Source organism: Psittacula echo (assembly GCF_963264785.1).
Source record: "Psittacula echo genome assembly, chromosome: 8".
NCBI lineage: Eukaryota > Metazoa > Chordata > Aves > Psittaciformes > Psittacidae > Psittacula > Psittacula echo.
The window spans coordinates 6,175,561-6,284,811 of record NC_137744.1 but is presented as its reverse complement, the minus strand read 5'-3'; the positions used below and the strand labels follow the sequence as shown (position 1 = coordinate 6,284,811).

At 41.2% G+C, this 109,251-nt stretch overlaps 1 protein-coding gene across 10 annotated transcripts; it reads left to right on the top strand.

Annotated features, from left to right (window-relative positions):
* Window positions 1-26,559: 26,559 nt before the first annotated feature.
* On the top strand, window positions 26,560-69,695 carry RPS6KA6 (ribosomal protein S6 kinase A6). Of its 10 annotated transcripts, none has more exons than XM_080624594.1 (22): window positions 26,560-26,802; window positions 36,649-36,708; window positions 39,925-40,041; window positions 43,989-44,070; window positions 44,907-44,987; window positions 45,482-45,561; window positions 48,419-48,525; window positions 48,789-48,826; window positions 50,459-50,601; window positions 51,423-51,493; window positions 52,693-52,781; window positions 53,227-53,291; window positions 55,970-56,072; window positions 57,489-57,613; window positions 57,902-58,024; window positions 58,566-58,655; window positions 59,266-59,424; window positions 59,867-60,028; window positions 60,432-60,508; window positions 61,566-61,683; window positions 63,322-63,462; window positions 64,351-69,695. In XM_080624594.1, the coding sequence occupies exons 1-22, from the start codon at window positions 26,722-26,724 to the stop codon at window positions 64,474-64,476; spliced, it is 2,238 nt and encodes a 745-aa protein (XP_080480720.1). In that variant the 5' UTR covers window positions 26,560-26,721; the 3' UTR covers window positions 64,477-69,695. The 10 variants fall into 10 exon arrangements, with proteins under 10 accessions (XP_080480720.1, XP_080480725.1, XP_080480722.1 ...); XM_080624599.1 differs by having other exon boundaries at window positions 57,899-58,024; XM_080624596.1 differs by having other exon boundaries at window positions 57,444-57,613; window positions 57,899-58,024.
* Window positions 69,696-109,251: the final 39,556 nt, after the last annotated feature.

The window sequence follows — 109,251 nt, the reverse complement described above, 5'->3', positions numbered from 1 at the left end:
GGGGATCCAAATAGAATATTGGGCTTTTTATGACTTGTGCTTTGAACCCTTTTGGAAATCTGAAATTAAACTGAAGTGGTTTTCATTATGTGACTTCAGATTGTTGAACCTTCCATTCTCTGACCAAAATAGCTGAAAAAACTTGGAAAAGCTAACTGAAAAATTTGAATTATGGTCAATAAATTATTAAAGAAGCAGTCATAAGTGTTGCAACAAATTAGATGGATAAGGGAAACCTGATAGCTACAGAATGCAACTTTTTATCCTCTCACAGTAGCAATGGGATTAGATGTTTACACTACAGTTTAGGGTTTTATGAATGTAGTTACAGGTTTTGTTTGTCAAAGTCTGAATGCTAAAGTTCTGTTCATTGTTTTAAGTATTGGTTATATATTTGTCCCCAAACTTTGGTCCATTTTATCAAGGCATTGTCATAAATCCACAGCTGGGATTGCATCCTGAAGAGTATTCAAGTGTTTGGAACTGAGTTTTGCAGATCCGCTAACTGTGACCTGGTTTTGAAGTAGCCTGGTCTGACAATGCTTTTGGCAACTGCCAGGTGCCATTTCTAAAGTGTGACCCTGAGGCAGTGCTGAAATGGATTTCTTCTTTCCCAGCTGTTGTTGACATTTAATCCTTTTAATCATCTGATTAAATGGATGTGCAGACACATTCAGATAAATTTAGTAGGGCATGTAGGTGCATGCCCGTGTTATTTGTGCTCTGTAACTTCTAATCTGAATATTTTTCAGCAAGCATTTTAGAAACAGGTATCTGCAGTCTGGTAAAAAGCCTGATCTTTCAGTTTTATGCCAAATAAGAATTTACTCTTGTGATTCCTTATTCATACAATACAATAAGCAGTCCCCTGAATTTCAGTGGGAAGGCCAAGGTGTAGCACAGAAAATCCAGAGTGTTGGGGAAATAACACCTTTTTTTGTTTCCTTTAATGCCTGCATTAACTCATGAGTTTTAAGTTTTTCTTAGTTCATCTGTTCCTCCCTGATCACTTCTACAGCTTTTCTTTTGTTGTGTCAGTACTGAGCTCTGTTCTTCCAGGGGTTTTTCTGTCTCTGTTATTCTTGGGCATGGGATAGGGAGCTTCTAGCAATATTGTTAAATGCCAGATGCAGAAAGAATAGTAGCAATTTTAAAAACAAAACAGGTCCATAGTTCTGATTACTGTACAATTCAGTTAGTTCCCAAAAGACCTCTTGCCACCTATTCTACAGAGTAACCCCACAAAAGCAAGCTGTTGAGCCTATATTTGGGTTTAGGCATTAATCTTGGAGTAGAATCCCAGGAGAGATGGAAGGCACTCTGTGCAGCCAGGAGCTAAGTGGTAGGTTACTCATCCTTTCACTACCTGAGCTGAAATGTCACATCCTGGCTGGCAGTCACGTCCTTATCGCCTTACTCAGAGGAGGAGTGGCAATTTTACATGCCTGTGGAAGTGACCACCAACCTAAAATGAATTCAGGTTTGTAAGCAAGGATCACAGGACTATCTTTCAAATGTAACATAGAGCTCAACTGGAATTCTGCTCCCTCTGAAAAAGATAACTCATAAAGGGGTTTCTGTACTGGGTTAACAATGATTTCTGTTACTGTTCTCTCTAGACAGGAAATTTGTGCCACAGACAATGAAACCTCTTGTCTTCTGTGAGCTCTGCTAGAGTAAAAAAAAGTACTGTGACTTGCCACTATTTGGACCCTCATTTCCTGCTTCTTCCACTTAAATTCCATGAAAAAAGCAGGATGTTCTTAATAAGAGTTCTTGATTTTGTAGTCAATTAAGTCATCCACCTTTATACAGGAAAAACTTTCATTGATGATTCATATTTTGCTATTTCTTGCTTCTGTTTCTTATGCCAAACAGATTGAAGGAATTAATTTTGAATGAACTGCTGCTAGATTCAAGCACTTATGTAAGTCCCTTTTCTCAAGGAATCCTCTTTAAGGACATGCAGCGGAATCTCCAGCTGCACTCAACACCCACGTCAGCCCTGGGGCGTGTTGTTCTCTGGTCCTTTTCTCTGGTAGGGTGACAAGACAAAACATAACAGAGTCATCATGCTTTCAAACGCTGAAATACTCGATGATACTACAAGATATTCAGGAAGAGTATAAATGATACGCCTGTATAACAAAACGCTAGGTAGGATAATACTGCAGAGCTGTTCTGTGGGGTTTTTCGGTATCCGTGTATATTTCCTGCAATATAGAAAACAAATATTTTAATGCTACTTTACCATTACTGGTATTTTAAATCATTGCAGCAACAATTGCTCTGCAGTACAGTGGCTGAAGAACGGCTGATGAGGTCCTGAAACATAGCACTTAACCTTCCCTGAGAGTTATCAAAATACATATTCATCTATGGCACTTCAGACTAGCACTTCACACATGCTTTGTAATTTAGGGGTTTATTTTTGTTTCCTTGTGTCCCTGACAGGCAACATAATGTGCTAATTGAGTTTGCAGGTTGCATCGTGATCCGTGTAACCTTCGAACAGTATGAGAGAATTGGGCATATTCCTTTCCAACTCCTGGTAATTGTACTGACAAGCTCGTTGCTGAGAGGGACGGTGTTCTGATACACAGTCACTGGGACATTCTTTTCCAGATGTCGTTCTGGAAGTTCTTTAGATGATGGAAAGCAATGGAGTGGCTCTCTGGGCCTGTGACGTGTCAGGGTTTGGCATCCAGTTATTTCCTCTGTTCGTAGGATGTTAACAAAAGACCACATAAAGTGCTAGTTCATCCTTTCCATAGACTTCCTATGAGAGAGAAAGCTCGTATTGTGTTACAATGACAGAAATAAAGCCCCCCTTGCTATTTCATGGGGTTGGCTCTGTAATTCAGTACCTGCAACAGCACAAGTACCACGTATTGTTTTTATCATCTTTCCACAAAGGCTCTCATTTGCTTTGTCTGTGAAAGATGGCTTTCCCAGCGTTGTTTATTCCTAACACATCTGTCAGGACATGAATGATGAAGTACGTCTTTCTGAAGAACCCAAAGTGGGAAAAGGTAGCTCAGAACAGACACTAAACCAGAGATGGGGCGCTCGCTTGCCTTAGGGAGCAGTGAAAGTCTTTGATGCTAGCAAGCTTGCTTATAGTTAGGAAGCTGTTTCTTGAAGCTATGCCTCCTTTCATTTCTCTGCAGGTGATGCTTCTGTCAAATCTGTAGGTCTAATGGGAGTCAGTAATAGTAAATAGTCTAATAGGTGAATTTTTGGCAGATTTAGAAGTACACGAACAGATGTACTGTACAAGTGTCAATTTTCTTGAGTGCTTGGTTCTTGAAGCAGCACTGCACTTTAATCTTTCCAAGTATTTCTTTTTCACAAAGGCAATAAAAAGTCTGAAAAATGACAAGCAGATCATGGGCTTTGCAGTCCTCTGAGTAAAAAAAGGAACATACCGGTTATATCTTCATCTGCTTAAACTGGGAAGCAGCTTATCGACTCCATTCAGCAACTGGAGACAGCTGTATCTACTGTTGGGGTTGTACAGTTGAAATGATAGGACAAATCAAATGGAAATCACTGCTTAAGATCGATCAGCTGTCCGATTTGGGATCTCTATTGCACTACCGTATTAGTAACGTTAAAAAGAAACTGATGCACAGCACTAACTTTTCCCTAGGTACTCTAGTCATAGCTGACTGTTGGTCTCAGGATACCGATAGCATAAGGAAAGACAATAATATGCATAAACAGAATAGCACAGAATAACTGAACCATGAAGAATCTGTAACTTGTAATGTTACAACCAAAAGCTTCATTTACTACCTCCAGTCCCGCTGCCCAGGTCCTTCAGGTCAGCCGGGGAGCAACGAGGCTGCTTGATGTGTTCGAAGGACTGGAACCTTTCACTTGCATTTCAAGGTTCTGCCTTTTCTGCCCCAGACTCTGTCACAAGGTTGAGGATGTTGCTTGGTTGTGAGGTGCCTGATCAAGGTTAGTGAGAAAACTCCAGCTGGTTATAACAAAAACCAGGGGCTGGTTTATAGTGTTTGATTTCTCTACCCAGTGAATATTTTAGCACATTGGTCAAATGTGGAATCTTAAAAGTTAGGAGCAAAAAAGCCTCCAATAAGCAAGGAAATAATCATTTATATTTTTTTGTCCATGGCAGAATAGGGTTTTATTCTGTCTAAAGAGTATTTATTCGTCCCTGAAAAGCAGCAACTGGCATTTTAGTCAGAAGATGACAGACACAAATGGGGCAGAAACTTGGGCTTATGATGGTTGTTCTTGTTTTAAACAAGTGAGCAATCCTCTTCGATAAAAGAGATGCTTAAGAATGTTTCTGTAAGGAAGATGGTATCAGGTCAGTGCTTTGGTTCTGGTGAGCATTTTGCTGTATTACTGAACTAAGTCAATAATTCTTTTCAAATCCTGTATTACATTTTACACACACTACCTCTGAAACACGACCCCACCTTTAAAACCACACAAAAAATGTGAACTTAAAGCATTTTTTTAACGTTTTATAGGCAATAAATTATTTCCAAACACACATCCCTCAATTTTGTGCTTGTTTTTTTAGTTGAGTGCGAGACGTTCACTTTGGGTTTTATTTTAGTACTGTGTTTATGTATTTGTCTTGAACACAATCTATGGACAAGGAAATAATAAAGATGTGGTATTAGGGAGGAAAAATGAGCTTATGTTAATGGTAGTAAATATTTCTATTGAAGCTGAAGGGTGATGTAGTAAATGGGCTGGCTGTGCTATTTTTTGTGCAGTTACTGTAAGGGATGGATATTATCCATTATTCTGGTACTAAATGATTGTTGTAACATTTCTCAGTACATCATAGATTAATTTATCAGCGAGAGCAGTCAACGAGTCAGCACTGTAATGAAAAGAAATAGGATTTTACATTTTCAGAGGCACAATGGTTCGTATGTCCATGTATTTTTGTTGCAGCTGTTGTTTCTTTTGCTTGCATAACTATGTATAAAGACCTTCTAGAAACAATTTTGGTTTGCTGGTAAGCAAGTGTCCAACCTAAAGGAATCGGTAGCAAGCTAAGGTTTCAGTGTAAATGCAGACCGTGTTTTGTAGTCCAGTTACATCTTAAAAGAGTCCCTTTAATTTCCCCATCACATCCCTCTCTCTAAACACATGGGGGAAGGCTGACGGAATGGATGAGCCTCTTCAGCGTGGGGATGGGGAGGAAGCGAGACACGAGGAGGCATTTTGGCTAACAGAAATGAAAATCCAGGTGTTTTAGACAAAAAAATGACAATAAACTGAGAAATTCCTACACCTTGGAAGACAAGAGCTTCTACTTCACACGCTGTGCAATACGGTTCAAAAAGTTATTGGCAAATCCACTGTATCGTGTTGGGGAAGAACTGTTCTCCAACAGAGATTCTGTCATTTCTGTGATGATTCCTGGAATTACTGAGGGTGTGTGAATACACGTCTGCATATTTACTTACAGGCATACTGAACTTGATCATTGTATTAGCATCTCACAAAGGTATTTTCACGTAAAATATTAATGGAATTCTAAATATTTTTTATTTGCTCTCATTTTCATGTTTTCCTATATATCGATTACATAGTTTTAAAATTGAGTCAAATACATCCATACAGACATCATTCGTAGCTTAACTCCTTGCAAAACTGGTAACTTCTAGGCTGGAAATTGTATTAAAATGCCTGTAATAATGGTGTTCCTGAGGGATCTTGGCAAATAAACTGCTGTATTTATGAAGAGAGAGTGACTCTTCTGCCATGATAGTTTTGGCTTTAGTTTCACTAAAGGTATCAGTTGGATTTAAATCGGAAATACTCTGAAAGTTTAACTATTACTGTCTAACTCGGGTGTTTTCCTTCACCTACAAGCATCAGATGACTGATGATCTTAAAACTCGTATAGTTTCTTCCTGGGCCAGTCCATTCAGCTTTGTAACCTGAGTGTGTTACTGAGTTTCTCTGTGAAAATCACTATTTATATTGCATTTTTATGATTTGTATCAGTGTGCATAGCAAAGAAACTACTACAGATCTTAAACTGAAGTACCTCCACTATGGGCCAGGACTTAACGATCCTGGCTTGTTTGAAAGATGGATGCCTGGTGAAATATCCATACATTTGTATTGATTTTTTTTGTTCTGTATATAGAAGGGTATTTATAATCTTGTATTAACAGAGTCATCACGAGAAATGCTTATTTCCTTCTTTAGAAGCCTGCTCAGCTATTTTTATATAAAATGTTGGTCTTCGCCTTAATTTTTTTCTTTCGTGAAGAGTTGTGCCATAGGGGTTTTAACTTATCCACAGATAGTTCATGGAATTTGCTTTGACTTGTCTTCGGTCAATTACGTTGTCCTCAGATCGTTCTAAATCGTTTTCTCCTCCGAATGTGTCTCACGGTTGTTTTGCTTCCTTAATTCTTTTTGTTATGTTTTGGAAGATCCCTTTATATGCATGCTTTGGTAGATCAGGTTTCTCCTCTGTAGTTTATTGGTTATAGTTTAGCGAAACCTTTCATTGAAAAACAACAAAAAAAAAGTTAAAGTACTGCTTGTACAAATGTATCTAGAATGGCCCAAACGGTCAGAGCAAAGGGCTATTGAGCATTGGTAAATTTGTCTACTAGACTCAAGGATATTTTTCTACGTCTGTCAAGTTTGGGGCTATGGAGAAATGAAATAAAGGCTGACTAACTCCTTTTCCTACAAGAAGTCCTCAGTTTCTGTATTTATTACTGCCTTGTCAAGACTCAGACCTGTTCACGGGATTGAGGATGGAGTTATCGTCAGGGCTCAGCGCAGGCGCGTTCGCGTCCAGCTTCCCTTGGTCCCCGGTTTCCACTTTATTGAAAGGCAGTGGGAATTCCTGAAATGAAACCATTTTCCAGGTCTCCAGGCAGAACTTGGGAAGAGCTCATGCTCATGGCAGCAGTGTGCAAGGCAAACACAGCCAGGGCCTGGCTGCCAACAATCACTGCCTTGTGCTGGAGCCATTGGCCAACCAGTGCCTGGGCTTCACAAGGTCATTGTCACCCCAGTGCCACTCTCAGCAGCTCACACAGCTCTCTGTGCTGGGAAAGCAGCATAACCTCTGCTGTAGTGTTGTGGCAGCCTGTGAGACCCTGCGCTTCCTTCAGGCATTCCTTGGAGTGGGTTGTTGTTGGTTTGGAATAGAGCTGGGCCATGCTGGGGAGGGAGGCAGCGTGGTGAGGCCTGTCCATGGGGATCTGGTGGGGAACGGATGCTCCAGGAGACTGCCTGTTCACTGGGAATGTTTTAATGTAATTATTGGTTTACGGAGAGGCTTTTCAGAGTTACACATCTTGCAGCCCTCCGTCCTGAAACGCTTCTGAAGTGTCCTCCCTTTCCATACCATGAGTTTATGTCTGATGAAAACAGCTCCCATACAACATGATCAACAGCTCAGCCTAATTTGGGTGAATCATTGATGCTGCAGTGTTCTGTGGTGGTGTTTAAAGTTATTTCCAAGACAAATATGAGCTCTCTACACTGTTAATCATGGTACCGTTTTGTAGCATCACCTACCTCAAAAGTCTCCAGACTTGGCCTCTGACTTAAGCTGGCAATGCCATCATGGGTCTGCCACACTGATGGAAACCTGTTAATGCTGGTAACTGTTTGCTTTTGGAGCAATGAATGAAATGAATGAGTGATGAAAATACAGCAACACATCTGTCCTGAAGAGCCACAGTGTGGTACCACGGCCGAGGGAAAGAGTACGCAAGACTAAGAGTAGAGAGAGGAAAAACAGCCACGAGAAACCCCGTGTGAAAGGGCTTTGGGACCAGACCCAGGCCATATTTAGGATGGGTTCCTGCTGGACATGAGACAGGGATGTGTAAGTGAGGTTCAGCTGAACCAGTGTTATTCAGGGCTGCTTTTGTTCCCAAGCGCTGGCAGATGGCAGTGTAGCTTCATCCGTATGCATTGTATGGGCACACATGTGCTCACCTGGCTCTTTAAACCGCAGGTGTGAATGAACCGGATTGCTGATAGAATCCTCAGTGCTCTGAAGTCAACCGAATTCACCCAAAACTCGGAGCCAAAACCACGTCCAGCTTCTGAAGGATGGCGGCACAGGAGGAGGGTAAAAACCAGAGAGAGAAGCAGACAAACGAAGAGGAAGTGAGCCCGACCCTGAAGATGCAGTAAGGAATGGCAGGCGACTGAACTTGGGTTGAGGGGAAGCCCAACCCCGGCTGTAGCTGCATTGCCACCTGGTGGCAAAAACCCCAGAAATTGGGGGGAAAATGCCTTAAAGTGTGCCCACATGAAAAATAAATGTTAAAATACAGGATATGGCACTTGGTGATGGGGGGACTGGGATCAGTCTGAATGGGCAGCCTTAGCTCTGCCCGTTTAGTTATGAAAATGACACTAATGTTGTGTAAAGGGATAAAGAGAGAAAGGTTTGATGCATAGTTTGGAATCCTCGACCATGCTTTCAGGTTTTACTTTGGTTTTCAGTTTTCATAGGACCATCTGCGGAAGCTGGAACACGGCACTAAAGGAACCAGATCAGTTGTGAGCTTGTTCGGGTGTTTTGCTAATGCAGTGCTGGACAGAACTAATAACTAAAGAGGGTTTTCAGGACGGTGTCTGAAGAGTCTCTGCACTGGGGCTTTTGCTCAGCCAATGAAGAACAAGCAAGAATGCATCAAGTACACAAAACTTGCGGGGTCTGTTTGAGCCTGAAGGAAATTGTTCCCAGAAATCCAAATGAAACATCCAGGGACTTGCAGCCTTCCAGCCATGCTGTGTTCTCTCCTGGCTGAACACGATGGTTCTACAAGCGATGCCTGTGAAAGAACCACTCACTATCAGAAAGGTGGTACAATAAAGAAAAAAAGAAAGAAGGGAATGACTTGATGAACTATAACAAGGGAAAGCGTAGAGTCCTGCATCTGGGCAGGAACAACCCCAGGTTCCAGTATAGGTTGGGGAACGACCTGTTAGAGAGTAGTGTAGGGGAGAGGGACCTGGGGGTCCTAGTGGACGGCAGGATGACCATGAGCCAACACTGTGCCCTTGTGGCCAAGAAGGCCAATGGCATCCTGGGGTGTATTAGAAGGGGGGTGGTCAGTAGGTCGAGAGAGGTCCTCCTTCCCCTCTACTCGGCCCTGGTGAGACCGCATCTGGAATATTGTGTCCAGTTCTGGGCCCCTCAGCTCAAGAAGGACAGGGACCTGCTGGAGAGAGTCCAGCACAGGGCGACTGAGATGATTAAGGGAGTGGAGCATCTCCCTTATGAGGAAAGGCTGAGGGAGCTGGGTCTCTATAGTTTGGAGAAGAGGAGACTGAGGGGGGACCTTAGTAGTGTATATAAATATATAAAGGGGGAGTGTCATGAGGATGGAGCCAGGCTCTTCTCAGTGGCAAACAATGATAGGACAAGGGGTAATGGGTACAAACTGGAACACAAGAGGTTCCACTTAAACTTGAGAAGAAACTTCTTCTCAGTGAGGGTGACAGAACACTGGAACAGGCTGCCCAGGGAGGTTGTGGAGTCTCCTTCTCTGGAGACATTCAAAACCCGCCTGGACACATTCCTGTGTAACCTTATCTAGGTGTTCCTGCTCTGGCAGGGGGATTGGACTAGATGATCTTTTGAGGTCCCTTCCAATCTCTAGCATACTGTGATACTGTGAATACTGCCTGCACTCATCGGAGGGGTGCTGCCGAGGTGGGTAAAGGAATGAAACCCTTGTGCTGGCTTCAACCAGAGGGAGTTGTTTCCACCAGGAAGGAGGCTGGAGCAGGGGAGCTGCTCTGGTAGAAGGTGATGCTGTGTGTGCCCCTCGGCCCTGATGCTGAATATTGCTCTTGGGGGTAAAACCCCTGTGCACACCCTCATTTCTTGTGCCTGCTGTGAAGGCAGGAGGGCTGCACCGGGGCCTGCCACCCTCGGTGAGATCCCTGCCGGGGATGCGGGTCCATGGCGCATTGCTCTGACACCGTGTTCTGCGCGGTACCACGGGCTGATGGTCATAGCCTGGGTGCACCTTCTGGTTCAGCTTCCTCCTGGAGGAGCAGGTTCGGAGGTACCGGAGCTGCTCCATGACATGAGGTGATGTTTGTCAAGCTAGGGCAGCCACTCCGTGCTCCTGCTGCAAAGGGTGAGGGGAAATGATAATGGAAGGGAAAAGAAACACAGGAAGAAGGTTATTTCTGGTTATTTGCTTGCAGTTGTTTGTGTTATTTTGTTGGGAAGGGGCTTAAGGAGGCTCTGTTTGCCTGCCAGGGAGCTTTGAAAGTTTTCAGACTGTATCCACCATTTTATCTGAGGTTTTGGTTACTTTTCAGTGGAAATCTGGAAAAATCTTGGACTTTTGCTGAATACATTTCCAGTTAATGGTCTGTAACCTCTTTCCTCAGAAGGGTTTTGGGCGCAGCTGACCTCGCATACAGCAAGGGGGAAGAGGAAAGAATCATGCACTGACACTTGCTGGAGCCCGCCCTGCCTTTCGGTCTGCAGGGCCTGAAAAACAAGACTGCAGTGTTGTTATTTGGGCACGAGGCCAGCGGTGTCATCTGCCTGCCCGCAAGGGAACCGGCCCCACGGGTGAACGGAGGCCCCGTGAAAGCCCTGTTCCAGACAAGAGCATTGCCCGTTTCCTGGAGGGATGTGCTAGATTTCGTCTGTTGTGTCCATGGAATCACACCTAAGGTGATCTTCCTCCTCACTCCGCTGGTTCCTTGTTTCTCCCATATCACTGAGTTACCCAGCAAATTCCTCCACCATGTACACACATAGAATCATAGAATAGTTAGGGCTGGAAAGGACCTTAAGATCATCCAGTTCCAACCCCCCTGCCATGGGCAGGGACACCCCACACTAAACCATGGCACCCAAGGCTCTGTCCAACCTGGCCTTGAACACCGCCAGGGATGGAGCATTCACAACTTCCTTGAGCAACCCATTCCAGTGCCTCACCACCCTCTCAGTAAAGAATTTCTTCCTTAGATCCAATCTAAACTTCCCCTGTTTCAGTTTGAACCCGTTACCCCTTGTCCTGTCACTACAGTCCCTGATGAAGAGTCCATCCCCAGCATCCTTGTAGGCCCCCTTCAGATACTGGAAGGCTGCTATGAGGTCTCCACGCAGCTTCTCTTCTCCAGGCTGAACAGCCCCAACTTTCCCAGCCTGTCTCCATACAGGAGGTGCTCCAGTCCCTGATCATCCTCGTGGCCTCCTCTGGACTTGTTCCAACAGTTCCATGTCCTTTGTATGTTGAGGACACCAGAACTGCACACAATGCTCCAAGTGAGGTCTCACGAGAGCAGAGTAGAGGGGCAGGATCACCTCCTTTGACCTGCTGGTCACGCTCCTTTTGATGCAGGGAGCAGGCGTTTGCTATTTACTCAGTGTCTCTGCATTCTCATGGCTCTGTCCCTGCCTCCCCCAGCAGCCCCTCACCAGCTGTAGATGGCTTGCAGATAGGGAGCAGTACAAGGGCAGGGCTGTCCTGTGCCCTTCATAACCACAAACAAGGGTCCTTGCAGCCGGGAAGCAGCATCCTTAGTGTTTGTGTTCCCAGTGGGAGCCTCTGCCAGGGCTGAGCCTCTCCCTGAGTTGGGGCTGGAATATTACCTGGGAGTGGGGTGGAAACCCCAAGGGCAGAGATGGGGAAGGGGAGCTTGTGGGGAGCTTCCTCCCAAAATGGCTTCTTAATTGCAAATCAGAGGACGTTTCCTGAAGATCCGGTTGTTTCAGAATAGCTGAAGCCCTGCTCGAAAACTTTGTTTCTGGTTTGAGGTTCGCAAATCAGAGCAGTCTGACATTCACAGCCTCACAGCCTGGTTTGGGTTGAAAGGACCTTAAAGCTCATCCAGTTCCAACCCCTTGCCTTGGGCAGGGACACCTTCCACTAGAGCAGGTTGCTCCAGGCCCCGTCCAACCTGGCCAACAGCTTGTCTGAGGAGAAGGCAGCGGGTGGTGGTAGCTGTGTCTCCTGTGGACTTGTCTCATCATCCCAAGTGACCACAAGACCCAGGCTGTGGCTGTGTAACAGTGGCTTCTTTCCCTCATTATCTCACAGGTGATGCTGTGCAAGGTTCTTCCCCAGGAGCATCTTTCCTCCCCCTGCCTGGCGCTGTTTCCAGGCAGCCCTGGGTGCAGATGAGCCACCAGCCCCTTGCCTGGAGCAGCAGCAGCTCCCAGGGCTCCTGCCTGGGGCAGGCAGGGGGTGAGAGCAAGGCCAGTGGGGAAGAAGGTAATGAAGACTGGAAGGAAAGGGGATATAGAACGAATAAGGGAAAGTGGGGAAATGGAAGAGAGCGAAAGACGAGGAAGCCTGTGTTTAATATTCTGTTAATCCTTTCACTCTGTAACAGTTGCAAACCCATTGCAATCAAAATCCCTTAGACCTTATTTCCAATAATAGTAAGTAAATGGCTCACTGTGTTCTGAACTATAAACAGATCCTATGAATTGTGCCAGAAATTTAATATTGAATTATTTCTTTATGCCCACATGTCTTTCCTGGGTTTCTTAATTCTGCCAAATATTTAGCTCAGCAATCTCTCCTCTCAGCAACCCACACGCTCCCAGCTATATAATCCCATTTTTGGACCATTATTTAAGATTTCAGCATTTTTACAGAGCTGGCCAAAGAAGCAAAACTGATCTGAGAGCAATAAAACAAATGAACATGTTCAGGTCTTGTTCGCGGATCAGGTTATTCGCTCTCACATGAAATCCGGGCTGCCAAGCAGCAAGGATTGAACCTAACTGTGTAAACCTGAGTCAGCCCCTGCCCCTGTTCCCCCCGGCTGGCACTGATCCTTAGCACAGGGTCCTTATTTTAACCCTTTGTGGGGCAAATCTCCTCCAAGCGTGCCTTTTGCCTCCCCATTGAGCTCAGGACCACGAGAAAAGGATTGATACCTCTCTGCATGCTCCACTTCAGAAACATATGATTTTCTGAGTTTCATTTCTTTAAAAAATTGATTCTTCCAATATTTCTTCCTCTAAAACCCGGAGTGCTTGGCTGAAATTGTCATTTCTTGCCATCTTTGCGGGGCTCTGAGTTCGCTCCGTGCCTGCTATGATCAAGAAACAGGATGCACACACATCACAATTTTCAGAGTGTGTGTCGCTTGTTGCCTGGATGACACATAGGCAACAGTAAGAAAATAAGCCTTGTTCAACAATCAGCTAGTGAAAACCCCCAGTTTTGTGTGGACATTCATAATGGAGAGCAATATCACCTTTCTAGATTATGTTTCAACTCTTTTCTTCCCTTTCAGCTAAAGGAGCTACCTAAGACAACAGATACTAAACCCTTCACTGCAGCTGCTTGCTCCGTGCCCCAGGGCGTCCTGCCATAGTAGGGAGCAGGAGTGGCTGGGGCTGATGGAGCTGTTTCCCCAGGACAGAGATGGGGACAGGGAGAGGGATGGGGACATCGCTGACTGCTCGCTGCTCCCACGCTGAAGCGATGTGTTGATTCACTCTGTAATTGATTTGGGCAACTCGAGGCAATCGGTTTCCAAGATACCACATCCCTCAGATAGCTAAAAACTCGTAACTCTGGCAGTATATTATATTTAAATGTCGATGTATAATGTGTGTGTATATATATATACACACACTCATAGGTCTCTGTGTGAATTGAGACTGCACAGACGGGCAGGGAAGCGCGTGTAGCTGTTGCATCTCACCCGAAGAGGCTGCGAGCGGTTGGTTCAGTGGGTGGCCCCTCTCTGAGTCACTGTGCAATCAATATCTCAGCATGGCCTTAGAGGTGCCCGTCGGCTCTGCTGCGCTGGGGTGTTCAATGGGGCTTCAATTAACATCCTGACCACATGCAGTTATTAAAGAGCCATTTCAGGTCTTTATTCCAAGCCCAGGGGCAGTGACCAGTTCCAGCTCGACAAGTACATTTTGGTCGCTGTTTCTGTGGTCCTCATCATCATCTCCCCACCTCCATGCTGCTGAGGGCTGCCACGTTTCACACGGGGAGCACTGCCTTTCAGCAGTGAACGCTTGGCTTCCTGTGTGAAGGAGATTTCGCAAGAAGAGAGAGGGAACTCTGCTGTGAGGTCCCTTTGGCTTTCCAACAGCAAGCAGAAATGTTTAAATACTGGTTAAATTGGTTGAATATGACGAGTCCCCGGAGCTGTACACACAGCTTTGTGAGCTGCTTTACAATGCATGAAGAGAAAACTCATGTACATAGAGGAAGAGAGGAAAGCTCTGAAGCAGGCAGGAGCCGAGGGGATATCCAGGGAAGTGGACGGGGACAGGGACACACGAATGACCCTGTCTTGGACTGGCTGTGCAGGTGCAGTGCAGGGGTGAGCACATATATGAGGAGAAGTGCCCCAAAAGGGAGAGTTTCCAAACTCCCTGCTTTGGGCTTCTAGAGCAAGAACAATGTCAGTTTAAACCCTGAGTTTTGCCTTGTTCTGAGGCCAAAACAAGGTGTAAAATATGTTAAGAATGAGATAAAACAAAGGCTTGGATTTGCATTCTCCCAGGTTTGTGACTATCATGATTTGGATTCGAATTTAAAGTCAGGATCCATGATCCCCTAAATCCTCCTTTCATCCATCTCTTGGGCATAGGTAGGAGGAGCCCACCACAGAGGAGCTTAAGGGAATGGAACTGAAATACCTTGGAACTACAGGCAATAAAGACGGATTAAACTGATCGACAAAATGTGAGTGCAAGGACATCACGGAGAAAGATGAGCCTGTAAGTAAGGACAACCCTGTGAGACAGGGTCACAAACGCAGCAGATGCCAGAGACAGACATACAGGTCTTGGGGGAGAAAGGAATAATGGCAGGGAACTGGAGCCAAACTGTCACAGCCTCCTTGTTGGGGTGCGAGGGGGGCTGATGCCTGTTGATCAGACCACAAGCAGAGTTGGAGGAGCCACCTGAAGATGAGCATGTCACCCGGGATGGCTCCAGTTCAGTCTGGTGTGGGTTCAGCAGGAACAGGCTCCTCGGTGCGAGCCCTGGTATGTGTGCTGCACGCCGCGCTGACGGTGCTGCCTGTAGGTGTATCAGTGGGATGAAATGACTGTGGATTTTTGGCTCAATAAGGAAAAAAAAATGAAACTCAACCTTTCCTTTTGGTTGGTTTGGTTGGTTACATCCTCACTGTGAGCTACGTACCGTGGAATTTTCATCGAAACAAAAAAGCAGTGATTTATAAACAGAAATTAAAATACAATCCATTAGAAAGTCTCCTGCTCAAGGGGTTTTAAAGGCTGTTTTTACCCTTATCTAATAATAGTGTTGAGTTACGTATTGTTTTTCCTATCCTCTCCTAAAATTTTTAGGATATAACAAATAGTTTTTCTATTAAGTATTTCTTAGGTCAAGGAAAGAGACTGTGACCTGGTTCAACTCACGCTGCGAAATAAACAATCACTCCAGCTTTGTCTAGCCAGGATGTGACCTGGTGAGTCATTTACAATATAACTGTAGGCTTATAAGGGTGTATTTTGTATTTGGGGGGGATTTTACCCCTAAGGGGCTCTTGCAAGAAGCATCTGGCATTGGTGCTGTGCTGTGGCAGTGGGGAGAAAAGCCGACCTCTTCCAGCACAGCCCTGGCTGGAGCAGACCTTTCTCAATGCTGTTTCTGAGGGGTTTCTGAATGTGCTGCCTGTGGCTGTGGTGTGTCAGAATAACTCACGTGTGCGACCGGCGCTCCCCGAGGACTGTGAATGTCTCCGGAAACCTGAAGGGTGACGCAAAGAAGTTTTGCCATCTCTCAATGAAACAGATGCCAGGTGAAAGATGGACAGTCTGGAGGCAATGCAGCCGTTCTGTAGCTCTGGATGAGCTCAGTCGTTTTCAGCAGGCTTGAGAGGAACTTAAAACCCAAATTGAGAAGCCCTGCACCCTGTGGAGATAAAACAGAAGGAAGATGGTTTTACATAGAGGGTAAAAACAAAGAAGGAGCCTGGGGCTGTTAGAGCTGATCAACCTGCTTGTCACTGGGGGGGGGGGGGGGGGGGGGCTAAGGATCCCCATAAAAGCTCAAACCATTATTTCCAGCTCAAAAACATTTTGAGGGAGGAAGGGCTGAGGTCCTCGGGGTGTGTGCTGATAGAAAATAACTCAGTGCATGTGAATATTTCAATAATGTTGAAATGAAATGCATGAGCAGTTGTTTTGTCAGGTGCTTCCTAAAACGAACCACTAACCTGTGCAGATCCATCAGCCGCTGTTGAGGCCGTGCTTTGGTAAGGAGCTATTTGGTTGTGCTCAGCAGCCACAGTACTTTGTAGGTGAGCTCTTATTTCCTTCCAACCGCATGGAGTATAATGAAATGTGTCACTTTGACATGCCAATAGCGTTAGAAAGGCACTTCCAGAGTCTCAAAACAACCTTGGAAGAAGGCAGAACTGTGGGGTGGAAGTTAAACAAATAAGCACACAAACACAATGACAATTTCCATTTCCCTTGAGGTTTCCACAGCTACCAGCGGGTAAGGCAGAGCCATCGGTGCGACATGAGGGGAGTCAGAAGGAAACGCTGAGCACTCAGTGTGATGTTTTATGGAGGAGAAATCATTTATAAAGCAAATACTTGGGGCAAAATGTTCTCCGGTGCAGAAGAAATGATACAACATGTTCACCCAACTAAAATCATACCTAACTTTGTAATGGGACTTGGGCACTGCAGAAGCCTTGTGCTGGTTCTGTGCTCAGATAAGCATCATCCTTGCTCCAAACAAAATGCCATCTGTCAATATTAAGCAGGTATATGTTTTTATCTATAGCTGTTAATTCAGATAGAATCATCTCTGAGTGAAAACATCTTCCATCAGGTAAGCTAAATAAGCAATACTAATAGGTGCATGGAAAACGTCTGTGGAAACATGAAATACTTCCTAACTGTCTTATAAAAATGCATTAAGCAATGAGGACTTTGTCATAACAGAAGAAATATGTTACTTCTGTTGCTGCAAGCTTTATAATTGTGCTTAATCACCCATTGTTTGGTGATTGAAAATTTAGAAGGGTGTTTTGATTTAAATTTTTAAGAGTTCTCAGAGTTCATGTGCTTTAGAAAAGCATCGTCGGAAGGCAATTGGGGCACTCTAAAATACACAGTTTAGCACTAAATCTGAAGATGCAGAGCTGCTCACCCAGCCACATGCTGCCAAAAGCCCTCACTGCTGAGCTCAGTGACAATTTTAGCTTTCATTTAACAAGGCTGGCTTCTTTGAGTTGATTTGAACTTCAGCCCTGTATCATCTGCCTCTGTTTATGTGCATTTATACATACTTTAAAATTTTCAAATTAATATTTCAATGTGAATATTTCAAGTATTTTAATTCTGACTCTTTCAATGGTTCCTGTAATTACACGGTACGTCATTCATTTTTGATTTAAATATGCTTCCTTCCCACACAAACCCAGCATTATTTCTTTTTTCCTTTATGTTACTGTTAGCATATTTTAAAAGTGAATCTTATAATTTTTTTATCTTAAGAAATCAGATCCTATTCTTTAAGAGGTGCTTTTTGCTGTCCTTCCAAAGACGGTACGAGATTGTGTTAGTTGCATGCAAAAAAATAACACGAGCTCCTCCTCCTCCTCCTTTTATGAGATAAAGGTTGATGCTCAGAATTACATGTTTAAAAAAAACCCCACAGCATTTAATGAAAGCAACCCTTTATTTCCTTGGCCATAAGATAGATTGGTGGTTCTAAACGCCAGGGCATTCAGCATCCATCAATTTATGGGATGGGGTCAGGATCAGATGAGCTACATTTATGGCCCGAAAGAGGGGAAGTGCAAAACCAGCCCTACAGCACTGCTCAGGAGTCAGCACAGAACCTCAGACTGATGGGTTTATTGGTGCAAGTTATGTCATTATGGATTGCCTATGCTGCTAGCACAGCACCAAGCCTATATATGAAGTTACCCAAACTTTAAAGAGCAACGGTGCTGCCAGGTCATTTCTATGGAATTCCATTTTGATGCAGCCTCTGCCTTCTCCCCTTTCCCATGAAGAATGTCTGGGCAACAGCAATATTTCAGCAGCAAGGCTCTAGATCAGCCTCCTTTCTTCTGTATTCTTTAAGTCTTGCCATATCAGTTGTAGGGCTCAGTTGTAATTTGCTTACTTAGTGAAACACCACTCGCTAACTGGTGAAATGATACTTACACCAGACTGGAGCTGCCCTTTCCTATCTTCATTAAGGTTTTCAAGGTACCCCATTCAAGCATGGTTCTTGCTGTTACCAGATTATTTGTTGTTTACTCAATAGTGGTCTGCTGATGTTCTGGTTTGCTGGCTAGTGGCCATTCTTTAGAAGTCTGACCTCATTCTATTAGATGTTTCCTCCGCTGAGTGCTCACATTTCTCACTGAAGCCAACGCACAACGTTTACTATAAAAACCCTTCCATTAAAGGCGGTGAGAACCTGCCTCTCAGATGGTGTGGACTGTATTTTTCCCTTATCATTAAGAAATCTGTTCAGCTGTCATTTTTTACTGCTTTCAGCTGTTCTGCCATGGCTACTGATCGATGCCTGTGACAGTTCAGCATTAAAAGCAGACACAGCTTTTTCAGTGTCAGAGTCAACTTGTTGAAAACTCTTCATAATCACTTGTCCTCACACATTTACAGCAAATGAGAAAATATTACAAAGAACCGGGGACAGTCGCAAGTAATGTCCTTTCTTAACCCAGCATTCAGCTGCCCCATGGCCGCTATTGTTTATTAGAGCAGTAGAAGAAACACGATAATGAAATGAACTGTGTTTTGTGGCATTCCCCTGTATGAAAGATACTGTTTAAAGATAAATTGCCATTGTAGTTGCTCCTTCAGATTTGTCCTGGGAAAGCACAATGTGACTGGGATGAATAGTTTTGACTTTGTTGGCAGTGCTGTGTTATCAGATAACATTGACAGGCCTGAGCTGTTAACTCTTGCAGAGCAGCATGTTAAATAAGCAAGCTATGGTATGCTGAGAGTCTGTATTAAATACACGTGTGTAACACCAACTGAACGTAACGTGCCTTAGAGGCATGCTTCAAAGACAAGTTTGCATCTTCCCTTAGTCTTTCAAAGAAAGCAATACATGACTGTAGAGGCTTCTCAGCCTGACATCCAGCCTAGGATAGAGTTTCAAGTAAGTTCTAGTCACTTACCTGCTCATCTGCATATAATACTGTTATTTGTCTAATTGTTTCTATTCTTGTATGTTTGGTATGTAAAAATGCAGTAAAGCTATTATGCAGAAAAAGAAAAGTAGTTGAGATGATTATTCTGTTATCAGTCATGACTAAGATGAAGAGAGATATACTAGCAAGACATTGTTCCTAAAATAGGTATCTTGCAAACAAGAAATGTCAGTCAAATGAGGTTTAAATTAAATTCCCAGTAGCAATTACTTATAGAATGATCATGCTCCCATTGAAATTATTATTAATATTGTCACTATTTTTAATGGAAAAAGAAGTTGGGCTTCAGAAACTGCTTCTGAAACGTATCTCAGAATGTTCTCAGCTTTTACCATGTGCTTATATCCCGCTGACTGAACCTAAGGCTGCAAAATGCATACTTGGCTGAACAACGGCTTTCAGCAAGACTCTTTGAACAAGACAGTACGAAAACGAGTTCAACTGAGAAATGGGCACTTGCAGGAAGTATTGAATGGCCACAAACAAGTGACTTCACTGGGAGGAGAACTGATGAAGTGAAGAAATGTGATGTGTGTTCCAAATAAAGAACTGATGAGTCAAGTTGTGCTCCAACTGGAACATAAGCAAAGTCAAGATGGCTTGAAAATAACCTTGATAACAGTGGAGAAGAAATAGCAATCAATTCAAGTAATGTTGACCCCCAGAAACTACAAGACTAGCAGTGAGTTGGGAGGGTACACTGATTTCTTTTCCTCTAGGAGTGGGGATTCTTTAAGTACTATGCTACAGCAATTATCTGAAGACCTAAACTGGTATTACTGTATTCAGCGACCTACTCTCTGTTCCCAGTAATGTATCTATTACTCATGCAGTCAAGTCCTTTTATTCCACTATAAGGAAAAACAATTTATAAATATATGATCTTAAATCAGTATCTTTATTCTGCAAGGCACAAACAGCTACCTCTGAATTATTTCTGACACATTTAATCTTCCAGGTTGAGATATTTTTCTAAGCATGGCTCAGTATGAAGTTAATTATAATCTTCCAAAATGGGAAGAATTTTCACCTGAGTTGATTAGGATACTGGTTTGAGGCATATGTGGGCTACCAGCTAAAGTTAGGAACTGGCAACATCTTCGGCTCTGTATCACTTCAGAAGTAACACCCTCTGCTGTCACAAAAACTTCCCAGAAGATTGAGATTGCAATGATTTTGGATGCAATCAATTCCTTAAGTATTCATCATTGTTGATACATTTGCATATTGGAGCATCATGATGGCTTGTTTATTCTGTGCTTCGAGGCACAATTCACTGTGAATTCAAGCTGAAGTTTTCAGGCTTGGTTTCAGCTTCAAGACTGAAAAAGGTTTGAAGAAATATAATGAAGCAAGTTTTGGAAAAATACAAAAGTACGTGAGATTCAGTTAAAAAAAGAAGGGATCAGTTGCTTGTGGTAGATTTGCCATCTGTTGGTGTATGCACACTGCGTAGTAACTTATTTCAGGTTTTAATGATTTTTTCTGAATTGCATTTGGCTCAGCTGACCTTAGGAGTTAATATGAGAAATACAGTTGCTTAAGTTTTCTTCAGTAGTTTTTGGAAAGAGCTGAATTACCCAAGAAATTCTTGTTGATGTACTTAGAATGAGGTTTGATAAAGCTGCACCTTCGGGTTTTTCACGGTAAGTTGTTACGTAGAGCCTGGAGTATTTCTATGGTTCTCTGCTGGGCTTTTCTAAGCGCAGACTCCAAAACTGTACACAAAGCCCAAGTATCCATACCTGCAGTGTAGCTTGTGGATGTAAAACAAACTCCCTCCTTGCTCGATCACTGCTTGTGCTTGTGTATCCAATCCTTGTGGCAGGCCTATAATTTACTTTGAGTCGCTTGTCATTTCCCAAAGGGCTTTGATAACTAATGACTGCTTATTACTTTCCTTTCTCTTTGCAATTTGTGCACGTTATTGGTAGTTATTTTGCATTTACTTCCACATCACTAGTGAAAATGTGTACAGAGAAACTGGAATTTCCCCACCTTTCATTTACGAGTGACTAAACAGCCCAGGAATCTTCTGCCTGGGCAAAATAGCAGAGCACAGGAAGACAGTGGAGGTGAGATATATACCATGCATAAAATCACAGATGATATGGACAGGGTGATTAATCACTCCTCCTTGCAATAGGCCTAGCCTTAAAGCTAGATAACATAGCCGAAACTAAGCAGTAGGCTCAGAGTGAGATACTTTCCTAGTAAATTTTAGTTGCGGAACTCGTGCTGTTATGGTAGCTAAAATTTTAGATATTCAAGAAGGCTTGGGCAAGCCAATGGAAGAAATATCCATCTATTACATTTAAGATACCACTCTTGGCTCATGAAACCTGAATTGCTGGAGGCTGAACACAAATTATGGCAAAGTATTCTTAGCTACTGCTTTCCCTGTTTGTATTTTCTGTCTGTTCTTTGCTTTCTTGGCCAGTGCTGGAGATAGAATATTGGATCTTTAACCTGACTGGACATAGCTTTTCATTTGGTGATATAGAACTTTCGAGATGTTTCAGTTGTCTGGTTTGTTGCATTTACTCAGTTTCTGGGGGAAATAAATATACATTGTAGGACTTCAGAATTCAAAATGCATTTTGAAATGAAGAACTAAAAAGCTTAGGTAAAAAAGTTTAGATAAACATAAGAAATCTAGTAGGAATTTCCTTCACTGTGCCCATCTGAAATTTTGGTCCCCTGCTGTCACAGCAATGTGATCAGCAGAGATAAATTCATTGTATTTTCCATATGGCTGAGATATTTCTTTAGCTCATTTTGGACAAACGTGGCAAAATTTGCTGCTATGTTTGTCCTGTGGTTCTAAAATAGCCCAAGAGTGTTTGCTTTGATGGTGAGAATGAAATCGTGAATATCAAGGATCTTTCTTAAGGTGTCAATCTAGGAGCATCGTCTCAAATCAGCTTCCTTTTTTATCTCTAAGTAAGCTTTTTAAAACTTGCTACAAAGTATGAAAGATGTAGATGGAAAAATATAATCATAAAGCTGAGGTAGGGATGCAGTAAGAGGCTCTTCACTTGCGCTTCATACATTCAACATAACTACAAGTACAAAAGTGATTCTTGCAGTTTCCTCTAGTCAGTGACTTCTCTTGCCTTTGTAGTGTGGGGTGAAGTATACACTAAGCTGTTTAACAATATTATAACAAACAAACTGTTTATACCACATTTCTGTAAATATACACACATACACGACCTTGGCTCTATTTGCATTTTTTAAATATCAGTATATACAGGATGGGATATGGACTCTCGTGTTTCTATTTCATATTCAGACTAACACATTGTTGACTGAAGATTTTTTTGATGGTACTTTTCCCTAACATAATCTGGATACATGAGTATGTCTGGTATTGTGATACTAGTTTCTAAAATTGTGAAAATCTTGCTGTAGTATTTATCTTATTAGGACCAGAGCAATTTATTCTGTACATAGAGTATCCCCACAGCTTAACAGCCACAACTGTGTCACTGAACTTCTCTCACATCCATGTGAGAACACACTTTCCAAAGCACCTCACCCTCTGCATAAGCCAATTCCTCCTCTGGAATGATTCTGGCATACACACAAGCATACAGACATACATTTTTGACACATCAGGACAGTTCTTTTTCCTTTTCATATGAGAACAAGTCATGCTAACAGAAGCATGCTTTGTACCCACGTAAATTCATCCACACAATAGGAGAGAGTTGCACGGGCTCTGACTGTGAAAGTGTTGTTAAATCGTATTGTACAAAAGATTAAAGGTGAAATGGTGATGAACTTGAATAAACTTGCTCTGAGAAATTAACTGTATCACCTCCAAAACTGCCTTCACAATCAATACTACAGTTCACAGTCTGCCTTCAACTGAATCTATAAATGGTAATTTGTACCTGTTCCTTCCAGGTGTTTTACCATTGTAGTAAAAACAGAATAAAAAAGTCAGTCTCAGCTTGGGCAGCTTCCTCAAGCTTTGCTTTTTGAATAGTTTCCTTCCTGAGATCTCGCTGAACCAGATACTATTCACATATTCCTGTATTCACACAGTTTCTTCTGCTCTGCTTTCCAGGGCAGAGCTGCACTGTATTTGCCACGATTGGCGTGGCTTGGATTCCAGTGTCACTAACTGTGAGGGGCGAGGGGAACAAAACACAGGTCTGATGATAATATTCTTATTTTTCCTTTCTTGAAAAACATTCTGGGTGAATGTACGCCAAGCTTGCCGGATTCTTCTGAAAAACTCTTGTTGAAAAACTCAAGGTTGATACAGATTGACAGAAAACTTCAGAGGTAACACAGTTCTGTAATACACCTCTCTGAGAAATGTCCTGCTAGCAATGATATGAAGGAAATTTGCAGAGTTTTTTTAAACTCATAAGTAATCTGTTGCTCTTATTTTCAAGTGTATGACTGAAACTTTCAGGGAAATTGAATGAGCAAACTAAGGATGGATGTTGTCAGTTGGCTACAGCCATGAGGTCCACAAAAGGGACAACTGAGCGGCTGGACACTGAACAAGCTCAATTTTGACTGCAGATCCCATTTAGTATTAGTAGTACTACTAGGCTCAGTAGAAGAGCATTCTCAGCAACTTTTCCATGTTGTAGGATTAGTTTTGAAGTGAATAAATACTTAGAAACTGGTTACTTTGAAACCTTCATTAAGTAAAAGTACCTCACAAAGAGAAAAGTGGTTATAATGTCATGCTGATCACACAGTGACCTGCTAAGGAACAGAATGGACAGAAGCTGATGAACAAATTAAGGTACTGGAATGTAAAAAATACTCAGCTGAAAACTGCGCACCAGGTGAGATCTGATATCCTCAGCTGAAAACTGCACACCAAACGAGACCTGATATCCATACAGTCATGGGCACATGCTACATTAGATGCTCTAGAAAAAGGCACCAAAAATATCAAAATATATAATATTTAAATATTCATTTAAATGAATAGGCCTTGGTCCTCCTAAATTAATGACTTGCTATTACATTTTCAATGTTTTTTTCTCTATAAAAGACTGTTTGGGTGGGCTTTTGCTAAGCTTTAAATTTCAATGACATATTGTTGCCTTTTTATGGTATATCTTCTGCTTTTTTGGTTGTGAGACCTAGAGTAAAAGAAATATGAATTTAGTTTTCCTTACTCAGCCATTGTTTTATCTACATATATCATAATTCCCCTTTTATAGTCTTTCACATGAATAAAAATGCTAACCTGTTTGATTATTGCTCTTCTCTGCACTTCTCAAATATTGCTGTGTTGAGACTGGGGATGCAGAACACTTGTTTGCAATCTTATTGTTTGAGGCAATGGAGAAAGTCAGACACAGGAAAACAGCATCTGCGACAGAGATTTTGGACACAAAGTTCTTGCTGAGCACTCAAGCACTTTCAAAAAGTCACTTCTCACTTGATTTCTTTTATATTGAAATTTCAGATCTGCCTTATGACATTGCTCAAGTACATACATATTTAATCTCATAGAAAAGAGTTGTTTGGCTTCTTGTGGATGCATGGCAGTGATACCAGCGGAAGCGTGGAAGTAGCTGTGTGTGACCCAAAGGCCCATGAAGCTGGGGTATGTCCCTTTTGTCTCCTGTCGTTTAATTGCTCTAAAAGCTCCATCTCTGCACAATCCTATTATAAGGAAAACAATCTTTAAAAGTGACCTAGGCTAAACAGTTCTGTATTTTAAATGCAAATTCTCTCTCAGTATCGAGTGCTGGTAACTTCAGTCCCACATTTTCTTCCGTGCTCTTTATTTTCTGAAGGATGAACATTCCTCATACACACTCTCCATTTCAGCCCAAAGCATTTGTCTTCTATGGTTGAGTTACAGACCTTAAAAATAGGTTTGCAATGGAAATGCTGACATGCCAGCTGGCTGTTGCTGCAATGACACATTCACAATAGGCAGCTCTCTTCAGCAGGCTCAGCAACAGGGAGCTGGTGATGGTTAGCTTTGTGAAACAGGTCACTTTAATTTAATCAGGGACTATGGCAGCACAGCATCTTATACTATATATTTGTTTATTATACTTGTTTATTATATATTATATTATATATTATATATTATATATATTATATTATATAGTGTATATATAGTATATATTATATAGTATATTATATATATTTATATATATTTTATATATTATATAGTATCGTATATATTTTATATATTATATTATATTATGTATAGTATATATTATATACAGTATATATTATATACTTTGTTTATTATATTTGTTTATTATACTACATATTTGTTGACTTCTGAGTAGAAAGAAATCAGCATGGGAAAGCTTTCTGGGCCATGGGGTGCACCAGCTTGTTCCCTCAGTCACGCTAATTTCATCAGAATTATTTGGCCATTAAGAAGGGTTTGAGACTTCCTTTGCTAGCTTTATCTAAAGGACGCAGCTCACTGATAAGTCATGCAGAGTGTTTAAATAGAAACTCAGTGTCATTGAGGCAGTTTTGCATCCTTAAAAAATATGTGGTTTTGATAGTATCATCTAGTGTGTTCCATCTCCAAGATCAATCAGTGATAGAGAAATAATAGGGTGGGTTTTTTATCCATGGTCTTTTTTGTGCCCCCTTGGGTCTGGAAATACTGTAGTCTTTCTCTCTAAATACATGCTTGGAAACAAAGGAGTCCATCCCCTTGGCGTTTGTAACCACGGTGAAGCAGGCTGCTCCACTCTCTTACAGCCGTGCACGCAGCTTGTTCGCGCTCCTCACCTCACCAAGCGCACAGGAGGAGCCAGGCTGTAGTTTCCCACTTTCCAGCCGCCTGTGCTTCCTCTCCTGCAACCTCCACATCAAACAGAACTGAAGTTTTGGGGGTTTCTTCTCCCCCGTCACCTGAGGCACAGCCGCCCTGCCACAGCCGGGGGGCTGCCGGCGCTCATGACGGGAACCCACAGCGCCCAAGGTAAGGGCCGGGCATTTCTTCGCGGGATGAAGGGGCTCACTTTGCACGATCGCTCTTTTCACTCCTTTGCTTTGCTTTGTTTTAAGCGCCCCCCGAACCCCTCCCTCAGCCTCAGGCGGAACGTCCAGGTGCCGCCACCGCACCAGCGGCCGCTCCCTCCCTGCCCCGCCGCGGCTCCTTCCCTGCTGTCCCCAGGGCGGGCGAGCAGCGCGGCGGGGCCGCCCTAACCGGACCCACCCCGTGCCTCAGGCCGGTACCCGGCCACCCCCCCCGACCCTGTCCGCCTCAGCGCGGCGCCGCCCCGCCGAGGGGACGCTGACGTCACCGCGCGTCACCGCGTCCCCCCCCCATGCAGGGGATTCTCCGACCCGCCCTGACGTCACCCCCATGCCGCGCAGGCCCCGCCCCCGGCCGCCGCCATGTTGGGGGGTGTGCGCGGGGGAGCGTAGAGCGGCGCCGCCCCCGCCGGCCGGCAGCAGCAGTAGCCGGAGCTCCGCCGCCGCGCTCCATGGGCAGCAGGAGCGGGCCCGCTGCGGCCGCACGCCGCCTCTGAGCCGGGGAATGCGCAGCGGCTGCCCGGCTAGCAGGAGAGCCGGGACATGGTGCCGTTCGCTCCGCTGGAGGACGCGGAGGAGCCGGAGCCCTGCCACAAAATGGAGCTGTACGTGAGCGGCGGCGAGGTCAGTGTGGGGCCGGGCCGGGGCGGGCGGGGCTCCCCTCGGGCACCTGCCTCCCCACTGCCGGCCCCTGGGAGCGACCGGGCCGGGGGTGCGGGCGGAGGGCGGGCGGGCGGACCGCAACGCCCCCGGCCCCTCTGCTCCGGCCCCCGCGCCGCGGGTCTCCCCCCGCCTCGCCGCCCCCGGTCTGTCCGCCTCCCTCCCCCCTCCGGTTCCCGGCGCTCTCGGCGCCGCCGCTTCCCCGCCTCTTTCGGGATCTCCGGCGCTGCCACCCGGCCTCCGCCCCCCTGGCCTGCTCGCGTCTCGTCCCCCGGAGCTGCCGTGCCGGGACTGGCCTTCTGGGAGCTCGTCCCGTCCCGGGAAGGTGGCGGCCCCCAGGAGCCCCCAGCCGCCGCGGGAGGGCCCGTTCCCGCGGGCCTCCCATGCCGCCCCTCCGCGGCTGTGGCCGGCGGCAACGCCTCACAGCCCGCGCTGCGCCCAGGGGGGACCCGGGACTGGGGAGCGACGGCGAACGGCGAAGCCCATTTAGAGGGGTTAGAGCGGGGCGGCCTGGCTGCGGGAGTAACGCGTGGTGGAGTGTTCGCGGCCGGTGTGCTCCGTGTCGCCTCTTCCCGATGTTAACGTCACGGTTGTTGGTTCCCAATTAACATACAGCTCGAGAGGGCTTTTGTGAACTCTGTTCTGTGGCCATGGCTCCCGTGGAAAGTTACTTTAACTCCTTGGGAGAAGCTGGGTGTGTGTGCAGTTAGGTTGTCACTGGGAGAGGTCCCTTTGCTTTTTCGTTGGGTAACTCTACGATAATTGTAATACACACAACTAACAGAAAGAACCCGAAGTGTTCTCCAGACGTGTATATCCAGAGTGAGGTTTGGATGCTTAAATGTAAAGACTGAGGAATGACTTCGAGAGTGTCTTTGAGGTATTGCCTGGCACTCTAAGTGCATCCATAAGCAAGTACCAAATGCTATTCAAAAGACAATAAATGGTAAAGCTGGTTATGCCTTAATAGTGTGTGTATCTCGGCAGAATGTGACATTGAGTATTAAAACTTTTCCGTTTCTAAATCAGAGGGGTAGGATTGTGTGTCAAGTATCATCAGGTATGACAAATAAAAGATTACACCTAGGTGTATTAGGCACATGAAAGATGTTATCTAAATAAAGCTTATTAAAACTGGTCAGACTTGCTCTCTATGATGCACTAGGCTTTCCTTATCATAAATAAAAAGGTCTGTAGAAAATTCATCTCTAAGTGCAAAGTGCGCAAAACTGGTGTTTGTTAAAATTTTGGGAAAAGTGAAAGGACAAGATCCTTTAAAGGATCTTGTTGAAATGTTATTCTCTGATAAAAAACACCTATAAAGTTATAAAACCCCACCATAGTAGTTCCCAACAGGAATAAAGCTGTGAGGTTTTACATTTCTTTGTTTGGCTTTTAATTTTACTTTCTGTAGCTGTGTCTACAGAGTGCCTCTTCCAAGTACTATAATTACTGGATACGCATTTCCATACCACGACTGCTACACTTTAACACTAAGATTTCCTAATGATCTAATAATACTTGATGCAGTCCCTGTACCTTAATAGTAGAGAAATCCTAATTCTGTTAGTGAAGCTACAGGTAAGGATTAAAAAGTCAGCAGAAGGTATTAAGGCTTATTTGTTTATCTTACGGTTTGTGAAAATAGTATGCTGTAGTTCAGGTATGAAGCTTATTGAAGGTCTGAGAGCTTTTTTTCGCCCCATTGACCTGTTCTTCAAGAGCATTGTGATACATCAGTGTTCAGATAATGAAACTTACAAGTATTGCAACTGAAATGTGAACACTTGTGGTTGTTGTGTGTGTCTCGGTATTTTTTGGCTGGACTAACACCCCTCCACCAAGGCTGATGCTTTTTTCAGAGTGCAGTGTTCAGTGCTGCTTTCGTGTGCAGAGCTTGTCATAAATATTGTATTGGCAGTTAGTGAGAGTGGCTGGAGAGCCAGCCCCAACACAGCAAGGCTCAGACAGGTGGTGGTGGTGGCATTTAAGTTACCTTTGAATATTTGACTGGGCTAGGGCTAACAGAGAAACATGAGCTTGGCAGTGTACTGTGGTAGGAGCCTGGTTCTGAAGTCATGCCTGTCTAGCCCACAGAGCATAGGACAGTGGAGTTCCAGCTGAAAGAGCTCTGTGTTCCTAACATCTGAATGCAACTGTTTGTAACAGGCGTTGTTTAAATTGCATTTTCCTCAAGCCTGTACATGAACTACTTACTTAACAGGGTCTGTGTAAAACTATGTTGGTTGTACTCTGACATTGTGTTTATTACGTCTGTGTTGCATTTGGCTAGGAGCATTTCAAACTTCATTTGTACCAAAACCGGTTTCTTAAAGTTGCGTATGAAGTTCCCGAATTATGTTAACAAATACTTGCTGTTATAACTCTTTACAACACATCCCTGGGATGCACTTAATAGACTTTCCACTTTCTGGAATTCTACATTCACGTGGTTTGGGGATTTAGCACAGGTTTAATTTGCATTAAAATGAATTTTGATCTGGATTCTTCTCTTAAATTTTATAGAATTAATTATAGCCTTTAATGCTTACTACAACCTTATCTTGGCAGTCTGATAGATCTCTGTGACCTTGGCCTTGCTGGAACTGCAGTCAGCAGTGAAACTGTGAAATAATCCTATACTGTGAAGACAGACTTACTTGTGTTAACTGATGCTTTTGTCCATCAGTTGTGGCATAGGAGGAAAAATCTGAGAAAGTTTTCTCCAGAGGAATCTGCTTATTGACTAAATTTAGGATTATGTTATTAGAAATAAGCGCATTCCCAGTGAAGCAGTGCTTGTGTTGACTTGATGAAGCAAAAACAGTTGGCAAGGGAAGAATGTGATTTTTAAGGTAGGAAACAAATTTTCGTGATTTGAGGCGTGAAAACAACATGAACCTTTGGAAGAAATTTAGGATTGAATGATTTTGCCCTTTTTTACTTTGAAAGTCTTTGAAGTGCTGAGGATTGCATTTTGGACTGTGCCCTGTGCTGTTCTGTCATAATCCTGTGACAGTGTCACTTGTGCAGCAGGTTTAGTGACTCCAGGAATTCTTTAAGCCTAGGTAGGAAGGGTCGATGCCTTGCAGTCTAAGCTTGAAATACTGATTGAACTTCTTTCCTCCTAAATATAGGATTAATAAATATTTTCATGGCAATAAAAATAGTACAATAATCAAATAGGTGTTGATTATAATCAGCCATTGTAGATTATTACAATATGATTGCAGTCTACAAAGGAAGAGGAAAGTAAATGTTAACATTGTATTGACCAAACTGGATGAAATGCAAGAATAATTGGAAATGGGCAGAACACAGTAATTCTTTTGTTTTTCTGCCTTATTAATAGAAATAGCCTTGCATTTGAAAGGAGAAGTGTAATTGACTTCAGTGCATGCAGTTTGCAATACGCGAATGTTGTGAATTGCGTAAATGTGGCCTGGTACTCAAGTATTTGTTTTTGAAATAGGCACTTCAGAAGTGAGTTGCTTAATTGGCTGACAGTGGCAAGGAAGACAAGGTTGAAACAACAAAGTGATTGGAAACTGAAGTATTCTGCTAACAAACTGGGCTGCATTGAGGGTTGCTGCTTGTTCATGAGTTGAGCTTTGCTGCTGTTGTCTATAAGGTGTTGCCCATGCCAGTTTGAATAAATATATCTTTGATTTTGGCCAGTGTTTGCAGCCCATCCTCTGAAGCATGTTCTGAGCTTGGTCTATCAAAGGCCACTGAATTTTGTCAGTGTTAGGAGTTGCATAACTCCTTTGTGAGTAATTACTGGCAGTGACGTGGATGACTCAGCTACCTCGTTTGGTGCATCTCTGAAAACCTCCACAATTAGGTTGTGTTATGTTAAGAAAAGAAAGTAATAGTATTGAATTAAGTGCCCTCAGCCATTGCAACAAGGTGCAGTTTTTTATAAAGGCTTCTGAGAGCAAGCTGCCTTAAAAAAAAAAAAGTAAAAAGAAAAAAAAGTAAGCACATTAGTAGACTTAAAAGCAAAACAATGAATGTCTTTATGCATTGAAAAGTGCTGCAGTGTAATAATGATGATAATTCTGTTTTGATATACCACTTTTAAAGATCATTTTGGAAATCTGCAATGGTAGTCTGAGTCTCTAAAAGGAGCAGGAGGTTTGTTTGAGGTAGCTCCGCTTGATACCTGCAGGATAGCTTTGGAGAGACTTCACAATAACCCTAAATCAGAAGAATGGTATGACTTGTTAACTTGCATCAAATGTTAATATTTATGTAGATTAACTTTTTACTACGTTAAGAATAAATTTTGAAGTATGTTGTTTTCATCAAGTGTAAATCTTAACCTTTTCTAGTGTTCTCCTATCTGGCATTAAACATGGTTTTGAGACTGGCTGCTTTATGCCCTTTTATTCTAGAGTTACAGTCATCTCCTAAGGAGGCGGTAGTAGAAAGATCTCAAGTCCTTTACTGGTTCAGTGGTCCCTGTGCTTATGGTTAGGTTTTTGTCTCCTCGTAGCTCTAACTGGCCTGAGGCACACGTAGCTCTCCTCTAATCTCTGGTATTGGGAAGGATCAAAATGTTTTCTTAAAATCAGTAATTATATGTTGCTGCAAGTTTATTATCCTGTCTGAATGTATTACTTATTTGCCGCAGGAAAAGAACTTTGTAACTTTCTGTAGTAAGGTAGATGTCTGTAGTAAGGTAGATTGCTTTATCTTGCTCTTTTACTTGGTATGTTTAAAGAGAGTGTGAGTTACCTGCCCTCTTCCCTTTGTGAGAGGAACTGAGGGAATGAGGCCAACAGTGGATGAGAAAACTCAGCATCAACCTGCAGAGTCTCAGGAGGACGCAGCCATCAGCAGTCATTCTTCCTCTGGTCACATTGTGGTAGGGTAGGACTTGGCCGCTGTTGTAACTCAGTGTTGGGTAACCCTAACAACTCTGCTTCACACTCCACTTCCTGGGGCTGCTGTTGTAGTGGGGAAAAGTGTTCCTTCTCAAAAGCATGCCAGCGCAGGCAGTAAAGAGTACCAAATCCTGCTTGGGCTGCTCCATGCAATGAGAATATCTACTGTTTAAGAAAAAACAATCAGCAGTTGATTGGAGAAAAGTTGTGAATGTTTTATAGGCAAACCAGGTACCTTTAAGCTTCAGTTTTGTTCATGGTGACTTTTAGGCATTCAAAAAAGAAAAAACCTCCTCACCATTCTGTTCACAGAACCCCCAGATTTCTCAAACCTATCTCAGGAAATAAGATTCAGTAGGCCCGTATGTTGCTAATTAGATTAATGATGCAAACTCTGTGCAGATGTAATTTGGAATAAATGAGGAACAAATGTGGCTGTCTTCACAGGCCTTTTTTCAGAAGATATTTTATTTTCAAAGTCTTTTCGAAATAATTGGGGTTTCTAACGTAAGCTTCCACTCTAACATTTTGAAATAAGTATTTGAAGTAATACTTCTGTATGTGGGGAAGCAAACTGGTTATTCCTGTGTTCATTTGGAAGAACTGAGAGGTCTAGGTCTGGTTACTGTAGCTGTGGTAACTTAGCAAATTAAGCACAGTGAAGGAGGAACCATAGAGGATGCAGAAGCCTTTGTTCATCCGTATGTAGAATTTTACCTGTTTGAAGCCAGACGAGATTATATGTGAGTGGTGATGAGTAACGCTTTCTACTTCTAATAATAGTGTGATTATAAAATTCCCTGTTCTGCTTTTTCTCTATTTTTTTAAATTCTGTGTGAATGCCTAAATGGAGATGTGTAAAAGCAGGGCAGAGTGAACCAGCTTTACACCTTCTACAGTTTGTCCTTGTAGTTAGGCATTTTGCTGACCATTTGTTTAGCTTCTTCCTGCCAAAACCTATAGACCCACCAAACCATAATGCATTTACTGTGTGAACAGTTAAAACGTCTTTCACATGGGAGGGAAGACGGTGCAAGTCTTTGATAATACTGGAGTTCTTCTGCTGTAATTATCAGAGGGAAAACATGTGCAACAGTAGTTAAGCCTTTTACCAGCTCACAAAAGCCCTTTGGACATTCTCCTAAGGCAGTAGGGTATAGTCCCAACGAGTCATGGGATCCATTGCAGCTATTTAAATCAGGAGACAGTTTGACATTGGAAGATTGGGTCTCTTAGCCTGCACCTCTGGAAAAGTAAGTCTCTTACCTGCCAGGTTGTCTTATCTTTTATTAGCTGTTCTAGTTATTTTTATGCTAATCAAGAATGAGGGGTATTTTCTGTCACTTTCACGTTTTGTCTTTGGAAAGCATGTACATTGTTTGCCTGAATGTCTGAGTTTAGTTTGTGTTTTAATGAGAGTTAGTATTTAAAATGTTTGGTTAGTTGTGGAACTTCAGCAGTACTGAACAACAATGATTCATGGATGAAAATCTCTGTCAGAGTAATGGTACTTGCTTCTTGGCAACCTGATCTAGTTGAAGATGTCCCTGCTCATTGCAGGGGGGCTTGGACTAAATGACCTTTAAAGGCCCCTTTCAACTGAAACTATTCTGATTCTTTCACCTGTTCTCATGGAAACATGCTTTCCAGTTCTCCATAATTAAATATGTGTGTTCATAGATATCTAGTAAAGACTTGGAGGTTGAAATAGTTCAGTATATGTTTGTGCATAAATATTTATCATTATATCACTAAAAGTGGTCCCACTTGGCTCTGGAAACAGAGTTTTGGATTTGGTTTCCACAGAGGTGGGAATTTAGTGTTAATTTTTTGCCTTATATGAGAGAGCGAGCACTTTCATTGCTGAAACTTAGCCAATATAAATATCTATACAGAAGAGTAATGATTTGGTTTTTGTCATTGAAATTTGTAACGGAATAATTAAAAAAAGTACTAGACTTTGGGTTGCAATCCAACAGGTTGTTGGTTGTTTTGTTTTGTTTTAATGGTCAGTGCCTAGGATTCACAAAGAAGGTGAAAGCATGGTCGTGAGTATCAGGCAATAAAAGTAGATTCAGGCACTTGAACATGAAAGTTTTTGGACTTTGGCAGGCATCCCAGTCTTTGTAGACACTGGACAGGAAAAGAAGCCCCATGCGCAAAAGTGAAGGGGGAAAGTGTGCGATAGGAAGTTGTTAATTAAGATGACATTTGATTACCTGCCATAAAAATCCAATAACTGAATACATTTGTTTTGCCAGAAAGCTGAAAGTGTGCGTTATGTGGTGTGCTCAGGAACTATGTAGATCAAATAACATGCTGGTTTTTGATTCAAAACGCTGTTCCAGAGGTGACAGCTTTCTGTATCTGATTGCCTGGAATTAAGCTGCTGTTGTCAGTGTATCAACAGTTCTGGCTGGTAGTATTGCTACTTAAATTTAAGCTCTGGAAGCAATACTTGGAAAATGTTGACCACATTTAAAGAAAGAAAAGGCAAAATGCCCCATAAGTTCACTTCAAATAAGTCCATGAGTGAAGAAGTGTATTTGATTTCTGAGCACCTGGAGTGTGGACACCCATTTTACTACTGGGTCCAAATAAGTTTTTTGGTCAACTTTGGTGGGCCTTGCATTGATTCACACTTGAATGTAACCTGGTGATATTGTGAAAAGAAAGTACGTGACAGTGAAATGTAGACCGGTTTGGGTTGGAAGGCACCTTCAAAGGTCGCCTTGTTCAACTCCCCTGCAACCAGCAGGGACACCTTCAACTAGATGAGGTTTGCCCAGAACCACATTCAGCCTGGCCTTTAATATCTCCAGGGATGGCACATACCTGGTTCATGTCTGGTCTGAGTTTTGGCGTCATTTCTCAATATATTCAGTTAATTCGTATAACAACAAGTATATTGGGTGTTTGGTCCATCCCAGTATCTAATTTGGTAAAAATACTAATGCAAAAAAGGGTTGATACGCAGCAAATTAGTTAGTAGCATTGTAGCGTATGTGAGATTTCTGAATCTAGGGTAATGGGTTAGTGGGTTTTGGCCTTGAGAAATTACGGTGGCAGTGCATGATAGTTACAAATAATGAATATGCTGAATATGCCAGTCCTAGGTGAAACTGACAGATTATAGGTAATGTGAAATGTGTGTGTAAACTGTGGTTAAAATAGAAACATAGAGAAGAGTGAAGGTAACCAAAGTCTCATGCTACTTTACTTGATGGTTTTTTCTTTTCTTTAGTGAATCCGAAAATGAGTGCTGGTATCTTGATAGAAAAATTGGAGATTTAGCTTTATCAAAATCATTCATTGAGCACTTAGCTCTTAAAAGCTGTGCTTGAAATCAGGAGTCCTAAAAGAAGCAGTGGAAGTGGTTGAGGGTTTGCTTAGATGATGCAATCGTGGTGGTATAAACCTGTCCCTTCAGCCCTACCCATCTGTTGAGTTTCCTGTTTTGGTTTTAAACAGGGGCATGGTCTACGTTTCAAGTTCTTTTTAACCATGTTTTACCAATTCACGTACTGATAATAATACCATAGTTCAGTATCTTGGGCATGTATTTTGCCCAGGGAGGTTGTGAGTGCTCCATCCTTGGCGGTGTTCAAGGCCAGGTTGGATGAGGCCTTGGGTGGCATGGTTTAGTGTGAGGTGTCCCTGCCCATGGCAGGGGGGTTGGAACTAGATGATCTTAACGTCCTTTCCAACCCTAACTATTCTATGATTCTATGATTTTAAGTAAATTTAGAAGTATAAGAAAAAAAGTGTCATTATCTGGTCGAAGAGCTTAGTTGGTTTCACTTCTGTTTTCAGGAAAAAATGGTTTGAGTTTCCTTATGTTATTTCTGGTTAGCGTTTTGCTGTGTGAGATTGATGCCGCATGAAGGTAGAAATGCTGAACAATTACCATACAAATAAATTAGCAATTATCACTAGCAAAATCCATAATTGGCTTCACCCATTTTGTCAGGTATTTTCAGTTTTTCATTAATGCTTTACGTGTTTAAATGGAGCATGTCCTTCAGATTCATTGGGTTTTTGTGGAGTTTCAGTTGTTAAGCACCATTGTTACTTAGAGCTTCAACTAAATAACTTTTAAACTTTTTTTACTACGACTGTGGACTCTGTCTTTTTACTGCTGTTTGGAGGTGGGGAGGGGTTTGGTAATTGCTAGCAAGTATTGTGCTGATTTAAGAGCATGTCATTAAGAGCATGTCATTTATTTGCTTCTGTGCAGATGCATATCATACTTTACTGCCTGTCAAAGATGTGTTTTTGAAATTGATCCAGAAGTATTTTAATATACGAATCTACAGTTTCTGAAGTACTTAAAATTTGAATGTTCTCTTTGCTAGATTTTTAAATAACTTCTGAGGCAAGGAAGTTTTTAGAGGAATCTAAATTTTTAAGGAAATAGGTAATTATTTTAGGTGTAAGAATTCTGTGGTGTGTATTTTCTGCACTACCTGCTCTTGCCCTTCTTGCTCTTGCCCTAAAAAGACTCTAAATCCCTTCTGAATCTTTTCTTCGTTAACTGTCAGCAGCAGGTTGTAGGTGTCTGAAAAGCGTCTGCAACATATATTTTGTGCTTAACAGAAAAGTTTTGCATTGTTGTCATCTTGTATGGATGGTATCTGTAGCTTTTAAAGAAGGAATTTTAAATTCATTCCAATTAAATAACACTATACAACAGCATTTACAAAGGGATATGCTAAATCATACATAAGGGAGATGCTAAATATAATGTCTAAGTAGTAGTATTTGTTTGAAACTCCAGTTTTAGAGTGACCAGAACATCAGTTTCCATTTGTGTGCTCTGAAATGTGAATTGGTCAAATGATGAATTCTGCTTATTTAAAATGTTTAGGTCTTAACTTTGTTTTTGTTTTTCTTTTGCATTCCCTTTCCTTCCCCTCTGTAGCTAAATGGCCTTAAAATGGCAGATGAGCCTATGGAAGAAGGTGAACCATATGCCTACCATGTAAGTATGTTCGATAGATGTTCAGTTGAGACGCTTATTAGCATGACTTGCTTTTGAAGCAAAATTCATGTGTTTGCTGCTCTTTAATAACTTTTGAACCTGTCATTTTATGGGACCAGACCTGAAGAGGCTCCAAGTGGCAAAGATGATTTTGAAAATTAGTACCTGGGTTTGGGAAAGTTTGCCCCATGAGGTTATGGAAAACAGATTCGGTGTGCTGGAGGGAACATTTACACATCCTTGTATTTAACATTTAACATATAATATTATAAACATAACATTTACTCAACCTTGGAAAATGCTCTTGTCCAGCCTTGAACCATTTATCCACAGAGCGCTTAACGTTGCTCTTATTACATTGTCATCTGTTCTTTCTTCTTTTTTTTTTAATGGAGTTGCGGTACATTCTTCTAGAAGGTGCTTAATTCCTGCTGGTTTAAATCAGAATTTTTACACCAGTGTGTTAATTTGACTTGCATAGAAATATCCCAAATAAACCCTGCTGAGCATGATTTTTGACCAGTGCCTCAGTGATGTGCGTATTTAGGAAATGCTGAAGATCAGTGTTCTGTATGTTGGCTAAATCTTGGACTGAACTTCAGGCTAATTCTGTATGTAGTGAAATGCCTGACTTCGCATGGAAAAATTTGCCATCAGTTTTCAGCATGCCCATCCATGTATTTTTCAACAGAATCATGGAAGAAGGTATCAAGTAGATTTTACTGCCAGCTGTAACCACTGCTTTGTGTTGCAATAACTTCTTAAGTAAGTGATTTGGAGAATAAACTCTTGGGGATAGAAACGTGGTAATTGGACATTTCCTGGTGTGGAGTAAGTAAATAAACTGTCAGTGTTGTAGTCATGTTACATGTAGCAAAGAAAGATGAGCAATGGGTTGTCTGAATCTTTTGCTGTACTTGAACCAGAAGGATGTTGCTGAGCTTGTTTGTTAGGTGCTTAGAGCTACATACCAGTCAAGCTGTAACAAAGTAAGATGGCACAAAGCCATAAACGATTGCAGCGTTTCTTTCAGTGCTTTGTTCTCTTGAACTACTGAGAATAGTTACCTCTTGTGCCAGGCAGCTCAGCAGGAGCTGGTACCTGAACCCTGAGCTGGATGTGCTGTTCAACCAGCAGAGTACAAAATCAGATAACCAGATTTCCAGTTCATGGAGGCCAAACCAGAAATGGAAATGAAACTGGCTTATGTATCTGTTCAACTTCTTACCTGCTCGTTTCTTGTTGATGATGCAGAGGTCCTCTTATACTTCAGTCTTGCCAATTTTTAGTACTTTAACGATCGTTACGTGAGATCTTTTGCAAAGGTAAAACACGTTATAAAAAATAACTCATTTCATACATCTCAAGTTATTCTTTATTCATATAGAAAACATTTTTCTCCTCGGTTCGCATTTAGAAATACTCTGTCAGTCTCCGCAGCAACCACATGTGATGTCACAGGCTAATGACTCAAGGTGGGTGATAAACAGAAGAGCAGGTGAACTCTTAAAGATCTTTTCTCATGCATAGGTTCACAGCGTTAAGGAATACAAATTAGGATGGTGAAGTAAAAAGGCATTTAAATAGACTATTTACATATTTCATAGAAAGAGCCACCCAATTAAGTCTCTTGTACAACTACACAACTCGCTGCTTTCATCTGTTGTCAGATGACTTGAAATGCTGGTGTTCCTGCCTGCCTCAAATTCCAGGCACGTGTTTAAAATATGTGCATCTTTCCAATGAATATTGACATGCGCAGTCAGCAAGGTGGAGGGATGAAATGAAGTTGGCATGTATACACTGTATCGTAAATGTATGTCAGCTGTTTACTTGTTTTAATGTGTGGTCTTCACAGAACTGTTTGGGTTGGAAGGGACCTTAAAGCTCATCCAGTTCCAGCCCCCTGCCGTAGGCAGTGACACCTTCCACTAGACCAGATTGCTCCAAACCCCGCCCTGCCTGGCCTTAAACACTTCCCGGCACGCAAAACTTTCTGTACTCATGCTGTTTTTAACTAAAGCCAACCATTTCATTAAGTGGTCAGGTCTTTTTCTGGTGCTGTTTGTACTTGTCATTGAAGGAGAACAATGCACTGTAGGTTGGTAGGGTGTTTTTCTGGTCTCTGCTAAGAGAAGTTTTCAAGACGAAGACCTAAAGAGAGGATAGGAGGATAGTTAATAATAATTTGGATACCCTAAAAGCAACGTACTGCAAATCAGATGTGATTTCCTGATGTGATTGGGATGTATTTGCTGTGTACAAGAAGTTCATTGGTATTCTTGATAGGGCTAAGAGGTGCTGCTCCTTTTCTACATGTAAGCTGAGGTTGCTGTTGTAGGCCTTAGCACATAATTTTAAGTTTCAAGGGTGCTTATTTTGCCATCTTGCTTGTTTTGGCTCACACAAACTTCTCTTACACCATGAAAGATGCAATACATCATCTGATTTGTTTTCATCATGAATGTTTGTCTTTTCACAACTGAGGGTGCTGTGCTCTGCTTTGCTAAAGACGAGAGTAACAGGAAGAAGTTAACAGTTCAGAATTACCCTCAGCTTTCTGAAGGTAGTCTCCACACAGGGTGGTCTTTCCATGAACTCTGCACCCCAGAGCTGTTTCTTCTGTTGAATGCAAGAATTCTCAGAGTTCTTAAGGTGACTCACAAATAAGACATTTGTGCTCTTCAAATGATGCATATTCCTCTAGCTGCAAATGGATGACCATATTTATTATTTGCTGCTGTGAAAAGCAATAATTACTGAAATGATGAAATTCAATTTAGCTTTCATTAAGACTGTTTCAGGAAAGGGGAAGATGAGAAGACTAGCAACTGGGAAAACTAAAGGCTCCTAAACAAAAGTGAAGTACAGAAGGATCATCTTAGACTTGGTTTAAAGATCTGTGCATTTATTCCTTTCATGCAAGAAAATCCATCTTTGCTGTAGCTGTAATTTATGACAGAAGTAAATAAGCATTCTTTGAGAATTGTACTTCAGTTTAGAAATTTCTGTTTAAGAAAGGATGGATGGGAAAATCCTTCATTTGAACAGCTTTCTTGTCATACGAGAATTTAAAACATTAAGAAACCATAACAAAACAGAAGCCACACCCCCCAAACAAAACGCCAACAAAGAAAAGAGCAGGCATTTGCGTGCATTTCTAATGGTACTTGATTCATTCAGGCCTGTTAATTTTTGTTTGTCTTGAAATAATAGGATGAAGGAAGTGTGAAAGAAATTCCTATTACACACCATGTGAAAGAAGGCTGTGAGAAAGCAGATCCAGCACAGTTTGAACTACTTAAGGTTCTTGGACAGGGATCATTTGGAAAGGTAAGATAAGTTTTTATCTGGTGTTCAGTTTGAACCTGGTTTGTCTTACTCCCCTTATTTCTGTAATACTACAAGGGAAGGTCTAAACCTAACACATCTGAGTGCAGATAGGTATGCCTGTGGAAATTGCCCTGTTTTGAAGTTTTTCATCCTGTTTTGCAGTTGGGTAGGGAGTGGGAGTTGTTACATTTTTGCTATGATAGCATTTCGGTCTTGTTTTTAGAGGAAAAGGTGATGTCTTTTTCCATAGACCTATCCAGGCATTCAGGAAAGTTACTGCTGTAGCAGAGTTGCTGGGAATGTTTGAAAAGGTACTAACAAATTTCATCTTTTTCCAATCTTACTCTGGTGCCAAGGCAGCACTTTTTATAGCAGTACACCAAATCATACCAGACACTGAGGGACAGCAGCCTCAGTCTTTAGGCAGGAAGGGTCGGTCAGCAGCAAATTTTAGGAGGTCTGCCATGGAAAGCTGTGGTTTGCTTTCACTGAGAAGAGGCACGTTTGTGCTTAACTGGACTGGCATCTGCAGTTTCATGGGAATAATGGTACCAACAGTAAGGAATTTGACCAGTTGGATTATAGAATCATAGAATACCAGGTTGGAAGGGACCTCAAGGATCATCTGGTCCAATCTTTCTAGGCCAGGTGTGACCTAGACTAGATGTCCCAGCATTCTCTCAAGCTGAGTCTTAAACGTGTCTGGTGTTGGGGAATCCACCACTTACCTGGGGAGATGATTCCAGTGACTGGTTGTTCTCCTGCCGTGTGCAGTTGGAATCTCCCCAGAACTAACTTGTGCCCATTACCCCTTGTCTTTTTCATGTGAAAAGATTTAGGTGTGGGTTTTATACAACAGCTCTTGTGTTGACAAGCTCTGTTTGCCCAATGCCCTGGCTATCTGAAGCAAATCCATGGTGTTTTCAACTGCCTCAGGACTTTGTTGCACCATCTACTGAGGAATCAGACTGAACGATAACTCTATTCTGTATAGGTTGCTTTGCATCTTCTATAGCTTAGGTTCATGCTTGGGAGGCATCAGTGATGTAATAGACACTTCTGGAGGCTCTTCTGGAGGAGGCAGTGATTCGTCTTTTAATGATGGTACTTCACATGCTGTGAATGTTTGACTTTTTTCAGTATACAAAATTTGTATTGATGTAGATATGGGAGAGCGATTGTGGTAGTTTGGAATGTGAATCAGTGTAACAGTAAATAACCTGGGAGATGTATTCTAGGTTTTTTATTTTGCTCTATCTGTCAAGTAATGTACAGCTAAAAGACACTAAGTGAACAATCAGTCAAATAGCATATAGAAGAAATATGGCAATTTTTTTTATTACACTGATTTTTTTGTAGTGTACCATTTGGAGTCACATTGCAGAAATGAAAATAAGACCATAGTATCTCAGTCACTAGTTTTGAACATATTAGTTGAAATACTAATCCTAGTGTATGAGAAGCTAATCTATTGTTTTAAACCAGACTCAAATGAGATCTTTTGCAGCTTCAAGTAGATAATCAGTTTTACGCATGCTTCTGTTTTCCTGATCTTGTGCTGGTTTTATTTGTCTCATGGCAGGAATGAATCTCTGCATAGAGTTGTATGTGGGGAGGAAGACATTAGGAAGGCACTTTGGAAATAAGTGATAGTTCAGAAAATAGACTTTAAAGTATTTCTTCATGCTTTACAGCTTAAGAAATATTTCTTTATCTGGTAATGTTGGTTGTCAATTCCCTCATACATGTCTTGAGAGCTTAAAAGGCTCCATGCATTTTTTACTCCTGACTTGAGATGTATTAAGCTATCTTAGGTTAGTACATCTGGTACCGACGTTTTAGCCCTGACTCAGATTCTTACTTGACAGAGTTCAGACTCCGGACAGCCTAAAGAAAGCTCTTGCTCAGAATCCTGCCAGCTTGGTGAGACATCTGTTTTAGAGCTCTCAAAACCTGGTAGTACTTGGTCGAGGAGCTAACTTTAAGAACTGGATGGTGACTGTTGCAAATCTGAGCAGAGCTCATTTTGTCTACTATTTGTCGCTTTCTATTGAAAACGGAAAACAAACAACAAGGATCAATGACTGTTGCCTTGATGGTGTTTGTTTTAATCCCTCTAATTCATACTTCCCACAGATCTCCCTTTAGGTTTAGCAAAGACAAAGTTTGTTTTCTCTGGTCTGTTATAGTGCTACAGCCTCTACCTGTCTTTTCCGACATCTGTGCAGGACTTAACACTGCTTCACAGAAATAGAGGGTTAAACTTCATGTCCATTACTGAATTTCTCTCTTCAGCCTTTGATAATCTAAAGCTTTAGCACCTGATCTGCTGAAGATGATCTTCAATTTGCTTAGTTGAATCATCTTGCACATGTGGCCACCTTGAATCTGGTTTTCAATAGAATGACCGATCATTGCAAGGTGCAGGATTATGGAGACTTTGTCTGCAGGTTAAATAGATGGTATTTGAGTAGTTTTGAGTATCAACTTTTTTGGTCGTTATTGGCTGAAATTTGTAACTTGTATGTGAATTCCTTACATTCTCACAGGCTGCTAGTTATTAAGCACTAAAATACTTGTACAGGCTTGTAAATACTTTTGTAATTGTGAGTGTATTACTCTACAGGTGCTTTCTTATTTGCTGGTGTCTGAATTATTCCCTTTACTATTTGAGCATCAACATATGTAGCAGGAGAGCAGTGCTGCAGATCAATCATTAGGCAAAATTTAAACAAAACAAAAAGCCCAATAACCTCGAAACACGATGGCATTTTTCTACAAACCAGAGCTTAAAATGAAAACAGCCCCTCTCCCAACCCTGTAGAATGTGGTCAGTGGCAGTGTATGAATTTCTCATTCTAGAATGGAGAATGGTGCAAGCTTGTATGCTTATTTTTTAAAAAGCTAATTTCTAGTTATCTAATAATTTCTAATGAAGTATATATGTAAACAAATTTAGTGTTAATGAAAACCTGAATAAGGTAAGATCACAGAGGCCGTTTTGGGTAGCTCTTGGCATTCTCTTGTGATCGTACATCATTTTTTTTATGGTACAAACATTCCTCATGATAATTGCTATTATAAGAACAGCAGCTTGGAAACAGGAGCACATACCAAACCATTTTGTAAATTGAAAGACTAGTAGTTAGAATATTACTCACTGGAGATACATGTATTTGTACTGCATGATTTTATCTAATATTATGCTTTTCTTAGTGTCAAGTTATATACCGCCTGTCTTTAAAACTCCCCTGGAAAGACAAGAGTAGAAAGACCTGTTGGAGTTGCTATTCCGGGGGAGAGGGTGCTTTGATCTTGAATGGTGAGGTTTCCTTGCTTTCGTCTCGCCACTCTTGCAGAATTCATTAATACAGCCTGTTACATATTTGAGACTTGGGTCTTAAAACTCAAAAAACTCTTAGGGGGTGGCAGACCAGGCAGAATTGTCTTTCTTCAGGAAAAGAATATAAAGATACAGATTTATATAAGTACTTATCAAATAAGTACTTATTTATATGGCTTGCTGTAGGAAAGAATACGTAGTTTATAACAAAGCTTAATACTTCAGAGAGCTTGGTGGTGTACGTACCTCTAATCTCATTAAGGGAATGTAATTTTGCTCTTCCTTTAGAGGTGTATACTTAGGAAAGTACACTGAAATCTGTCTGAAATAAATAGGATGTTTGCAAATGCTTTATGATAATTGCATATTTGATTACTAAACTTGCTGATGTAAAAAGACATTATGAATGTTTGGCATCCTTTTCATTGCATGGACTTTTTGAGGAATGGGATGGGACTAGGGACGTGCTATCTTCTTGTCTGTATTAATGAAGTTTAAGGTAAAGACGTAAAATAATGTGGTTTTTTTATTTAAGTCAGCTTAATCTAGTGTTTACATAAAAGATTTTCAGGAGTAATTTTAAAAATGAGATTTATATTACCAGGTCTTCCTTGTACGGAAAATAATTGGTCCTGATGCTGGGCAACTTTATGCAATGAAAGTATTGAAAAAAGCTTCTTTAAAAGGTACGTGTGTCTTTTGAATAGGAACTTTAGAAAATGGTTTCCAGTGAACCTCTATCTCTTAAATGACTCATGTAAATGTTCTTTTTAAAAGCTTTTTTTTTGGGGGGAGGGGGTTATGTTACATATTTTTGAGTGAGTTCATAACTCTTCTCTGATGGTAGCTTTTGTCTAGAGTAACTTGTAAGCTCATGTTTTAGAATTATTTTAAATCTGGCCAAATAGCTTTAGTTCTGTGGTTAACAGTACTCTTTCAAACTTTAAAATTGCATTATTTAATTTCATTTAGTCTGATCATTATATGAAACCAAATTAATTTCATTAATAATTTTCCTTTTGTCTTAAGTTAGAGCTCTACTGTGGTTAAAATTGGTCAGTCATTCCCTCTTACAGGTGCCATAGCAAGCTAGCTTACTGGTCTGGCATTCAGAAGAAGCTTTAATGCATGCAAGTTCACTGTGCGTAAAGAGGGATTGTTACTAGTTGGGGAGCAAAAAGTTATCTTAAAAGACAGAAAATGTATATTCAGTCCAGATAGTTAATTCAGAGACTGAAGTTAGCTGCCTAGAAATGTAGATGTGAGCTTTTTCTTAAAAGTAATGTAGATTATAAGAAAATACTGGGACGTGTTGGAGGGGAAGGAAATTGAAGACACTAATGAATATGGGTCAAGGAAATAAAAACTAGAGTTTTGTTATCTGAAAGCATGTGTTTTGTGAGAGGCTTCAAAGTTATAAACAGATAAGTTAACAAGGAAAAGTATTGCTTTAGAAGTAACTTCTGCTCAATTCGTATTATACCAAATATCTTCATCCTAGTCTTTTCTTTTTTCCCCTCAGTTCGGGATAGAGTTCGTACAAAAATGGAGAGAGATATATTAGTAGAAGTAAATCATCCATTTATCGTCAAACTGCACTATGGTTGGTATTTGGTTTTGCTACCTTCATTGAAAGTTTCTTTCATACTTGAAGGCATAGCTGATCTTGTTCTTCCTCAGTTTTCTAGTGCCCAAATTAGGTTCTAGCAACTTTAAATAACAGGGCTAGAAAGGAAAGTAAATTTTAGGTTGAGTCCTCTTGAAATTAAAGATTTGGAAGATTGTGGCAAATTCTGCAGAGAGTTTTTTGCTTTTCATTGAGTAAAGCCAGAACATGATAATTCACATACTTGTTTTTTCCCTGTTTGACAAAGGAGAAATAGCAGTATTTTAATGATCTCTTATAGCTAAGATTGTCTTCTACAAGAAGCAAGTGATCATTCAGTAAATTACCTCATGTGCTGCTGAATTATTTCAGATCCATAATGAAAGTATTGCCTTTCATTGAAATTTCCAAGTTGTAAAAGCATTCAGATCTGTTTTGTAAATCATCTTTCTCACACAACCGTTGATCTATTTATTTATTTTTTATTTAAGCCTTTCAGACTGAAGGGAAGCTATATTTAATATTGGATTTTCTCAGGGGAGGAGACGTATTCACACGATTATCCAAAGAGGTAAGTACCTGAAATTTTATCTTTGCTTAGTATTAAAGAGTTTTTTGTCAATATAGTATTGTCTTCTGTAGCTATTTCCCGCATATATCTTGTCATAGTCAAGTTTTTAATAACTTAGTTTGGCTTTCCTTACGTATTCTAGAATAAATTCTATAACCTTAAGTAACATGCGTGTGTATTGATTAGAAGTCTAAGTTTTAATTTGGTATCTGCAAAGTGCAGTTCTTTTGTCTAAAAATGTTTTGTTGCTTAGAAACCTAATTGAAGTAAATTAAAATTTAGCAACGAAGGAAGAGGATGTAGAAGTTCTCATGCTCATAGTCAGCTGAAGGGCTTCTGGAAGCCTGCATCTCTGAGAGATTTCTGCTGCATTGTAAAATTTCAGAATGCTGTAATACAAATCTTAATGCTTAATCTCACAAAGTGTAAACTGAGTATTTTTGAAACCGCTTCCTTTCGTCTAACATGGGTGTGCAACTGCACCTTTAATTTTTCCGTTCGATTTTTGCTTTTTTATGGAGTGAGAGCTTCAGAGGAAGGAATAGGATGCAGCCTGGGTTTTGTTGTGGGGTTTTTTTAAACGTTTTTCATTAAATATTTATTACATGCTACCTTAAGTATTACGAACATGTTTATGAGACTTTTCTGCAGACTTTCATAAAATATTTAAATTTTTAATGGCAATTTCTCAACAACTTCTCAGTAAGAGGGCTTTTCGGTGTTTTCACCCGCGTAAATACATTTATATTGCTAATACATAGGAAATAATGCTTTCTTAAATGGGAAAATGGGGTATGTGGCTGATCCTTCATGACATGAAGGAGGTGGTTGTGTCCCCAGTATGCAAAGCCATGCACTAGCTTTTTTTCCTCATATGGTAAAAACAAAGCTTGACTTTAAGAACAGGCAAAAGAGAAGGAAAAATTTAAAGGGGAGAGGAGGTTCTCCTTTTTATAAAAAGCTGACCTTGGTAAAAGAGTGATTATGTCTCAGAATTGAGCTCAAAATTGATTACCAAGACTAAAATGGAGGTCAAAAGGCTTAAACAAGCCGACTGACTTGCAAAGAGTTATTGGAACAGTATGTAGGAAAGAGGTCAAATTCTGCTTTGATATAAGATGTTTAATTATAGAAGAAATCGTGTTGTAGCAGGAAGAACTTTAGCACTAACACAGCTGGGATTACTCAGTTTGCAATATTCTTAAATAAGGGATGCAAGTGTATCCATAATAATACTAGCTAGGTGGTTGAGAGATGTATTTATTCCCTTTGGGAATAAAGTAATAATTATCAAGTTTTGTTATGGTTAAACCTCTAATTGTTTTTGGAAGACTTCAGTTATTTTCTTTTAAACATTTACTGTGTATATAGATAAGGAAAAAAAAATCAGGGCTTTTTATTTTATGGGAAGGCAAAGTATTTTCAAAAGTACATGGAAAAGCAAAAATGGGGACAATATCCATAAGGGTAAATTCCCCATGGCATTTCATAGTTGCCGCACAAGGATTATTTTAAATTAATTGGGTTTAGTATGAGGTTATTAAAACACTTCTGCTGGTGTTTAAATTCTAATATGCATAGAAGAGTTTCAGCTGTGGAGGTGAAATGAGTATATAATGAAGTTTTCATTAGTAACATTTAATGAAGTTGACTTGCATCATGTTTAATTTAACACAGAAAGCAGTTTTAAGTGAAATGATTATTGAGAGACTGTAGAATACCATTTAGCATCATTGTATTCTGAGGTTTGCATTTTGACTATTCCAAGGATTAGTGATATCCAAAGTTTCTTCTGAATACAGATAAAAGCCTGTATCAATATTGCTCTTTAAGAAATATAGGTAAAACAGTGTAGCGTAACAGCTTTATTGTTCACAGAATGTTAATACCTATCATTATGGAAATGAGGAATATTTCTGTTGCCAGTAGAGCAGATTACATATGTGCAATTCAAAGTATAGATTAGTGTACTGCTAAATTGGTACGCCCAGTTAATTTAAGTGTTGTTAGCTATCTACTGTGCAGTTGAGATGGCTGTTCTCCTTATTCCTGGTGTTTTCAATAAATAAGGGACTAGTTCACTTAAACCTCAGATTCAATTCCAGTAATTTGTAGAACACGACAAGAGGCAAAGCAGGTACAATTCTTGTATGTGAGATGAAAAGCAACCAGCTGAATATGTAGGATAGAAATGCATCACTCAAATGCTCTATATGTAATGTCAGTCAGTTTTTCGGTATCTCACTAGGTTTCTTCAAATTTCTTTTCTTCAGAAGAGGAGGGTAGGTTCTTCAACTCCTACTACAGATTTTCATGTAATTGTTGTTTTCACCAGTTCTATTTTTTGTACTTTTTCGAAAGTATTTCTGCTTTTTCTACATATTGTTAATGTGAATTCACATTCCTGTGTAACCTCATCTAGGTGTTCCTGCTCCGGCAGGGGGATTGGACTAGATGATCTTTTGAGGTCCCTTCCAATCTCTAGCATACTGTGATACTGTGATACTGTGAATTCAAAGACAGTCACTCAATACAGCAGTCGTATACTAAATTTTACGATGCAGTGGAAAGCAGTCAGTATAGGATTGTGGCAGGAGTGCTGGTGTAACTTTTATTACCCTAAAAGTTAGCTAATGCTCTGATGTTTTTGTTTAAGTATTGCAGGTAGTTTGACTGTATACTTGATGATTATCCTATATTAGTATATAATTTCTGTTAGGTGAATTAATGAATTATGAGCTCATAAAGTACTTCTAAAACTTACTTGAAATTCAGGCAGACAGGACTATTTTTTTTAGATTGCAGTTTTAAAAACTGAAGACAAGATCAGAAGGTAAATCTATACAGTTCTTATTAGGTTATGTTTACAGAGGAAGATGTGAAATTCTACCTCGCAGAACTGGCCCTTGCTTTGGATCACCTTCACAGCTTGGGAATTGTATACAGGGACCTGAAGCCAGAAAAGTAAAGTAAAATGTATTTTACCACTATTACATGTATTTTGCTTGTTGCTTTGCATTTTCTACTATAGTGATGTAAAAAATTACAAAGATTATTGTTAGACTATGTACATGTAAAAAAGTATATCTGTGATTTTAATGAAATAATATTGCTTATTAAATTAATAACAGCAGTTGGAGATCACAATTGTTAACTTTTATGTTTTAAATGTTTTATGTAAACATTCCTCTTTATGTGTATTGGTGAATGTGAATTTTAATTTTCAGCATTTTGCTTGATGAAGCAGGACATATCAAGTTAACAGGTAGGTAACACTTACTAGTATAGCACTTTCTGAACATATTCCTGTATAAGCTTTTAGTTACATGTATAGTGATGGCTAGATTATGTGTGAGCCAGTATTTAGCCATTTAGAAATTGGTTTATTAGAGAGACTTCTTAAATCTGTATCACTTCTCAATGTAAAGATTATTTTTTTTTTTAATAAAAGTTCTTTTGTTGAAGTATTTTATATCACCAGAGACTGTATCTTATTTTTCAGATCCTTATGTCCATGCAGGTTCCACGGAAGTTAGTTTTCAGGGCTGATATTTGTGTAGATCGGGTTGCAGTATTAACAGCAATATTGCTAACTGGATATCCTGATTGCTGCGTTGAAAATTTAAGAAAAGCAGTTGGAAATAAAAAAACAGCCATTGAATGTGTTTTTTAAGGGAGCTTTAGTTCAGGAGGTGGTACTTTAATAACTCAAACTATCCACCGTTCCGGTTAGAAAGTGAGCTGTATCAAGATTTACTATGAAATGCCTTTTAACAGAAGATCAAGAAGTGGTAGAGACAGGCTAAATTTGGTGACTGAGACTTTTAAAAGGGAGCAGAGGTGCTTTTGGTGTAAAAAGATTTTAGTGCACAGTGCGACTTCTGAAATATTACTTCTTTTTTTGCCTGTCTAGATTATCACTTTGAAATGCATATAAAATTGCAGAACAATGTTTTATGAGGAACAATTAAAATACATATATTCCAGGAAATTACAAATGCATGAGACTATTTGGAAATCAAATTACAATCAATTTCTGCAAGCTTTAAATTATATTTAAGGTTATGCTTTTCTATTGTAGATTTCATTATATATTTTATCTACAGATTGCCTATTAGATTCCAAGATAAAATTAAGCTTTTTAAACTCTCAAAAAATTGATGGAATAATGATGGAAAGAAATCATGTTTATAAATTGCATAATTTTTAAAATTCTGCATTATATGTTTAAATCCAGTTATCTCCTAAAATTCTCACTTCCTTCTGAGACTGGGAAGAATAATGTATGGGATTATTGATTAGCAGTCATTTCCCCTTTGAAAAAAGGGACTCTGAGAGTTGGGCAAATACCAAGGACTTGTGTATTCAGTGGCATTATTCAAACTTAGGGAAGAAGAAGGATTCTGGGAGTAAAGCGAGCAGATATGCAAGGTTACTGAGTTTGAGTCAGGTTGCAGAACCATGTTGTCTTATATAACAACAGTATTTTTAGTCTTTTATTTATTCATCATTCAATAATACTAGACCATGCAGATTGAGTTTTCTTTGAACCTGATTTTTACTTCTATCCATTTTTTTGTGAATAAAACAGGCAGTAAACAGAGATGAGATCTTTTGCTTATCTTAATCATGTAATATTTCAAATATTTTGAGTAGTAATATTGATGGCTAATCAATTTAATAGGACTTACAGAATGGTATGTAGTAAACTGGTTGTGTGCAGTATTTCTAGATATCTGCAGTTTCTTGTTTCATGAAGAGCTAGGATAATGACACAGTATTCCTGAAAGCAGGCAAACAAAAGCTGTCAACACTTTGACTTTGAACTACCGTATACAGTATTGTGTTTTTTCTAAAGTTCTTTACTGGCTATATTCTTGTAATGCTGTTGTTGTAGACTTTGGACTCAGCAAAGAATCAGTAGATCAAGAGAAGAAGGCCTATTCTTTCTGTGGTACTGTAGAATACATGGCACCTGAAGTGGTAAACAGGCGAGGGCACAACCAGAGTGCTGACTGGTGGTCCTTTGGTGTTCTCATGGTACTGTATGCTTCGTTGCTTACCTTGCTTAAGGTCACAAATACATTGCATATGTCTAAGTGAATGTGAAGTAATGTCATTAGAATAAGCTTGTTCAGATCTAATTACTAATGCTTGGGTAAGGGGAAGTGATAATAACTGGATGTCACCTGAAATAGTAACTAATCTGAATAAAATTCCCTTTTCACTGCTTAGCCCTATAAAGAGTACTTGTCAGGAACCAAAACAATCGCGTGTAGTCCATTTGTAGTTTAGAACAGTTGTGGTCAGTGTGAGACTTCAATTTGTGTATTTATTTCAGATATTACTTGATAGTTAAAGAAAAAAAACAATCCTGCAGGCTTGGTTTTATGGAATATTAATTGCATTTTTTAAGAGTAAGCCTGTTGAATGAATACTGGAGTGCAACAGTGGAATAAACCTGTAACTGCTAGCACACCTATGCCATGATGTGTTAGAGCATCAGGCTGAAATATGTACATTGAAATTAAAAATAAAGTACTGTTTTAGAACTTATTCTTCTTGCTTTTTTTGGAATATGGCAACATCTAAGACTTGGTTGTGGAGGAGATTTTATTACTTAGAGTAGTTTATGGATGTAAGAGATTCCTACATCATCATTCTGTCTCACTTGCCACTGTTGTTATCATGTAAAGTGCCAATGACAACCAAATCTTAGATTTGTGAACTTTTTGGATTATCTTTTAAAAGCTCAAGGCAGTCTGTCTGATGTAGGGATAGGAAACAGTACAGTACTTAACGCTTTGTTTGAGCAGTTGGAGGAAGAAGTGTTGATTTAGATTAACATTTGTTCTTTTCAGTTTGAAATGCTTACTGGTACACTACCATTTCAAGGTAAAGATCGAAATGAAACTATGAATATGATACTCAAGTAAGTATATCTTCTTACTTTTGGAAAGTCAGAAAATGTCATTTAAATATGTTTTAACAGCTTGTTATAGCTGCTTGTGCTTGAAGAGTTTTAGGAAGAACAGGAACAAAAAAGCCAAGGCTCCTCCCAAAAAATTTAGATCCCAGACCACAAAAATACAATGAAGTATATGCAGGAATTAAAAACTTAGGGATTAACATGTATTTTTATTGTAGGTGTATAACAAAGGTAAAAGCAGTACAGTGAATTAGACCACCATTATTTACCGCTCATGATGTTGTTAGACTGTTACAGCATCCTTTATTTTGTAAGCAGTAGTTAATCAGGTGGTGCTTTGTGTATGTAGATATGGAGAGTGCACATACATGCTCACATTTTTCATATTAAATTACGTCAGTTACACCAGAAGCTGTCTAACAGGACAGACTGGGTAAACTGGTAATTAGTAATTGAAGCTGTTGGGCAAATATGTTCTCATCTTTATTTGCACTTAGCTAACAAAGAATTTCCTTTTGACCACACGTAAAGCCTTGAGCCTTTTGAAGGGGTGATAGTCAGGGAAGGGGATGAGAGAGAAGCTCTCTTCTTACCAACATACAGCAGTTTTAGCTTACCCTGAGTATGAGTTTATAGTGTTATTACCTGTGAAAACAGGTGGATAAGATCGCTAGCCTTACTTGGAGCTTGAAGTGATACTACAGTTATGCACAAGAACTTCTTGCCTTAGCAAGTCAGTAAGCTTTTAATATGATGGCTTAATGAGGCTTCTGCTTCTTGAGGCTTTTGTTTCAAGAGGAATATTAGTAATCACTTCAGGGGCAAGTAATTTGGGATTTGGTGAATCTCTTCTCGCATTGATTCTGGTGGAGGTATTTTGATGATACTTCCTGGTGACATGAAGATATCTTTGAAAATATGTATTCCTGAGAATTGTTTTACTCTGTTTTAGCATAAAGCTTGTTTGGGGGGCTTAGCTGTGGTTCAGGGTGTCTTTTTGTTCAGATTTGTTTTGGGGTTTTGTTTAAGTTTGGGTTTGGTTTCTTTTATATAATGTGAAACTTAAAAGCTGATGATTTAAATATGTACACTCTACGAGACTTTGGAATAGATATTTGATACATCAAATTGTGCAATGAATTCTATGTAGACAGTTTTTGACAAGATACGTTTCTTTTTACTTGGTCTCTGTTTTCCTTTAGAGCAAAACTTGGAATGCCTCAGTTCCTCAGCCCTGAAGCACAAAGTCTTCTGAGGATGTTGTTTAAAAGGAACCCATCAAATAGATTAGGTTGGTTCATTTATTTGGATCTTGGAAATAAAAGTAGTTGGGTTGATTATTTAAAGGAAGTAGTTGCTAGAGACTCTCAAGCACTGGATGGTCAGTAACGTTTAGGTCCAGCTACCATTTTTTGTTAGTTTGGATCATGACTTCCTGGGGTTGGCTAATGAATGATTACTTTCTTCAGTCAGTGACTGTAGCAGTGAGCCAAGGCTTTGACAGTGTCAGAGCAAAGATAATTGACTCTGTATTATGGGCTTCTTGTAATCCGTTTGCCTCCCTGATAAGGTGTATGCTTCTTAATTGAGTATTTTACCTCTTTTGAATATTGCTGTATTTGTAATTCCCTCAGCCATGTCTGTGCAAAGGTTTTAGAAATTAACTAATTTTTTAGTGCAGTCATCTTCAAAACTTTACCCAGAAGTGTTATAAATGCAGTATTTTCTTTGCTCAGGAGCTGGTTCAGATGGAGTTGAAGAAATTAAGAGACATCCTTTTTTTTCTACTGTTGACTGGAATGTAAGTACGAAATGAATCAAATGATGCTGATTTTAATTTTTCTACGTGTTGTAGCATTATAAGTACTTGTATCTGCATAAGGCACAGTAAACATTGCAGGAATGCTGACTGTTACATTCTGGCTTCTATAATCTTGGCATGTGGAGCTGTAGTATTTATGGTATAGAGAGTAATAATTATAAACTGTGCATTTACTTTTTAAATAATGAAGTTGCAGCATTCTAAAGCTTAAATTGTCTGTTAGAACACTCTAGTTGGGAGAGGATGCTCAGTTGCCTGTGTGCAGGAATCCTCTTCAGTAAGTGTCTGTCTAGTGCTTCTATGTGGGGCACAAAACCTTACTGTGACTGTGATTCTCTTTGACTTCTCTCTAGTTCGCTGCAGCACTTTCTGATTTTATCAGTCATACTGTGTTCACAGTTCAAGTATTGACTGAGATGATCAGTAATCTGTACAAGTTCATGACTGCTTGCTTAAATTTTTTAACAAGCACCTTAAAAGCTTTTCCTCTGCAGATGTCTATAATCTTTTGAGATGTGTTTCCAGAAACATTCTCAAACCCCAGATGCTCTATATCAGATAAACTGGCTCTGAAAACACTTCTTTGCTATAGTGCCTACAAAAGGATACAGACAGGGCTACCTGCAATGCCAGCCAATACTGTGCTCAGCCGTTTCTTTAAAGCCTGTTGTTGTGATCCTTCTCTTTATCTCTTGTATCTGCTTCTGAGAAGGTGGTTTTTCTAGCTGTGTTTATGCAGTATCTACCGTAAAGTCATAGAATCATAGAATAGTTTGAGTTGGAAAGGACCTTAAGATCATGCAGTTCCAACTCCCCTGCCATGGGCAGGGACACCTCACACTAAAACCATGTCACCCAAGGCCTCATCCAGCCTGGCCTTGAACACCGCCAAGGATGGAGCATTCACAGCCTCCCTGGGCAGCCCATTCCAGTGCCTCACCACCCTAACAGTAAAGAATTTCTTCCTTAGATCCAATCTAAACTTCCCCTGTGTAAGTTTGAACCCGTTACCCCTTGTCCTGTCACTACAGTCCCTGATGAAGAGTCCCTCCCCAGCATCCTTGTAGGCCCCCTTCAGATACTGGAAGGCTGCTATGAGGTCTCCACGCAGCCTTTTCTTCTCCAGGCTGAACAGCCCCAACTTTCCCAGCCTGTCTCCATACAGGAGGTGCTCCAGTCCCCTGATCATCCTCGTGGCCCTCCTCTGCACTTGTTCCAACAGTTCCATGTCCTTTTTATGTGGAGGACACCAGAACTGCACACAATACTGCAAGTGAGGTCTCGGGAGAGCAGAGTAGAGGGGCAGGATCACCTCCTTCGACCTGCTGGTCACGCTCCTTTTGGTGCAGCCCAGGATACGGTTGGCTTTCTGGGCTGCGAGCGCACACTGAAGCCGGCTCATGTTCATTTTCTCATCGACCAACACCCCCAAGTCCTTCTCCTTGGGCTGCTCTGAATCTCTTCTCTGCCCAACCTGTAGCTGTGCCTGGGATTGCTCTGACCCAGGTGTCCTGTTTAGCAAATAGAGTTTTCAGTAACAGCAAAACTTCCATGTTAGAACACTTCATAAGTCCCGTAAGTTTTTTTTAAAAGACCAGTGAGGAAGTTTGAAAGATCTGCGGAGTTTCTGGGTTTTTGGTGGTTTTTTTCTTTTTTTCTTTTTTTAATTTGGCAGTGCTTTGTATTTATTTCACTATGGTGTTGATGACCACTGCTGTATTTTATCTCGTTATTTCTTTGGATGAATTCAGTTCCCTCTTCCTTGGTTGTGTGTTTTGTGTGGCCTTTTTTTTTTAATTTATCTTTTTATTGAGATTTGTTGCATGTTTTTGTGCAGGAAGATTAAATGAGAAGAACTGCAAAAGAACAGGTCTGAAAGGATGAGAGAAATGCCAAGAAAATGTTCTCAGAACTTCCTGAACTTTGCATAGGGCTGCAGCATTGCTTGACTTTTCCTTAACTGTGAATGGGGCTTGTTGCAGATTTGAGATGGCCAGGGCAGTGCATTTTTTTGCAGCATATTGAGTAAAGTAGAAAAAAAGGAGGAGCTTTTCCCTTCCTTCCCCCTGATTTAGTTTATTAGATCAGGAAAAAGAATGGAATAGAGCTTTGAGAATTGGCGATTCCTTGCCAAAAGGTACCTGCCTGTCACTTGTGAGAAGTCTTTGGGACCCAGAAGAGCAAAGTGAAGACTGTGTTCCATGTCTTCCCTTTGGTGTGGGTTTTTCAGGGTTCTGACAAAAGAGCTGTGAACCAGGTCTGAGATTGATGGCAGAAGGTAGGATGTGCTATAGCTGTTCCATGTTTTTCTGAATAAGCCATGGAGGAACTAGCGACAAGTAACAGCCTGTTGGAGTTTTGAAAGTACTGATCTGGTAGATGAGGCACATTCAGAAGAATAAGGCAAAAGAGTTCTGTATTGTTTGACTTGTTTGGTAACATTTACTGTAGCATTTCCCATCAAAGCTCCATGACAGTAAAGCAGTCTTTCCATATGTATTTGTGGTTTTCTACTTGCTATATATTATTCACTCTTTCAAAAAACTGTTTTAATTAAATAATAATATTGGGGTTGCTTACCCTCTAGCTTGCAAAACTATAGCACCTGTGGAAGTTTCATTCACTCTTAGTTTTATGATCTTGTCCTCCTACTTTAGAAACTGTTCAGAAGAGAAATTCAACCTCCATTTAAACCTGCTTCTGGAAAGCCAGAAGATACCTTCTGTTTTGATCCAGAATTCACAGCAAAAACACCAAAAGGTAACTGTGCGTGGTTGTAAGTTGGTGAGGTTTGTGGGACAAGAGGGGTCAGATTAGTGTTACAACAACAAACAAAAAAGTCAAAGTTAAAAGGAAAGGGTGTAACAAGTTTCCCATACTTTGAAGGACTATGTTTTCCTTGGTGGTTTCTATTCTTTGAAATATTTTGCTATACTTTTATATTCTTTTTTTTCCTGTTGGTGAATCAGCCATAACTTCAAAACCATAATTCAGATGCTAAGCCAGACATGCAGTGTTTGGGCGGGAAAGCATTTGCTACAATAAGTAAACTAAATTTGGTTGCAACAGTGATTATTTTTAGAGTCAGTATTCCACTGAAAATTACTTGCTTTAAGTAACTTTCTGAAGCCCATTGCTAATTATAATTATTCAAATTAAATCTTAGGACTAGTATTATAATACCTTTTCACTGAGCTGTTCCCTTCATTACCCATGCTGAATTTGACTTTACTCCTTAGAAAATGGTGACACAAAGGTAAAGAACTGTGGGGAAGATGTAGAGTGGACTGGGTACCTGTATGACTAGACCAATTGAAAAGACATCTCCAATAGTTTCAAGAAGCTTATGAGAATTTATCTTTAAAATATCCCTTAAGTTATTGAACCACAAAAATTTCCAAGTAACTGAACTTGGAAACAAAGCAAGTGCAAACACTGTTTAGTATGCTTCAGGTTTCACTTCAGGTTTTCTTTTGTGAGGTTTTTCTTTACTGCTGCATCTTACTTTTAAAACCACATGTCATGTTTGTTTGGAGAACGTCTATGGTTCTAATAGGCTACACAGAATTATCAAGCTGTGCTTACTGTGAAATTTCAGTGGATTCAGAAGTACATATATTTTGAGAAAAACTTGGTTCTAATTATTCAGTAGTATTACTAATTGCCTATCTTGTATTGCCTCATTTCTGCCTTGCTAGCAGCACATATACCACTGAAGCAGCAAAATCTGTGGGCACTCATCTTTGCTATGCAGTCCTTGATCATAAGACTGTGATCTTTATTTCTTTCTCACAGTATCACAGTATCACAGTATGTTAGAGATTGGAAGGGACCTCAAAAGATCATCTAGTCCAATCCTCCTGCCAGAGCAGGAACACCTAGATAAGGTCTCATCAGTAGTAGTGTTGTTTTAATAAGCTTCTTCCTAAAAACATGTATTCTGACACTATTTCCTGCAGTATCTTGCAGCTTTAGATGAAACCAAGGAATACTTGCTTTGTGTTTGATATTGAAGTAAGAGAAGACAGATAAAGGACTGGAAGTGTTTCTCACCATCTGGTGTTGCTCTTGTTTGCTCCCCTTGCCTCAATGTTTTTTCTAACATACCTCTCCTGAATGTTTAAAAAATAGCCCTGCTGGGATTTAGCCACGCTAATCAAATGTGTATGCCACTAGATTCCCCAGGAGTCCCACCTAGTGCGAATGCACATCAGCTCTTCAAAGGATTTAGTTTTGTGGCAACTACTACCGTAGAAGATCATAAAATATCACCACTCACCAATATACTGCCAATAGTACAGGTACGTCCTAGGTTCGTTTTTTGGGAAACTTTCTTGACATGCCAAAGACCAATATTTAGTGTTTGCAGTCTGTTGTTTTTTGTTGGGGAGACTTAAAATTTGCATTATTAAAATGTTTCCATGGGACATTTCTGAATTTTAGAGTGCGTTGCTGTTTTTCTGGAGACAGAATTCATAAGAGAAAGTGTGGGCAACCAGAAAAAACTTCTGCTGTTGGAAACAGTACTATGGGCAATGAGCATTTTGCTGTTTTAGGTGACAGATTGTATGTGTTTGTTTGTTAAGCAGCTTCATGGAAACAGCGCACAATTTACTGATGTATATGAACTGAAGGAAGATATTGGTGTTGGTTCCTACTCTGTTTGCAAGCGATGTATCCACATTGCTACAAATATGGAGTTTGCTGTGAAGGTACTTTGAATAAATTTCATTGTGACAGTTCTGAAACTATTGTGTAGTAGTTTTGTAAATTTAAATGCCTGAATTTTCTAGGCAGTGGAGATATTTAGATGCTGTGGGAAGTGAAAAATGGTGTTTGCTTCATTTGTTGAAATTTTGTATTGCCTTCTTTAGCTCTTCTTTTTGTGGGTAAAGTTTTGAAGATCTGGCTTTGCAATTACAGTCGGGAAGCCTGAAAGCACTGCACGATAACATCTTAAATAGAATCCACAAGGGTGGAACGGGGCTGCGGAGAATTAGTGATGCTTCAGACAGTCCACTGCATTTCCTTGTCCACTGGAGCAGAATGGACTGCATTAATGACATAATTTTAATCGGTAGTAAGGATAAAGCAAGAAATGAATGAGCAGTGGGATGTGAAGATGGAAGATTAATTAACTGAGATTAGGAAGAAGTAATGAACTCTAGAAAGATTTTTTTTTTTTATTGTTGTTGAAGTGGGAATAAACACTTTGTTTAGCCAGGTTGTTTTTCCTGTTGCTATATTTTGCAGATAATTGATAAAAGTAAGAGGGACCCCTCAGAAGAAATTGAGATTCTCATGCGTTATGGACAACATCCAAATATTATTACTTTAAAGGATGTATGTACCTCTCTTTCTCTGCTATCTCTTATTACACAGTAATCAAATAAATATAGATGTAGAAAGCTTATTGGGATTCATTTAACTTCTTTTACATAGTAAAATGTATTGAAAGAGCAGTACATATAGTAAGGTGCTGTTTACATAAAGAAATTATGTAAAACGTAGAAATACTGTGTTTCCTCTTATTTTGAGCAAGTAGCTAACATCTTGGCAATGTGAATCTAAAAAAGCAGCTGCATGTTGTCTGTATATGCGAAGTGCTGGCAGCTAAAAATTGTCCATGGAGAGGAAAGGCAACAGGAGCAGTAGGGCTACTCTCCTCTTACAGCAGAAGTTCCTAGGCTGAAAAACTTGATTCATTAATTAACAATTGATCACGTTGATGTCTCACAGAATGCCAATAAGCTGTCCTATACTTCATGCTTTAAGGCTCCTGCATTGCAGAATTAAATTTGACAGTCCCTGCTGTTTGTGCTTTATGTTCATATGTGAAGAGGTGAACAATCTAGTCTGTAACTTTCATTTATCAGGATGTATAATTATAGATGATGTTTTTAAGACATAATCTGTATTTATATATGTATGTACTTGTTAAACTTCTCCTCAGGTATATGATGATGGTAGATTCATATACCTTGTCACTGAGTTGATGAAAGGAGGAGAGCTGCTTGATCGAATTCTCAGACAGAAGTTCTTCTCTGAACGAGAGGCTAGCGCTGTATTATACACTATAGCCAAGACTGTGGATTACCTTCACTGCCAAGGAGTGAGTGATTTCCTTCATGACATAGCTTCTTTCACATTTCTTAGAATTAACATGCCTTCAGTTATGTGCTTTAGTTGGCTTGCGTTTTATGGCAGAAGGGAAGAGGTTTTCTGAGTATTTTATGACAAAGGTGAATAATATAAACAATTCATCCTGTTATTCTGGCAAGGCTGTAAGACTCTAATTGTACAGTTTATGAAACAGCAGATATTTGTTCTCTTAGGCTCATGGGCAAATGATTGTGTTCCAGCTGCATTATGAGCCAGTAGGCTTTTTTATTACATTCCTTGAACTAGAATTTATTGTTCCTTGGAAGCTACATATTTGTGTAGATCTCTTAATAAGTATGTTAATCTAGAGAATATTTTTCTAAATGTAATTTATGTACAAAATATACATGCAAATTTTTAAGTGATGGATTTTAAAATTTCTTTGTTTGAAGGTAGTGCATCGAGACCTTAAACCTAGTAATATTTTATATACGGATGATTCAAATAATGCTGATTCTATCAGGATTTGTGATTTTGGATTTGCAAAACAACTTCGAGGAGAAAATGGACTACTTCTAACTCCATGCTACACTGCAAACTTTGTGGCACCAGAGGTATCTTAAGCTGATGTGTGTGTTCTCAGTGCTGGTTTTGATGCATCAAGTACTTAAACTTTGTAGCAGTGCTTAATTAAAAAAAAATAAAAAAAGAAAGAACAATTCTGCTAGTTTTCCTTAAATAGAATTATACGTACTTTAATAAACACTGGTGCATATGTTTATAATAAACCTGCTTTAAAAATAGCAGAATCCACCCTTAAAAATGAGATGTAAGCCTCCTGAAAATCTTCAGAAATGATGTTCTGGGGACAAGAAGTACTGTTGGTAGCTGCTGTACTCTGTATATCGAAAAATAATCAATCCTGGGATTGACTCACTCTTCCTTAGGCTGTGCAGTGGTATTGGTTTGAGGTGGTCTTTTAGTACTGAGAAGTCTTTAATGCTTTTTGTTTTATAGGTTCTCATGAGACAGGGATATGATGCTGCCTGTGACATATGGAGCTTGGGTGTTCTTCTTTACACAATGTTGGCAGGGTGAGAACTATTTCTTAGCTTTTCTGTTTACCTAAAATTCCAGCATGCTGTGTGAATCTATGTTTTCGTTAAAATGGTAAGATATTACCTGATTGATTTTTGAATGCAGAATGTTAAAGACACTGCAGTGGAACAGGAAGCTTTAAGTAAATTTGTACATAAAGTAGGCTTATCTCATAGGTAGGTTCAAGGTTTCTCTTCTGTAGTGCATGACTGAGAGATGCCAAAGTCTGTCCCAGTTTCCAGGAGACAACTTGGTCTGTAAAAGTATGTGGCGTTTTCTTTCTCCTTCTGCCCCTTTTACTCCCCACCCTAGCACCCTTGTAGTCCACCTTGTATCTCCTGTCCCAGGCTTGAGTCCTGGCCTGTTTGTAGAACACGCTGGCTTGTAACCTGTTAAGTTTTCTAAACCGCTAAGCTTCCATTAAGCACTATGAGGTGCTCAGTGGCCAAATATTTTTTGTCTTACAGATAAATGCTATCTATGGGAAACTGTTCCCCTTGATAAATTCGTACTTCTTGTAAAATCACCACCACCACCACAATTCTGTCATAAAATCTATGATTCCTGTATAATTTAAATGCAAATATGCAGATAGATACTGGGCAGTATGCTGCCTGCACACTTGAGAAACATTGTCTGAATAAAAGGTATAGCAGGTTAAAAGTAGGGGGTAGGAGTGGTACAGCATGAATTCCTGTCTTTCCATTTTGTTCCTTTAAAGAACATCAACTGGAAGACTAAAACTAACTGTCTGGAATCATTCCTAAACCTCTGTTGATCTTCTATGCAGAGCTTTCAAAGTACTAAGATAAAATGCATTAAGATTAATTATTATTAAGCTTTATTATTATCATCATTATTATTATACTTGATTAACCACAATTAAAATAATATAGTTGTGAAGATGAAATGTTAATATAAGTAGTATTTAATAGTATGTGGTGTGTTTCTATTGGCAGACTTGTAATGATTCATGAGATTTCTACCAGTTTCCTTGCAGCTTCTTACCTATAATAAGGCATTTTGGTTTTCCTTTTTTTTCCCTTTCAACAGCTATACTCCATTCGCTAATGGTCCTAATGATACTCCAGAGGAGATCCTGGTACGGATAGGAAGTGGAAAATTTTCCTTAAGTGGAGGCAACTGGGACACAGTTTCAGATGCAGCAAAGGTGTAAATGTGTTTTGTTCTCACTTTTTTGTATAATTTGAATGAACATCTGCTGAACTTCATAAAACAGACTAGTCTAACACGGTAGTGTGCTGCCATTATTGCCTGCAAACCTTATTGTAGTGAAGGCCATGTGGCCAAACCTCCAGCTCATAGCAGGGTCAGCTGTGACATCTGACCAGGTAGCTCAGGGCTTTACTCAGTCTGACTTTAAAAACCTCGAAGGGTGGTGTCTGAACAGCTTGCCTGGGAAGCCTTTTCCAATGCTTGGCTACTGTCACGGGGAAGAAGCTTTGCCATCCTGCCTATGTCCCTTTGGACGGCTGCCCTGCACTTGTACTCATCGGCCCATTTTCTACACCTCCAGTTTGGTGTCCCACTGCAAACTCAATGAGAGTGTACTCTCTTCTTTCCCCAGTCACTGATTCTTGAAGATTTTTAAATAAGATAGGTCCCAATGTAGGCTTTTCTGTAATCAGTTGGGGTTTTTTATTTCTTGTTTTTACTTGAATCAAAATCAGATGTTTGTGGATTCCTTAAATGGAAGGATGATTTTTTACAATTATGTTAGCTGTAATAGCTAATTAGTCTTGCATGAATAGGTTAATATTTCAGTGCTGAATTCAGAAGGTCTTTTGTCTTTGTTAGTATTTCCAGCAATTAAACTAGTACTTTAACAACCACACGTATTTGGCTGTCTTGCCGAAAACTCTTGATCAGCTTCATTATACATCTGCCCCTATTGTTTAAAGACAGCATCACTCATCAGTTTCTGTATGTGTTGACTGGGCTTGGTGTTGGCATGGTCTGCAGGCATCTTAGTCACCAGTGTTACCTTTTATAAAGCTTGGCATTAATATTAAATCTTTTCTTGATCCCTTAGAACTGCACTACTTGTTCATTTTGGTAGGAGTGATTCAGAATGCTTATTGGCTGATGCTGTCTTAGCACAAGTAATTCACTTCAGTATATGGAAGAATGTTTAACGTTTTGTACCTAGCAAAGGGAACATTCTGTCAGCTTGTTCATATTTTGTTTTCTTTCAAGCTATTCCTGTATCTGTTCTGTGCCCTTACCACCCAGCTCTTCTTTTGACCAACATTGTAATGAGTAGCTTATTGCTAATGCTTCTAAACAGGCAAATACAAGTGTCCATTTCTGTTACCTTTACTCTTTATGTAGTTCCTTGAAGAAAAAAATCATTAATAGTATATCCCTATGTATGAATTCAATTGTAATATGTAGTCAGCAGACCCCAAATATGTAGTACAAATGAAGTTTGCAAATAATAGCTTTTTTCCGTAAAATGTTTGCTAAAATTTAGTATTATTTCTAGTCCTTTAAAAGGTTATACTAATAAGCAGCTGAAATATGAAACAAACAACAGTAGGTTTCTTTACAATAAAGGCTTGCTCTGTTGAGCTGTTTAAATAGTACAACACATTGTTTTCAGGCTTCTGCAGTGTCAAGGCACAGAATGATCCAATTTATCTGCTGACTTTTGTGTGTGTATGTTTGCATTGTGTTAATCCCTGCTATATAGGGTACTCTTTTTTTCATTGCTGCCTTAATTAATGCTTTAAAATCTTCATAAGATTATTTTAACTGAATAATATGCGTGGTTTTTGTTTTTATCTAGGACTTGTTGTCACATATGCTTCACGTAGATCCACATCAGCGGTATACAGCAGAACAAGTATTGAAACATTCATGGATAGCCTGTAGAGACCAGTTGCCACATTATCAACTGAACAGGCAAGATGCACCACATCTAGTAAAGGTAAAACAATCAAAGGCTGACTGTTGCTTGAGCTGGTGGATGCACAATGAATTGGGTTGCTTTTAGAGCTACAGGCAGAACTTTTTTTCTTTCCTTTTGTTTTCATTTCATTTTCCCTGGTACCTAGATATTTGAGCTACATGTGCAGATAAATTATAGATAAACACATTTTATTAACCTGTGTATAAAGGAAGATGTTTTCCTGGGTATTTTGTTTTCAGAGATTAAGATAACTTTGGCCATACAGAAACCTGGTGAGAAAATTACTGGAGACAGACTGCCATATGTCTGCTAGCATTCTTATTCAAGTAATCTTTTGGGATTCGTTTCTATGACTGGCTCATATTGTGCTTTCCTAGCATAATTTAATAAACTATGTTACAGTTTTTTTCCACTGGTATTTTATCTGGTCTATATCAGTGTTTCTGACTTGACACAAAAACATTCTACTGTATGCAGACAGATTTTAGGTTGGCTTCGTTAGTTTTGTTGGATTCAAAACCAGTGACCTGTGATAGCCAGTTTTAATTGTGTTGTCTTCGTAAGTCAGGATCTGAATAGCCACTTTCGTGGCTGTATTTGTTAAATTGATACTCATGGTCCTGGAAGGTACTAATTCTGACCTGTACTAAAAGGTGACTTCTGCATCTAAGGTATGTAAAAGAAATATGCAGGAAAGAATAAGAAATGCCAGACACCTGTGTTTAGACACCTGAAGGATGCAGCAATAAATGTTTTTATTTGTTTTTCAGAACAAACTTTAGAGACCATGCATGACCTGCCTGAAGTCCCGTGGGGTTTTTTATAGAGTTAATTAAGAATTTATTTTCTTTATTTTTTTGATTAAAATGACCTTTACAGGCTTTCCTGTGTTTCATTGTTCTCTAGGGAGCCATGGCTGCTACATATTCTGCACTGAATCACAAGACATTTCAGCCAGTGTTAGAGCCTGTTGCAGCCTCCAGTTTAGCTCAGCGACGGAGCATGAAAAAGCTAACATCAACAGACTTATAGATCCACTGGGACACCTTAGCAAACAGAAGCAAGGGGAAAATCCAATAAGTGGCTCTATTTTGCCTGACCTGTGATCAAAAGGCATCTATGGTTTCCTGCTACACTACTTGAATTCTGTAAAAGTCCTTTTTTTAAAAAGAAAAAAAAAAATCCACAGGTTCATACTGTGTTGTTTTACAGGCCGTATCTGTTAAATTAATTTAAACATCAGGTACACCATGATGAATTTCTCTACACTGTCCTTTAAGAGATCTGTTGCAAATATTCTTTCGCGTTCTGTATAGTTTTGCTGGGTTCATTTAAAAAATGGTTTAGGGGACCGTTGCCAATGACCAAGTTGTACATAAAGTGTCAGTGTAAGTTTTCTTTTCTTCACACCGTTAGACCCTGTTGTGAAGGACAAATTCTTAATTTTGTAATTGGGCACTTACTCATTTAACTTGATTAACTTGTTCGCTACTATTATGAAAAGCTGACTAATGTATTGTGCCAGTGTTAAATGCATTAGTGTTAATTTGGAAGGTCTGTTTTTGCATGGTGCCAGTAACTGCTAAGTTTATGTGAAAATACGAACAAAAGGGATGTGTAAGATTCCGCACTTTACCCATAAGCTTAATTTGATCACTTGTGACCCAAAAGAAGTGCTGGTTAACAAATGGCCTCTTACAGGAAAATTAATGTTTCTAGTTGTTACCATGAATGGTAGTGTGTCCTGCACTGAGCTGGAGAAAGTAAGTATGTGTATAAACTGCCGGAATTAAGGATCTCAATAACATTGGTACCACTTTAAGACATCATTCAATCCAATACTTTTATTTATTTTATCTATCCTTTAGTACAATGAATATGTTACTGTTTCCTTGGCAGTTGTTTCCACTGAATATACACAATATTAAGTTTGTTTGGTATATAAGACAAACTGACACTTTATTATAACAAACTTGGCACATGGATTTTGTTTTTTATTTATTTGATTTTTATAGGACGTTGCTTCTATCTGACTCTCTTGCCGCATGTACAAATATTACAGAACATAAATGCAAAATTCTAATTGCCTAACTGTAGGGGTAGCTCGGGAAAATAAATAAGCCTTGCAGTGTGCCCAGATAAGGGAATTCTCACCAAGACATTTCGCAGTTATGGACAAGTTACTGACCATATCCTGTCGTCAGCAGTTTTTCACCCTCTCTGTCTTAATGTTAGAACTTCGGCTGTTTCTGGGTGCTGTGATGTGAAGGAAATGAATTTCAGGGCCAGAATTATCTTGGGGTTTTCTGACTCGAAATCAGTGCTGACTGCTTTTAGACTGGGAACGAGTGCATTCGGGGATGATGAGCTTAAAAGTATTTTCAAAAGTTGTAGACACTACTGTGCAGTTATAGTGTCATGGTAGAATGGGACGCATTTTTAGATACTAAGTATACGTGACCACAGTTAGACTGTGAACAGAGAATCCAAGTGACCAAAAAATCAAATGCAGACTGATTTGCCATCATTGAATTTCATGTCCCAAGTACCTTTGGTAGCCAATTACAAGACACCAGTGATGGCAGAACTTGACATTCTGAGACAGGAAAAAAACAGCTTTCGGGAGAGTTCTGGCCCAACTGCCAAGAGTGGGAGTAGTAACTCGGATCTTAAAAGGCAGAGGGTGCTGGCTGGTTTTTGCTTGTACCTGTGAAATACCTGGTGACATTGGAAGTACTATTAGATAAACTGCTTTCTTCTGTTGTGGTGGGGAAAGATGGAAATTATCTGGCCAGATAGTTAGGTAAGAATATATGTAGATTTGAGACTTAATGAATATAGCAAACATAGGTGTGCTATTTGTATCATGCAGAACATACCCCATACTAAATTTCTTGAGTGTTTGATAGATTTTGGAAGCTTTAGGGGCCATTTGTGCCTAGTTTTGAGGTGCCTGTTTGAAATGCTTGAAAGCTTATCAAAGAGCACAACTGCTGCTTGGAAAGCTTATTGTTTAGTACAAAATCTGCCCCTTATGCAGCTGGTTCATCCCTCTACTCATTACTGAAGACCTTTGCCAGCATGAATGCTTGTAAGCCTCTTCAGGCTATTGGTATAAATTTTTTTGTAAATTCACAGTTGACTGCCAGAAGAATATGGATTCACTCTAATAAAAGGAAAAGAAAACAATAAAGTGATGGAAATAAAGCCCCCTGAGCTAAGGCCAAGGTATAGTGTGGGTTGAATTGTAGTAGTAAAAACTGTTAGGGATAGAGGGTAATGCAAGGTGCGGAACACAACTAAAATGTCAAACCTGAATTGTCTTCACCTTTCCCATAAGGCAGCAGCTGGGCTTTCATGGCTTTATTCATGAATCATTTAACAGTGTTTATATTGGTATTTTCTTTTAGCTTGCTTAGAAGCACCGCATTATAAGCACCTTAAAAGCATTTTGCACAAAAGGAGCTGTAAGCAGCTGAAGGTACTTAAGTTCTTGGTGTGCAACACACAGGTGGTAAGAGGAAAAGTACACAAACAAGATGGATGTTCTGATTCCTAGCAAAGAATTTAAAACATCTTCTATAAAGTAGTCCCTGCTGGTTTTCTGTCATTACTAGCCTTTAGTGCAAGTGGTACTCCTGGGCTAAAAGCAAGGTTTCAGTGACTGCAGCATTACCGAGTTGTCTCATCGCAAGGGAAATATGTAGAAAAACACTTTTGTTCTATCTGACAGGCCAGTGTACCCTGGTATGCCGGTTCTAATTGTTAATTGGAGGGGGAAGTTCACTTGCTATGAATAATTCAGCATATCAGTCTTTGAAGCATTTTGGATATGCAGGGATGCAAAAGAGTTCCCTTGCAGTTTACTGAACTCCATAGTGTTTAATGATCCTCTCCTCTGTGATACTTCTTCTTTTAATTTCTTGCATACTTCTCAAACTTTTTTTTCCCCAAACATGGGTTTTGTTCAGTTAAGTGATTGTATAAAAGTAGCTTAGTCTGCTGATGAGTTATCACTTAAGTGTTCAAATTCAGTGTTCTTTCAATTCAAACATGCTCTTGGCTAGAGGGAAAGGTTAGTGTAAACTGTTTCCCTTTTGTATCATCTCTGCACTGTTCGTGATTACAAGCTGGTTACAATGTTTCTTACTGTTTTTTTTAAAGAAAGTTGGTTTTTTTTCTGTGCAGACTTGTCCTTACAAAGAAATGGGCATATACCCTAAGTATTCAAAGGGATTTCCAGAGAACTAAGTATTATCTTCAGTGATATAATACTTTGTCTGTTACCGACAGCAAAATAGCTTCTGCTCTGATGTTTGGTGATGGCAATTATAAATAAATGCTAGTTCTCAAGAACATGTAGAGCCTGATATGTTCTCTCTGAAGAGAGAAGATTTCCGGAGACATCAGCTATAGCTGGAGCAGGCTTATGACATACTGTACTGTTCTTTCACCCCTCAGATATCGTGGTTTCTGTCTTCATTTATCCTTTGGATTAAAAAGTGGGGAACTCTTTTGTATTCCTGTTACATATCCAAAATCTATGCAGTGGCATCTGCCAGCCAGTGATGTGTAACAAAAAAAGCCTATACTCATTGCCACAGGGGGATTCATTTAAGCCACTCCTTTGTGGCTTGTGTTGCCTCAATGCTGTTATCATATTGTGTGTGGCTTCTTTTCTACTATGCTTAAAACAAGTATATTTACTTTGACCATGTGAAGAGCCTAAGGTGTAGGTGGTCTAAGGCAGAGGGGCCGTTTGAGACCTGTCTTGTAGTATGGTTTAAATGTTCTCCTTGCATTCAGAGAAGGCATCCAAAACCTGGCCCAAGTGAGTCGTGTTAAGCTTGAATTCCATCTTCCATGGTTTAATTCATTTTTCCAAAGCTAATCTTTACATGTCCTATACTTAAAATTATCTGTAGTAATCCTGAACAGCTCGAAGTTACTTGCAGTATACTTACAAACTGGTCATTTTGCAGTGACAGATTGCTGCATTCAGTGCTTTGTACTCTGTCCTCAAATTTTAGTAAAAAGTTGGAATAGCTTGTAAGAATTGAGTTAAAAGAATTACACAATTCTATAGTAACTACCCTGATTTGTATCAGTGAAATTAGGCTCAAACATCAATGCAAACATGGGGATTTATGTGTTTCTGTAGCACTTAAGGTTTTTTTTTAGTCCTGTCCAGAATGAGAAGTTCAAATATTTGTGGGAGGGAAGGCAGGAGCAGGTTTTTCATTCTCAAAGTTTTCAGAAGGCTTCGGAAGCTCTGATAAGAGTCCTTATGTAATCTTATGGGAGCTCTAGGTGATTAAAAAGTAAAAGATCTCCTTGAAAGTTCACCCTAAAACTTTCTTGGGCATGTATTGATACCTGTTGTTAGCATGCCCGCGCTGTCATTCATACTGTACCATCCTTTTGCATTAACACCCATGTAGTTAAAAATGCTGTTTGTCAGTGTGCTTTTTAAAACTTTATTCCCCCAAATTATGTTAGTGTTAAGCCTACATTTTTCTTTTGGGAATAGAAGAATGAATACAGATTTTAAACCCCCCACTCGTAATGCATAGCTAAAGCAGACTTGAATTATCCTAATTTATGTTATTAGGAGTGTCCGCCCCCCCCAATAATCGGAGGCTGGTTTTCTTGAGATTTTTCCTGTGTAATGAAAGCAAACTTTCTTTGAAAGCTTTAAAAGATACTTAATAGATAATGTAACTTGAGTAAGATTTGGGCAGTTGCTTATTCCCAATAGTAAGTTTGAATAACATTGAATCTTGTTTTGGGTTCGTTGATGGTTTTTTTTTCCATGTGAGAACTGAAAAGATGCTCAAGGTGGATCTCCTTTGCAGGACAAAGTGTTCCTCTTTTGTGTGATTTGCATTAGGCTTATGAGCAGCATTTGCTAAGTAATTGCATTGTCATAATATCCCAAGCACTTTGGCATCTTGCACTGATACTCTGATTAGAGCTAAAAGTCTTCTGGCACGTGACTGGCTATAAATCTCAGTATACGAAAGGGCATTAATTGAAGACGGTGTGCAATGAATTACATGCTCTCTGAGGTACTTCAAAGATGAAACTATACAAAAAGGTCCCCGTTATCAGATATTGTAACTGTCATTTCTTTCTCTAAGCATATTGTGGATTTTGTATCATACTGTATTTATTTCATTTAATTTTAAAAACAAATGTTTTCTTTAAAGCTCTGTATATATTGACATTAAAGTTTGCATTGTACTACGTTCTCTTGTTGTAAGGCTGACTCTGGTAGTGCATTGTATGGTATGTTGTTTTTCTTTGCACTGTTGCCTTGAATTACGACATGCCAAAGACAACCTCAGAATTGTATTTATTTTTGTTAAACTTTGTGAATAATGATAAAGGTGCAGTTTTAAATAGCTGGCAGTTCCTTGAGTACTAGAATAAAAAGATTGCAAATTCATAATATTTTATAATTGACAAAAAACCCCATCATTTATGATTTGGAAGTTCACCAACTCCTTTTTTTCTAAACTGATATCAAAAGCAAGGAGCAGACATTCCTCAATTAACCATACTGTGAATTGCATTATTTGGGAAACCTTGCCAAAAATCTCTCATACATCAAGAGCTCTTTATAAATTTATACTCAGTCAAGTGTTTCATGCCACACTCTCAATAAAACATCCATTCACCAGTAGGATTGATGTATTACTTTAGGGTGGGATGATCTACCTTGATGTTTTTCAGGTATCTATTCGGATTTGACTTAGTCTATAAAGAGGAATAGTTTTCTGCAGAGATCTGGTCCTTGGGAAACAGGTGCTTGTTTTAGGAATGATTACATTAAAGCCAGTGACCTGCACACTGCTCAGATTTGAGCATATGCGTCAGCGTTTGCCGTGCGAGGTCTCGGAGCTGCAGGAAGTGGCTCTGCCTCCCAACACCGCTTTGGCTTTACATTTAAGCTGATGAAGTGCTGTAGGTTATTGAACACTTCTGTCCTATACACCAACTGTTGCTGTGAAGCTGGATGTCGCTGGTATCCCTGCTACAAGGTGATGGAACAGCTCAGTATGCAGTTGATAACCCCCTTCATGGGACAATAAGGTGAGATTTCAATACAACAGTTGATGTTAAATTACAGTATCTGTTTAAAATGCTTCCAACGTATTTCATAGAATCATAGAATTTAGTAACTAATGTTGCTGTTTGCATTCAGAATGGGTTACAGATGCCTTATTTTTCAGTCACCCTCTCAGTCCAAAACCACAGAATAGTTTTTTCCAGTTTGCCTGAATGAAGTCTGTCTCCTTATACTCCTGTTTGCTGACACAAGGCACTTCTAAAAGCACTTTGGGGCCTGTCAGTGGTGGAGTTGCCTGCACACAAACCCCTCAGCAATTTGGGAGAGGATCGAGTGCTTCAGCTTTTTCTTTACTGTTTTAATTAACAAACTGGTAAGTGAAGAAGGAAAGGGAAAGCAGGAGCTAAACAAGCACTGAGCTCTTCGTCAGTCACATCCTGCTCATCCTGCTTTCCTGCAAACATGGTTCTTGGAAGCTGTTTTCCCCACGATTCATCCCTGAAGCTTTATGATTGTAAGAGGCACCTTCCCACACCTGCGTTTTCTGCTTTTATCGGGGAAGAAATGTTTTAAGGTGAAGGAAATGCTGTCACAGATACTAAAAATACGCTTATTCAGCTGAGTAGCATTCTGGAGGTAGTCACCAGGTCAAGTTCACATCATCGCCAGCAGCATAGACTTACTGTGCCGGACACTGAGGAGCTGGGACTTTAAGGAGAGTGACTTTTAATTCTCAAGTGTAACCTGTTCAATGATGGACCCCGAGGATGGGGAGCAGGAGGTAAGGACAGGCAGTTAAATGATACACTGCTCTTCGCTGAAATCCAGAATCAAGACCACTCTTTTCAGACTGCTCCTTAATGAAGTGAAGGTTAAGTCTTATTACTGAATGTGGTGCCTTCTTAGTGGGGCAGAATATGTGCCATGCCATTTCCACCTCGACACATCTCTGCCCAAGCCCTAATTTGTAGCAGGAAGAGGCAGCCAGTGTCTGCTGATGTGTTTACCCCAAATACGGATTTAACTGTATTTGTATTAATTTTTGTTTCAGTTTCTCCCCCAGAGCTTCTGGAGAATTTATCTTAAAGAAAGGGGCTGGGGCTTCTTGCAGGCCTCTTGAAAGACACAAGAAAACTTTGCCGGCTCTGCAGGTCCCGTTTCTCCCTTGCTGTTCTGCTGTTCCTTAAGGACAGTTCTCACGAGTGCTCAGGCAAGAGCTGCCTCGCAGCTCCCCCTTTGGTCTGTTAGTCTGGAATTCCAGCCTCAGAGCAAATCCTTAACTCTCCATAGCCAGTTTGGTGCCTGCTCTTTGATTTTTAGCATCCGCAGCATACTACCCCATAATAGTACTATGCCAAGTCCCCAGTGTCTAAACGAAGTTTAATGCGCTAGTGCTGGCTAATAGTGTGAATTCTTTATTCCTGGATGGGTATGTTTCTGGCTGTCAGCATCCGAGTTTGTGTTCTGGTCTCTGCTGAGATGGCTGGGATTCGTGGCTACAAAGGGCTACATGCTTCTTAATTTAGAAGGGTTATATTCACTTTTACTTCTAAAAGCTTTGAGAGGAATTAAAACTGTGTTTGTGGAGCACTGTGCATTGCTGACCTGGCAGCTGGGTGTACTGAGAGCCTTTAGGCTTGTTTGAAGGTTTTTAACTAGGATGTTGATCATGTAGCAAGTTTTTAGCAGCAGGTATTGTGTTATCTTCCACTTCTTTTGGGCTGAAGTTGGTGGTTTTATAGGTGAGAGAGCAGCTATAGGAGGAGAAGTGAAGCCTAGCATGGGGGCTGATGCGCCAAAAGGATGCAATACATTGCTCTGGAGAAATGGGTACCGGTAAGGTACAGAGACACAGCAGCCCAACCCCGCGCTCGCTACCGGTGCCGGTGCGGGGTCCCGGCGGTGCTTGAGGCCGCGCTCGCTGCTGAAGCCCGGTGGAGCTCAGAGGGCTCCTGCACGGCTGCAGCCGGTTGCGATCCCACAGCCCCGCCGGCTCCTGCTCTGCCCGCTCTGAGCCTGCGCTCCCCGGTGCCTCCGGGAGAGGGAGGCAGCGCTCCGCGCCCGAGCCCGCTCCGGCCGCTCCTGCGATCCTGCCCCGGCGCCTCCTCCGGTGCGAGAGCGTTCCGAGGAGGGTACAGAGCGAGGACCGTGCCGTTGGAATCCAATTGCATTTTATATTATTATTGTTGTTATTATCATCATCATTACCATTATTAATTGTTTTTCCTGCGGCTGCGCTGTTGAACGGAACTTGCCGTTCTCCTGGCTGTGGGGTAACTTCGGCGTTCGTACCCCAAAAACAGCAGAGCATTCCCCAGTGAGACCTTAGAGCAGCTTCTGGTGCCTAAAGGGGCCAAGAAGAAAGCTGGAGAGGAGCTTTTGACAAGGGCCTGTAGAGAATGGCTTTAACCTGCCAGAGGGGAGATGGAGATGAGCTCTTAGGCAGAAGCTCTTCCCTGTGAGGGTGCTGAGGCGCTGGCACAGGGTGCCCAGAGAAGCTGTGGCTGCCCCATCCCTGGCAGTGTTCAATGCCAGGTTGGACACAGGGGCTTGGAGCAAGCTGCTCTAGTGGAAGGTGTCCCTGCCCGTGGCAGGGGTTGGGACTGGATGAGCTTTAGGGTTCTTCCAGTCCAAACCAGGCTGTGATCCCACAATGATTCTATGAGGCATGCATTGAAATCCCTTTGCCCCTGCTGCCCGATACCCCCATGCTCCTCTTGACTGAGAAAACGCCAAGCAGGCGCAGGCAGCTGCCTGCAGCAGAGGGCTCGGCAGGGAGCTTGTGGGGCAGCTCCTGGAACACAGAGTTCGTGCACCCCTGGCAAGTATTTCCCAGCATTATCAATGTTGGGAAAGGTGGAGCAGGAGGGTGAAGGTGATGCAGCAAGGAGAGCAGGGCGGGCTGTGGTATGGGACCTGCACGGACACCTCATGTGGAATGTTTGGTGATACCAGAATGTGGGACTGGCCTCTTATGGCATTTCATTTGCTCTTCCTTAGTAGGCAGAGCTGGTGCAGCTAAGTAGAAAAGCTGCAGATATGGGAACAGTAGCAAGAGGCAAATTTGGAAACTTCTGAACTAGAGCAAAAACCTAAAAATCCACAAAACATTGATTTCTTTTTAAAAAAATAGAAGACTTTTGAGATCAAAGTGTGTATTTTTAGTGAATTTTTCAAAGCTATTGAATGCTACTTCAGCAAAATTAACTTGGACACCTGTATACTTGAAAATATAACTTTACACGTCATTGCTATCTTGGTTAGAGAATCTATTGCAGTTTAATGTGCTATGATACTCCAGGGATCAGCATCTGGAGTAAATTCCACAATAGCAAAGCTCTCATTAAATCCTGCTAATTAGACAACAATTTAGGATTAAAAATCATTTAAGAGCTTGCCTCCCCGAGTTAGGAAAGCACATTATGTGGTTTGCTGAACGATGACGAAGAGACACCACTGCCCTGTGTCACCGTGTCCCATGAGGGCTGCTGTGTGCATGGGGGAGCTGCCGTAACTCGCTGGCTGGGACTTCTCTTTGGTGTATGGGATTTCTTGTACCTTCATTTATACTTGTTTATATCCTCTCCCATGCCAACTGGGAGCATATCCTTTAGGGATAACGCACCCTTTAGGGATAACATAACCTTTAGCAGTCTGGCTAATTTTCTGTGCCTCATGGAAAACGATCAAACTGGAAAACAGCTGAAAGAATGAATTTAACTGCACGGTTGTCAGTGATGGAATATGCCACCAGAAGGGCAAACTCCTGGAAATTAGTGACAGAACTGAAAGTTCCTGGCCAACTCCTGACAAAGGCAGCGCAAACTTGGTTTCAAATTAGTTCTTGCAAATAAACATTTGCAACGCTACAGGCCAAATGCGTATTTCAGAGTTCTTCACTATTTATTACTGTGCTTAATTTTCTTTCTTAAATAAATTTTGGGCCTGGGGCTGTTAAGAATTTAATTTTTGAGGTCTTTTAATGAATTATCAAACGTGTTTTAAACAGACATGAATAACTAATAAATGCCAAAAGTGATTAATTTCCTGCAATGAGGAAAGACCTTTGTATTTAATTAAAATATTGGCCTAAATGGTTGGAAAGTAAAGGGAAAGAAAATACAAAATGGATCAATTGAAGTTTTGATTAACTTGCTAAATCACAAACTGGTTTCCCTCTGCTGCAGCACAGCTGGGCTGGGGAGGAACCAGCTCTTGGTGCTGTGTGGGGTTAAGCCCTGCTCCACCATGAGCATCCCCTGAGGCCCCTGCACGCTGCCTTGGTGCAGGGCTGTCACGTAAAGAGTCTGTAAAATGATGCTGTGGTGAGATTGGGGAAAAATGTAGCTAAATGGTCAAAAACCATCATAAGGATCCTTTAATTTCTTCCTAAAAGGCAGGGAAACCATTTCCCTCTGGAGGAGATATCTGGATGGGTCTGTGTAAAAGGCCAACAAGGGGTTGCTCGTAGATGTGGGGAAACTAACTATGGCTTAACACACAGAAGCAATTAAGAAAAGTGACCTAGCTTAGGGTGTAAGGTATCAGACACCCAAACTCTACCTTTACAATATGTGACTTGTAGTAGTTGGGTGACTCGTACCCGTATTTGCTACCTGATCTGCTGCTGCTTTCTGCAGGTCACCTTGCTACAGTGGAGGAGTTGGGACTTAAGAGTGACAAGGTTGGATTGAATTACCAGCACTTGCCCTGTACTAGTTATTTGATGTAGTTCCCAGTGTTGGGTTGGCTCTGGGATGCTCCTGAGCCTATTTGTTAATTTGCATTAGGCAAAACCTTTCCTAAAATACCAAGGTAGTTCTCCCTGTCTTGATTTTAACAAATAGCTCTCCCTCTGCAACATTTCCTCATGGTGCTGCTGGGAAAGCTACTATTGGATGTTTCAGACCTTGGGGCTGACTCTGTACTTTGGTTTTTGGCTTGACTCAGCTCTGGAGTGCCCTTATTGTTGGGATGCTTTTTTCCCCACTGGGACACAGTTACCTTTTTTTGCCTGACAAAATGATGAAGGACCTCTAGAATAGTGGCTTTGAAGCAGAAGTGTATTTTTTGGGGGTAACTTGTCCAGGATGCTGAGGAAGAGCTGCAGCGTGGTTCCAGCTGTGCTATCTTTGGAGTGGTGGGGAAGGTTTCACTCTGAAGAAATTTGTGGACCCATTTGGCTTCAGGCTGTAAAATGAGAGATGTCAGCGTTTTCTTATGACATTAACACTTAGGTAGGTGCACACCCATGACCCTGAGCTCTTCTTTACAGATTGTATTCTTAATATGAAGTATTGCTTACGCTGGGATCCCTCTCCTGTGATGCTGGGACCACGCTGCACCCACCCATGGCACATCAAACCCCAGAGCTAAAGATCTATCCGTTAAACCAGCTCCTCCATCCTCTGTATAAATAAGCAAGATAGGATATTTTGCTGCAGGATGGTGCTGGGGAGGAGTGGATGAGCAACATTCAATCAGTGCTAGCAGTTGGCATAACCTTGGATGCTGTCCCATGGGGAGGGTGACCAGGGGATGCACCACAGTGGGTACCTGGGTGTCCCCATCATCAGCGAGGGTCGCCAGGAGAAAGAGGCAAGTTTTAATTAACTCTTTAATTAACCTTTTAATTAATCCAACCAAATAAGTCACAGCCTTACCCAAGGTAAGACCTGCGTGCTCTGCCCTCTGCTCGGCTGCCCATGGCTGCATCCCCATTGATGCCCAGTGGTTCGGGGTGGTCCCTCCCAGCAGCCCTGTGCAGAGGCTCTCCTGGTGACAGCAGCTCGGGGTGAGGCACTCTGGTTTGACCTGGGGAAGGTGGTGATGGCGAATCCCTCCTTCAGCGAGATGATTTCCAGGCAGGGAGGTGGGACACCAGCTCCTGCTGCTTCCTGGCTTTCCCTGGTGGTTGCGGCAGAGAGCTGGGAGGCAACCGAAGGTGTGGGGAGCACGGGTGGGTTTTCTGAGTGTTGCTGATGGTTTTCCCTGGATGGGCTTTGCTGTGTGGCCCGAGCGAAGGAGCCGTGGCTGGAGGGGGAGGCTGGGGGAGACACCAGCGCTCTCCCCAGTTCACTCCAGTTATCTAAAGCCCCCCAAGGGTTTCCCTTCACAGCAGCCTGAGCGGTGACGAGGGCTGCTGTGGGAAGGGGTGCAGCATCGCTAGCTGTGTTGGGCATGGGGCCGGAGCAGAGCCCATCCCGGTGGCTGGAGCAGGAGATGGCTTTTTCCACTCAGTGATGAAAACCAGCGGGTGCTGTCGGCTGCACAGGGGCTGGGAACGCTGCAGGCTTGGTTCCAATGGCCACCTCATGCTGCCCATGGGTGGCTGGCACCAATGTGTGGAGGCAGCCCTTGGGATGGGAACATTGCAGTGGCGGAGGCTGTCTGACCATCTGGTGTCTCAGGATGATCCTGGTCCAGGAAGAGAATTTGTTTGGTTTTTTTAACCATCCCCAAGCTGCTCCTATTGGCCAACAACCTCTCCCGTTTGTGCTGGGCGTGAGGATGCACTCCCTTCCCTGTGGTCCTGGAAGAACCGGTGTTTTGGATCGATTTTAAATGGGGGATGCGCAGTGATCCTTTTAAGTACTCACAGTAACTTTATGGGCACGTAAAGCTGATGGCTTTGAGCGGGGCTTTGTCCCTGGCCGCTTTGGCTTTGGAAACGCCAGAGCAAAATTCATCCCTGATTGTTGCATGAGATGGAAATCTTTGAATCTGAAAATTAGGAGGTCGAGACAAGCATAGGAAAAGGAAGTTTTAACTTGCACGTGATGCTCAGGTCTGGACTTACTTGGATGATGAAAATTATCTTGTAGCTGTTGAAGTTAATCAGGACAAAAGTGTTCATTCTGCAAATTGTTTTCTAATGTGCTCTGAACAGGTAGCAATTTGCATATTGCTAATGACTAATGCTAACAGAAGTAATACATGCATAGTGCTGTAAATAAATACAACACATAAAGGTATTCTGTTAACTCGGAATGATATTTTTGGTTAAATATCACCTAAGCTGTCACCCTCTCCTGCTGGAAACCATATTCCATATAATCTGTGATAGCACTGCCCAGGGTAGAGCCCCAGTGGAGCTCAGTCTGGAGCTTTGTGTCTTGCTGCTGGTCTCTGTATCAGTGGTTTAGGGTCTGGAGAAAGCTGCAACCTGGGAGAAGGCACCTCGTTCCTTGTCCTTCGGCTGAGGACAGGTCAGTCTGTGCCCACATTCATCTTGCTTTGCCTTTCGGGGTTACTTTGCTTTGGGGAAACTTGCTGCTGAGAAGCGGTGTGCTCCATCGCCCTGCCGTGCTGGCTGACGGTGCTGGTGTGTCATTGCTTTTTCTGACACTGTTTGCTTTTATGAGTCCCCAACCCATTTGTCTTAGGCAGTGACACAGAAGCAGATACAACCTCTGAATCATGGCTAGCTGGATGAACAGCAGCTTACCCTGTTTAAAACTGGTGTAACTAAACTTTACCTAGAATAGCACAACATCAAGGAGATGTGATGTTGTAAGCCCATATTTTTCTGACCATTTTAATGTGTTTGTATTTTTTTAAGTGAAAATGAAAGAAAATAACTGTGAGAATGAAGAGGGGTTTATGGTTTAGGTGAGCGTTTTAATTTCAATTTTGAATCTGGGGCTTGTGTAATGCTTAGAATTACACGAGCCTCATCTTGACATGGGGATTTATGTGCACAGCTTCCTGCACGTTGAGATGAGAATACCTATCATTAATTTTTGTGGCTCAAAACTGAGCTTGATTTAGATGCTTTCTTCCCAAGGGAAGAGACATTTTATAAAATCACTGCAGTGGTAATTGTTTGGAGTTCAGAGTGAACTAACTTAAATTTCGCATGAATCAATTGTGTACTGTGAATGATTTATGCCCTAGCACATGCCTTCAAATGTCCTTACAAATTATCTGGAGCTAAGACTAGGATGATTTGCTGCCAGTGACACTTGGTGCTATTCAGCAAAAAGTGTTTGCTTGCAGATCTTGTTATAGGAAGGTCCAGCTCAATGGTGGGGTCAGTAAAACGCAAATTCCTTCCAAATTTCCCTTTCTTCAGTGTGCGGGAATACACACACATACACATGCATCCCATCCTCTCTTCTGCAACGAGTTACCTCTTAGGAGGGGTTGTTTTTACACCTTATATCCACCATTCCTCCTCAGCGGAGGACACAAAACCTTTGAGAACCAGAAATAGAGATGCTCAACAAAGCTAGAGGTCTGACAAAGGTGGCCCTGCTAACTGTTCTCCAAAGGTGTGAGCATCACAGGGAGGAAAGTATTGTTTGAGATGCAAAGGTAAAAAGCTGTATGCGATTTAGTACTTGGATGGAACTAGAAAGGGAAATTCAAAATGGAACATCAAATAAAATTTCTTAATGGCTTAAAGGATGAAGCTATCATAAAAAGGCATCAGGAAAGAAACACTAGAAAATCAATTTATCTAACTGTGAAATTTTGCAATTTTTGGCAAGTTTCTTTAGGCTGCTGTATTTCCCCCCCCCCCCCCCCCCCCCCTTTATTTTTTTAAGATTTATAGAAAAGAGATAAAGTCCTTTTTTTCTCTGGGCTTTGAAATTTCCTTAATTATTTTTACTTGGAAATTATTTTTCTTTGGAGCCTTTTGAATGCTTGAATCGATTTCTGTTTCTTCTCTTATTAATGAAATCATTCATCCGAGAAAACTTTGGAGAAGAGAGATCTAATTTACACACCTACCCTAGTGAAAAGAAATAACATGAACCATCAGCTGGACCATCTGTAGGATTATTGCTATTCCAACGTAAAGCTATTTAAGAAAATGTCTATGGGGAAATATGTGGAAATGTAATAACTTAATCCTAAATATCATGACAACAAAGCAAATAACTGAGTATATTGTAGAGACTGAGAACATGAGCACAGATAGCTGCTCATCTGGGAGGTCTGGGTTAGGCAGGAAGATAGTTTTCGTTTGGTTGCAGTCTAGCCCTTAAAAAGAGACTGTCCTGAAGGTTGCTGTGATGCCATGCGGGTTGCTGATTTACTGGGAAAAAACCTCATTTTCTTTAGTGTCTTGACACTGCATATGATGCACTTGCATATGATGTACTTTAAGGCCAGATGGATGATGGGTCTTAAAGGGAGTATTGAATTCAGTAGCGTTCACTGTGTTTCTGGTTGCACTAAGGCTGACACATCTAAATTCTCCTCAGTTTGAAGATTTCAAATGTCAGAATACCAAGAACCTGCACCCACCTCTTTGTTGGTACATTACCTAGGGCTTTAGAAGTGTGAGCGTTCCTATCTGGGCTGTATTGTAAATATATGAGGAATTAAGTAAGCTCATCACAACTGACCTAAAAGCTCGATTATTTGTGTATTACCTTTGACCAACTATTTTCATCCTTTCTTTAATTAGTTCTGCCAAAAATGGCTTCTTTTTCTACCTAATCTTGGAGGAGGGACGTTTTTGCCAGATCATGGAGGTGGCCACAGGTCAGACAGACAGCAGGGCAGCCTAGATGCTGGGCAGATGTGAGGGTATTTTGAAGTCCCTTGTCAGATCTTCACTGCGGATCAGGAGAGTGATAATGACAGAAACGCTTACTGTAGGACCGTGTGTGACTGCATTGCGAATCTCTGCTCACTCAGTACCTACCCCTACAACACAGCATCTCCTGAGTCGAGCTCACTCACCGCCAGGAGGGAACGGAGCCAGATGGGGTGAAGTCTGAGTTTGTTGTGGAGATGTCAAGAAAACCTGTACTCTGCCCATTGCCAGGCCTGTGCAGAGCAATTATTCATGCTGGAGACCCAATGCTGGGAGACATGGGCTCAGAGAGAGGGAATGTCTAGTATTAGTAGGACGAGATCATTGTGCTGCAGCTTGAATGAAAGGCATTATTTTTTTCATAACAAAGATAAGACAGGCCATGAAAGACACTTTTTTTCCACTAAGGAAGAAGGCGTTATCTTGCTTAAATGATTTAGACAGACTTTATTTTCTAGGAAATCCATGACTCTCTTCATGGATCATTGTCTCCAAACTGAGTTGCTCAGTGAGACCGTCCGCCTATGGAAAAGAGACCCAAATAGTATGAATTGAGCCGGTGACCTTCCACCACTGTAAGTCAGGAGCCATAGAAATGTTTGTCAACACTTTGAAAAGAAATGGTTGTACTTTGAGATGCTTTCCTAGGAAAAAGTCCTCAATATGGAGTTACAATGAGGATAGATTTTAGCGCGGATCTGTCAGGACACATAGTTTTCTTTCTCTTTTGAAATAAAACATGGAAGTCAGCCAGAGTGTCTGTGATTTTTGATTATAAGGAAAATATTCAATGTGCCTGTTCTTATTTTGAATTCAGGTGAGCTGAGCTCTGTGTATAATTAGTTTTCTAGAAGCATCACAAGTATATTTTTGAGCAAGTGCTATGCACTAGTCTGCAGAGAAAAATCCCCAGGTCCCAATTCAAACAGAGCATGTGGTCACCAGTCTCAAAGGTATTTCTCCACTGATGGAGAAAGGATTGTCCCTTGTTCTTGGCCAGATGAACTTCTGGATTTAGCGCAAAATACAAGGGTATTCGAGGTTATTTCTGACAATTTGGGATCCCAGACTCATCAAAAACCAGTGATTCTTCCTCCTGCAGAGACAGTTACTGGAAGTGGGAATTACTCTCTTTGGGTTATCTCCCCTTCCTTCCCCCCTTCTTGACACATAAAGAAAAAAATGGTGTTACCACAGATTGAACTTTGGGCTAACATTAATACGGTAGCATCTATTTCCAGTATCAAGATTCCTGCTTGTCATTTGTAACACTCAGTAATTACTGATTTTTCCCAAACCTGCTTTTCCCTTTTTTTGTCTTCCCTAAAGCAGGACAACATCTCAAACCCACACATCAGAAGCCTTTCTCAACAGCACTATGTTCTTCCCTGTTCTTCCTGTTTCCTCACTCAGGTTCTGCAAGCGCTCACTCTCCTCCTGTGGATGACATCTGCTTTGCTTACATCACACGGTTGCCCCCAGCAGATGACATCATAAGGAGAATAGGAATTTCCACCAGGGATTCCGTCTTGTTTCTGCGTCTACTGTTTGCCATAAATGCTGCACTTGGCATTGCAGCTATTTAAATGCTGTGAATTAGGGATGGGAGTCTTTCATGAGCAGTGGAGCAATCGAAAGTCAAAACTGCATTGAAGTAAGTTCTTCCATAATATAGTATTTTGTTAATATGGCAAGATTAACCTGAAAGTTCACTTATCCATATTGCATCAATACGGCCCACAGACAATGTGAGAAGATGCGTATCTTGCTTGATCATGATCTAATGCCAGTCTTTAATTTTCTATCCTTTAATTTGGGGTTTATTGATAGAAATGAAGGAGAGGTGGGAATTATCTGAATTCATACGAGTCCTGGCATAGTGCTAAAATCCTTCTTTTGTCGGGCATATCAAGCAGGTCTGCTCAGGTGTACTGTGCGCTGGGAATGATTTGATTTGTATGCAAAGCTGCAGCCAGGGAGAACGTTGAACAGTTGCCCACGGGATGTCTGAGAAATGTCTTTTTAAGAAAATCTGTATGAAAATGGAGTGAATCCACTGCCATATAGAGGAGGTTCTCTTCTGTGTGGGATAATGTGATTTTGTTGTTGTTGGTTTCAGAAATGACTAGGCTTAGTTAGAAATTGCCTTGCTTGGGTTTGCAGGCTAGAACCTCATTTACTTGTGTAACGTTAATCCCTCCTAAATCATCACACTGATATTAGCAAGCTGGTAAATAATAATTCAGTGACTCTCGACATCTACATAAGGCAGCATTCAGAGGAAAATCGGTTGAGCCATCTTCACGGTGCTTAGAAATAGGATGTGGTGTGAACAGAGTGGGGTGTTTATTCAAAGGCTCCTGCCTGGTTGGATTTGCTTGTCCCTAGAAGAGGCAGCTACAGAAGACACTGTCTCAGTGCTTGGGTATCAAGAAGTGTTGTCTTCAGTGAGGAAAAAGCAATCTTCTCCTTAGCACATGTTAGCAGGTTGAAATTAATAGTAGATGGGGAAAAAAATGAGCAGCTTCTGCTTCCTTGCATGCAAATCATAGAAGTAAAGGAAAATAATATTTTCTGAAACTCTTATTAAGACTAGTGTTATTTGTAGGCTAGAATACTGAACACCGTGGTTGTTGTGGGAGCTGTCTCTCCCATGGGAGCAGGCATCAAGGAGGGAAGTTTCAACACCAGTGAGGCTTCTCTTGACAAGTGCCTCTCAACTGTATCTTCTTCCAAAATCTTTATCTTACTTCTTTTGATATTTTGCCTTACTAAGCTTTTGTCCGCATGCTTAGCACAAATTGGAGCTTCTGTGGTCAAGTAGCTCTAATCCACAGAGGTAGGAACCACGTCTTCCAAAAAAATATCAAGCTGGATGAGATTACCTGAGCTGTTTGTCAGGGGGTGTATCCAGATCTTATGTACCTCGTACAAAATCATATACGGTTAGCATTTGACACCCATAGCGTGACAATATCCTTCACAAAGGCAGATCATTCCATTTATTCACATTGAATGGTGCCTGGTCAGAATTTCCCAGTGGGTGTTGTTTCTCGGAGAGAGCAGCAGTGAAACAGAGCAGGGTAAAGCTGATGTTCCTGCTGTTGCTGCTCAGCCTGTGAGCCTACTGCACTCAGCAAGTTATATTTCTTCCCTAGCAAAGAACATCCCACCAACGTGCACTGAATGTTTGTGTGCATTGTTGCTCTTAGTGATGTTTTCCAGGACTCCTGCTTTCATTTCCTAGTCTTCTATTTTGTCACTTTGACAGACCTTTGATTCTGGGTGGAGAAAAAAAAGTCTATTGTGGGGTAAGATAAAATATTGAAATTTGAGCCATAATGAGTGTAAAGTATAAGTAATTATTTTTCTGCTGTCATACAAAGAAAATTGCAAAGCATATCCAGAAATGGATGTGTATTATGGGACCAGAATGGTGTCCAGGAGGTGCTTTGTACACTCTTTTAAAGAGGATGGTGACTGCTGAGGCGTGCATCTCAAGACAGTTTTAATGGGTCTTTTTTCACTCTTAGTGATTGGGTATTTGACAGTTGCAAAATGTTTACTACAATGACAAAAGCAGAGATGCTAAATATGTCTGAGATGATGATGAACCTAATGGGACTCATGGATCAAAACCTCAATTGCTGGTTGGTAGGGAAAGAATTTCAGCGGCACCCTGAGTCTGTGTGTTGGATATGGTGGAAATGACCATCCTCCTGCAGCTCCAGGCCACCAGGGTGGGACGTAGGTCTGCAGGCAGTCAATCAGCTATGTCTCACTTGACTCCTTCATCACCTTTGGTGGCCTTTTACAAAAAACTTCAGGATTTCCAGCACAATCACCTGCCCCTTTCTCTTTGTTTTTTTTTCCTTAGTAATCAAAAAGAGTTTTTGGTTGGTTGAGACATTTCTCTTTAGGACAATGTATCTGTTCAATGCTACCAGAAAAGAGTTATTTCTGTATATCTGTTGAAATATATTGTCTTGCACTTAATGTCACTTGTGTTATAGGCCTGAAAATGCATCTTTGGTGTTTCATAGACTACAGCAGAAGACCGGGATCTCCGTTAGTGATTTTTCTTGCTGTTTCTTTCTTCTGAGAGCAGCGTAATTGGCCCACGCCACATTATTGCATCATTAAATTAGAAAGCACTGGATGTATGACACCATACTTTTCTGGCTTTTTATGGATCTACTCTAGCCAATTCCTGGGCATTCTCTAAGTGAATAGGGCTTTAAGACCCATATGAGTCATGGTCCATGTTGGACCCAATGAGTGCTGACCAGGGAGCCTTGTGCCTGCAGCTATATTGTTCTACAGGCAGGTACCTCATGCAGGTTTTATCACATCTTTGCCTCAGATGTGGGAAACTTTTAGGTTGAATGAGCTACCTGCATTAAAGGTGCTGAATTATTGTAGTCTCCAGATATGGAGAAAAACTTCAAGGAAAAGAAATAAACATGCCTTCTTTGATACTTTTTTAAACTGAAAATAACACATAACTTCATTTTGAAGTAATGTTTTAAGCCTAAATAGATCTGGTTACCAACACTGATCCAGTAATTGGTTATGACACTGTAATAAATCTCTTCCATCTTTTTGATCATGATTCCTCAGGACTGGTGGTTGAGTGGGGATTTTGTTTGGAGTTTTTTTGATGGCGGTAGTGGTTTTGCTTGCTTGAGTTCTTTGGAAAGTTAACGCTTCTCTTTGGCAGCACTGTGATGCATTGAACTGACAAACCTCTTGGGGAATGAATGGCCTGGCTGGGTTCCTCGAAGGGCTGGGGAGCAGCTGGATGTGACCAAAACCTCCCAGCTGCCTCCTGCCATAATCCCTTCCTCCCTCTCCCAGCTGCACCAGGAAAGTGTTTGCAGCATCAGATTTGGATGGGCTTGGCCTGAGTGATGCAGGTCAGACACACGAACATACACTTGCATACATATGTGCTAGTGGCAACCTTCCTTCTAACGTCAAACTCCCTAAATCGGGTGGTCATATGTAACCCAGATATAGCTGTAAGCATTTGCCTCTAGATGTAATTTATTGTAAGAGGTGATTCACAAAACAAAAGCTGTAGAGGAAGAAATATTTAAATGATAATCCTTGAAACCTTGGACCCCATCGCAGCATTGCAGAGCAGATTAGCTCATTTATTTTCATTGTACAGTGCAATGAGCAACATTCATGCTGAAAAGTAAACGAGATTTGGAAAATGACTGCATCTGAATAACTGTAAATTTTATTAACAACATCGATTTAAATAATGGCTTTTCCCGTATTTTTTTTTGTCCTGTTTGTGTCCCTGTCTGCTTGCCCAAGTCTGTAAATCATTCATTTGATCTCTTGTTCAAAACTTATTAAAATTGATTACCATTGTTTTCACACACAGAATGAGTTTTCCAGACCATCTTCATCACTTTATTCCTCAGGCAGCTTGAGCCCTGTCATGGTCAGGTGGTGGGATGCTCTGGGATGAGCATCTCCCTCAGCTACAGAGGGTTGAGCACAAAGGGCCGCCTTCATGGTCCCTGCAGGATAAGGAAGAAGCTATGGAAGCTCCTGGGATCAGGACCCTGAGCAGAGGTGTGAGCTCTTTCTGAAGCCTCTTGTGCCCCAGGTTTGCCTACATCCGTAGCTTGCAGCAGCCTGCCACACTTTGTTATTTGTGGGTAGCCAGCACATTATAAATGTGAAAATATTCAGGCACAGCCATTTAGTTGTAATAACTACAGAATCATTGTTTTGGGGAGGAAACAGGGTTATTCTGTTCACAAACTTGTATCTTTTTAAGAAGAATAGACAAATTGATTAAAAAATATTGGAGGTAGGAAGTGTGTGCACCAACACACCTGAGCCCACCAGCATCTGAACCTCTGCCTACAGGAGTCAGCAGGCTCCTGCAGGGAAAGATCAGATTTCAGGCAGGAAAGGATGATTATACAGGATAGAGAAGCTCCAGCAGCTCCACTTTCCTCCTTTACAAGCTGGGGCTCAGGTGAGAGCTCTTTCTTCAAGACTTCCGCCAAATGCGTCCGCATCTCCTCCCCAGGAAGAAGCCCAGGCTCTGCTCCAGCATAACGTGGCTTTCCCTGTTGGGAGTGTAGTCGCTTCACAGCCTGGGCTAGCTGGGGCTTCTGGCCTACAATGGGAAGGATATTCTTCCCAGCAGAGTGAGAATGGGAGCTTTCGGAGAACCAAGCCAACACAGGAGGTTTGTGATACAACCCTGAGAGCTGCCAGACTGCTGCTACTCCCAATATCACCTTAGAGTCAAAGCATATGGATGTCATCTTGCTGTAACGTTAAAAGGAAACTAGAGTCAGTCACAAGAGGAGACTGTATTGCGTGCAGGAGAAGCTTGCCAAGAAGATGCTGAGCAGGTCCCTGCACTTGCCTGTCCTCTATGGCATGTAATGTTCTCAAGCTTTGAAGATCTGAGCTGCTTTCTCCTGCCTGCAGCGGAGATGCTCAGCGTGATGCTCAAAGTAAGACCCAATGGGGCTGGAGGAGGATATCTGATCTTCTGCACAGCACTGCTGCTGAATGAAAGAGCTAAGCCACAGTGAGGGATGGACTGAGATTCAGAAGGTAAAAGTGTGGACAAGTAGTTGCATGTTTACATTTATAGCAAAAATGATGTTTTCATGTATTTAGGGAGTAAAGTTAATGTAAAGATGAGTATTACAAGGCAATGTAAAACAAGCTGACTTTAAACTTGGTCATGTTCACTGCTTTTGTATAAGAAGGCTCAGAATTTTGCAAACAAAGCAGATGCTGGCTTGTGTGGAAAGAGGCTTCTGTTGCAAATTATCAAGTAATGAAGATGTTCTTTTCATTGCTAGGTGTTCTTATTTTAACAATATTTAGCTACTTAAGATATTAAAATGAATCACTGCAGTTTACATTAGAAAGGTTTTCTTAATTCCTTTTTTCTTTATTTCTGGAGTTTGCTTTTCAAAGACTGCATGAAGCTTTGAGGCTCTAAAGAGCTCATGGGATCTAAAGGGTCTCCTTCCTTCAAAGCCTTGCGACTGTTTTATGTTCGCTCTCCATAAATCTCCATACCCAACAGGAAAGGTTTGGATGCCTCCTTCTGCAGGTGGATGGCTCCCTGCAAAAAGTTTTGTGTTTGACTGAGGAGACTCCTTTCAAGCAGCTATTTGCTTCATTCCCTATTTCTCATTTATGAGGAAAACATAAAAACGCTTTCTGCACTTAAAGTCGTTTGAGTAACGTTCTAAATTCTATGCTTAAGGATGCGTTTAATTAAAGATTGACTATGGCATAAAGCGTAGGTTAATTAAATACCAATCAATTCCTTTATAAGATACATATAAAGGGGCTTTGACTCAAGCAGTAAAATGAGTCTCCAGGAGGAGATAACCCCTCTTGCACACTGTGCAGCTGAAGAATGACTTCCCCCACACTTTTCCCCACTGTATTTTCCATTCAGAATACTAAAGTACCAGTTTGTAAAAAAGCCCAGTTTGTGGAAACAAAGCAGTAGTCTAACCTGCTCCTGCTTTTCAGAAGAGATTTCATAAAGACTTTTCCATTGATTTCAATCAGATCCTCACTTTGTTATGGTGATGTTGGTATAATTAGACAAATCCCTAATTGAGGAAAGGGTAACTCTGACGCGTTGTGGTTAATTTTTGCCAAAGGTTTTTGACAAGGTCTCTCGTAGAGTCAATGCCTTGAGAGGCATAAAGTGAAACCAGAATGCCCAAATTTAATAAAATGAGATGACTTGTCATTAAGCAAGCTCTTAAATTGTAAATAACCTTATTGTAGGATATTCTGTATGGTGAAATTTAGGTGAGCTCCAGGGAGGAGAAGGGAGTTTTGGAGCAGAGGGTCTGGAAGAGGAGTCCAATGTGGGAGAAGCCTCACGTAGTAGTCCCTCTCCTTGCATTCCTCCCTGGGCCCAGGAGGGAACATTTGAGGGCTCAGCAGACGTCGGTCTGACCCTCTCCATCTGTTCCTCTGGGGTACAGCTCTGGCAGTGAAAGCCTAGATGTTAATGCTGGAATTTCAGAAAGATGCCTGGAGTCTGAGCTCCTGCACTGGTGGCCTTTAACATGAGACCAAATAGGCAGGCTTGAAAACAGAGGTCTTCCTCTTAGAGGTGACATAGAGGATCAAGGGCAGAGTTCCTCTTCTAACTAGATCCATTTCTTAAGAAGACCTTAGAAGAATGACTTTAAGATGTCTCTGCTCTCCATGCTCTGTAGTACTTCAGCAATGTGCTTACATGATGAAAAGCAAAGTTATCTTACTTCAGAGTGGGCTTTAAATGTGGGGGTTTTTTGTGGGTTTTTTTGTTTGTTGTTTTTTTTTTAAAGAAAAACAAACAAAAACCCCTCTATTTTTTAAATTCTCAGGTTTAAAGTTGTTCAGAACTTTTTTTGATTGGGCATTCATGTATTTTAACTACCGAAACCGGATTCTAAACATGTGAGTTGTACAGGTGGAAAATTATTAACATGATTTTGAAATATTATCATTTTTTAATACATGGTTCCATTCAAAATACTGTTGTTCTTTTATTTCCCATAAATCCTCTTGAATCAAAGCTTTTCTCAATAATGAATCCTTCGGAGATATCAGTCTCCTCCTTTAGGAAGCTCCTTTACACGACTGCAGCGATGTCCCTCCAAGAAGCCCATGGCACTTTGTCAGCATGGCAGGACCTCCTACAAGTATTTTTCCAGGTTTGCAGAAGGAGAAACATGAGCTAAAAGCCTCTGGAGAACTTGCCTGGGATTTAGTGGTACCTTGCCATGCTAGACCAAACCGCAACCCCTGGCTGCCGGCTGCTGCTGTGCTGCCTTTTCTTTCCATCCTGGTTTCCAAAGCTCAATGATTCCTACACTTGCATGTCTGGCTATGGCTTCTCAGCTTGGTGGGTTTTCTAACTGACTCTGAAGGTGCTTCTCTGATTTTCTTTGCATTCCTTCTTTCCTTTTACTCCGTTTTGCCTTTGAAATTGTCACCTCAACTTTTGCATTTTCTCCGTCCTTTTTCATTTTGCCTTTTCCCCCTCATGCTGAGTCAGCAGACGGCCAGGGTGAGGTGCCTCTTCCTACACCAGGTTTGAGCCGGCAAAGTTAAAGGGAGGGCAAACCAATGAGAGGTGAATCCCTCCTACCTTAATGACACTGCGGGGCTTCTTTTTAATACTGTGCCTGACACACACATACAAGGTACGGGTTGCAAAAATGGAGTTGCAAGTTAATTGTTCTTGTTGCTGAAAGGCCTGGGTTAGTTGCTGTCATTAAACTAATTTTTATACTGTCTTAGTGACCTTCATATCATATTAACACTTTTATATTATGTTAGCAAATTGCTCAGTGAGAGCTGCTCCTCTGATTGCATTCTGAAGGTCATTAATATGATATGAAAATATTATTGTATTCTCTCCTTTCATATTTTATTAGTGATATGGAAAGCAATAAAGGGGCAGATTTTTGCTGGGAGGTTCCCCAGGGAAACATGCTCTACAGCAGAGGTGTCCCACATTGGCTCCTAATCCAATCTCAATGGGAAGTTCAATTTCCTCATCATTAATTATTTAGCTGTATTTAACTGCTGTAAATTCTCAGATTAATTTTTTTTAACTGTTGAATCTGATGACCTCTAAAGACATTGGTATTAACAGTGCAATATGAAATACAGTTACTTAATGCAAATAGCAGCTAACTCTTCCACGAGGATTTGTGTGAAAGCATAATAAGGCAAATTTAATTTTTCTGCTATAACAGTGAAGGCTTATTGTATTAGTACCTTTGGTGTGCAATTCAGTACTGCAATATGAAGGATGAGGATGGCTGAGGCATTCCCTCAAGGTAAGCCTGGCTCTGATGGTCTCTGGCATGATGGCACAGGGGCTGTCCCCAGGACACATTCCCAATGGCTGGCCATGCATTCCCTTCAATGAACCTCACAGTGCTTTCAGCTGCTGATCAACTGCACCAGCACAGGCAAAAGTGAAAGTAACTTGTGTTTCGGTTTGGGCTCCTGGAGTTTTGTTTCTCGAGTGATGTAGAGCAGTAAATCCTAACACATGTGAGCAATGGGCACGAATGTTACCAGTCAACTAACAGAGCCAAACGTGAAGGCAATAACCTTTGGGCAGTTTTTGCCTATTATTTAAGTACAGCGAAGCTTTAATCTTGAAGGAAGAAAGTTAGAAACACTAAAGACTTTAATAGAAAAGAAAGGTCATCGCTTGCCAAGACAAATGACTTTTTGAGTTAACAGCACAGTATATATTAGAATGGCTTCAGTGGAAAGGATGACTTTGTTGGTAAGCAGCAACAGTTAGGTGTTTTAATGCTTTAACAGCCTTGCGGTCCCTTAATTTGCCCTTAAAATGACACATAACAGCAATTTATGAAATGTTACCAAGAACAACATTGAACTATAATATAATAGGCTCCAAACGTTGTTTTTTAATATGATTGTGCCAACTGGTATGTTTTAATGCTTGAATTTATGCCTTTTCCCTGCCACAGTATGAGGCTGCTTTGAGTTCATCGGCTCGAGTAACACGATAGCTGCAGCACAGGTAAGGTACCACCTCACATGCCAGGAATATGCTTCCAAAACAGATCTGTAATTGGCTCATCTGGTGGTAAGGGCTTGCAGAAAAGTTAGTCTGGAGGTTCCTGCAGCTGGGGGAAAATCCCAGCGGGTCTCTGCACCACGCAGCACTTCAGCAAGCAGCGAACAAAATGGATTATATCATTGAATAGAAACCTGCGCTGAGAGTTATGGTCCGAACTTATAGCAAGCGCCACTGTGTGATGGCAGCAGTATTCAAAAGCATCAAGCATGCAAAAGCATCTGATTAATTAGCTCCAAATAAATAAAAACTAAACTGAACTTCCAAAGCGGTTGAAGCTTTTGAGCGAGGAATGAATTGCAAAGCTCAAAACCCAACCAAAATAATGTTAGGTGCAGCTGAAGACCTGACTCAGAGTTTGTGCGGGCAGTCCCCACATCTGCACCACACTAAAAATCTTACGTTCTTTGTTTGCCCTTGGCCAAGAATGGAGCAATAGCATTGCTTGGAGGGAGCCGGTCCTGTGCAGTGCTGCTCGCAGTGCTGTAGATGGCAATGCTCCACCGGTGCTGTGCTGTGCATCGAGCCTCAGCACTACTGGTGTGTCCCAGCACCGCCAGTGCACCCCGCTGCCCGCCTCTGCCACGGATGCTTGCTCGCAGAAGGCTCCACTCCTAGTTGTTTATATGGAGAGATGAGGGTGACTCCTGCCCCACACACTGTGCTGTGGCTGGTGCTGCCATGTGGGGAGTGCTGGGGGCATATAAGGGTTTGGGCACTCACCCTGCTCCGGGCACAGCAGTGAGCCTGAGCTCCAGGAGAAGAGGCATTTGCTTTCACTGGTGGTACAGTATGACAGGGAAGAAGGACCACTGGTGTAACTCCATGCCCGTGTATTTTTACTGACAGTGAAACTGTGACTCTGCTGCTTTACCTTTCAGCTTGTGTCTTCTGCCCAGCGAAGGGCAGGACCCAAATGGTAAGAGATGCCCTGGAGCCATGCAGTGCATTACCTGGTGTGCGGCTCATGCAAGGCATGTCCATGGCACTGTCTGGTCCTAAACATGGCCCTGTAAAACTCAGTGAAAATCTAGGACAAAACAGGCAAAGCCACACCGAGCCCCAGTAATAATTTTATTGACAATAACAAAGTCTTTTGCTATTTCTCACAAGAGAGAAAAAAACCCATCAAGTGCAGCACTGGTTAACATTGTCTGAGACAACAGATTGAGAGTACTGAAGGTAAGACCCTGTGGAGTAACCTATATTTCATCACAAACAGAGCCCTTTAACCAGCAAACTTGTTCTGGGAAAGTTTCCAGTTCCATCTCTTGCATTGTGGGGTGGTGGGATCTCTCATGCTAGGAGCATCAAAGGAGCCTCTGGAGATGCTTTAAAAAGGGGACAGGAGTCTGGGAGGGAGACATCAAAATCCTGGCAAGCATACAAATAAAATACAGTTCATTCTTCAATTAATGTAAAATACGATGAAACTGTCTCTCTCGGAGATTGTTCCCAATGTGGAGTTAAAAAATAAGCAAACAAACAAAAGAAAACCTCAAACTGCCTGGTGTCCACTAAGAACAAGTGCTCTGGTTTCTAACCTCTGTATGACGCTGTCCTCCAGAAATCACCTCTTTGGGACGATTCCACATCACCAATCTTTATCTTCATCCTCTGTTTAAAGCCAACAGAGATTTCTGAGGTCTCCAAAAGAAAGAGAACTTGTCCCTTGACTGAAACCATCAGTTTATATGAAGGCTTCCACCAGCAAAGCCCTGCTGGGGCTTTGTCCACTCTCTGGAGCAGCGCTGCTCTTTCAGCCTTCGTGGGGCTCTGTCAGAGTGTAGCTTCACTGCTCCAGTCTCATCCTGAATAGCAAAGCCAAATTGGGAAAGCCAGCTCTCCTCCCCCTCCAGGGCCTCCATATGGCTGGAGAACAAAGTTGGGCTGTGTCTGTCTCAGGAAGCAAACAAGAAAGGCAAAACAAGAGGAGAAAAATAAAACAGAAAAGACCAGCAAACAGAGCCTGGGCAGAGAAGAAATTAGGGAAAAAGATAATAATATTAATGACAAAAATTAATTAATAGGCAGCTAATGAATTTTATAAGCACCATAAAATTGCCATAACAGCCTAATTGCTTTGCATGTCTTGCCAGCAGCCAGTGGGAAGATGCAGTGTTATAATCCACAGGATTTCGCTGTGGGAGGCAGTGATCAAGGGGATATGCTGGGGTCTGCACGGGCAGTGTCACCATGCCAGCGACCAGCCCGTTCCCCAGCGAGGTGACCCGCTGTCATTTGAACGGCTGCCACCACAGAGGAGCAAGGCTCGGGGCAGCTTTGTGGTGCTGGCGAGGGGAAACCAGTGGTGCAGCTTTGCCTGAAGTATGGGTACAGTGACAACAAATGGTTTACAGATTGATTTCCACTTACTCAGGTGGCATCATGGTCACACTTGAAATAGTTATTCAATGAGATAGGTGTTTTTCCTGCACTATTTTTGGCAGTATTGCACACTTGCCATTGTGATGAGTAATTTGGATTTGTCTGCATCAACCCCTCTCATTTAGGGATGGGGAGAGGCTTCTGTTACGTGCAGTCTGTTTTCAGGAGTTAGTCCTTTCTTTTCTGAAGGTGGTGATCAAGTGAGATCACATCATCATGTGCCATAATGTTATTGCTAAATGAGATTTCATCTCATCCTATGATTTCTGAAGAGAAACATTCGGGGCTGGTTTGGGTGATATGGGCTCTGCATGATACAGCAAAAAGTTCTTTGGCTGTTATTTCACACAGTTTGTGCTGCTGGCTTGTCTGTCTTTACATATTTATATTCCTTCCATTCATAACAAATGTTTTTTCAGCACTTCTTTGTCATAAGGATGATGAGGATTAACCCAATGCATTTGAACATAACCATAAAAAAAGGGAAAAATACACTGCATGTGCAAACCTGATACTCTTCCCAGTTCATTAGTATTTAATGAAGAAATACTCAGTGCCCAACAGGGGAATCCTAATTCATTATGTCTTTTGAATTCTCATTAAGCATATGTACGGTGACTACCAGAAAACTGCACCCGTTAAGCTCTGTTGTCCATTATGCTGACTAATAAATATCCATTATACTTAAATACTGATGATAAGAGAGGCTCATGGAAGTTTTATTTCTGTCATTAATTTTCACTGGTTAACTCCTGACACCTTTCCAGTGCTATACTGGTAGTGGCTGACTCAAGATCATTGCACTGGTGAGGTTAAAGAGAAGCTGCTCTAAAAATGATTTGAGGCTAGAGAAGGGAATGGACCATAAGTAAAGATCCCTGCACCCATGAAGCAGTGGCTTTCTCCCTACCTCAAGGATATTGCTTTGGAGTTGAGGGGTTGTGTTGCTTTGTTGTAAGGGTAAAAGATTGTTATCCATTTAAATGATGTGAACTAGTTTTAGCCCAGATTCTGAATGATAATGGAAGTTGTCTACTGTTACCCAAGAGGTAATACTTTGCACAGTGTTCCAGCACTCTTAGGTGAATGCTTTCAAAAGAAGCCTGTATCAGAAAACATATTACTAAATGCTTCTGACTTATTATTTAGCTTCAGGCAATGTTTAAAAGCTGTTTAATCACTTGGAGCTATGTTTTAATTGCATTATTGTAAGCAGCAAAGGGGTTATTCATTGCTATAGCACTTCAGAGTTAATAATACCTTCACCTTTTACATTTATGACTTGAAAATGGCCAGTAGCTCTGAAATGGGGAATTGCTTGGGAGAAATGGTTGGTTCTTCTACAGCTACTTTCCAGAGGAGTTTTTCCCCTGTTCCTTGCAGTTCAGCTTTGGTAGTGCATGATGAATGTATAGGAGGTTTCTGTCCGTCAGCTCTCCTGTGGGGGATGCCAGCCCCAGTGAAATCCCCAGCTCATGATGTCTTGGTGGCACAACCGCCAGAAATGGTTTGCTGGTGTAGGAAATGACCTGGGCTCAGGGATGGATCAGAGGTTCCTCTGCTTGGGAATCAGGATCCATGCTGATTGAGGTAAACCACTGCAACTGAAAAGCAGCAAATAAACTTGAAATCAGAGTCAGGGGGGTGATAAATGTGCTGTCCAGGAGCTACAACTCCTGAAACGTGGGAAGAACCATCCCTTGTAATCCTGGCCCCAAAAGGAGATAGGGGTGAGACTAGGAACACTTGTGTTGTTATTTATGACCGCAGTGTGGAGCTCCGGCCGCTTGTTTACAAGGACTTGCCACTTTGGCGTTAGATCAAAATGGGTTATTAAAGGAGCCCAGCAGGAAAGATAAAAACGGCTGTCAGAGAGGGACATTCCAGGCATGGAAGCACTGAGAGCTGGGTTTCTCCTTTGACACTGGTGCTGGAGGTTGGGGCCCCCACAAGGTACAGGTGTCCAGGCGGGAGGCCAGAGGAGGACCCTGGCTTCTTCCTGAGACTGTGCGAGCATCTTCCACATTCTTCCATGGAGAGGGACTTTTCACAAGGACATGAAGTGATAGGACAAGGGGGAATGGCTTTAAACTGACAGAGGAGAAAGTTAGATTAGACTTTAGGAAGAAGCTCTTCCCTGTGAGGGTGCTGAGGCACTGGCACAGGGTGCCCAGAGAAGCTGTGGCTGCCCCATCCCTGGCAGTGTTCAAGGCCAGGTTGGACACAGGGGCTTGGAGCAAGCTGCTCTAGTGGAAGGTGTCCCTGCCCGTGGCAGGGGTTGGAAATGGATGCTCTAAGGTCCCTTCCAACCCAAACCATTCTATGGTTCTAACTCTCATTGGCTTTGTAAATGTCATATGTATGTGTGTCTATGTATATATACACGTAATATATATACAGTGACACTATTAGTGCAATACTGCAAAATGATAGCATGTGGTTGAAATTATCTTGATTGGGGTTTACAGAAGTTTTTATAATATTCACTAGAATGAAATTACACTCAAAATTACTTTTCATAGAAGAAGCTCTTGTATATCTCAAGAGATCTTGCAACAGGTTCCTTACAAATTTTCTTAACGTAGTTCTTCCTGGTAACCTTGTGTTTCCTAATTCCCTCAGGAAGATGATGTCAGCCTCCAGAAATTTTTGATCGTGTTCTTTCCAGGATAACTTTAAGGCATTTAATGTTTTCACAGTGGTGATAACTCTGTCCAAACAAACTGTTCTTTTGTGCATGTAAAAATAATCTGTGTATCTGACCGGAAATAGATGGGAGAAAATTAGAAAGTTGATCTGAAGCAGACTGAATTTAATGGGTGTCGTTTGATCAACCTCGGTGGCTTTCCCAAAGCTTCCCATCACCCTTGCTCGATACAGGTGAGCACCCTGGTGGTGGTGGAGTTGAGAACCCTCACATTGACTCATACTGTCCACATAGTCTTCACTGAAAGGGTTGTCAAGCACTGGAATGGGCTGCCCAGGGAAGTGGTGGAGTCACCGCCCCTGAAGGTATTAAAAGATGCGTAGATGTGTGTCCTGAGTTCAGCAGTAGGAGTCATTTTTTCTCCTTCTTAGTAGCTGGTTCAGTGCTGTGTTTTTGACTTTCAGCCTGGGAACAGCGCTGATAACACCGATGTTTTCAGTTGCTGGTCAGAATGTTTGGTCTGACCAAGGACTTTGTGAGTCTCATGCTCTGCCAGGGAGGAGGGGAAGCCGGGAGGAAGCAGGGACAGGACACCTGACCCAAACTAGCCGAAGAGGTATTCCATACCACAGCACATCATGCCTAGGGATGTAACTGGGAGTTACCCAGAAGGGCAATCTCTGCTCGGTCGGGCTCTCTTTTCCGGCAGGTGGTATCGTATTCTCCTCCCTTGTTATTTCTCTTATCATTATTATTATTGGTGGTAGCAGCAGTGATTTGTGTTATACCTTAGTTACTGGACTGTTCTTATCTCAACCCATGGGAGTTACATTCCTTCGATTTTCCTCCCCATCCCTCCGGGAGTAGGGGGAGGGAAAGAACGGGGGGAGCGAGAGAGAGACTGCGTGGCTAACTTGACGACAAGGTTTAAACCACGACAATGTGGCAGCTAGGGACATGGTTAGTTGTGGACTTGGCAATGGCAGCTCTACAGCTGGATTCAGTCTTAAAGGTCTTTTCCAAACCAAGTAATTCTATGATTCTGTATTGTCCTAAGGCTGAGTTTGTCTCCAAATGATATCTGCTTTCCCAAGACATGTGGAGTCTTCTCCAGTTTTTATTGTTTTATATTAGATTTTACTTTGCTTATAAATATGAGAGAAATGTAGTAAATCTATATATAAAGATAGACTGTATTTGTTGGTGTCTTTAACCTCCTGACTGCTGTTGACATGCCCAGTCTACACACGCACACTCTTGCTCTCTCAAGCTTTAGAAATTAGCCATTATTTGTTTCATTCCAATGGCAAATCTCCAGTATAATGAGGTTTTATCCTTTTAAAACAAAATAACTTTTATTAATTCCTTGAATTAATAATTGAAGGCTTGACTTTTAAGGGGGGGCAGGTGTTTGTTGTGATTAATAGCATGCATCCCCTATGTATCACATAACTTTACTAAATCTTAGTAATGGTGTGGGGGTCAGTGTCACTGTTATTAATAGTAATGATAATTATATCTTCAGGAAGCTGTCAGAAAAGTGTCTTTTCTATGAGTCAGAGCAGTGTAAACAGACTGTACAGGCAGGCACTACCCTTTCCATCAATAGGTAAACAATCTTTGTTAAGCTCATCTTGATAGTCTTATTTTGTTGCCACATTTTAATTACCCATCCTGTCTGTTTGTTATTCCATTGCTTTCTGCTGAAGATACAAGCTTTAAAAATCATTGGTATTTAGGAAAATCCAAAGCTGGGGTGATGCATGCTCAGGTGCTAATTTATTTACATCAATTATTTTCAGGCCCCTGATGTAAACCAATTAGTATTCAACACTTAATGGAGTCATTATCTGTCAGATTAGCTTTTAGAAATGCTTGTCACTGCTACAGGACCAGGCAGCAGAACTTTGCTAATAAAACTAGCAGAATTAATGGAGTGAACAGCATAGATAATGACTTAATGTGGAGCATACAGTATAGAAAAGAGACAGAACAACTGTCTTCAAGAAATGAAGATATCATTGAACTAGCTACTTTATTCCAAAAATGAGCTCAGATGGTGCTCTTCAGAAACATCAAAGGTGTCCAGCTAAGCCTTTGCAAAGTTATGTGTCTTAATAAATAATTTTCAACCTTCGTGCCCTCACATACTCACAATCTACCTTTCTAGCTTGATGTGGCGTGCAAATAGATGCTTCCCGTTGTATCACCCTGCTGTGACTTGAAGCTGTTATTTCAAAGGATTAGAGCTGATGGGAGTGACAATACCCAGGTTACTGAGCCACTTCCATGGGTGTCATCTGCAAACAGCGTGGCATACAACAACTCCAAGAGAGACTTACTCTGTGAAATGCACTTGCTGTGGGACACTGCAGAATACATTATATTTGAGAAAGGTAGGCAGGCGATCAAAATCCCTAGGCAGGCAAGGCTGGCACTGCACCCACAATCAGCAGGTGAGATTTGCAAACAGCAATAAACCTCCAAAAAGCATTGCTACAGCTATGCATGTTTTCAGAAGCTTCCCATGAGGGTGCGAGATGACAGCATTTGCCCACATTTTGCTTTTCTAGGGTAAGTTGCCTTATTTTGTCGTTCACCAAGGCAGTTTTATGCAATTTTCCATTTGTGGATTGTGGTTAGCCTGATTATTCCAGTGCCTTCGTGACACCCTATGTTAAATTTGTCCTTGCCTGGAGGGTAACCACAAAACTTTCCAGCTTTAGCTTTCAAAGAATACAACTGCAGCTTAAAAAATACAATATTATATGCAAATACACATTGTGTATTTGCATAGCAACTCCTGTGACCTATGCTTCACTGAGAACCGTGGCATGTACCCACACATGTGCCTGTGATAACGCTGACCTCGCTGGCTGCGGGACAGTCCTGCACCTTCACTCTTTCATGGATCCTGCTCTCAGAGAATCACAGGTTGGTTTGGAGACCCTGGTGTCATTAATATGTTCGTAATCTCATGAGGAATTCCTCTACAGCAAGTATATTTGTGACTATTTGATTAGGAGTCACTATACCTGAGTATCTAAGCCATGGTGACAATATCCATATTCTTGGATGCTCTTTGCTTCCATATGTTTCCTTGTCCTATGGTAGAGTTCAAGTTTTGAAACCTGAGCTCTACCATAAGACAGAATGAAGATATTAATACGTTATTTACTATTCTTACTTATTACAACTTGTGATATCTTGCCAGCTTTTTCCTGTGCTTCTCATCAGAGCCTGAACGGCCTCTTGTTCTTGCCAGGTTAACCATATTAGTTCTTGTAGTTTTAGGTTATGCACTACTTAGGTAATGCTACAGGATAGTTGACTTCAACCTCAGAGATGACTGCATGCCATACGTATTTTTTAAGTCTGCCTCCTTTAAATAACCGCGTTAGCACCTTATATCTGTTATCTATCCTTGTATAGGTGTTGTGCGTAAGCAGTGATGGCCATTTATGTACACTTAACAGTTACATATATGTATATTATTTTGCGTCTTGCGTTGTCTCTGGTTGTTCTCAGTGGTAGTTTTCCATCAGCCCAGAGGAACTCAGTTTACGTCTGCAAAATCAGTGTTTACATTTGGTTTTCAGTGTGTGTGTGGTTAGTGAGAAAGGGGTGACTGTGCACCCCCCACTTCCAGAAAAGTCATCTTGCTTCACCTCTGCTGCTCAAGAAACTTGCTGACCTTGTATGGCTCCTAGGGAGAAGGGAGACTGAACTTGTCTATGTGATCCTGGAGCGAGAGAGCTTGGACTACAAGGAAGGAGACATTTGGCCAGCCAGCCTGGAGAAGGTACCGCTGGTGACAAAGGGACACGCTCTGTGTTTGGGTAAACAGGGCATCAGTTCTGAAGGGTGGACTGCCGCCAGCCAGAATATCTGTATTGGTTTTGTGAGCATACAAACATGAGAGACAAGCTGATTTTTGAACTTCTGGCTCAGTGAACCTCATTTTAATATCTGTGAAGGAATATAAACCCAGATTAACCCTCCACTACACTCAGATTTCATTGTGAACATTTTGTACAGATGTTCAGAGTTTTCTGCTTTTCCAAAGAACAATTGATTTTGGTATCAATAACTCGCTGCTTCAAAGGGTATGTTCATATGGCTGTCAAGACGGTTTGTATTTCCATAATTGAAATCATACATGACTGCTGCAGCATCCTCAAAGAGGGTGGGATTCTTTGATATTTTTTTTGTTTTCCTACTACTTTGTTTAGCCTTTCTGGGCAGTCTTAAATAGTCACTGGTCTTACCTTGTAGCTGGTGGTACGGCCTCTCTGCTGCTCTTTGTAAATGCACAATATGAGGTATCACGATTTGGATGCTGCTTTGTGGTCCTACCTGCTGGAGACACCCCTTTGAAAGGAGAGGAAATTGCTTTTGGATAACATTACTCTTCCGTCACAGCTGGTATTGGCTGGTGCAGATACATGTTTACATTTTGCTTGGGAAATGTAAACACTAATTAAGCATTAATGTTAATAGGTCCTGGGACTGGCAGGCTGGAGACACGGCTCTGCTGCTGGCTTTGCCCTGGCTGCAGTCCATTTCACCCCACTCGCTATCTGTGTTTCCTGGCAGAAAACAGGGATAATTATTTATTCCTTTCCAAAGAGGGAGGGAAGAGACACCAGAGAGGGTCACGTAAGGACAAAATATTGTGTTACTGGGAATAAAACTGAATCCTTCCATCAGCCCGATGTAAAAGGCGGGAGTGGTTTGTTAACCCCAGGTTCAGCTGTGGAAGCTGAGAAGGGAGGGATTGTGATGTGATCCCTGAGCCCCCAGTGGAAAAATATCCTCTCTATCTCCCGCTCTCACTTCCAGCACCCAAACTCAGCTTTCCTAAGCAGTTTGATGGAAAATCTCTATAACGTGCCATAACGCAGGTAGAAGAGGTGTCTAGCAGTTAGTGTAGTGGATGTAAAGCAGCATCTGGTCCTGCTGTAGTGTAGGCAGTCCAGATTTCAGGTTTAATTCACTGTATAAAAGACTTTGTTATTCTTGTTCCTAATGTGTTCCTTTTTTATGTACCACTGTGGGATGAAATGGTCACCGAGGTGCCTTTGCTGTTGTCTGGTCCTGGCACGGTTTTAGTCATGGCCATTTCAGGTCTTTGATGGCAGGCTTTACGTTTTCCCTTTGGTTGGTTTCGGCGTGCCTGCGAGAGCAAACAGCGGCTCTTCTAATTAGGCGAGTGTAATTTCTCACAAACTGGTCCTCTCCTTTTGTGAGCCCATAGATTTGCAGAAAGAATAAAAGCGCCCTGATTGTCCCCTCCTTTCAGCCCTTCCCCTGATGAGGAGTGTTGCTACACCTAATAAATTAAAGGACACAAAGTTAATGAATTTTTCATTTGAACTCACAGCTAGGTATGGATTAGTGAGGCTGACGTTACTGAAGAGCTCAGAATTAGGAAGGGTCCTACAGGGACATTTTCCTCTTTACTAAAATCTTTTCATTCACCTTTTCAAGCATTATCTTGCTTGGTAGAAAGAGTTCCTTTCACAACATATAGCCTGTGGGGTCTGCTTTCTGTCCGCGGCATAAATGTGATCATTCATTTTGTTTGTCTAATGGATAAAAATAAAGGGCAATGTGAGTGACATTCAGACAGCCTTTCTCCTGAAAGAGAAGCGATTCATATGATCCTGAGCAGTACGCTGGAGCAGACCTTTACTAGGCATAAATGGTCCCAATTCCTTTAGATTCCAGCTCTGACAGTTTACGCCAGCTGAAGGTTGTCTTTCCTCCCCCTTCAGTAGCGCTGTGGGCTGCAGAAGGCTTAGGCTTATAAATAAAACTGCACTCGATTTATTTAGAAAATAATTTTAAGTTAATGTCAAAGGACCTGTATTATTCAGAATTATTTTCTCTCCGTCTCCCATAAATTTCAATGGATTGCAGCTGCTCAAACTGATTTCTGGTTCCTGAAGCTGATCTAGTGAGAATCGGCACATCCATCCATTTGGAAGGGAAGCTGTGTCCTGAATAGTTTGTTATCCCTATTTTTCCTGTCCAAATTAAAGCTCTTCTGTGACTTCCATTTTAATATTCACTTGCCTTTCGATGCTCATAGTGGGCGGGTTATGGCCTTTCCCACACCCCACATCCATGTGGCAGGGATATACTTTGACAAGCTTAACTTAGAAATCTGATTCTCATTTCTAATTAGAACAGAACCAAGTGGGATCTCTTGTGATGCTGCAAAACAGGATGGGAGGAGGGACAGAAACCAGTGCAAAAATAAGAAAAGAAGGAAAAACCCCACAATAATTCCCCCAGGCTCTGGTGGGAAGCGCTCTGGTGTCAGCAACACGTAGAGGGTGGTCAGGGGAGCCCACCATCTGCAGAGAAAGGGAGAAGTCAGGGCAGGGAGAAGGGTGGTGGGCAGCAGGATGGAGGTGGTGAGGATGGCTGCCTGCAGCAATTTGTTTGTGGGAGCTTGTGCCAGTGATCTGTTTCTGGCTCTGGGAGAGATTCAGGGCGCTGTTCATTACTGAAAGTGTTAGTGGGTATTTCCCCATTGGAAACGCTGTTTGCCTAAGCCCCCCTGCTGAAATCCCAATGTGACGTTACCACTGTCTCAGTTTCTCTCACCATTCAAACTGGAAATGACATTCTTATTCATTTTTATTCTGTTTCTGCCCTAAACTTCGAGTCATTTTGCTGAGTGCTTTTAAAGTAATTGCCTGTTGCACCTACAAATGCATTTCACTAACGGTTTATTTTATGCAAAAAAAAAATGCAAAGGCCTTTGGGAAGAATCTGGGTGGGTAATCTGCATTTATTTATTTATTGTACGTATTGTATGACTTCCGTATAACTTAGTTGGCATTGCTGCTTTCCTTAAGGATCTGCAGAGAAGCAGTTTGCACGCAGAGACACCTCATCTGGGTTCCACTTGTTGGGGTTTTTTTGGTTGAGTAGGTAATGCTGAGTGTCTTGCTTTTGTGACAGATTGGAGGAAGGGCAAAAACGCCACAGATCAGCCCATAATAATAGCTACTTAGATTAGTATTAATCAACATTAAAAACCTAAAGGGTTGTTTTCTCTCCTTACGCTGTTTCCATTTCCTTGAGTTAGGAAGTCTTTTTTCCCCTTGTGAGCATCCGGTTTGTTTTGGTATAGGAGGTTCTTCTGGAATGCACCAACTATAAAGTGTAACTTTGTGGCTGAACTAAGTCCATGATATGTGCTGAGGATGCTGAAAGATTTAACCCCCAAAGATCTTACTCTTTTTGCTGCTTAGTGCACATTTCAAGCAGAAATGACCCATGCAGGAAGGGGTTCTCCAGTTCCTCAATAATTTGGGATCAAAGATCCTGGCATGGGGTTAAACAAGGAGGAGCATAAATCTGGTTTTAACTGAGATTCATGTTTCTATTAAAAAATAATTGCAAAGAGCTAACCAAGATTGTCTTAATAAATGATATTTATGTCCCTCAAGCAGTATAGCTGATCCATCATTTTATACATGGCTCTAAAAGAAGGATTAATACTGCTTATGATACTACGGGTTTCTGTAGTTCACCAGCACTTCGGTTAGTGTGCAGGTCCTTCATGTATATGTTTGTACAGAGACTTGTATTAGCAGACTGATGCACGTACAACTGATTTTTGTGGTATGCATCGGTGTTTTGCTCACCTCCTCCAGCTGTTCCTGAGCACTGCACCAGCTGTGGTGCCAAAATGCCTCTTGCGGCACCAGCCAGGGCTGGCCTGAGGCTACAGCCTGCTTAGAACACGCTGCACAGCCCAACCCCAGGTCCACAGGGGTCCAGTAGCAAAAGCAAGCATAAATATTTGGTAGGAAATCAGCTAAATGGCCATTTGCAGCTTAATTCTTCCTCGCTCTAAGTGTAAATTCTGGAACTGGGGACTGGATGTTAACTTTCTGATGTTTCTAAATGGCTGGGGCTGGCACTGATTTAGTGTCATGAGCTGGCTTATTCCCTGACTTCTGATGGCTGCCCATGCCCAGAGACTCACTGTGCTGGCAGAGACCATCCTCCTACTCGAGCAGAAAAGAAACCTTGCGGTTTCTTCTAGCTGGGGGCAGACACCCTGGGAAAACTGTGGTATTTTGACCAGTTTCCTTCGTTCTTCACTTAGGATACAGATTTGAAAACCCAGCCAACTGGGAAGACCAGCTGCTTGAATCCCTTTTCCCAATACTGTCCTTACTGCCATAACCTCCTGCCCTCTTGTGTGCTGCATTTGGCTTTCCTAGAGCCCAGCCTTGGGAAACCCATACAAGTCGGCTAGAACTCCCATACCAAATACTTTCCTAACCCCAAAACTACTAAAGGTGACTACTATCACCTTTCAATTTAGATAAGTAAGCTCTGGAAAATGATCCAAATAGGGAAAATTCAATTTCTGGTCTCATAAGCAAGTTTAAGAACTAAACAAAGAAACAACACGATTGGTGGTGAACAATTATTGTGCCTTTGGACTTGACTACACTTGCACCAAATGTCAGGTAGGAGTGTTCTGAAAGCTTTTGGGGATGGAGGAAGGTAGTTCTAGAGTGAAATATTTCTCTAAAGTCTTATTTTGGTCAAATCTCACTGTGGTATACTATATAATAGTAAGCCCTTGTTAGTGATGTTATAATCAAGGCCTCTCTGAGAGCACAGCTTTAGTGGCAAAGGAGGAAATCCCTCCTAGCAGATGCCATGCCAAGGGGAGTGGGTTTCACCCAGACTGATGGAAGCACACACAAAACCTGTGCTACTGTTTGAACAGTTGCACTATTTTATCATCACAGAAAATACTTGACATGGAACACTTTCTCCCAAATGCCATCAATATGCAGCAGAAAATGCTTTTCATGTATTTGAAGGTTTCCATCCTTTTAAATGTAAAGTTAGAGAGCAAACCAGCATTAATTACTAGGATGGAAGCAAAAGCAGCGCAGAAGAGAGGGGAGCAGATGAAGCCAGGGTTTGACACCAGCTTGTCCTCCCTTGGGTTCAGGGAGTTCAGTGGCCTCTCACACCCTGGTTCATGCCTTCCTTTTTCTGATGGCCTTTTCCCCTGGCTTTTCTTCCTTGCAGGTGCAGAGCAAAGTGCACTTTCAACCCAGAATTTGATTAAAAACCTTAGTTAAAGCTAGTTATAAAGTGCATATCAGAGATTAAGATTTTTTTGCTTATAGAATAGGTTTGCCTTTTCCTCTTTCTCCCCCATCCCCAACTTGAGAAGAAAATTATTGCGATCTATAGGTAGGCATCAGCATGGGCTGGGAGTGATATTCCAGCATGTGTTTCTCTTGTTAAAATACATCCAAGTGCTGCTGGTTTCCGCTGTCTCAAAGATGACTGATCTTGCTGAGGAGCTCTGTGGGTTGTTTTCTGATGATGGCTTTTTAAAATGAATACAACTTCTTGGATCAGTCAGAATTTCAGTGTATGCATTTGCTTCATGGTACTTTCTAATCTGTCTAGGCTGATTTGCAACTCAAATATTAAGAAAATGTATTTATGAATGAACTTCTTAATGGAACCAAAAGAGATTTCAGAGGAAATATTCAGAGACAGCCAATACTTTTGCATTGTAAATGTGCTGTGTTTCTGCTTATTTTCTCTATTCATTATTACACTTGCAAACAATCCATTGTTGATAATTAATATTAATTTCATACACTTAATTGACAGTATTACCAGGGGGTGACTAGATCAGCTTCCCAGTATTAAATAATTTTTACCAATTTGTACTGCTCAGCTTGCTGCTTTGCTGATTTCCCAGTTGCTTCATCTCTTCTGCATCTACAGCCAGACACAGGGGGAATCAGAGCAGTTCAAAATCAATAGATCAGCAGCCAGAGCAAGTAGAAAGATGCGCCTTCGCTGCGTGACCGTGCGTCTCCGACGGAAGAGCGATGAGCCTCGCTGTATTTGATCATCCATCCACGTGATCCATCTCACCACTGGAACACCAGATATTTGCACAATATATTGCTCGGATACATCGCATAGATGTTAAGCACCGTTAAGAAAGTACAATTTTTGCCTAATCATAAGCTTGTCTGCTAAGCTCAACAACCCTGCGTCTTCTGTATGCTCTTCATTGCCTTGGTTCATACCGGTATTTGCTGGTTTGCTACAGGAGCACGTTAATACTTTCACACTCAAGTGGGATGACAAAAATTAATGGTCAGTCTGGATTGTTCTGTGTCTCTTTGGAAGAGTTACGAGACAACCCCCCCAAAAAAATGAACAGATAAAAATATTTGCACTCTAGAATGGACATCAAATATTCTGCTTTGGATATGGGAAGGAGTTTTAGGGGGTTTTTTTGGGGAAAAACCCCAACAACTCCTACTTAGAGATTTTTTTAAATTTTTTTGTTTGGTTGGTTTTAAGGAATTGAATTTGTAAAGGCTGTTTTTCTGTAACACAAGAATAATGGGTTGCCCAGGGAAGCTGTGAATGCTCCATCCCTGGCGGTGCTCAAGGCCAGGTTGGACAGAGCCTTGGGTGACATGGTTTAGTGGGAGGTGTCCCTGCCCATGGCAGGGGCGTTGGAACTGGATGATCCTAAGGTCCTTTCCAACCCTAACTATTCTATGAATTACTCCTTAAAGCACATTCATTGATGATTTTACTACACAGGTGACTCTGGAGCACAAAGACCTGTGTTAGCACCACAGAAGCTCAGGAACCACCTACATTTCATGCAGCAGCTCAGTAACAGCCCCAGAGCATTGATGTCTAAAGCCAGCGCTGCTGTACACCACAGAGCATCCCATCACGCTTCAGCCCACATCCTGATTCCAAGTTTTTCTCATTTATTTTTCCTTCTATAGAGAGAGCCATACAGAAGCATGCCCGGCTGGGTGCAATCCTCCCATCTCCCAGTAGACAACCTTCGTGTCTCTCCAGTTTCTGTCCCTCTCATCCTTCTCTTTCTCCTCCCTTGGTTTTGCAGAGCAGGAGGAAATTTCCTTGCCTGGGACATGATTCTTGCATTTCTAGGAGTCCATCTACATATTGTTTTGATATATATGATATAGCAACTGTTAGTTCACTTATACTTTCATCAGACTTTGTCAGCACAGGCTGAGATGCCTCATGTGGGGCAGTCGCCCTTGGGAAACCTGGCCCTAATGGGGAATTTCGTGTGTGTCATCCATCTCCGAAGAGCCCCATTCTTTTTGTCCTCTTCTCCTGTGTCAAGGTATCTCAGTCCCTGCTGGGTATCACGCATTACTTAACTTGAAATCATGTATTTCTATTTCTGTGATACTAATCCTGGTTTGGTGCCTACACAATGTTTTTAATCCTTTGGAGCATTATCATATTTTATGTATATAGTTTTTTAATATGCAATTACGAAACAAATAAAAATTCATGTTAGTGACATAGTGGAAAGTAAAATAAGTATCAATAACATTATATTGTATGTTTTGTTTTTACTTTTCATATACTTGCAATAACTGCCATTTTAACAACCTGTTATGTTCATTAACAACTATCAGATCAGAAGTGACTGTAAAATGAAAAAATAGTGTCATTTCCTGAAGTTATTTGTTTGAGGTAATAGTAGGGAAAAATACAGTTACTGACTTTGCATTATTTTTTTCACAGCTATTTTTAAACAGAAGTTTCTTCAAGTTCAGTCTCTGAGTAGCTCACAAGAGCACAAGGCTGCTATTTGTTTGGAAGGCTTTGCTTCCTGAAGGGATATCTTCGTCATTTACAACAAGCAGAAAGGAACGTTATGCCTATTCTTTTGCCAGGAGAATTTATGTGTAAATACAGCGATTCGTGGTGACAATCAGAAGTTTTACAGTGGAAGGATGAGGCCTTTAAGGCTGGTTCACACTGATGGTTTCCTTACATGAAAATACTATTTGAGCTTTGCAAGTTGGTGACTGAATCTTTTGCCCTTCACCCCATACATTGATTCGGGGCACCACTGGGGTTGTTACTGTTTGTTCTGCAACACATTCAGTGTTTGTGAGTTTATCTGAATGAGGAGTGACAGTAGGGAAGTTTATTTTTTCCCTCAGTCACCAAGCACACAGTGATGTTTCTGAAGGGATACATTAGCAGAACACTGCTAATGCTTCTTTTTGGGCCCATCCTAAAGATGTTTTCTTGTAACCTATTCTCCAATTGGTTTCTCATTTTTTACCCCCATCATTGTTCCCTTTTTGCCCAGTTTCCATCACCTTTCCAGGTCCCAGCAGTCATTAGGAGGTCTGCAGTCGCCCAGTACTCTTATTTCTTGGTGTAATATCAACCATGCAAACATTAGGATCTTCCAGGTAAAGCTAGTGTGTGTGCTGGCTTCTCATCTCCATGTTCTAACCCTGGTCTTGCATTTGTTCTAAAATGCAACTTGGCAGTAGCAGGGGACCCTGAGTCATCAGAATGGATTCATTTTGTAGGCAGCTTTGTATGCAAAATGAAGATCATTCCCCAGAAGAGTGGTGGTGGTGGTGGTTAAAGGCATTATGGTACATGTAGATAAATCACACGGGTATTGGAGAAGTTGGTCTTTGTGTTCAAGAGCTGGTCAGACCACAATACAGATTTTCCTGGGGAAGAACAGGCTGCCCATTGCAGTCCTGAGGGCCATGAAGCTTGTGGCTTTCACTGATTTGGGGCACTCCACAATAATACCCACTGGTATCTCTCAGTAGCACTTCTCACCTTTCTTCTGCTGTGAGAAATGTCGAGATGTAGACCTCCACTAACAGCGCAGAAAAATTGGGGGGGTTTTATTGCTTTGGGGGTTTTCTTCTCTCTCCATTAAGGTTTCTGGCTACTCCCTGGCCATCAAAACCTAATAACGTGTGGGGTGCATTGAACTGAAGCCTGCTGGTATCCCAGTTTTAGGGGGACCTGTCGAACAACCATTAGTGTTGGCTGGATGGCCTCCAAGCCCTTCCTGGCTGTGAGCTTGCTGGCTGCACTTAGGCTGGCTCCTTTGATCCTCTATGTGTTTACATGTGCCTGTCTGTCTATTTATGATTTGATATCACCATCCATCGTAGTTCAAAGAAACTTTGTTCTCCATTACTTTCTCCTGCATTGCCCCTCATGCTGGGGAGGAATTCCCCATCACTAGCAGCAGTGCTTATCTTCAGATTTCTTTTTAGATTCATCCCTTTTGCTGCCCAAGGAACATTGCTGGGAATCGACCTGCTGGCATGGTAAGGCTGGTGCTCATCACATCACCCTGGCTGAGATTTTAGGATGTGGGACCAGAGAACTAGTAAGTCACACTTCATCACTTCTCATGTAAAATTGCTCAGGAATAGCAAAAACCCTGTTTCACCCGCCCCTTTTTGGGCTATCTGAACTCTGCTCATGGTAGTGTCTTCCCATATATTCATAGGATTGTATCTATCTAGGGGATTAGTAATGCAGCCTAAGCCGGCGAATGTGAGGTGTGTTAAGTGCCTGGCTGAAGAAGGTGTAAATTGTCCATGTTTACGGGCATTTATTAATGTACTGTAGCCATCTTACAACACGCAGTGAAATTA

Coding starts and splice junctions, on each gene's coding strand:
- RPS6KA6 (XM_080624593.1), top strand. CDS start 26,722: ATGGTGCCGTTCGCTCCGCTGGAGGACGCGGAGGAGCCGGAGCCCTGC. Junction 26,803..36,648: donor TGTACGTGAGCGGCGGCGAG/GTCAGTGTGGGG, acceptor TCCCCTCTGTAG/CTAAATGGCCTTAAAATGGC. Junction 60,029..60,431: donor CAAACTTTGTGGCACCAGAG/GTATCTTAAGCT, acceptor TTTGTTTTATAG/GTTCTCATGAGACAGGGATA.